The 144,179-nt window shown below is 43.6% G+C and overlaps 1 protein-coding gene and 2 long non-coding RNA genes across 7 annotated transcripts; 1 reads left to right on the top strand and 2 right to left on the bottom strand.

The window, feature by feature from the left end:
- Positions 1–26,993: 26,993 nt before the first annotated feature.
- Positions 26,994–28,278, bottom strand: LOC147635883 (uncharacterized). Its single transcript, XR_015266381.1, has 3 exons — positions 27,333–28,278; positions 27,178–27,243; positions 26,994–27,087 (listed from the first exon to the last, which is right to left on the bottom strand). It is a non-coding gene; the product is annotated as an uncharacterized LOC147635883 (long non-coding RNA).
- Positions 28,279–72,740: 44,462 nt separating this feature from the next.
- On the bottom strand, positions 72,741–132,573 carry LOC147635882 (uncharacterized). 3 transcript variants are annotated; one of them, XM_086801278.1, is made up of 21 exons: positions 131,926–132,573; positions 131,707–131,786; positions 88,892–88,978; positions 88,666–88,716; positions 88,355–88,472; positions 88,202–88,258; positions 88,015–88,079; positions 87,808–87,891; positions 87,611–87,661; positions 87,306–87,368; positions 86,771–86,814; positions 84,097–84,166; positions 83,941–84,003; positions 83,692–83,781; positions 83,550–83,588; positions 82,292–82,441; positions 82,098–82,175; positions 74,044–74,129; positions 73,916–73,967; positions 73,635–73,809; positions 72,741–73,538 (listed from the first exon to the last, which is right to left on the bottom strand). In XM_086801278.1, the coding sequence occupies exons 1-21, from the start codon at positions 132,041–132,043 to the stop codon at positions 73,336–73,338; spliced, it is 1,824 nt and encodes a 607-aa protein (XP_086657404.1). In that variant the 5' UTR covers positions 132,044–132,573; the 3' UTR covers positions 72,741–73,335. The 3 variants fall into 3 exon arrangements, with proteins under 3 accessions (XP_086657404.1, XP_086657405.1, XP_086657406.1); XM_086801279.1 differs by lacking the exons at positions 82,098–82,175; positions 82,292–82,441; XM_086801280.1 differs by lacking the exons at positions 72,741–73,538; positions 73,635–73,809; positions 73,916–73,967 and having other exon boundaries at positions 74,040–74,129.
- Positions 132,574–139,661: 7,088 nt separating this feature from the next.
- On the top strand, positions 139,662–140,884 carry LOC147635881 (uncharacterized). Of its 3 annotated transcripts, none has more exons than XR_015266451.1 (2): positions 139,662–139,784; positions 139,906–140,884. It is a non-coding gene; the product is annotated as an uncharacterized LOC147635881 (long non-coding RNA). The 3 variants fall into 3 exon arrangements; XR_015266449.1 differs by having other exon boundaries at positions 139,668–139,758; XR_015266450.1 differs by having other exon boundaries at positions 139,668–139,797.
- The last annotated feature ends 3,295 nt before the right edge of the window (positions 140,885–144,179 follow it).

Here is a 144,179-nt window from a genome sequence, read left to right as displayed (position 1 = left end):
TCCTCCTATGAGCGGATAAGTAGGCGCAACCCTTGTACATTGATCTCCTGGGTAGAAAGGAAATAGCCCATGGCATTGGATACAAACAAGAAAAGAAAAGGCACGAGAGGGTAACCCTGTCAGACCGAGCGAGTAAGGGGAATCTGTCACCTTGGTCCCCATGGATGAGCACCTTACAGTGAGAAGCAGAGTAAATCCCGCAAATACCTGAAACCCACTCCACTAGAAATCCTATCCAGCGCATAGTCCCCTCCAAAAATCCTCAGTCTACCTTGTCAAAGGCCTTCTCAAAATCAAGAAGGATAATAATCAAATCTTGATGCCTCAGATGGGTTGAGGCCGCCTCCCAAAAATTAAGTTTTTATTGTCCTAGATACTCCAATCCTGAACAAAATGTCTGATGGGGACATGATATGAGAAATAAGTGCCTGCAGAAGCAAGAATGCCAACCGTGTTGCCTCGTCCCCACCACAAGCCCACTCATCAACATAAAAACAATCTAGTCTGGAGAGGTTGGGGCCAATACCTCTCGAGATTGATCTTGAGAAATTCATACTCCCTTGGCTACACGCCTGAACTGTGGTAAGTGCCATGGATCCTATCCCTGAAGAGCCAAAATAAGCTCCTCCCAATCCGAGTACTCCGAGCTTGAGATGGTGTCTATGTTTCCTCTGACTTTGTCTTATGGTGCCTCTAGCATGTTAAAATCACAATCCTTGCACCAAAAATTAGCTTGTGGGAGGGACTAACGGCAGATGATACTCCAAAAAGTGGCTCTGCTTGCTATGGTGTTTGGAGCGTAGAGGTTAAGGAAATCCACTCTGCCCTATTTAATCCTAAAGATCACCCACTGCGCTCTCCCTATGACTATGGTGTGTGAGTCAATCACTGTTGGGTAAGGGATGCTCATAGATGGAGATGCATACCCATCCCAGATCCTAGAAGGGCCAAAGGCATGGGACTAGAAGGTGTGGCTTCTGCCTTGGAGAATCTTCCTGCATCTGTGGGTGTGACCCTCGGAGAGATGGTGCCCGTGAAGGAAGAGTATGTCAATAGGTCCACTGACTCCGGCTCTGTGAAGCTCCTCTCTGAGGATCTCGCACCTCCTCACTCACGAATTGCATTCCACCCGAGCCCTGAATGTTCCATTAGACAATCCACATATCTAAGAGCGGTGGGAGGCGGGTAATAAGACAAAGACCTATGCTAAATTCCTAACAACTTACCTTCAATCATTATTGTTCCATCCACGATAGGTGCACATTAGCATGGGGTCAAGCTGCAGGTTGGACATGGAGCGCCTATTGGGAAGATATCTCTACATGGAAAGAGGCTTATAAGTGGAGGCATAGTTATAAGTAAAAAGCTTATAAAAGCATTGGGAGGTATGCCACCTATGGTGTAACCTGATATGAGCAGTCCAACAATATCCTCAATAGTAACATTAGCCCTGCAAGGAATAAGCAACAAACTTGCTAACACAATCAATAATCGTTAAACAATATATTTTACGCTTACCTGGAGTGGGAGGTAGGTTCACACAAAATCCATAGATATATCTTGGAAAATTCCTTCGGGAATAGGCAATGGTTGTAACAACCCTATCTTCTTTTGTGAGGAGCTTTCACCTTTTGACAAATCAAACAATCCTAGCAGCACGTGTGAACATGTCTCGCTTCATTCTGGCCCAATAAAACTATCGCTCTAACTTTTCCAAATTCGAGTTCATGTTCCTATCACCATCATGGGCATCATGGATAAGAGTTTCTTGGAATTATTTCAAGACACAGAGTCAGACTTTGTAAAAAATCAACTATCGCGTATTAAGAAGTGGCATGGTCCTGTGGCATCCAATACATGTTCCCACTGAGTACCGAATTCCGTGGAATTAGTTTACTTATGCTTCATCTCTAGTCCTATACTAGTGAGATCCATCCTGTGGATTGGATGTGGGACACGATTCCTTTCCTGCACAAGGCGTCGGCCACTTGGTTGGCCTTGCTTGGAAGGTACTCAATCATTCCAGTAAATTGCTGGAAAATCTGACTCCAATGCTACCATTGATCACTCCAATTTGCGCTTGGCATTTTCTTGAGCCAACGGCAAGGCCTAGTGATCTATGCAAACCTCAAAGTCGCGCCCTCAAAGGAAATTCTTTCAATGCTTTAGGCCTCGTATCACCATGAGGAGATCTCGATCATAGACGGAGTAGTTCTTTTTGGCAAGAATCAGATTACGGGACATGAAAGCAACCGGATGCCCATTCTACCAAGATCACTCCAATATTGACGTTACTCGCATCCGTGATCACTTAGAATGGGTAATCCCATGAGGCTAGTGCTAAACAACGAGCCTCGGATAATGCAACCTTAAGGTCCTTCAAAGCCTGCAATCCACAAGGGGTCATGTGAATACGTTGCCTCTGAGTCTTGATAACTTTTAGCATATCAATGAGAATTGTCGAGACATCAGAAAACTTGTCAATGTGGATGGAATATGTCTAGTAAATGCCCACAAATGACCGAATATCAAAATTAGTTTTTGGGATCTCCCAATTTAGGATTTTTTCCACAATTGCAGGATCTAATTGAATGCCTTGATAATTGATTATATATCCAAGAAGGTAATGAACCTCGCATAGATAAAACCCTGATTTTTTTTTATTACTTTCTAGAAATTTCATCACTTTCTCGACATCAATATCATGTTGCCCTCCCATAAGTTGAAAAAACCAGTATGTCATCCAAGAAGATGAAGACACTTGTCAATCAAGTCCCTCAACACGGTTAAATGTAGCTGGGGAGTTTGTTAGACCAAAGGGCATGATTCACAAACTCGTAGTGGGCTCGTTCAGTTCAGAATGTGGTTTTGGAGATATCCCCTTCCACAATTTGTACTTGATGGTGCATCACATATACATTTACATCTTGTTGCCATTATCCACTTTTTAGGTCAATATTCAAAAACACCTTAGCTCCATTTAGCCTCTCTAATATGTCGTTAATCCGAGGTATTGGGAACTTTATTTTGATCCTTAGCTTGTTGAGAGTAGGATAGTCTATGCAAAGTCAGGAGGTTCCATCCTTAGTTTTAACAAGGATCGTGGCTACAAAAGGAGACACACTAGAGCATATGAGATGAGATTGATTGTGGAGTTGATGGTCCAACTCCGTTTACATGGCCTTGCTAAGGAAATATGGAAAGTTGCTTGGGGGTTCGGAACTTGGGAGTTGTTCAATTTTGTGGTCCTTGTCCTGAAGAAAGATCTTCTGGAACCATTGAGGGCCTTGTACTTCTCAAAAGCACTAGTAAATGTATGGGTGGTTTGAACATAGATCACCGCACATTGTGCACCTCTCCAAATCTCTCATTTAGCTTGGGTATGGCTAATGACCGGAAAGTTAGATATCCCTCTCTCACATTTTATGATCACGGGAGCCTTACACATTTTGGACAATTTGGAATGTGTGCTACTCCTAGTTCTCAAGACTAAGCTTGCCACCTGTCTTGAGCCTTCTACTTTGGAGTAAGGCGAGGTGCATCGCTCGAGTTCTTGTTGGAGCCCAAGACTCTCAGGGGGTAGACCCTAATTGGGTTTGGTTCTAGCTCTTGCCAATGGTAGCTGTTACTGCCTTGGCTACTTCAGGCTATGAGGTCTTCAGTTTTCCATTGTTATATTTTAGCTTGGCACTTTGTACAAGTGAAAGTGCTCGATCAAATGTCTGTGGCTTAAACATACAGGCATCCCATTGGATTCATGTGTCTAAATCGTACATGAATTGACCTCTCTTGTACTTGTTTAATTTTTACAACTGTAAATCTAGGTGAGTGCCTTTATTGGGGCAAACTAGAGGACTGGCTATGCATTTTGGCATAATTTTTGATACTCATCCTTGAGCCACTTAAGATAGTGAGGCGTTAGAAACCGTTTCTTGAGGCCCATGATAAATTGGTCCCATTCCCAAAGTTGGAATTTCTCTGGGTCCAATGTCTCCAAGAAGAGATGGCTTCCTCTTCTATGTAGTAGCTAGCTTCCTAAGAGTAGTAAAATAAGTCTCAAACTGATGAATCCATGAGTACGAATTTGTGGGGTTGAGTTTATCGTTATACTTACTAAAATTCACCTTTCGTGAAGGTGAGTCAAAGAAGTGGTTGGTACTGTCCTTGCATCAAGAGCTGCATGGAGCCACTTGTGCTCCATGTGTCATCATTGTTACTCCTGTGTGGCAGCGCGAACTTCCACTTGGTTGCTCAAAGATCTAACTCTCATACCTATAAATCATGTAAAGCACGGGACTGCTATGTTAACTCCGCAATGGAGATAGGCGAAGCTGATATCTGGGAAGGACTTTGGGAAGGGATCTTGGTGATGATTGGTGGAGGAGAGGAGGGAGAATGGGTGTCGATGTATCTATTTCTCCAAGAGAGAAGCCTTGCACTCCAACATCTGTTCTCCTTGTTGGTACACTATAATGTGCATAAATTCCTAGAACATGGTGTTTGCACACTGGAAACTTGGCTTCTTGATGCAGTTGCTACTGAAGAAACAATTTCTTTAGGCCTCAAGTGTTCTCTCTCATCAGATTTTGCCATAGTGGGTGTCACCAACCTAGACATTTTCCAGTATGAAAGTGGTATGGTGGACTCTAGGACGTCTAAATGTACAAGCTTTGGAATGGGGGATTATCCTAGAATACAAAGGATCGCATTCCTAAAATCTAGGAAGGTAACTACACTTGGCCCGATTCCGATGGAAATTCCGTTCACGTCATTACGTCTGGAATTGAGAAAATGGGTGACATGTCAAAGCACATTTGGTAGTAAAAGGTTTACCAATTGGGATATTTTTAAAGGTAAAGATTATGGGAGGATCCATCTCTTAGATTGGGACATGTGGCAAGAAAATGGATCAAAATGAGACAAGTAACCTCACACTTAAAAAGTGGATCAAAGTGAGACAAGTGGCCTCACTCTTGTCACTTCAGCTCTTATGTGGCTCTCCAATTATCATTATAGCCTTCTCTTGCCATTTTAGCTCATGGGTGGGAGGCCCAAATCTATAAATTGGAGCCTTATCTCCTCATTTGGAGAAGGTTATCTTGTTGCACACTAGCCTCTACCACCACCATTATAGGCTGCCTTAATGATGGCTATTCTCTTTCTCTCTCTCTTGAAGACTGTCCATGATGTATACCAACTGTTTGGGACTGTTTTGAAGGCTTCTATTGCAAAGAAATATTGAAGAAAAGGGTATTTAATTATTCTATTATGATTTCCAACCACTGTACTTGTTGTACCAACCATTGTACTTGTTGTATACCAGCCACTATACTTACTGTACTGATCCTATACTTGTACCATCCATTTTACCTATTGTACCAGCCCATGTACTTGCTGTGCTAGCTGAATGGCGAGTTGTATTGGCTGTTCTAGCTCTATTGCATGAGACCCGTGGTTTTTAGGGAAGAATCAGTACCCATATAGAGGTATATGGACTATATTGTTGGCCTAGCATTTCTATAGCCAGTGTATACCAGCTAAATTTTATGGTTGTCTCGTGTTAGGCTATGTTATGGCATTTGTATATGGATAATTTGTCATCTCCTATGGGGAGAGTAAGGCCCTCAAAGCTTGTACATGATATCTTTTCCTTGGGTAATAAAATATTCCAAGGGGGGGTGGGCCCATCCCGGCCTTTCTGTGGTGTTAGCTATGCACATCTCTCTTTTACAATTTTGTGGATTAAGTGGCATATGTTTAAGGCTGTGGCCAATTTCAATGTTTAATTGCATTAATGATCAAGTGTTTTGCGAAACCCTTGGGACTCTGGGAAGTTACATTGGTCTCAAAACATTGGCTCGTTCACACTCTTGTGTGAAGATGATCCTATTGGGGTATAAACGCTGACTATTAGTGAAGCTAAATATGGTCAGCCTATTCACTTAAGGAAGCAAGCATGCATCAAGAGAATGAGCATAATTCAACATAGTCTATAGATTTGTGGATTCGTGGAATCTATCTTGGAAGCATTGAATTGGCTTTATTATGCTTGTCGGGTATTCTCTTCTATATTGATATCATGGATCATTTCATCAAGCTCAAGACAACTTGTATGGAGATACATCTATTGGGATCTATGGGTGAAGTGGCCAAGAAAGCTAAGTATTTCTTTCTTTTTCTTGCAAGATTGTTACATGGGATTTTTGAACATCTCAAGTAGAAAATGATATGTTTTCTTGAGAGCATTTCAAGCATAGTCACATGGAATGGGGATGAGGACGGGGTCACGGACGAGGAATGGCAAAAGGCACGGAATGGGGGGACAACATATGGAATATGCAATCTATTAAAGTAACCTTACATGGACTACAAAGCACGCTAAATAAAAGAACATTTATGATTTTACACTTTGAACTTTGAAGGAATCACTTTAAAGTTTAAAGTTTTGAGTTATTTAGTAAATGCACATTGCACAATGCAAACACCGAAAATGCCAAGCAGGCGCTAATAAGTACACCGACAAACCAATATATAAGCCTGGAATGATGATCACTATCAAATAACAAAAGACTAGTATCTACAATGCACATAAAGTGCCAAGTCAAGACTCAAAAGTCAAAACAGTGAAACATAGGGTAGAGCTAAGAGGCTAGGCTGCTAAATGATAAATTAGCAAGCTAGCAATGCTCAATCAGAGCCTGGAGCCTGGAGCCTGAGAAGTGCTGGCCTCATGATCATGGATGCCTACATGACCAGTTTGAAAGGTAGTGGCATTGTCCTTTGGGCTCTTTTGTGTCTTCGCTTGCTCATTTTCCTCCTCCTTCTCCATCTCTCCCACTAGGTAAAGGGATCTGCCTTTGCAGTTGCCACACCCTTGCAAAGCATTCACAAGTTTGTGCTTATAAAGACAAGATCATTGGGATTTTCTACACCAAGACGGTTCCTCTTCTTTGATGCAATATGTCTCCAAAGCTACTCCAAATAAGAGGAGCTTATAGCTTGGCTAAGAATGCACATAGCCAATTGTTGCAGCTCAGGCCCATTTGTCCTCCCACCACAAAGCAACCCCAACCTTCAACCTATCCTCCTGTGCATTTGAACAACCAAAAGCACCACAAAAAGGATCTGTATGCGCATCAATTTGGTCTCTAATTTTGCGCCTAATGCCTCCATCCAGCACTAGATGATCCAAGATGCACCTCCAGCCATCACTCATGTCTCTATCACTCTCCTATCCATTAACCTACAACTTAAGGTCCACCATATATGCGGCTGCATGCATGCAAGGGAGAGGCATAGGAGCTCCACCTCGTCACACATAGGGAACAAATCTCCTCATCGGGCTCTAACTCTTGCAACTTCTCTATCATTCTATCCATCACCTCATACACCTTCCCAATGCATGGCTGCATAGCATCTACAAGCCTCAACAAGTGGACAATAGGCTTCACCATATCATCAATGTGTTTCACATCCTCCCAAAAGGAGGTGCCCTCTGCATGCTCCCTGCATAATCTGCCTATGGCAATCTGCCTATGGCTGTTGAAGCCAATGTGGAAGTGGTAAACTCGTCATTGATGGAAGAGCTTCCTCAAAGCACACTGCTGCACTCTCTCAAGCGGCCCAACATCAAGAAGTTGAAGGCAAATCAGGTGTTTGAGTATTTGAGAAGTGAGAGCCTTGATTTTTTGGAGAACTCGTAGAGCAGAGGAGCTGATGGTTCAAGACAAAAGTACCATTTGATTAGCCTCTTGAAGGATAAGCTCAATCCATGACATATTTCCAATATCCTTTAATAGATTGTTCAAAAAATGTGCCATACAATATGACACAGTGAAAAGATACAGGGGAGAAGAGATCTTGAGCTCTTGCAAGCGCGCGCGCGCGCACGCACACACACACACACACACACACACAAACCCTAGAAGAGAACATACAAGATGAGAGACTGAAAATTCTTCTTCTTCTTCACACAACAAAAGAGGTCTACAAAGAAGATAAAGTGACTAACACACATAATATAGTATATACAAGAGGTCCATAATGTGAACACGTAAGAGGAGTGGGCAGGTGTGGACTAGTCGGTGTAGTCCCAGCTCTAGAATCTCTGGCAAAGATATGTTGGTGCTAGCTACTAAACCTACCAGTGATGTAAATGTCGAGCGATCATGCATGTGCCTCATGAGTGTTAGCTCATGTTGAGCTTGACATCTTAACACTCCCCCTCAAGCTCAATTCCAGCTCATGAACTCCAAGCATATCTCGAAATATGTGGAGCTTCTCAGCTCTCAAGGACTTCGTGAAAATGTCAGTGAAATGACCTGATTCTGTGTGCTGACGTAGGCCAAGTCGATGTCGCCTGCCAAGACCCTCTCCCTGATGAAGTGGTAATGTACCTCAATGTGTTTTGTCTACACATGGAAAAGTGGGTTCCTGGCCAACTGTATACTACTAAGATTGTCACAATATATGACAACCTTTCTCTCCATATGTAACCCCAAATCAGTAGCTTGCATAACCAAGCTACCTCACATGCTGCCACCATAGCTCCTCTCTGTACTCTGCCTCTGTACTCAGTAAGACAATTGTGGGCTGCTTCTTACTGCTCCATGTCACAATAGCACTCCCCAATGCAAACATAAATCCACTAGTAAACCTCCTATCTGAGATGCTACCTGCCCCCAATCTGCATTTGTGTACCCATGTAGCTCCAATGGTACACATGCTGCATAAAACAATGCATAATCAACAATGGCCCTCAAATACCGAAGTGTGTGTCGCACACTATCAAGATGTGGTTTTTGCGGAACCTGCATAAATTGGCTCTCTAAGCCAATAGTGTAACTCAAATTTAGCCTACTGATCATGACATAGATCAAACTCCCCACAATCTTCATGTACATAGTGGGATCCTCCAACACATAACATGCATCCGCACTAAGCTTGCCATTTTGATCTAATGGCGCCGAGATTGACTTACAATCAGCCATCCCATACTTGGACAACATGTCCAATACGTACTGTCTCTGTGACAGCCAAATACCCTTAGGTGTGCGAATGACCTTAATTCCCAAAAAGTAGCATAGATCTCCCAAATCCTTCATCTTAAACTTCCTTTTGAGAAGACTTTTCACATGCTCAATCTCATCCAAGTTGTCACCCCCAACAATAAGATCATCTACGTATATGGTGATGATCACAATACCCTTATCACTCTTATGCACATATAAAGAGTGATCTACATCTGCCATATGAAAACCAATAGTGACAACATACTTAGCAATCTTGTCATGCCATGCTTGTGGAGCTTGTTTCAGCCCATACAAAGCCTTAAAAAGCTTACATACATACTCTGGGTGACCTGTATCCTCTAAACCAGGTGGCTAATCCATATACACTTCTTCTTGCAAGTCACCATGCAAGAATGCATTTTTTACATCCATAAAAACCAACCTTTAGCTGCAGCCACCGCAATCACAACTCTCACAGTTGCCATCTTTGCAACCGAGGCAAATGTCTCCTCATAATCAATCCCATGTGTCTGCGCATATCCTTTGGCTACCAATCTAGCCTTGTAAATAACTACTTAGGCTACCATCACTGTTATGTTTCACCTTATACACCCACTTATAGCAAATAGCTTTCTTGCCTTTAGGCAATGGCACCAAATCCCAAGTCTCATTTCCATACAATGCATCCATCTCCTCATCCATAGCTTTCTCCAAACACATATTTCCAATAGCCTCATCAAAACATGTGGGTTCTACAACCTACACAACTTTTGCCATATAAGCATAGTGATGTGCCACATAACCATCATAAGTCAACCTCTGCACAAGGTTTTTGACTCTTCTAGATCTTCATAACTTTGCATTCATGGCTTCCATAGCATTCTTCACACCAGGTGTCCTCATTGTTGGAATCCCAAGCTCCTCATCAGGCTCATCTCCGAGCCACTAGACTCTCCTTCAACAAAAGTGAATGCCCTACAGAAATATCAGGCATACCAAGGGACTCAACCACTTTCTCTTTACCTTTATGTGATGTACCAATAACATTTCTAGGACTGGTATTATGACGCAGCCTGCCATTCTATGGTCTATCAACAGAACAGCTAGATGAGGACTCTCTTGGTCCACTCAATGACTGTGATTGCTGACTTGCATTCTATGCAACCACGTGTCCACTTACATCAACCCCAACAACATCTTTTTCAGTAGCATTCCAGCTACTTATCTAATCAAATACAACATCCCTGCTTACCCTCAATTCACGTGTAGTAGGATTATAGCATCGATATCCCTTTTGCTTAAGGGAATACCCAATAAACACATATTTTTCTTCCTTTGGATCTAGCTTAGTATGCAACTCATCTGGCACATGCACATATGCAATATATCAAAAAACTTTTAAGTGAGACCATGGTTGTTAGAAGCATCAGCGGCGTTTGGTACGAGGCGGGTATGGTATGCACCTTGAAAGACTCGTATTTTTTAGAGACGTTGAGGCGTTTGTTATATATATATATATATATATATATATATATATATAGTGAAAGTTGAGAGAGAGAGAGACTAGAGTGTGTATGTGTGAGCCTTGAGGGAGGGAGGGAGAGGGTGTGTATGAGAGAGGAAGAGAGAGTGTGTGTGTGAAAGAAAGAAAGCTGTAAACATTTGCAAAAGACCAAAATGACCTATGAGACCAAAATAGTCCATCCTCATCATCTGGATACATCATCAAGATTCAAGGATACAAAGTAAAATGAAACGAACTAAAATGAACTGGTAGAGTATAGAGATAGCTCCAAAAGTGGGTATAAAAAACATCATCATCCTTAGTGTGTTTGAACTTTGAACTTTGAACTTTGGGTCTTGAGAAAGGCTTAAGGGAGGGAGGGAGAGAGAGTGTGTGTGTGTGGTGAGAGGGGCTACCTTGGGCCCTTAAAGCCCCTGTCTAAAGACTCAAACCAACAAAAAATAATAATAATTTTAGGACACCTCGATCAGGCAGTCGAACGCCTCGTACGCCTCGAACTATTAGAGGCGCGTCTTGTTAACAACTATGAATGAGACGAATTAGGTTTCTTGCCATAGTAAACTTCTCCTCTAGCGTTACATCATGTATGGCTGTAGTAGGAGTCATGTTCATGATATAAATTATTGTAGACATAGCCTCAGCCCAATAGCTATGCAGCATATTCTTCTCTGCCATCATTGCCCGTTCTATCTCTGCAATGTGCCTTTTTTTTTGCTCAGCAACTCTATTTTTCTACGGAGTGTATCTACATGTAAATTGTCTCTAAATGCCATTCTCTGCAAGAATTCAGAGAGCTCATTGGAAAAGTATTCTCCCCCTCCATCTGACCTTAGGCACTTCACATGATTTCCTGTTTGTTTTTTAGTCATCACTCTAAAATTTTGAAAATGAGTGAACACTTCACTCTTCTCCTTCATGAAATACACCCATACATTCCTTGTGTGGTCATCAATAAATGTTACGTAGCACCTGCAACCACCCATAGACATAGTCTTCACAGGACCCCATACATCTGAATGCACAACATCTAGTACATTCCTGCTCACATTTCTATCATGTGGAAATACATGCTTTGTTTGCTTTCCAAATTGACATGCTTTACATACCTTCTGCATATCTTCAACCTTAAACTTAGGCAACCTTATCACAATTTCTTTAGTCTGCATAGATTTCATTCTTTGCACATTTACATGCCCAATTCTCTTATGCCAAATGTATGTATCTGCAATAACTCCTGAACCATTTGCAAACATTGCAGCACTCACTTCAGGTATATTTACATTTAATGTAAACATTCTGCCCACTTTGTTGCCTTTTGCAACCAACCTACACTTATCTTTAAAGTCTTCTACTACATAATAGCCATCAGTTTAAACCGGACCTGCAAACCTTGCTCAATCATCTGGCCAACAGAAACCAGATTCTTTGTAATATTTGGAGCATGAAGTACATATGCATGGTACTTTAGCTTACCATCCTACATAGACAATGGCACATCTCCAACATGGGCAATCGGATGAGCAGTGTCATCCCCCTTGTTTTAACAAAACCTGGTCTTTAAAGACTCTTCATTTACTTCAACCAGTCACCATGACTTGTCATGTGGTTCAAAGCACCTGAATCAACATATCATACATCATCCTTACATAATACTACATCATTTCCAGATAGCATTAACCACATGTTGCATAACAAACAACCTCTCATTATTCTCATTATTTCTGCGCTAGAGGATGCATAGTTATTTTGCTGCACTTTTTCATTTCGCATGTCACTCTGCTTCTTATAGCAATCTGCTTGCACATGTCCAGGCTTACCATAACAAAAACAGCCTCATGTATCATTATGCTGCCTTTGCCAATTACCATGAGCTCTTTAACTCCCCCTGCCTCTAAACTAGCCTCTTCAACCTGTGTGTTGCTATTTTGCGAATCTTGGGACTGTTGTGTTGTGCTAACCATAATTCTGATTACCTGTTTGGCCACCACCTTGGCCACGTCCATGACCTCTACCTCATCCTCTACCTACAAGAAGGCCTATTGCTCTGAACTGTTTTTGTTTTGTGAAGATTGTTGATTTTCACCCAAATTCTTCTCTTCAATGATCAGCATTGACACCAAATCTGTGAAGTTGGAAATGTTCTCCCGAGTTTAAATAGGCGTCTTGAATGCCTTGTATTGTAGCCCGAGACCACATAGACACACTTCCACCTTATCATCATCATCAACAAAAACACCAATTAATGCAAGGGATTCCACAATGTCCTTGATCTTCAAGGCATAATCATTCACAGACATATTTTTCTTCTCCACAGTATGAAGCTCATTCTTTAACTGAATATGTCGTGCCGGTGTTGGTTTTATACAGCTTCACCAAGGGGTCCCATACCTCCTTAGGTGACTTGGCATCATGTATACTAATAAAAACGAATACATGGCTTTCCTTGCTCCTTGATTCCAATTCTTGAATTCTTTTACATCTGCACCAGTTGAATTAATCTCTGGATACCTTCTCATGTTCACCTTCAATGTAGTCCCAGTAATCTTTTCCCATTAGAAAATTTATTAATCTAAACCTCCAAGCGTGGAAGTTTATCTTGTCAAGCTTCTCTGCCACAATCTGGTTTATTCCATCATTCGACATCTTGTCTACACAACACAAATTTACCAAAAATAGCACTCTTGTTTGACATACACAAACTGCTCTATTCTCTACAACGGTACTGTACTGCACCCAAACTGTCACAACCAGTGACCTCAATTTGCATACATACACCCAATGACAACTTTAAGACCTCTTTTGTAGTACACACAGTGTCTACATAACCAATCGCCCTTCCTGCAGTTCCAAAAATAGAGTTTTGCAAAGAATCAAAACTTACCCCCGCAGTGCCCATGAACGCCTGTGCGAACTGAAAAACGGAGGTCCAGACACTCTCGAAACGCGTTTTCAGCCCAAAATTTCTACCCAGTAAACATCAGAGTTGCCTTGTAGCTCTACTCCCACAAAGAAATCTCCTCAATCAGAGTTCGTTTGCCAATGCCTCTCGAAGAGCTCCTGACAAAGGTGTAATAGCCAACACAAAGGGGGAAGAGCAGATGAAGCTCTTCCTCTCGTACCACTTCTTGTGCTTCTCTTGCTTGCCGCTCAGCCCTTAGCATGAACCAGGCTCTGATATACCATGAAAAGATGCAAGGGAGAAGAGAGTTTAAGCTCCTGCAAGCACACACACACTCACACAAACCCTAGAAGAGAATACACAAGGTGAGAGGCTGAAAATTCTTCTTCTTCTTCACATAACAAAAGAGGTCTACAAAGAAGATAAAGTGACTAACACAAATAATAGAGTATATACAAGCGGTCCATAATGTGAACACGCTAAGAGGAGTGGTAGGTGTGGACTAGTCAGTGTAGTCTAGCTGTAGAATCTCTGCGAAGATATGTCGGTGCTAGCTACCAAACCCGCCAATGATATAAATGATATATCATAACAAAAGAGGTCTACAAAGAAGATAAAGTGATTAACACAAATAATAGAGTATATACAAGTGGTCCATAATGTGAACACGCTAAGAGGAGTGGTAGGTGTGGACTAGTCAGTGTAGTCTAGCTGTAGAATCTCTGGTGAAGATATTAGCTACCAAACCTGCCAATGATATAAATATCAAACGGTCATGCAGGCGCCTCGTGAGTGTCAGCTCATGTTGAGCTTAACATTTCAACATAGTCATGTGCGGATACATGCCCTCAATGATAGCTTCAGCTCCCTTATTTATAGCCTTGCTATCTGCAACAAAATCCACCACACATTTTGGGCCAATGAGCTCAATGCCACTTGCCCACTTTGCTGCTGCAGCACGTCTGTACTTTTCCCTATCCCTGAATGTGAAGAAATAAAGTACATCTCACCACGGGAATATGCAACGAGACCATGGATGGACTGCTTTCGTGTGTCACTCTATCCATCCGGAATGAGTGGCACTCCATTCTTTGCCCATAGCCGCTTTGTGTTCTCTACAGCTTGCTCGACAAGGCACTTCTCCTTGTCAAGTAATGTGGTGCGCAAAGACTGATGATGAGGGGGTGTAGTTTGGACCATACTCCCCAATCCTCTTCACCATAGCCTTAAAGTACTCAGATCTGATCACAAAAAGAAACAATTGTTCAACTTTTAAGAATGAAACTTAGAAAAATCATGCGAGTCGTGACATGGACAAGAGGGAAGAGTCAAGGCTTACCTAGCAATATAGAAAGAAATATGGTCATGGAAGAAGAAGCCACAACTATATCAACCTCTTCCTTCTTCTTAGGATCCCAACTTCCCTCAAGTGTACTCTGTCGACAAGCGGGTGTGGGCATCATAAAGGAACCTTGGGCATGTGGCTGTGGTGTAGGCAAGATAGATGCACCCCCTGACATTGAAGCAGATCCCTTGAACGGTGTCATAAATGCTATAGGATCCACAGCCACACATGCCAGCCTTGCAGCCCTCAAAGCCTCATGCCTGACAATGCGCTCAAGAAGCTCCCTTCTCTTCTCCGACTTCCCGTGTAAAATCAAACCTCGTGCCTGGACTCGTGCATAAGGTGGGCTCTCACTTTGTCTAACCCACTCGTCCGCCTATAGGGAAAAAGCTTGCAAGACCACATGCGTGAACCTCCTCCACTTCCAAGGCAATTGGCATTAACCTCTTCCCACCAAGACCAGTCGCCCCATCGGTTCTTCTAGCACTACCATGACGTGCGCAGGGTGCTTGTGAAGAAGATACCATGATAGAGGGTGAAACTTGAAACTTGAAAATTGAGGGAGAGAGAGAAAGAGAGAGAGAGAGAGAGAGAGAGAGAAGGAGCTTAAGCCACAACCATATATATAGCCTAGGCCCTAGGCAGCAAGCCACAGTCTAGGCCAACAGGCACATCCAGCAATGGACAGAAGCAACGACAGAAAACAGTGAAAAAACGGTCGTAAAAGGGTGAAACAACGGTCATAAAAGGGTGAAAAAATGATCGTAAACGGTGAAAAAAACGATAAAAAAATTATCTGTTTTGCAGCGTTCCATCCCCGACATGATCATCTGTTCTGCCCTTCTGGGGACACTGTCCCTTGGTGATAAGAATCGCTGGAACGTTCCCACCGTCCCCATCCTGTGTCGGATCATGATCGTGTCTCGGGACGACATTTTTGCATCCTGGCCCTTCATCCCCTCCATCCCCTTTGACTATGGTTTCAAGAAAACATTGATGGCTTGGTCTATATGGTTACTATATGGTTTCTTATGACCTTCCACGGATGGGATATGATGCATTACTCTATAGAAGTGATTGTTATTTGAACTATGGACCACATTCATGGATTATTTAGATGTATCTATGGAAATTTCTTTCTTGGACGAGGTTTATATAGATATTGGGCTTCACAAGCAATTTCTATGGATGAATCTGTCTGAGTTTATAGAGAATAAATATTTGGATATCTCATGGATATGATGCTTTTATGGATTTTTCTATCAACGACCGAAATGTTGATAAACTATAAGTCCACCTCTACTCCAAGGTGTGTGGCTAGCATGGATCATGTGGTAGAGTTATGGTAATGGTTTGATATAACAACTCACTTCCATTGACCATGCCAATATGGGTCTATGAATTGCCAGCTTTACACAACAATATTTTGCGTGGTATGGGACACATACAGTAGTGGTCTTAATGCATGGTAGTAATGTGATTGAAAGACTTTTGATACTTTGATGAGTTCATTGGAAATGTGTTGTTGTACATGATTTTCTAAATATGTCTATGCATTGGACTGGCGTCCATGGCTATTGGTTTATACTTATGCATCAGATTGATGCATGTCATGTGATAATGTGGACATGATCATCCATTGGAAATTGGCATGTTCATGCCCGGAATGTTATGTTTGGGATTAGATGTTCTGATGTGTTCATGCTCGGAATATCTGGTGGACTTGGCTTTCCATTGGGACTTGTGATAATGTGGATTGATGCATGTCATGTGATAATGTGGACATGATCTTCCGTTGGAAATTGGCATGTTCATGCCCGGAATGTTATGTTTGGGATTAGATGTTTTGATGTGTTCATGCTCGGAATATCTAGTGGACTTGGCTTTCCATTGGGACTTGTGCCAGTGTGTACATGCCTGGAAACGCCTGGAGGACTGGCTTTCCACTGGGTCTGGTACCTTGTGTACTTGCGCAGAAACATCAATCTTGGAGGTTGGCCTTTTGTTGGGTCTGGTACTTCGTGTACTTACCTGGAAACCTTCTTTGGTATAGCTTCATGAACAAGGACTTGGTTGGTTATTAAGTACATGCGTGTATTCTTGAAAGGCCAATTGGCAACAACGGATACCATGTCACCTAGTCCATGCTATGTGATAGAGGAAGCGTACTCTAGGGACTTGTGCTTGAGCACTGTTTTTATACATTGTTTGGTACGCCATTCTCATATAGTGGTTTTACGATGTGTACTTGAGTTTGGATATGGAGTTTCCTTGTAGACATCCATTGGTTATAGAGCTTGTTTTTATGGACAGTGGACTTCCTTAAGGAAGTATGGTATACAGGTCTATGGATTCATGGACTTCTAGGGATTTGGATCCATCCTCACTCACGTTTATGGATTACCTTTTATTGGGATGGATTATTCTTTTTAGCTCCCTTTATTTGGGATGCATTGGACTTATGGAACTCATGGTTATCTCATGGATCGAGGGTTTATGGTATACAGGTCTATGGATTCGCGGACTTCTTTTCTAGGGATTTGGATCCATCCTCACGTTTATGGATTACCTTTTATATTGGGATGTATTATTCTTTTTAGCTCCCTTTATTTGGGATGCATTGGACTTATGGAACTCATGGTTATCCCATGGATCAAGAATTTCTCTCTAGATTTCTACTGGTGGCCGAAATGCCTATAGTAGAAATGTTTATGGAGCACAAAGATGACTATGCCTGTAAGTGATTCTCATCTTATGTTTCACGCTTAAGCCCACCTCTTATCCAAGGTGTGTGGTCAGAGTACCAACATGGAATGCAAGTGGTAGACGGTGGACATGACGCCTGGTTGGCACGGGACTTATGCTTATGCGAAGGGTGATGTGGACTGACGCCTTATTGGCAAGGGACTTGTGTCTACGCTAAGGCTCAGCAGATTGATGCCTTATTGGCAAGGGACTTGTGTCTACGCCAAGGCTCAATAGACTGGTTTTGATATTATGGGACTGTTTAGGGTATTTATTTATTGTATTATGATTTCCAGCCACCGTACTTGTTGTACCAGCCCGTGCAGTTGTTATACTAACCATTGTACTTGCTATACTCGCAAGGGTATTTAATTATTGTATTATGATTTCTTGCTATTGTACCAACCACTATACTTGTTGTACGAGCCCTTGTACTTGTTGTACAAGCCATTGTACTTGTTGTACAAGCCATTGTACTTGTTGTACCAACCCATGTACTTATTGTACCAGCTAAATGGAGAGTCGTATTGGCTATACATCTCTATTGCATGAAGACCTATGGTTTTTGGGGGGGAAGAATCAATACCCACACGGAGGTATATGGATTATAGTGTTGTCCTATGTACTGGCTGAATTTTATGTACTGGCTGAATTTTATGGTTGTCTCGTGTTGGGTTGTGTTATAGTATTTATATATGGAAAATCTGGCATCTCTTGTGGGGAGGGTAAGGCCCTCAAAGCTTGTACATGATATCTTCTCTTTGGGTAATAAAATACTTTGCCGCGGGGAGGGGGGTGAGGGGGGGTGTGTGTGGGCCCATTCCGACCTCTATGCGGTGTCAGTTATGCACATCTCTTTTTTACAATTTTGTGGATTAAGTGGCATATGTTTAAGGCTATGGCTAATTTTAGTATTTAATTGCATTAATGGTCAAGTGTTTTGCAAAACCCTTGGGACCCCCAGAAGTTATAGTGGGAGTGGTCAAGTTTTTCCTTGACCACAATAAGACCATCCATTGTGTGTGGGAGATGTTTCCATGACCACAATGAAATCATCCACCGTGTGTGGGAGATGTTTCCAATCACTTTCGGAGGCTATAAACCAACCATTCTTTGAGGGATAGGAGTCACTCTAGAATGGGAGTGCTACTGGAGTATGTAAACCAACCACATAGCGAAAAAATTTCTTCTTCTTCTTTTTCTAGGTTGAATCTCTTCACCAAAAGGCAAAGCTCTGATACCACTATAACATGCGGAAGCTTACAGATAGGATTATACTTGATAAGGAATATTTGGCACCTTGGTTCTTTATAATTACACAAAGTAGCGGAGATAAGAGTGCAAGAGAGAGAAATAGAGCAAAGACAAGTACACCCGATTGGACCCCAGAAAGATGAAGCGATTCCGCGGTGAGGGATGGCCAGGCAACAAACAAGCAGGAATGCTGAAACAAGCCCGCAAGGAATGCAACAAGCCTAGCAAGCACCTTTGCTACTGCCAGGAAAAGCCCAGAAAAGCTTGGTTTTTCACCCGGAAAGAACTAGGGGCCAACAGCTGCAAGCCCAGTCTACTGGGATAGTCACTTTGGACGTGGCTACAGTAGTCGAGTTGTTTGTGCGGGGACTACGGACCAATATCCAGATGAGTGTGAGGCGTGATACGACTTTCTTGGAGATCTTCCTTGGTTGTAAATATGTGTAATGGAGTAGCAACTTTAATAGTTAGCTTAGGTTTATGGTCATAGGGTTCAAGTATAAAAAGGGCTCATGGACCCTCGTTTGTATCTTTTGATCATATGACTTTTAAATGAACTTTGGAGCCTTAAGCTACCATACATTGGCCTATGGAAGGTTATTTCCATCCTTTGGTGAAGGGTTAAATCACTTAGGCCTTATGTGTGATTCTTGCTAATTGCATGCTAATCCACATGATGATTTGTCCCAAATCTTAGCTTATGGTTACTTCATTTCAATTGGTATCAAAGCCTTGCTTTTGGTCTACTCTCGTAAATTTTCTTGAAAATCTTTTGAGTATTCTTGATTTTCTTGATCAAGAAGATGTATATGATGACCTTGACTGGTCAAATTTTTTTTTCTTCGTTTGCTTCTTAAGTTTTAGGTCCATGGGTTTGATGGGGGACCAATTTTTTAGGGGAGCTGCACCAAAATTTGAATCGCAAGATCGAAATTGGGGAAAAATCTCACTAATCAAGATTAGTTTTACTAATCAAAAAGGTTTTTCTTTCTTCCCTCTTCTTGCTTGATCTTTGATAGCTATAGAGCCCCTCCCATGAGTCCAAACACTTGCCATAGCCTAGATATTAGCATTGGACACACTTTAAGCTTCATATCCCACCCTTTCTTAGCATCACATTTCACGTTTTTGAGCTAGGAGTTGTGCGCTACTTTGTGAAGATTGGGAGCTTAATAATCACCATTGGAGGGCTACAAAGCTTGTAAATGCAACTAATATGTGTAAGCAAGCTTCTGATTCCATCAATGCTTCAAATTTTACCTCTCTTGTTGCATATTAGGGATTCCATGAAAAATCAGGGTTCTTTATCAAATTTTGGAGGAATTTCTTTATCAATCTTCTTTTTCATGCTTGGCTACATTCATATATGTGATCAATTGTTGCATAAGTAGGGGATTTCATGGAAATTTTCATGCTTGGCTACATTTATATATGTGATCAATTGTTACATAAGTAGGGGATTTCATGGAAATTTTCATTTTCTTGGAAAAGCTAGGGTTTGGGATCATCTTCTTCCTAAAATTCTTGAATAATGAGTCTCTCCCAACCTTCCTCTACCTATACATGTGTTCAATGTTTGATTCCAGTCAAATTTAGGATTTCTTAATCCACTTGAATGATTTGGGGATTTTCTTGAAAATTAGGGTTTTCACTTGAAATTTTTGAGATCCAGGGTGTTAGTTCTCTTCTCCTAACTCTCCTCTACCCTCTCATATCATTTATTTGCAATAATGATCACAATTTTAGGGTTTCTTAAGATAAATAGGGTTTTGGGGATTGCCTTTAAGATTAGGGTTTGTGGTGGGATTTCAATCTACATTCCTTCTTCCCTTGATCTTCTCTATACAATCATACATTTCTTGATCAATTTGACCAAGGGAATTAGGGTTTTTGGAGAAAACAAGGTTTAGGGTAAAATTCTTGCATATCATGGGATTCTCATCATTCCCTTGCATGTAGCTTGCATTTCTTTGAAACTTTACTCTCTTTATCATTCCCATACATTTTTCCAATCATTTTACCCTATACATGCAAAGAACTTAACAATTGGATTAAAAGAAGAGAAGAGTATATTGATGCTTCTTATATTTGTTATGCATTGGTGAGGGCATTGGTTGTTTCTCTTTGGTTGGATGACTATTGCAAGACTTGGAGCAAAGTATTTTGATGAAGAAAGTGCACAAGGAGAATAATGCAAGCATGATTACATGCTAAAGTTGTAATGTACATGATCACATGAGTACATGTTTTGAATTGTAAGCCATCAAACACTCTACTCTCTTTACATTGCTAAATTCTTAATCAAATTGTATAATAAGCCTGAGAGGGTACCCTTGGCATTGGTGGAGAGGCCAAGGGGGAGCATGTCTTGAACTCTCCTTTCGTGAGTGCTCTTGGAAAAGTGGCAGGATGGGGATTAAATATATGGTGATTATCAATACATGGCCTCAAACCTTGCCATTAGATTTCAAACTTTGGTAAGGGGGTGAGAAGGCTTAGCTGGGACATCGGTAAGAAAAAGCTCTTCATCGACTTGCTACATCAAATAAAATGGACAGTGGGTTATAAATACAAGTAACAATGATTTGAAATGCAATTGACAATCAATGGGATTTTGCACGGATGCATAGTTGACATTATTAGGCACATTGGTATTGATATAATGATTGAGATTGGCTCATAAATGCACCAAGGTCATGCTAAAATCTAGTCAAAATGCCTTGGATGGATACTAATTAGATGCATATTGATGCTTTGAATATACCAGGATGCAAACATGCATTGATTTGCAAGTTGGTTGTTGCTGCGGTTACAATTTGTCATAATCTACAGTTTTTAGATAAGTGTGGTTTAGTCCGAGAGGTTTTGGATTGAACCTAAATTGAATATTGAGAGTTATTCCACATCATTAGGGCTTCCCATAGAGCCCTCAACCACCCCGTTTGGTTTCTGGGTTAAGTTACACCCATTTCTCTAATGCATAACCTTGTTTGGATAGAATTTGAATCAAGTCTCGAATCATAAATTTGGCTTCACCATTGTGTTATCCACTTGTCAAATACCTTAACCACAAAGTTTCAACTCATTTGGAGCATTGGAGTGCAAGAAGTGGACCAAACTATCACTATATGACTTGCGGATAAAAGCCAAAACAGAGGCATATAGAGGGTTGACTGAACCAAAAGTGACATCATAGGCTTACTCCTTATCCTAATTATTTCTTATATAGCCCTAGAACACCCAAATCTGACACTCCTACATCATCATATTGTAAATTTTCCAAAACAGTCCTATGGCTGGTAAGCCGAGAGGTAGACCTAGAAAGCTATCATTGGCAATGGAGGATATGGAAGGGGAGGAGTTGATAGAATAGGGCACTATGGAAACAATGGAATATCTTGAAGAGAAAATGGTTAGGGAAAACACTCATAAAAATTTCTCTCAATCCATGGGTCAAACTTCAAAGTACACCTCTCAAGTTTGCAAGCCATTTCAAATGATACTCTCTTGGAATTTTTTGTGAATAAACTTGATTTTAAGCCACTCATGGATAGATTGGATATCATCACCAAACCTTGAATTTAAAATTTTAGTCTATTACTACCAAAATAGGAGCCATTAAAGATCAATTGGGTTAATCCATGAATCAACACCATGAAGAAACTACTGAGAATTGGTGGGGTTCATGAAGGTAAGCAACCTATGCATGAAGTTCATTATGGTGGTCACAAGGGAGGTAAACAAGCTATGCAAGAGGCTTCTATGAAGGCTCCTTCAATTGGATTTATGATGGATGCTAAGAAACCTCTCATAAAGGATTTGAGGCCTTCTTCATTTCACCCCAGTACTTCTCAAGTGAATAGTAAACCTCCACAAGATTCATTCAAGCCTATGGATTTATGATATGGAGATGCCAAGAAGGTACCATCTTATTCAAACGCAAATTAGTCCATCATGGTAGATGAGGAGATGCTTGGGATAAGGATGGAATCGATCATGATTGGGAGCACATGTCTTTTGCACAAAGACAAGTTGAAGCCCATGATAGTTGGATGGAAATGCCTTCTTTTGTAAGAAGGAGTACAAAGACTTTGCTCAATTTTCTAATTCTTACATGCAATCACAAAATAACAAGCCACATCATGGGATTCCTTCTTCCAATTCTTCCAAAGATATCAAGGATAAGGTGTCCCTCTCCAAGTTCAAGGGTGATGGCTCCGCTTTGTATGAGTTGGAGAAGTGGATCACCAAGCTAGACACTTATTTTCATCTCTACCCTGAGAGTGAGCAAGATATAGTGTAATTTTCATCCTTACACTTGGAAGATTATGCTTAAAAATGGTGGAGACATATGGTTAAACATGGAAATGTACCACACTCATGGGATGATTTGAAAAGGAAGATGAACTTGGCCTTTATTTCATCTTTGGTGCTTGATAGATACCATGAGCAATGGTATGAGCTTTCTCAAAAAGGCATGGTAGTAAGGGAGTACATAAAAAGCTTTATGTTATCCATGTATGTGGAAGGACTTACTGAGAAAATGAAGATGAATTAGGTTATACATGGGTTTGGATTCTTCCATCAAGGTGAATGTGTCGGCTTAAAGACCACCTACCCTTAAAGAGGCTGAGGTTGGCAGAGCTTTATGAGCCCAAATACAAGAAATCATAGCCCACTTTACTCATGAATGATTCATCTAACCCACCTATTATTTCTTCTAACAAGGTTACAAAATCTCTTCCTATACCACCCTCTTCCATTTCTATATTTCCTACCATTTATGGGGGTGGACAGCCCAAGAGTGAAACTTGTTTTGATGCAAAGAAATGGAATACTTCCACCAAGAAGTCTCCTCAAACCTTCAACAAGACTCAAAGGATGGACGACACAAAGATTGATGAGTTAAGAAAGCAAAGGTTTATGCTTCAAGCGCAAAGAGACATGGTAAGAAGGTTATAGCCACCATGATTCTCATGGATGGAGGAGAGGATGCCAAAGAGTCTATGAAGTTGAAAAGTTTAAGGACTTCCATGAAGGAACAAAAGTTGAAGAGTCACATGAGTATCAGTCTTTCATAAAAGAGGGTGATGCATTTCTATTTGACCCGCGTGGTTGGAATAATGGACACATTGTGGATGACACGGTATTTCAAAAGGATACATTTTCGTTTGACCTCGGTGGTGGGATTCATTTATGGGAGAGATGTTCACACTTTAGAGGATTTACTTATGGATGAGGATACATGGCAACCACTTTCTTATATGCAACAACAAGTTCTATTATGTGAGGATGTGGTTTGACTATTTGGCATGAATTATATGGGTCTTTATGACTCCTACAATGGAAGATGTGCATTTTGGAAATTTTTGGACAGATTTGGCAAAGGCACTTTTGGGAGTCTTTTGGTGATCTCAATGAGCTCTAATGGTTCCTATGATGGTAGTTTATGATATGTAGATGTTTTGGAATCATGCACAAGTCATTTGGGGCTCATTTTGAAGTGCTTTCATGAGAGATTTGCAAGCCGTTTTGACATCGACATGGATTGTCATAACAGTCCACTATGTTTCAAGAGCACTTCTTTCATGGTTGGAGGGTCTAGCTCTACATTGTTCATGCTATGGATTCATAGAATCTATTTAGGGGTTCATACCACTTCAACATGGCTACTTTTAGAGACCCTACCATTGTCTTGTACATATGATGGAACCTTCTCTTCTCGTTGATGTATATGGGAGATATGGCAATTGTAGACATGATAGATTTTGAGGACAAAGGTTTAGGTTTATGGTCATATCGCTTAGGTTTATGGTCATAGGGTTCATGTCTAAAAGGGGCTCATGGACCCTCATTTGTATCTTTTGATCATATGGATTTTGAATGAACTTTGGGGCCTTGAGCTACCATACATTGGCCTATGGAAGGTTATTTCCATCCTTTGGTGAAAGGTTAAATCACTTAGGCATTATGTGTGATTCTTGCTAATTGCATGCTAATCTACATGATCATTTGTCCCAAATCTTAGCTTATGGTTGGTTCATTTCAAACTGTAGCCTGAAGATGACCTAATTCTTGACCTTCAAGTTCATCTTTGCTTTAGGCTCCCCTTGGTTGTCTTGGCCCTTGGAGTCTTCAGCCTCCTTAGAGCTTGGGACCACCTCAAACCGGCCCTTCAAGAGTCCTTTCCAGCTGCAACCAAGGAGACAGCCCTTCATATGGAATCATGTGGTTTGGTTATTCAGTGGTCACATGCTGGGTGCCCGTTCGCACACATATCTTGGAGCATGGGCCCATGCAATCCCTCTCTGTTATTTTTCAGACAACCTCCCCTAGAGGCCCATATGAGGAGCCTCGCTGGGATATGAGATAGAGATAGACGTAGCCCTTACATTGATTCTTCCATCCCCCCTAGAGTGACTTATCTCAAACCCCCTCCCCCTCCCCCTTCCCCGGCAATTGCTGGGAGTGTTCACCAGACATGACATACCCTTCTTACTTATTCTATCGGACCTTCTAGTAGACTTGTCAAAGCAGCAGAGCTTTCTTCCGAGGATCTCAGTAGATGGACTCTACAAAGAGTATGGGTGATTGGTTTCCAGTGTCCACAAGCATGGATGGCACATCAAACCTCCACCAACCAAGGTGCCAGAGAGGGCTTTTGGTGGCTATGGTTATGGGAGGGCCGCCCGCTCACACAGGCCTTCAATGGGACCCAGGAGAGTGGACATGACATAATCCCTTTACACCAGAGAGGAGGCTCCCGGAATCCCCTTCTTCGAGTACACTGCACGGCTAGGCCGTAGGATTCAGATGCTTGAGATTGAGGGCACCCCAATAATAGCAGCGGGGCATTGGTAGTCCTAGGGCCCCCCTCAGTTTCTTTTTTATTTCTAGAAGAGGCTATGGGACAATTTTTGACCGCGGAAGATTACACTCTTTCTGTGGTAGATAGCCCATTGAAGCTTAGTGGTCGAGAGTATGTTCGAGGTGTGGCCATTCACAAGAGTCCCAACGTCATTGGCTTTGTAATTGCCTGAAGGCTCAGTAGGTTTGGCGGAGGGTTCTCCGCATCATCACTAAGGACTGGGCTCCCCCCTGACACAATTACTTGGGGCATAGTGGCTTGGGCCACAGAGACTGAGGTTGTCATAACATATGAGGAGGATGGTGGGGGAACGGCACTACAGGTTGCTCGTGATCGGATCTCAACAGTTCGAGTTCCATTCCCCTTTGTAGTTCACTGGACTCCAGGCTCTTGCCAAGGATGGGAGATTTGCACTAGTATTGCTTTGTGGCATATTTGGCGAGTTTGTTTGCAGCGAGGTCATCAAGCACACCCTCACTCCACCAATGGAGTCCACCCAGAGCATATGGTTCGACATCGTTCACACCCTCCGTGGACATGAGGGGAGGCTTCAGGGTGGCTCTGATGGCATGTGGAAGCACTACTGTGAGGCCTTCCTACTACAGACTTGGTGAAACGACCCATTTCTCACTATCAGTAGTGGTGAGGGCATTATAGACCCCCCCCCCCCCCCCCCCCAAAACCCCAATTGTATGAAGTAGCCCCCTCCCCCTAGAGTGGCCAGCTTGGGGAGGAGAGCACCACCCCTTTTTTCCATTTTGATTATTGCTCCCCTATGGAGACGAGGTTGTACTTAGCCAGTGTGGCTGTTCTTTTTTGGTAACTAATAGAAGGATCTCTTTTTTCCGGGGAAAAAAAAAAGATCTGCAAAACTAAGTAGATAAAATCCACTAGTAGAGCTGCAGCAAGTAGAAGCATATTAAGAGAATTATCTACTCTTCAGCTTTATTCTCTATGATGAACCTCACAAGGTTCATCATAGAACTTGTGAATTCTTAAATACCTTTTGCAAGGGTGATCAGTGATGTGACAGATCAAGAATGTTATCGCATAGGTTTGTACTGCCCAATTCAATGGGTTTGATCTTCAGCCCGCCGATTCCACCCTGGTTCTATCAAGATACCCGAGGCGGCATAGTAAGACATAATATACATAAGGTTTTAGACATCATGCATGAGAAACCACCGTGACATCAAGAGCAACACCACTAGCCCTAATACCTACGAGAGTAATAGCACACAAGCATCAAATCAGACGTTAAGACAGATATAGAATAAAGTACCATGCTGCCAATCAAAATGGAGCACTTCTTCTTCTGTTGGGTGCTGGGCATGTTGGCAACAATACCTTGCAATCTGGATCTTCCGTGAAGTCGTGGATCATTTTCTCCCTTTTTGAAATGTGCGTGCTCCTGTACATCTTCACACATTTGATCCGGCACTGCACACATTTTACAAAGCTGAGGGTTGAGAAGTGATCCAACATTAATCAAAGTACAAAAGTAAGAAAGAGGGTAGTGCAGCTCAAAACCTGTTCAAGCCGATACTTGATTAATCAAGTCCAAGAAGGAATTGAAGTGGCTGAACACAATTGCCTCTGCATGTCAAAATTTTCACCAAATGAAAACTCTGGAGCCTATTGAGTGGCAAAGTTGAATTGGCTGGCGATAAAAAGAAAATGCACACCATCTCAGGCAGAGGAGGAGCTTTGGGGGAGCAGGCTGCTGGACCTTAAGTAGCCATGGTTTTTTAATTACCAGTCCTAAGGTGGCTGGCATGGGGAGGGCACTCATCTGCTGTGAGCATAGTAAGCTACGTTTAGGCATCCAACAACCTTACAAGTTTAATTCTGTATCTCTTGCACATGCTGTACAGACTGGTCAGCCCAGGAACTATTCCAACAACTTTGCCCATATCCTTGACTTGCCAGGTTTGATTTTCTCATGTTCTCAGCCATGTTCCTATGTCATTTGATGTTCTCATTCGAGCATGGGGCCCTTATCAAATGTTTACAGGCAGCGAACCATACACATACTTGGCTGAGTTTTCGAGAACACGGTCATCTGATCGTGATGCACTTGTCCTCGGATGATACTGGTGCAGTTTGTAGTGATCATTTTTTCTTCCTTTTGTCTGGGCAGACAGTCCTTAGCGTCCTAGAGCGCCTCTGCTTTAATGAGGATGAGGCAGAGGGCTTGAATTGTCTTTCCCATGCTCATCTCATCTGCTAGGATACCACCTCTTGTTTCTTATGCGTCCTGCCTTGAAGCATACCATAAAAACTACTCCTGATAACAGCAGCTCCAGTTGTGGCTTTGCTGGCCCCTTTCGTCCAGGTTGATGTCTTGTTCATCATCTGAATCACCCCATTTTATGGTCTCCTCCTCCCAACATTGCCACTCAGCTCCTCTTTTCGGTTGGACCCATTGACATCTGAACGTTCTTCTGGATTCGATATGTTCAACTCCATCTGCCACAATCATATTGGAAAAGAAAATATAATCAATGGGCAATTCCGAACATCTACTGAGTGCATGATTAACATTCTCTTAATTTTACAACATCTGGCAATTGTGAGAAAAAAAAAAAACTAGGATAATAGCTGTGCGTGGGCAGAGATGAAAGAGTACGCTATTTGATGATTAGCGGAAATATAACTGTATTGATAAAAAGAACCCAACGGGTTGATATATACAGGCTACGGTTAAATCAGTTAGTGGGGCTATTTACATACGAGTGAAGATTTATTATTATTAAGGTAAGCGGGGCGATTTACATAGCAGTAAAGATTTATTATTATTAAGGTAAGTGTAACTTTATTAAGTCAACGTTACATATATCTGAGCTTCATTAAAGACCAAGAGCTTTGCACCACTCTGCAATGTTTGGCCTCTGGTATGGGCTTGGTTGAGAAGTCAGCCCACAGGGTAGATGTTCCAAAAATGCATCTGACCCGCTCCTATTAGATCTCTGATGAAATGATAACGGAGATCTATATGTTTTGCCGTCTCAAATATGCATGATTGGTTGTCAGTGTAGAGGGTATGTGGTAGTGGATGTGAGATGCCCAATTCTTTAACAAGATGCTGTAGCTACATTCCTTCTCAAGCAACCATATACTCCGCTTTAGTTGAGGAAATACTTTTCTTCTTGCTCTGCCAGGAGACAACACCTCCAACAACCATAAAAACATAGCCTGTAGTGGATCTACGAACATCGCAATCACTATCCCAATCTGCATCAAACCAACCAGTCACGGTAGGCTACAGAGCATCTAATTGAGCAAAGGAGAGTGTGTAGGCCTTGATATGTTGGAGGTAGTGCAAAAGGTGCTTGAGGGCATCGGGGGGTTCACTATAAGTAAACCCTCTGTATCATGTGCGTTCAAGGTCTATTTTAAAAATCCCTTATCTGTGAATTTTTCATACCTTTTCTCTATTCAACCTATGAATACCCCCTTTAAATGGTACCCTTCGGTATGTAAAAATGGTACCCTTCTGTATGTAAAAATGGTGTAAAAAAAGGGATTTTAAAAATCCCTTCTATTGAACCCACATGCTATGTTTATATATTTATAAGTGACCCCCCCACCCCCCGTCCCCCCGCCACCCCCCCAAGTTGAGGGCCTACCAGTCAGAGGGTCTTGGGTGACTGCATGAAGCGTGAAAGAAAACTGGCTGCATAATAGATGTCTGGTCGCATGCAAGTAACCACATAGCTGACACTCCCGAGCACAGAAGCATATGGCACTGTTTGCATGTATTCAGTGGGGTGATGAAGGAGACTGTTGATGTAACAGAATTGAAAGCGTTGATCACGGAGAACCAAGATTTAACACACTTTAATCCTTAACAACATGGAAGAGAAAAGAGATCTGCACAGTGCACAACACTAGGGGCCAGAAAGATGGGGTGAACCTCCCCCCCAAAAGGTAATATCAATTACCAAAAGGAGTTTGCTCCTCCAGAGTACAAACTTACGGGCGGGTGCCTAGGGTTCACCATTGGTATGCACTGAATTCTTCCAATATAGTAATGACAAAACAAAAACAAACAGTCCAAACCGGTCCTCACAGGTGTTACTCTCTCACTACGAGGTCATACAAGTTGAACCTCGCCTCGTGCATGAGTATGTCAACCTTGTAGGTGGCCCTTATCAGAGTAGAACCCTTGATCTTCAATCTTCACCTGAAAAGCAAGACCTTCTTTGCGACAAAATAGTCCCAAATCAACCCCTGTGGCATGGGGCACTTGGAAGGCACCACGGACACCCCAAATACCTTCGAGTCGGCCACTTTTTTCGCGATGAAAGGTGTTGTCTAGCCCTGAATATGTGTTTTCAGCCCTCTTTAAATCCAAGAAAAAGGCCCTACCTGTGTGCTTTCACTGAGCAAACCTTGGCCTATGTGTGGAAGAGAGATAAAACACTAGAAAACATGCCAAACGGCTGTTATGACCAGAAAATCAGCAAAGCGATCAGCTCTATAGCGAGCGCCTACATGAAGAGAAGTGCGAGAAAGCAGAATAGTTCTAGCAACCAACAAAAACAACAAGAAAGGATGACCCAATGGCAGATACAAAGCTCTGATGAAGATTTTGACTGTATGCATAGCTTCAGAAGGGGGTAAAAACCCCAAGATGCCTAGCAAAAAAAGGCCAGGATCATTGGCACGCAAAACGAGGTATTTTTGCGAGTCCTGCTATCGTGAAAAAACTCTGCGCGATGAGTCACGATCTACTTTTTCACTAAAGATAGAGCTCTTTTTTTTAATAAAACTGCCAAAAATAGCTAAAAGTGAGTTATAACTGCTTTTTCTCTCTTGATAATTCTACGCACAATCTAGGTATCTGTGTCTTGTGACCCTTCTACATGGTGGTCCCCCCATCATAGTGCCCAACATGGTGATTTGGTTCTGTCCTAGGACATCTCCAACCCATCGGTGTGTGAATCTGTCTTCATAAACCTTAGTAACATGACTTAAAATAATAAATTAAAATTGGAAAATACACTTACCACCTGCAAAATCCATACGACCACTTGTTAGTCCCAAACAGATGCGTCCATAGGGGTACCCAGGCATCCTCAGCCCCATGGACAACACATAGAGTAAAACCAGGCATTGTCCATATAGTCGAAACAAGTCACACAATGTCAAATAAAATCATTCATGCACATGCATGCATTGAAGAGTGGAAGAATTCCCCATCAACTCATTTGTACTCCAAAAATCCATTACAAGCTGCAAGTATAAATACATGTCCAGACCACCAAAGATATGTACATGCCCTAGGTAGAAACACCTTTACATACCATGAATAAATATTGGCCCAAGGGCACAAGCACTTGTACAAACCATGAATCTAGGCCCCAACACTACAATGTCTATACAGACCACACATTCCAAAAATAATCCTATCATGTCCCTGGCCTCCAAGTGGCATATGCTACCACAAGATCCATACACATGCTCAAGAATAACATAAGAAGCTCTACAAAATTAGGGATTGATGGCATTCCCCCCGGCTTCTAAATAGTTGTCTGCAACTGGAATGCTTCAAGATAAGCTTTCAAAAGATCCGCATAATTTTGAAAGTACTTCTCATCCATTCACTTAGCATCCATTGCTGAGTAACTCTTGAACTTCACAAGGTATATGCATACTAGCTTGCCTCTTGCAGCTTTTCACTTCTTATGAAAAACAATCTTCTATGGCTGCAATACCTCCTCAAGGTCATCCATTTTTGGTGGATCTTCCACAACAGGCTGTATAGGACGTGGCCCCACATAAGGCCTCAACAGACACAGATGAAAAGTATTGTGAATTTTCCAGTGGTCAGGTAGAACAAGCCTAAAAGCCACATCATTGATCTTCTATAAGATCTAAAAAGGTCCAAGGTACCATGGCGAGGAACTGGGCTTAACCAACCTTGCCAATGTACCCTTAGTCTGTTCCTTTTCTAATGTGCATGCTCCTCCTCTTGCTCTACACATGTTGCACCCTCACACATTGCATTTCTTCTCAACACCTCCCCTCAATGTGATGAGGGTCTAACACCTAACATGTATTGACCTGACCTACACTCCATACTTATATGGTTGGAGCGGTCCATTTAGGTTGCTCTATGAGCTACAATGTTAGCTTTGTCTTGACACTTTACACACTAGGAGAGTGGGGTTACAACCAGGGGTTAGGAGCCATGCTCCTCATATCATCTAGAAGAGATGCTCGGTGTTGCCTCCATCCATGGAGGCCTCATCACTATCTTCCTTCTTTGTCATTACATTTGCTTCTTTTGTCTCTTTTTATACTAGAAATCCTTTGTTATATAACCAATTTTGCCACAATGATGGTAGGTTATCTTTGACATCCTTGGTCCTTCTCTAGTCCTTAGTCCTAGTCCTCTTGAGAAGAGTGTTTTCTCCTCACTTGATGTAGTTGGAGGTGTCTTCCCTCAAATCCGCTTCTCCGCTTCTATGAGTGTTGCTTCCACTCCTGCATTGGTTGGATCTAGGAGGTTCTTCAAGGTAGCCACTAAGGGCCTATACTCGTCAAGTGTCATGCTTTTTAACAATATGGCTATGGCATCATCTTCTTCTATTGGTTCCCTAATGCCAACCAATTGTTGTGTTATGCTCTTCATTTTGTTAAGATGTGCTGAAAGTGATTCACTATCTTTAATGTCCAAGCCAAAGAATTGTATTTCCAAGCTTATTTTTGAATTCTTTTGTTTTGCCCCAAACAATTTCTGTAGCTCATCCCAAGCACCTTTAGATGTATCTTGTGATGCAATATGATGAATAAATGCCATCTCCCAATCCTAATGCAATGATGGCTAATCCTTTTTCATTCTGACTTAACCATTTATTCTTTTCATCCCCTTCATCCTCCCTTCATCCTCTGGACATTTTTCCCTTCCATTTACAATGCCCCATAGCCCATCCTTCATTAACATATATTTGATTTTAACTTGCCATGTGTGGAAGGACTCCCCTTTAAAATTCTCAAGCATAGATGAAGTAGTAATTTAGGGTTGAGAAGGTCTTAACACTTGAGTACTACTCAAGGTTAGTGTCTAATCTCAATAAAGGAGAGATTTGAATGCAAGTGACCACTTCTTGATGCTAAAAATTTTCCAATCTATCTTCAATTAACCCCAATCTTAATGATAAGATTAATGTCCAAAAATTGTGATTAAAAAGCTGTGAGCTTGGAGTCTTTAATTGAGCTTGCAGGAGCACTTCTTGATGGGGATTTTTGCATATACTGGATGTCTTTGATGAGGGCAATAGGCAAATGCACAATAATACTTCAATTTATGCCAAAACAAGCGCCAAAAACCTGCAATCCAGCGACCGATTTGTGTTCTGTGTTGTGACGCATATATTGGATGTCTTTTGATGGGGAATAGGAAAATGCACAATAATACTTCAATCTATGCCAACAAATGCGCTAAAAACCTACAATCCAGTGCTCGATTTGTGGTCTGCTGTGTCTAATCTCTCAATACAAGAGAGATTTGAATGAAAGTGACCACTTCTTGATGTTAGACGACCTAGTTCCAATTTTCCAATCTACCTTCAATTAACCCCAATCACCATTAATTATAATGATAAGATTAGTGTCCAAAAAATTGTGATTAGCAATCTGTGAGCTTGGAGACTTCAATTGAGCTTGTAGGATCACTTCTTGATGGGACTTTTTGCATATATTGGATGTCTTTGATGAGGGGAATAGGAAAATGCACAATAATACTTTAATTTATGCCAAAAAAAATGTGCTAAAAACCTGTAATCCAGTGACCAGTTTTGTGATCTGCCCTCAGTGGGACGCATATACTTGATCAAATTCGACGAGATTTGAGATCCTTAGGACATAGACAAGGTACTCACCGAAGGACTTGGCCCAATTCAGTGCACAGACGACAAATGATAAAAAAAAACCAAATTGCAAAATAGCATAGAAATCATACGAACAGCGGCGGCGACTTTGACAAATTCCTCCTGTGGGGGGACAAAGCGCCTAGATGAGGGGAAGATGCCCCTAAAGTCTGATGACGATTGGTGAAGGGTTTAGGGAGAATCAAAGGCTTGAAGCTGAGCCACAAAGCAGGAAGATAAGGAGAAGGTAGGATTAGGATCTTAATGAAGATAATTAGTGTTAATCAATTTGAGATTAATGAAATAGAAGTGATGTGGGTAAGCAATGGAAGGCTATGGAGGGATGAGTGGCTTTGATACCATGTTAAGAAATCAAATATGGTTAAGCTCAAGGTGGATCAGAAACATGATTAAGCATATTGATTAAGATAATACACGAAATAAGATTAAGCTAATACCAAGATAATGATAATAATCAAGAAGTACACCATCATAATCTTATTGTATTAGAGTTTATCCAAGTACATCCTTTTATAGCTCTCATGCAGCAGTGCCAACCATGTGTCTATAAATTCTCACACTCCATGTGCCTCCTTGCACTTCCATGTGCTACCTTTTTGACCTTTGACTTGACCTTTTACAAATGACCATACAAATCAACCTTTGCCAATGTACCCTCAGTCTATTTCTTTTCTAATGTGCATGCTTCTCCCCTTGCTGCTCTACACATGTTATACCTTCACAAATTGCACTGGTACACACCTAATTCTTCCAATATGGCAATGAAAAAATAAAAACAAACAATCCAGACGGGTCTTCACATGCATTACTCTCTCACCATGGATCGTACAGGTCAAACCTCACCTCATGCGTGAGTATGTCAATCCTATAGGTGACCCATGTCAGAGTAGAACCCTCGATCTTCCATCTTCACTTGGAAAGCAATGCCTTCTTCATGACAAAACAGTCCCAAATCAACCCATGTGGCATCTGCTATACATGGGACACTTGGAAGGTACCACAGACACCTAGATACTTATGACGAGTCAGACACTTTCTTCACGCGCTGAAAGGCGTTATCCAGCCTTGAAAACATATTTGTAGTCCTCTTTGAATCCAAGAAAAAGGCCATGCCTGTGTGCTTTCACTGAGCAAACCCTGGCCTCTGTGTGGAAGAGAGATAGAACACCAGAAACCATGCTAAACGGCGAAGAGAAGTGCCAGAAAGCATAATAGTTCTAGCAATCAACAAAAACAACAAGCAAGGATGACCCAACAGCAGATACGAAGCTTTGACGAAGATTCTGACTATATGAACAGCTTCAGAAGGGGACTAAAACCCCAAAATGCTTAGTAGAAAAGGGCCAAGATCAACTGGCACCCAAAAGGAAGTATTTCTGTGAGTCCTGTTGTCCTGAAAATGATTTGCGATGTGCTTTTTCACTGAAGATAAGAGCTCTTTTTTTAATAAAATTGCCAAAAATAGCTGAAAGTCACTTATAACTGCTTTTTCTCTCTTAAATGGCCCAAACTTGATAATTCCACGCATAATCTGGATACCCATGTCCTATGACCCTTCCAGATGGTAGCCCCCCCCCCCCATCATAGTGCCCAACAGGGTGATTTGGTCCTGTCCTGGGACATCTCCAACCCCGTCGGTGTGTGAATCTGTCTTCATGAACCTTAGTAACATGCTTAAAATAATAAATTAAAACTGAAAAATACACTTACCACTTGCAAAACTACCTGTTAGTCCCAAATAAGTGTGCATCACGTGCATCCACAGGGGTACGCAGGCATCCCCGGCCCCATGGACAACACATGTAGTAAAACGAGGCATTGTCCATACAATCAAAACAAGTCACACAAAGTCAAATAAAATCATTCATGCACATGCATGCACTGAAGATTGGAAGAATTCCCCATGAACTCATTTGTACTCCAAAAATCCATTATAGGTCCGAAGTATGAATACATCTCCAGACTAAAGATATGTACAACCCCCAAGTAGAAACACTTGTACATACCATGAATAAATATCGCAAGCACTTGTACAGACCATGAATCTTGGCCCAGCACTGCAGTGTCTATACAAACCACAGATTCCAAAAATATTCCTATTGTAGTGTCCGTGGCCTCCAAGTGGCATATGCTATCACAAGATCCATACACATACCCAAGATTAATATAAGAAGCTCCGCAACATTAGGCATTGGTGACAGTTGATGACAGTTTGCACTTTGAACCAGTGGTGTAGGAGCTCCTATGCATGAGTCCTTGTAGAATCTCCTGAGAGAGCCGAAGCAATCCCTTTGAAGCATCACGAGTGACGTGGATGCCAAGACGGTAGGAGACATCTCCCCCCGTCTGTGATGGGAAAAGCTGAGGAGACCTCTTTCTTAGCAACTGCCAGGGCATAAGATCGAGTGCTCAAAAGGAGTATGTCATCGACATACAGGCCAAGAACTAAGAAGATGGTGGAAGAATGGCGGGTATAAATGTTCGTATCAGCTTGTCGAGTCATGAGAGACGGAAATGGTGGAATTTCAGATACCACTGGCGTGATGACTGTTTGCGGCCATAGAGAGCTTTGTGAGGGCAGAAGCAGTCTGATAAAGAGGCGGCTGCACCGTGTAAATTTCTTCAACCAACAGGTCGCCATGAAGAAAGGCACATCAAGCTGATGAAGAGGATAATCATTATGGGCGGCTATGGCAATGAGAGCTCTGAAGGATGTCTTCCCAAGGACAGCAGAGAATGTCTCATCGTAGTCGAAGCCGTGAAGGTTTGGGTGTAGCCGTGAGCCACAAATCGAGCTTTGGAGCGCTAGACTATTCCATCTGCCTTGAGCTTCTCCTTAAGCACTGGTTTACGACCATACATACCAAAGTGAGTAAGGAATTTGGTATGGATAGCAGTGTTCGAGAAAAACCGAGTTTAGTATAGTTTGCATTTCGATATTTTGAAAAATATTTTTAAATTTAAAACTTGAAGGTACAAATACCTCTAGATTTTGAGAGGTTATAGAAAGAAAACGTTTATATTTCCAAACTTTCCCTTAAAAATGACTTCACAATTTTTAGATAAAGGTTTTTCACTTTTGGGAAAAATACGTTTTTTCTAACATTGATGGATAGAGTGGTATGAGAATCAACTTGTAACACAAAAGCATTCTAGAAGAGAAGTAGCATAGCAATTAGGTTATAAAATAGCAAGACAACCCAGTGAAAGGGAGTATACTCATTGGGCCACAAAGATCGTATAATGGGTAAGTTGAAGTGGTGCGGAAGTGGTGGTGGACCTTGGAAGCTTGTGTTGATGAGAGGTCAATTGATGTGGTGAAAATTAAGATCAGGAGCTAACTTTAGGTGCTGCATGGATCGGAGAACATGTTGACTTGGATGTCCAAGTCGATAATGCCACCTGAGCATCTCAAGGTGGGACCCATGGCTGCAAGTGCACGGACATGTGAGCTTGAAACAACAAGAGGGTAAAGGCATCCCTCTTGAGGCCCCTAGATAGGGCCCTGGATATAAACCATCTTGCTAGTAGCCAGCTTGTCCTCTCAGAATCTGGATGCAGGTCTAGTTCCTAGTCCTTCCAAGGCTCACCACCCAAAAGAAGGTTTCAAACAATCAACTTACTCAATAGGGCATGGCAATGAAAGAACACTTGTAGTTGGTGCAAGGGAAGATCTCCAAGGTCAAAAGAATCCCGAAGAGATGAAAGAAGGGATCTCTTGAAGAAAGCAAAACATGGAATATCTTGTGTGGCAAAGATCAACTGATTTCTTGTATGATAGATGGACCATACATAAGGCCCAAAATCTAGTCCATGCAATGAAAGTATCAAATTCTAGCAGTGGGGGAAATATTACCAAATAGCCAAAAATATTTACCCACAAATCTCACATGAAGGTGTCTTGACAATCTATCTAGAAGTGCACAAAATGGGGGCAAGACCATAGAAGATGATAGACTGTCTCACGTGGATGTGAACATCTTCTACAAGATGCAGGGGCGATACATCTTTCGGCCAGAAAATTGCCAACCGATAAAGCACCAACGAGGCATCCCTAGAAGCAGACTTTTTGTTAGAGGGTTAATTTACTCTTCCAGACCTTTGAGAGAGCCACCCTCCACCACCTAGAAGGCTTGTCAATGTACCATAGTGAGTTTCCGTGAGCCTATATCCAAGGAGGAGGAAGAAGCAATTTTTATGCACTGGCTATACTCAGATTGCAAAGGGGCACCACATATCAACTTGCATTTTGACCCACCAATATCTAATCATCCAAGGTATGACTCAATTCTTGTCATAGGATCTAACTTTCTAGGGAGATAGAAATCAAATAAATTGCAAGAAATTGATTTAAATTCAATAATTCATCAAACATCACATGACCATGATTAAAATATTCAAAAACAAATGAAAATACTTAGCTCACAAAAATTTGGCTCCAAGATTGGGTACAATCATCCCCCCTCATGTGTGTATGCCCTAATTTTCCCCACACATGAGTATTTACGAGATACTTTATTCCAAATTAGGCCATAGCCTGCAAAAATACAAAAAGGGGTGCTTTTCTTGCACGACACTCTCTTATCTTCAAAAATAGAGTGCCCATAAATTGAGGCTTGGGTTTAAAGCATATCACGCTTTACCAAATATTAAAGATCAAGTCTATGCTTGATAAACTATAGCTTTTACAAAATAAATCAAAATGTGCATAAGCTAGCATTTGTATTCACAAAGCTTGTTTAAAAAAACAGTGTGCAAGTAATAAATTGGTGCAACTTCTCCTTAATCCTCAGAATCCTCTTCGCCTATAAAATAACCAACAATAAATTGGTAAAATAAATATTCCATAAGCTTACAAACCATCATCACACACATGTTTGCCAGGCGTAAGTAACCTGAGAATCACCCCTACATACGAACCAACTGAAACAAACATTGGAGACCCCAAGCATACGTCAATATCTACCAAACGTATTAATCTTTATAATGGTATCACCCATGATATTAACATAATTTGGCATGAGGCAAAGATAATCCAAGCGTCCTTGAATTATCCAAGAGGGTAGAATAATATTTTTAAGAGGGCTTAAAATATATTCCCATAACATTCCCTCTTGCTTGAGTTTGCAATTGCCCTCAATTGCTGGTTTGTTGAAAAGAATGGAGGATCTTAGGGAAAGCACGAAAACATTTCTCAAGCACCCATCTTGCATCTTCACGAGGATGATTTTGAAAGTTATTAAATATTTGCTATATTGGTTTCCAATACGAGTTGGTGTAATTTGATGGTCAATGATAGTATTTGGGAGTAAGATTTCTTGGTCTCCTTCAATAAGAGGTGGTTCTTCATATATTGGATGAGCGAGAAGTTATCCTTTCAAAGGTTTTAATAAGCTAACATGAAAGGAATTATGAATGTTCCAATGAGAAGGTAATTCAAGTTTGTATGCAACATCATTAATTTTGTGGATCACTTTAAAAGGTCCATAAAATCTTGGTGCAAGCTTAACAACTATGAATCTTTCAACACTTTTAAGTCGACATTTTTCAATTTTCAAAAGTATGTAATCTCCAAGTTCAAAGGATATAGCTTTACGTTTACAATTTTTTTGCTTAACATACTTTTCTTGAGCATGAGCAATGGAATGTTTTAAGTCATTCAGAATGGTCGTAAAATCAATAGTGAATTGATCAGCAGCTTCGATTTTGTGAGAAAGTCTACTTGCCGCGGAATAGGCAAAGGTTTTCCATATATAATTTCGAAAGGTGCTCGACCAATAGCTGAATGAGGAGTATTATTGTAAGCGAATTAGAGAAGATGAATGTACTTATCCTATGAGTTAGGTTGTTGGGCAACATAGGCTCTGAGTAGATCTAAGATAGTGTTGTTAGTAACCTCAGTTTGTCCATTTGTTTTCGGATGGAAAGCTGTTGAGAAATCTACTTTAGTGCCTAGGTTGGAGAATAATGTGATCCAAAAATTACTACAAAATCTTGAATCTCTGTCAGAAAGAATGACTTTGGGTAAGCCGTGATATACAAAGATTTGTTTGATAAATATATTTGCGGCTTGTTGAGAAGTCAGAGTTTTCTTACAAGGTAAGAAGTATGCTTGCTTACTAAAAACGGTCAGTTATTGTCTAATCATATTGTTATGACTCGATGTAGTAGGCAAACTTGTGATGCTTGCTTACTAAAAACGGTCAGTTATTGTCTAATCATATTGTTATGACTCGATGTAGTAGGCAAACTTGTGATGCAGTCCATGGATATTTGTTCCCAAGTATCATTAGGAGTCCTTGGGTTTTACCTTTGTAGCTTTTAATTTTCTGACAAAAGAACATTCAGCCACCACAAATTTTGCTATATCTTGTTTGATATAAGGCCAAAAGAATTCCCTAGATACTAGTTGTAAGGTAGCTAAAACACCTCGATGACCCATGTATGGTGGTTGATGCATTTCCTCCAGTATGAATTGTCTGAAAGGTTGTGTAATACACAATCTTTTTTGGAAGAAAAGATAACCATCATAGCATGAGTAATCACCAATAGGGTTCCAATTATTGTTTCTAAGCTTAGTCCAAATTTCAGAAAAATTTGGGTCTGTATCATAGAATTCTCTCATAGGACTAAATGCTTGACTTTGAATAATAGAATTGTTGTGAATACTGGGACGTCTACTTAAAGCATCGGCCACAACATTTTCTTTACCTGGTTGATATTGAATCATGGGTTGGAAACTTTGGATAAATAAAGCCCATTTGATATGTCGATCAGAAATCAATGGTTGAATCAACAAATGACGAATGCTTTATTGGTATGTCTTAATTAAGAATTCAGATCCCATTAAATAATGTTTCCAAAGTCTTAAAGCATGGACAATTGCAACTAATTCTTTGTCATATGTACTATAATTTCTTTCTGCTGGTTTTAGCTTACGACTTTCATAAGCAATTGGATGTCTATCTTGCATAAGAATAGCACCAAAGCCTTGTCCACTAGCATCAGTAACTACAACGAAGAATGGTCGTTGAAAATATGGTAATGTAAGAACTGGTGCATGGGTCAATGCTTTCTTAAGTTCACCAAAAGAATGATTCTGTTGACTAGTCCAATCAAAATGTCTAGCTTTCTTAAGAAGTTTAGTCAAAGGATGTGCAATATTTGTAAAATTTCTAAACGAACTTCCTGTAGTAGCTACATAATCCAAGAAAAGATCGGAGTTCGTGAATATCAAGTGGTTTAGGCCAATTAGTAATGCTTTCGATCTTTTTGGGATCTACTCGAATACCATCGGCAGAGACAATGTGTCCTAGATATTCAATTTCTTCTTGGAAGAATTTATTCTTTTCAGGATTGACATAGAGTTGATTCTCTTGAAGAAGTGAGAATACTTTTTCTAAATGTTGTTCATGTTCTTGATGATTCTTACTGAAAACTAAGATATCATCGAAAAATACTACAACAAAGTTTTGATATTTCGAGAATATCCTATTCATCATTCTGTTGAAAGTAGTTGGAGCATTAGTCAAATCGAATGGCATAACTAAAAACTCATAATGGCCAGTTTGGGTTCTAAAGGTAGTTTTGTAGATATCTCCTTTGTCCATTTAAATCTGATGATAACCATACTTTAGGTCGATCTTGCTAAAGTCTCGGGCTCCTTTAAGTTTGTCTAGCAAGTCATCTACTCGAGGTATTGGATATCAATTCTTAACAGTAGTTTTGTTTAGTGCACGATAATCGATACACAATCGATATGTGCCATTCTTCTTTTTAACGAGAAGAACTGGAGCACCAAATGGGGAACTACTAGGTCAAATTAATTCCTTATCTAATAGTTCTTCGACTTGTCTTTGAATTTCCTTTTGTTCAAGCATGTTAACTCTATAAGGAGCTTTACATGGCGGTGAGCTACCAGGAATTATTTCAATCTTATGGTCTTCTGGGTGAGGTCTGCGCATAAGCCACGTGGTAAGTCGTCTATGAAGCAGTTAGAGGATTTAAAGATGAAAGGGTCATGAGACATATTTGATTTGGAGTCATCTTCGGTAGTAAGCTAGTTGACAAAAATCAAAAATGTCTTCTCCTTTTTTTGTACAGCTCTTTTTGCTTGAGTATGAGTAAAAAAATGGGCCTAACTCACCTTTGTTTTGGCATTGAAGAAAAATTATGAGTAATCACCAATAGGGTTCCAATTATTGTTTCTAAGCTTAGTCAAAATTTCAAAAAAAATTGTGTCAGTATCATAGGATTCTCTCATAGGACTAAATGGTTAACTTTGAATAGAAGAAATGTTAAGAATACTGGGACGTCTACTTAAAGCATCGGCCACAACATTTTCTTTGCCTGGTTGATATTGAATCATGGGTTGGAAACTTTGGATAAATGAAGCCCATTTGATATGTCGATCAGAAATCAATGGCTGAATCAACAAATGACGAATGCTTTATTAGTCTATCTTAATTAAGAATTCAGATCCCATTAAATTATGTTTCCAAAGTCTTAAAGCATGGACAACTGTACTATAATTTCTTTCTGTTGGTTTTAGCTTACGACTTTTATAAGCAATTGGATGTCCATCAGAAATCAATGGTTGAATCAACAAATGATGAATGCTTTATTAGTCTATCTTAATTAAGAATTCAGATCCCATTAAATAATGTTTCCAAAGTATTAAAGCATGGACAACTGCAACTAATTCTTTGTCATATGTACTATAATTTCTTTCTGTTGGTTTTAGCTTACGACTTTCATAAGCAATTGGATGTCCATCTTGTATAAGAACAGCACCAAAGCCTTGTCCACTAGCATCAATATAACTACAACGAATAACGGTCGTTAAAAATCTAGAAATGTAAGAACTAGTGCATGGGCCAATGCTTTCTTAAGTTCAGCGAAAGAATGATCATCTTGACTAGTCCAATCAAAATGTCTAGCTTTCTCAAGAAGCTTTCTCAAGAAGTTCAGTCAAAGGATCTGCAATATATGCAAAATATCTAACGAACTTCATGTAGTAGCTACATAATCCAAGAAAAGATCGGAGTTCGTGAGTATCACATGGTTTAGGCCAATTAATAATGCTTTTGATCTTTTTGGGATCTACTTGAATACCATCGACAAAGATAATGTGTCCTAGATATTCAATTTCTTCTTGGAAGAATTTGCTCTTTTTAGGAATGACATAGACTCGATTCTCTTGAAGAAGTGAGAATACTTTTTCTAAATGTTGTTCATGTTCTTGACGATTCTTACTGAAAACTAAGATATCATCAAAAAACACTATAACAAAGTTTAGATATTTTAAGAATATCCTATTCATCATTCTATTGAAAGTAGTTGGAGCATTAGTCAAACCAAATGGCATAACTAAAAACTTATAATGGTCAGTTTGGGTTCTAAAGGTAGTTTTGTAGATATCTCCTTCGTCTATTCGAATCTGATGATAACCAGACTTTAGGTCGATCTTGCTAAAGAATCGAGCTCCTTTAAGTTTGTCTAGCAAGTCATCTACTCGAGGTATTGGATATCGATTCTTAACAGTAATTTTGTTTAATGCACGATAATCGATATGTGCCATTCTTCTTTTTAACGAGAAGAACTGGAGCACCAAATGGGGAGCTACTGGGTCAAATTAATTCCTTATCTAATAGTTCTTCGACTTGTCTTTGAATTTTCTTTTGTTCAAGCATGTTAACTCTATAAGGAGCTTTACATGGCGGTGAGCTACTAGGAATCATTTCAATCTTATGGTCTTCTGGGTGAGGTCTGCGCGTAAGCCAGGTGGTAAGTCACCTATGAAGCAATTAGAGAATTTAGAGATGAAAGGGTCATGAGACATATTTGATTTAGAGTCATCTTTGGTAGTAAGCTAGTTGACAAAAATCAGAAATGTCTTCTCCTTTTTTCGTACAGCTCTTTTTGCTTAAGTATGAGTCAAAAATGGGCCTAACTCACCTTTGTTTTGGCATTGAAGACAAATTTCTTGGTCATCTTTTATTAACCACATGGTATGCGTGTCATAGTCAATATGGAGATTATGCTCATGTCTCCATGGCATACCTAAGATAACATCCACACCTTGTAAAGGTGCCACTAGGAATGTTCTCTTTTCTTTTAGTGAACCCATTTGTAATTCTAAATCTCTAACCTCCCTGGTGCAGTTGTACTTAGTACCTTGAAATGTGGCCTTTACTTTGTAACTAGAGTACGATACATCTAGGTTAAGTGCTTTCAATGCTTTCTCAGAAATAAAATCATGCAAACTACCATCATCATGCAATATAGAAATTGATTTTCTTTTTATTTTCCCTTGAATTTTCAATAAAGCATGAATTGAAAGCTTACCTGGATCTGAATAGTCGGGATCAGAGTTACCCTCTTGCTTGAAAGAATCTTCATCGTCTTCTTCAATAACAATGAGTTGAGCAGTCGATGTGGAATTCTTCTTTTTGTCAAGGCAATCTTGCGTGAGGTGTCCTTCCTTATGAACAATTGTAGCATCTGAAGATTTGATTCTTTGGTTGTCCATTTGAAGGTTTGTTGTTGTTGTCCTTCCGAAAACCTCCTTTAGCCACATCTTTACCCTTTTGCATCCTAGATTTATCAAAAGTACTAGCAGGAAAATAAGATTTTGTAGATTTTGTAAAAGATTTATCCTGAATCTTGAAATCTCTAGATGTAGGTATTTTACGTTCTAAATTTAGGGCAAGTTCCATAGCAATGCTAAGGTCATGTGGATGAAACATGTTAACATTAGCCCTAATGGTAGACTTAAGTCTTGCAATGAATTTTCTACGTTGCTCTTTTTCCTTGAGTTTTTCAATGACTTGAACCTATAAAAGAATATCAAGAATATCCCAAAACTTGTCGATATAAGCTTGGACATTCTCTTTATCAATTTGGCGCAGAGTGTCACATCGTTGACGTGCTTTAGCCTTGTATTGCGATGGTAAAAAATGTTTCTTTAAGAGTTTCTGAAACTCTTTCCATGTTGAAGGTCGATGTTTACCTTGCTTAATCATGTTCCACCATAAAGCCGCACTTTCAATTAAATGATTACAAGCACATTTAATTTTATCTTTTTCGGAGAATTTCTTGCAGAGAAATAGTCATTCAGTTGGCTAATCCAAGCAATGAGAACTCATGCATCCTTCTTGCCATCATAATTTTGGAAAGTGAATGCCTTTCGACTGATTCGTGAGTCTTTCTTAGTATTTTGAGCACGCAATGTAGCTTTAACAGTTTGTCTAACTTGATCACTTTCCTCGTCATCTAAGTCAAAAGAATCAAAAGTATCGCATTTGCATTTGGTATGCTTGACTTGATGTTCTAATTTGTGTCGGAGTTCTCGTTCATTAGCAATTTGTTCTTGAAGCGTTGAGATTTGTTCTTAAAGCATTGTAACCTTTCTTTCTGAATTGTTGCGCTTTGTGGGGAGTGATGAGGATAAGATTTTTAAAACCTTTTAGCAAAAACTTACTTTAAAGAAGCTGTGGGTTTTCTCTCTTCTATAAGAGAAATTGTGAAGTTTTCTCTGTTTGAATTTTTGGTCATAAAAATGCATCCAAAAAAGAGAGAGAGAGGTAGATGGTAATGGGATAAGGTATATATATATATATATAAAGCTTGTTATAAAAAGCTTATCAAAGCTTTAATCTTAAAGCTTAAGAAAGCTTTTGATTAAAATGATCAATGCAGCTTTAATAAAAGCTTTTATGTAATAATCCAGTGCCGCTTAATTCAATCTAAGCTTTATTATTAAAAGCTTACCAAGCTTTTATTTAATGTAAGCTTTATTAGCTAAACCTTACAAAGCTTTAGAGGTTCACTAAGCGCAAATCGATGCCAACAACTAGTCCTCCCCTAGATTCGCCAGTAGCGTAGGCCGAGCCGTCGTTTGTTGAGAGAGGAAAAATTTTCCCTTGAATTTGACAACCCGTGGTCATGAACTGGAAAGGGAAGGAAGAAGGAAAAATTTTCTAATTAACTAAACCCATTTTCTAAAAATTTTCCAGAGTGCACATAATTCCATAAATTGACTCTTGGAGATTCACGCATCCATTATAGGTTTCTTCCTCTATCATCGGTTTAGCAACTTAAAAGCTAAGCAAGATTTGCTCTCAATTTTGGAATTCATCCATACAAAGACGGATCGAAAGAGGTCAAGAATCTACCAAAATCGCTTTTCAATTTTAGAGTGTTTTCATGGTTTTCTGAAAATGGTTTACCACCGTCCTCTTAACCTTTGGTTATTACCCTTTGGTTAATAGAGGCAATCCTTTTAAAAAAAATCAACTTAGCTTTCTACCACTCAATTTTATCCCCTTCTCCCTAGGTGTCTAGCTCTAATACCACTGTCTCACGGGATCTAAATTTCTAAGGAGACAAAAATGAAATAAATTACAAGAAATTGATTTAAATTCAACAATTCATCAAACATCACATGACCATGATTAAAATATTCAAAAACAAATGAAAATACTTAGCTCATAAATATTTAGCTCCAAGATTGGGTATAATCATCCCCCTCATGTGTGTATGGCCTAATTTCCCCCACACATGAGTATTTACGAATACTTTATTCCAAATTAGGCCATAATCTCCAAAAATACAAAAAGGGTGCTTTTCTTACGGCACTCTCTTATCTTCAAAAATAGAGTGCCCATAAATTGAGGCTTGGGTTTAAAGTATATCACGCTTTACCAAGTATTAAAGATCAATTCTATGCTTGATAAACTATAGCTTTTGCAAAATAAATCAAAATATGCACAAGCTAGCACATGTATTTACGAAGCTTATTTACAAAAATGGTGTGCCAAGTAATAAATTGGTGTGACTTCTCCTCAATCCTCAGAATCCTCTTCACCTATAAAATAACCAACAATAAAATGGTGAAATAAATATTCCATAAGCATACAAACCATCATCACACACATGTTTGCCAGGCGTAAGTAACCCAAGAATCACCTCTACATACAAACCAACTGAAACAAACATTGGAGACCCCAAGCATATGTCAATATTCACCAAATGTATTAATATTTATAATGGTATCACCCATGATATTAACATAATTTGGCATGAGGCAAAGATAATCCAAGCGTCCCCGAATTATCTAAGAGGGTAGAATAATATTTTTAAGAAGGCTAAAAATATATTCCCATAACAATTCTAGAGGAGGTACAAGCTGAAAATCATATAATAAAGAAGCTTGGTCTATGATGTAAACCTAGATTGTAAAGTGACATAGCTTGTGAAAAAGAAAGAACATAGCTGCTTTCATTCACCACATCCTCAACATAGTTGATCGCTTTGGTAGAAAGGAAATAAGCCTTTCTCGACTATAAAAGAGAGAGAGGCTATCTCTCTGAAGAGAGAACGATGGTGGGTGTTGGACAAGCTGAATTTTAAAACTTCAATATTGGTAATTATCTACCTAGCCATCGCATGTTAGATTGAAATTGTGCAATCCATTTTAATGTCTTATATTTAGTTTCACTTGCCTCTTGTTCCCTAGTCTTCGATCGATTTGGATAATTTCATATCTGTAGCATCAACATGTTTGTGGTGTACTAAGCTGGATAGAAAACCCATTAGGCTACTCAAAAAACATTTGGTCTGTACTCTAAGAATGCATGGGGGCCTCAACGTACTGAATTTACACTTTCATGAAATTGCCAGGAAAGCTTCTCTTCTTTTGAGTTTCTTGGAGCAAAAATAGCCCTTGACTTAAATGTTATCAAGTTTTGTTACAGCAATGAAAACTCCAACTTTTGGTGGGCATTGGATGATTACTCATGCTGAGGTCATATTTGGATGCTTAGAGGGGTGCATTCCTGGATGCCCATTTTTCACAAACTTGATTTAAGACTCGCAGACTTTGATGGCTCAAAGAAAATGGTCTCGTAGACTGCTTGATCAAGGCAACTCCCTTCACAAAGAGAACATTCATACAAAATGGGACGATCATCAGGATATCAAACATGGGGTTAGCCTATAGAAGGCTTGCAGATCTGCTGGGCATGGAAAGGTGGTTATGTGCCTCTCCAAGATCTCCTCAAGCTGGGGCTGATGTATGTGTTGCTGGTGAGGTCCAAGGGGTGTGGGATGTAGAGCTCGTTGTAGTGTTGTGGCCCGATCTAGAATCACACTAGAGTGGGATCTAGCAGGAGGCTGAGCACTTGAGAATGTGTGGCTCGATGAGGCTATGGATATGTCATCCATGTCTGGTGGTGTGGCGTCCTCTCATGGTCGAAAGAACTGAGTGATGGTCGCCTGGGGCTTGGGGTGGATGTCTCCCATGAGGTCTCGAATCCCTAATCAGTGAGTCTCTGTGTGGCGATGGAGCTCTAGTAAGAAGAGGCCTAGGCACCACTAATCTGGGTAATTCATGATTTTGGATAAGGGTCCAAACCAATGGAACCTCCCTCGAATCTTAGAATATATGGTTCACCTACATATGAAGTGCTCCTCTGACTCAACCTCCCGTTGGCACATAGTGCATATCATCTCCTCACGAGATATCTACATGGCTCTCCCTATTGCTATCCTGAGGTGGTGCAATGACACCCGCCAACTGGCCCACTGCAATCTGCATGGCATGTGACATGTATATGTCAAGATATGTTCCCTCAATATGAAACCATCCTCTATAAGCCTCATGAGAGTGTCCATGTAGTACTATTGTTGTGTGAGAGTTTCTCATGTGTTGTGATCCAAGTATCCTGTATGTATAGTCCCAATAAATCATATTTGATCACCCAATTCCTGTCATCTTGAGAGAGCCCGATGAATGGGGAGTCCCGGTGATATTGGAGTGGCAGGAGGCGATCCATCTTGAGTCTCTGTTGGTGAACAAGGTGAATGCTTGGCTATACCATGACTCATGCCTATCTGTTGCTAGTTGCTAGGATAACTGTAGTCTGTAGTGCGAGCCTTAGGAGTCTCCATGGGGGCCATGGAATTGATCCTATGAATGTATGTGACTTTATGGAAGAGTACTAGCATGGGTGCTAGGTCTTTGGCTCGTGGAAATGGGCCTGGAAGCATTGTCTCTCCCTGAGAGTGAGAGAAGCATACCCTCGCAGTAGTCTAGCCTTTGTAGCATGGCTCATCGAGAAGAATGGTCTAGTAAAAATGAATTCCAAGTACATATAAGTGTGCAGTCTCCACTGGGTTGCCCATGTAGGTAAAACACAATCGAGATGTGAAAAGAGGGGATGTGTTGAAGACCATAACCCCTGTTTTCCCAAGGTTTATTGTCGAATCTTGATAGATGCCTCTGGAGAGCCTCTAAAGAATCTACAATAAAGCACAATGCCATCAACATAAAGTAGTATAGAAACAAGGACGCCTGCTAGTGATACGCCTCCTCCCCCAACTTTATCAATGAAGGCCAAAATCTCATCGATGTAGAGGCTAAAGAGAGTGGCAGATGGTGGGCATCCTTGCTTCACTCTGATGGTACTGTAGATCTCCTCTTGATAATCCTCCTTCATCATCTCACTTTCCCTAGGACCGACTTATATAATGCAATGATCCCCTAGATCATGTTTGATGGTACCCCCAAATCATGGAGTCTCTATATAGTAGTTTGGCTCGAGGCACCATATCAAAGGCTTTGTGGAGATCCACAAAGCAACAATAAACTCGTCAATGTCATGCTCTGGCCTCCTCTATGATGGCTCGGAGGGTGAAAATGTGATCCAAAAAGTGGAGAATGACCTTCCAAATCTTGCTTGCCCTAATGCTTTGTGCCCACGTCTCTCTGCTAGTGTGTTAAGTTTTATCTCAAGTACTGACCCATAAAGTTTGGCCGCGGTGTGTCCAATCATAATAGTCCTATAATTGTTGGGGTTCATGAAATCTCCAGCTTTATGGATTGGTGTGATGATATGGGTTGTCCAGTTCGGTGGGAAGTCTTCTGAAATAGCCCGATTGAACATATGGGCCAAGAGGGGGTACTAGAGTTTCCTCCACATGGGAGATGTGCTCTGCCAAGGGCCCCTCGTCCGTCATGATCTTGTGATCTACCATTTTTGAGTCTGTAGATGGCTTAGGCTACCATGGCAAGTGTGAAAAAGGTGGATGTGAGACGAGAAGTGGATGTGATGGTGGTGGGATGGGAGGCTAATCTGGTGCTTCATACATGAATTGTGCATATGAGTGCCATATGGATGGAGATGTGATGAGTGTGGGTGGGAATTCCTCCTAGATTTTCTTCTAGTCCTCATTATAGTGCACACATTTGAGAGAGAGAGAGAGAGGAAGGATGTAGAAAGCTGGTGCTACTATTTGCTGACGTTTTGATGTGGTGGAATGAATCCAAGATTGGTCAGACTTCACACACAAAGACACATGTATCATAGTTTTTTCCATACAGAAACCATATGGCATACACATATGGGTATGAAGTATGTTTTTGACCCCTTGCCTGAAACATTTATGAACCCTAATTTTCAAGTAGACAAATCAAATACATGAAATATGAGTGATTGGACATTAACACATATTCTAGAGACACTTGAAAGTTGAAACTTGAGAATCCACACATCATACATGATACATCTATGATCTGAGTCAAAGCCTAAAGCTATGAGTCATGACTCATTATATTAAGGACCAACAGGTAGTACAAAAAAGTAATAGGCTCGCTACTAAGTAAAGGCCAAAAGGACAAATTTCAACATCAAATAAGAAAGGTTAGCAAGCCTACATGCATGAAGCAACAAGGTTAGCAAAATTGATGCCATAAGGTCACATGCTCAGATGGAAAAATGATTGAGGATTGATTTGCTTATATGGTGTGGGAAGCACAAAAAAAAAATAAACTCAACAAGTACAGAGGATTAGGACCTTTCCGAGTGTCCAAAATCACATCTCAAGGGTTGGTTACATCAATGGAAGCAAGATTAAAAAATATTATGGACCATTGACCCAAGAGATGCTCATGCAAGAGCATCTTTTAAAACAACAGAAGAAGCTAGAAAAAGAAAAAATTAGGCAAGCTTGGAAGAAGCTAAGCAAGAGAGGCCAAGGCCAAAACAGATACTCCAAAAGAGAGTATTGCATGTGAACATGGCTTCACTAACCCTCCTTGATGAGGATGCACTTGTCAACATCATCATCATCAAAGTCAAGGGCCACAGTAGTATATGAGCATGAGGCCTCATCACGGCTAGCCTCCTCCTCACCAATAATTGCTTCATCTTGCAATTCTTGCAGAGAAATCAACCGGTCATCACCCTTCTCTTTATTGAGCTTCTCTAAGGTGACCTCTATCTTCTCATAACCCCCTTCCTTGATTTTGGAGATGAGACGAAGGTTTGTGTGTATGTTAACAAGCTTCTCTATATATGAAGTTTTCACTTGTTTTTCTTTGTGTTGATGAGAGAAAAGGTCTCCAATTACTTTCATATAGTGAAGCACATGTGCCCTAAGAAATCACCCGAATTGCTAGCTTCTGCAATTTAGGTATACATGCCCCAAATGTCTCTCACGATTTCACACCTTCTTGCATAGGCTTTTGTCATCTTTGGCAATCAAATAAGCAAATAAACCTTCTTTTGATTCATACTTATTAAGCTCATCAATCAGAACAACCTGGTGATCCACATTATCTTTAGTGTATCTCTCAAGCACATTCATCCAACCCTCATACATCTCAGCATCAATGCCTTACTCTCTTCCTCTCCAAACAAGATGCAAAACATAGCCCACAACATGCAAGGGTGTATACATCGTCTCCCATCGGCCAACACAAAGGTTTTTGACCTATTCCAGCTTGGTAGCATCAACACCTTGCATATTTTCTATCCTCTCTACCATGTGATCGGTGAGCTCGTAAACAAGGCTCATGGTGGCTCCTTTCCTATCATCTAAGAGAAGAATTTTGCGAATAGGTGCACACATGTTCACAATCACTCAAGCTTCTTGCCAAAAAGAAGCTCCATAGATGATGGATGACACCTCCTCTCTGCACGTCTAGTGCGTACTACCTTCAGTTTGCCAAACTTATCACAAAGCATTAACTTGCGCAAGCCCTTATAACATCTCTCATCCAACAAGTTGACCAACATTATGAACATGTGGACAAAGCGTGTAGGCATAGGCCTCAGGAACTTCTGTTTACTAAGCTCTCTAAACAAAGCTAGGCTTCCGCAAGACAAAAGTAACAATCTTTTGGTCCAATACGGAAGCAACCCAATCGAGCTTGCCAATATCCTCAAATAGAAGATCTAGGAAATGACAAGCGCACTTGGTCCTAGTAAAAATATGTCTAGATACTCCTACTCAATCATCTCTCTTGCATGAATGCAATTAGAGGCATTATCCATGCAAAATTGGACCACGCTTGTTGGCCCAACCTCAAGTATAACGTGCTTGAGCTACTCAAAGATATACTCGTCGGACTTGTATTCTCCAAAAGTATCCACTTTCAAGAACAAATTGCCATGAATAGAGCATGCCATAAAGTTGATGTGATAGGCATGCGCGCGCCTAGTATCAGACCAACAATCACACACGATAGTAGATCCATATTTCTTCCATTTTGCCCTTATGCCAAGTATGTCTCTGTGTCAATGCAGTTCACCTCATCAAGCAGCTCCTTTGTACAAAGTTGATTATATATGAAGTGGACCTGCTTGCCCAATTGCCGCCTCCTTCACCATCTGCAAGAAAAATGGGCTCCTCACTTTCAAATGAGAAATTTCCTTCGCATAAAAAAACCGATGCACTGCATTGCTTGCCTCTCATCATGTTTACCAAGGCAGCATTAGTTGCATTTGACACCTTTTTCCTCTTTGACGAAGGTCCGGCACTTGCCTGTGTACTCATCTCTATTGATACATCTTGTGTGCTATGTATGATCCGCACCCAAATTAGCAGCAACCTATGCATCCACATATACACGTTTCGATCATGCGCCCGCCGCCTGCAAACAAACGTAACACCACCCGAGCATGGCTTGGCCCTCCCTTGATCCCCAAGATGTGTGTCCTGATGGGGTCCGGACCTCCATTCCATCATGTATGTGGGAAAATACTTGCACTGAGATGATGTCCTCTCCCAATTTTCCTCGAAGTTACCACATACATACTCCCACAGCTCTCGTCCCTTCGGACGCCCCATCTGCAAAACAAATTTGCGCGAATGGTTAGAGAAGAACACTGTAGTGGTGTACACACAGAGTCTTGGGCAATAGAAAAGTTAGGACTCAAGAGTCATACCTGAGGAAGAAAAAGGATCGTGTAGGGGCTAGCTGCCAAGGCACAGGTCGTGTAGTGCAGGGTGCAGGACATCTCACGTCATGCTTTGCCCGCAAAAATAATAATAATAATAAATAAAAAAATTGGCCAATATTTTCTCCCAAATTTTTGGGCGCTCAAATTTTTTAGGACAAGTATGATTTGGCGTTTCATACACGAGAAAACGTACACGTATGGAAACATATGCTTGGCCAATCATACGTGTATGAAAAAAACTATGTATGTATGCACACACACACGCATACATATATACATACATACACACACACACATACATATATACATGTGTGTATGTATATATGTATGTGTGTGTATGTATGTATACACACACATATGTATGTATATACATATCTACCTATCTATAGATAGATAGATAGATATCTATATCTATCTATATAAATACACACACACGCACACATGTGTATGTGTGCGTGTGTGTTTGTTCACCATTGCTTGGTCTGACCTCCTCAATTTTCCTCAACTCACCACATTCACAAATGCTTACTAATGATAAACATGCACAAATTTGGTAGATCCTTAATATATCAAACATTTAAAGTGATGTTATTACATGGTCACATTAACGAGCTAGTAACTTCTAGTAAATGACATTAATGCATTCAAAGTACTTGTACCCTTTAGACATACAAAATTGGAAAATCTATGTACTTTTAAATGGTTTTCAGGTACTACATCATGTGAGTGATTTCGATGTCTTATCCAAGCAAAAAACAAATGATTTTTTGGATGCTTCCAATTGCAAGTGAAAGAAGTTGAGAAACCAAACAAGTTGTTTAGGGAGGCCTCTTGGGTTCATGTAGGCTCATTCCTTACCTTAGATGGGTAGTATTATGACTCTCAACCACATTGACAATGATAGCTTTTCGCTCTAGCCTCTACCAAAAGCTGCCGAGGGGATTGATCTTCCCCTCACCCTATCTTCAAAAAGGGTTCACATGAATGCTTATCTATCGAGGGCCCTCTTCTCCTCTTACATCACTCCAAGAGATTTTTTTGCTAAACTCTAGAGTTTTAGTTAACATGTGTCTTTCTTCATCTCTTCAATACAAGCAATGCTTCATAACAAAGTTCAAAGAATTACATTGTTAAGAGGTCTATTACTATTTTAACGTTGCTGCAAATAAGGTGTATATGAAAAACTTAATCCATGAAAATCAATGCTCCACCCTTTTCTTAAAAGTGTATGAGTATCGACTAGCTCTATTTTGTGAAGTCCCTTTATGAGAAGAAGCTAGGGTTAAGCAACCCTAATGCCCAATATGACTCAGTCTGGACATGGTGCCTACTACTGGCCAAATGGTTTGAGGCAACTTGGATAGGTTTGATACACTACATGGAAGTGCATGATAGTATTCCCATATTTAACAACACTAAGAGTACGTCAAGGTTTATCTAAGACACTAAGTCCTTAGGTTGTGAGTCTGGGAGAATGTTCCCTAGATGAGTTGGGATGAGCTTTAAAGATATATCTAGACCTACGGTCTGATTTCTAGTCTAATATTACTCCAAGTAAGTGGTATGGCCAATTGGAGGGTCAGGGTGGACCAATCATGAGTGACCCATTGATCTAAGCTGGGATCATTACTAGAGGTTTTATATCACAAGTTTGGTAACATGACATAGATCAATGGGTCACTCATGATTACCAAACTTGTGATATAAAACCTCTAGTAATGATCCCAGCTTAGATCATTACTAGAGGTTTTATATCACAAGTTTGGTACACTTTTATGTCTATTTAGCAAGTGGCTACATTTGGGAAATTTTTACAAGAGATGCACGATAAATTTCACAAAATACCTTGTACATCTTCTTTATTATGACTTGAACTTCATCACAAAAATACATTATGGTTAGATTTGATTCCTAGTAAGAGAAATATTAGAAATCTACCATCTACATTTTTTATAATAAAAATGAGACTTAAAGAAGAAAAAATCAGGTTTGGCGAAAGATGGAATATAGAGAACCCAATTCACATTTTTGTTTGGTGATCGTGGATCACAATAATCATTATCTGATCCAAGGACCCTCTTTTGCCCTAAAATTTGGAGTATTTGGTGATGTGATGATTTGCACAAACCTAATTTTTCTTCTAGGCTATTGTTTGACGATAGAATAGTGACTTGCATTCCAAGAATTGTTTCTTGCTACCAACACTCTCAATCCAAGTTCTATCTAATTCGTCTCTTCATGTTGAGTGTGGTAGTAGTTTTTTAAAACAACCTTAATCGAACAAAATGCGGAGATTCCAATAGCCTTTTTGGACTATCTTAAGCTGTGAACAAGAGCATGATGATCCCAAGACAGTGTGTAGTATATTGATACCATTATGGAGTTCCATCCACGCTTAATGAAATTCTAGACATAGTTCTAGGTAATGCAAAGTTGTAGGAGCTTTTTCTAGAGTTTTTCTAATACACCTTTACCTATATCTATGTGGAAAGTATGAAAATCCTTACCTCTTGACTTGTCTGATTTTGAGGTGTTTGAATAGTTTAAGTTTCTTTTTCCAATGCATGTGGTTTTTTTTAAGTGTTTCTACTATTTGATGGTTGTATGTAGCACCATTATACCTTGGAATGCCTTGGAGCCTTGAGGGGACCTTATTTGCATATAATTAACTTTTGCATTCATACTAGGTGCATCATCCCTCAAGTGTTGAAATGATCATTGGATTGTAATATCCAAATTTCATGTCATGGTTGTAATTATGACTTCTCTTTTGACTTATAGACATTGTTTTTCAAATGTGGGGACCCTAATTCTCTATTCAAACTCTAATTTCTATTTAAACATCATATGAGCTTGGAATCTATTATCGAATGTGTTTGAAATCTTTTTTATTGGTATCTACTAAAGTATTTGGCTTGTTATGAGATTTTTGGGTTCTTCTCATGATTTTTGAACATGTGTTCATGCATATGTGTTTGAACTAGTTATGAAAAACATGAGTTAAAACTCTGCTATTTCCTCATGTATATAAGCACATAGACTTAGATGGTATATAAGTATTACTAGACTTATTACGCATGCTGACATGTATACATTTCTTTCATTTTATTGGGACTCCACTGATTTTTGGTACCTTCAAGTACACCAATTTTTAGTACCTCCAAATCCACCAACTTTTTTGGGACTCTACTAATTTTCTTGGGAGTCCTCAGTTTTAGTACCTCCAAGTCTAATTTTTTTTTTCTGTATGATGCTATTTAAGGGAGAAGTAGTAAAAAAAAATCTCACAAGAAATAAAGACCTTCATGATCAAATGTATGTGTTGAAATAACCATTGAGGACTAGCACAAAGGTTAATCAAATATTGCTTGAAAGTACGAGAATCCTGTGACAACTTAAAATAAACATGCAAGTTCTTCTCTAACACAGTTAAAGAGTTTAGTGTAATGCTTCTCAAAGAGGTGGTATAGAAAAAAGGCTTGCCAAGATGTAGCTTGGCATTTTTACCTTAACACAAAGAAAAAAGGAGAGGTAAACTTGTCTATTGCAATAGGAATTGGCAACAAGTACCTTGCACTATTGTCCATAACATGCAGGCAGGTTGATTGGACTCTTGATCAAGAGGTCTTGCATTCAATCCTAGCTTGTTGAGTGTAGGACTCTCTACTCCTCTTAAGGGGTCAAAAATAGTAGCAACTTTGACTGATTAGTAAGATCTCATCTGGGAAAAAATGTACTTGACACCATTAGAGAATGCCAACATCTTATTAAGTAAATATTATGAACATCATAGAATCAAGGGACACACAACCCGACATCATTGCTTTCTCATTTATGTTATCAAATAGTATTTTTTAGCTTTAGACTTACTAGGAACTATACTATGGAAATCATAAAACAAAGAGACACCATAAATGCCCTTTTTCTTCTTATTTTAAACGTAATTCATGCACGCAATGCAACAATAGTGTAATCTTTGCATGTTTTGTTGTTGAAGCAAAAAACAATAAAAATGAGACTTCATTTTAGTAGAAACAAACAAGGAAAAAAGAAAAAGTTGCATGATAATCTCTATACTCAAGTTAAAGTACCAATTCACAATTGGCTTTAGGCCATCCTTTTTATAATGCAAACACATAACACTAAAAGTGGAGAACTCCCATTACTAACATTCACAACTCATACACATTCAATAATGTAACACTAAAATTGGAGAACTCCCGTTACTCACATGCTCAACTTATACACATGCTTCCTTGGCTACAGCCAAGGAGTAGCCAAGCAATAACACCCTTGCCTCTCAAACAAGAGTACCCTCGTGGCATCTAAGTTTAGTACCCTTTTACTAAACTCAACATATTCATGTAAGAATATACAATAGCGAAAGCAAGATCAACACAATACAAAGCATTGAATTGCAAAAAAAGTGGAGAGTAAACAATATCATTGCTTACAAACTGATGGCTCCCACCCACCTGTATCCTATGGGTAAGGAGCTTTGATGGTGCTCTAAACAAACTTTGGATGGAGGATGTCTTGCTTACAAGAGTGCTTGAACACAATGAACTACTAAGGCTACCAAACTAGACTATATATAGTACCTAGGGTCAGCATGGACATAGGTCAGCCACATCGGTCAATCTAGACTTGGTCCAAAATGACAAACCAACCAAATCATCGGATTGGGACCACATTAGATCACAACAAGATTATGTAGCAACTTCGTGTAGCTCTCATAGCCATCTGAGATCGTATGGACCCTCAAACAAGCCCCAAAACCCGAGAATAGTGTGTCCTTGGTTTGCTATCCACTTACATAGCCCGCACAAGCATGTATCCAACTTGGCAAGTCTATATAAGCCGACCATACTTGGCCCCACCATTCAGTGTTGAAACTGGGAACTGCTAGGTGTTGCCTGGGTGGTCACCATAACAACTACTTCTCATGAAGAGGGCCTTACAAAATAGAGCGCATCCATTACCTAGAGAAACAATATGAGGGTGGAACATAAGAAAATGCTTACCCTCTCTCAATGTTTACCCATAGGTGAATTAACTCTTTGGTTCAATGTCATGATTGCTTTGTAACTGCTAAGATCCTTCTCAAAATAAAACTGCTACACATGAAGCAAAGCATGATTGCTTTGTAACTCTGATTATCGTATAACAACATTGTCACTCTCTTTTGAGTAACACCCATGTCTCCTAAGATCCTTCTCAAAATAAAACTGCTACACATGAAGCAAAGCATGTTGCCTTTGTACTCTGCCTCTACAGAAGAAAGTGTCATTATGGGCTTCTTGTTGATCCACTAGGATGTAATTCTAGACCCTATAAGAAAACAATAACTAGAAATAGATTTCTTGCTATCATAATCTCCTACCCAATTTGAGTTACAAAATCTAGTCAAGGAATCGTCCGATTTGTAAGTGATGCCATATCCAATGGTACCTCTGATGTACTTTAACACTCGCATTCCTGCCTTTCCTAGTGGTGGTTCTCTTGGGGCTTATTTGAGAACTTGCTAAGGACACCAAGCTGCAAAGCTAATGTCAGGCCGTGTATTGCACAAAAAGATTGAACTCCCCACCAACTTTCTATACTCCTTCATATCCACAAGTGGAGAAGCATTTTCTATAGAAAGCTTCACAAACAACCTCCATGGATGTAACACCGACTTGCACTCAGTTATGTCACATGTCTTCATATTTTCTTATGCATGATTTTGCTGAGAAATGAAGATCTGACTCTTGCAAGACCGCAATCCCCAAATAGAAATGCATAAGCCCAAGGTTTGTCATATCAAACTCTGAACTTAACATCTCCTATGTCTATTGGATTGTCTCTTCATGGTTCTCCATCATGATGAGGTTGTCCACGTATAGGACAATGCTCATGTGCCTGCCCTACTCAAAGAAAATATACAAATTTTCATCTGACGTTCTTTTATAAAGATCAATACTTACAAAGAAGGCATCTATCCATTGTGATATCATGCATGAGGGACTTGTTTTAGCATGTACAAGGCCTTCTGGAGTCTACACAATTTGTTTTTTGAACCAGGTATCTCAAACACAGGTGGTTGCACCACATAAACCTCCTCCTTGAGATGGCCATTCATAAACCTCCTCCTTGAGATGGCCATTCATAAATGGTGACGTCATATCCATTTGTAATATCGGCCACTTTCCATAAGTGACCAAGGCTAAAGTACTACACAAATAGTAGTAAATCTAGCTATGGATGCAAATATCCCATGAAAGTCAAACCCTTTGACTTGTGCAAAACCCTTCGCCCCCATGAGCCTTGCCTTGTACTTATTCAATGTACCATCAAACTTGTACTCGGCCTTCCGAACCCACTTGGTGCCAATAACCTTCTATCTTGCAATACGACCCACAAGATCCCAAGTGTGGTTTCTCAAAATTCAATCATCTTTTATCCATGGTCTCCCTCCAGTTTGGATCTACTAATTCTCTTCCAAGCTGGCTGGCTCTTGTACTTTCATTATCTCAACCCATCAAGGCCATATTAACAATGTGAGTAGATGCCCTCTTCTACTCCTCTATTCTCTTCAATCTATGAATAGCTGCTAGCTCTTCTGTGATTATTAGTGAAGTTTCCCATGGCCCCCTCTATGGTGTTGCAAGCTTCTCTTCTTCATCATGTGATGAATTTACCTCTTACAGAGTTGGTACTATCACTTGTGGTTTGTTGGGCTACTTCCGTGTTGAAGGATAGTGTGGATGGACCCTCCTCTCTCGACACCTAATCAGGCTTTTCCTCAAATACAAGATCACCTACTCTGACAATTATCTTCGTTGCCTCTATCTAGGTCAGATAGTCAATAATCCTTTGACTCCATAATGTACCCCAAGAAGATAAACTATCAAGATTCTTGAGGTGCTATGCCCTTCACTGCCTTTGTGTGTTTAGGATATACACTGTAGTGTTGTTAACTACCTCAATCTAAAAAGAGTTATGTAATCCTTTGCCTTTTAGTAGCAGACTCTGCACCATCTCCACAAAACTATGAAATTCTAGCATTGTGCAACACCATTTTGTTGCAGAGTATGAGCAATTGCCAAATCTTTCTTGATTGTGTGTAATAAGGCATTAAAATCACTTGATGTGAATTCTCCTCCTCGATCTGCTCTCGAAACTTCTTTAGCCTCTTTCTTGTCTCGTTCTCTACCAAGATATGTCATATTTTGAATTTTCCAAAATCTTTGGCCTTATCTCAAATAAAATAGACTTACATCTTCCTACTAAAGTCATCGATCAGAAGTAGGAAGAACCACCCAATGTAGTGGTTGGCATTTTATCACAAAGATCTACACGTACAAGCTTGAGAAGAGCCTTTGCATGATTCTTTCTTTCTTATGAAAATGCATGCCAATGTTGCTTGCCCCATCATACAAGCTTCACACATCTAACATCTCTAAAAAGGTTAGTAGATGTGTCACAATCCTAGACCTTTGCATCTTTTTTAAGACTTTAAATCTCATGTGCCCAAATCTCTCATGCCATAGCTTGCTTGTCCTTTATCGTCTTGGGTTGTAAAAGCCGACAACTCATACAAGTTGTTAAGCCAAATTACTCTCCCAATGACATTACCACTGACATGTGTGATAATTGCACCCGCCTTATTAAAGAGAACCTTCAAGGAATGGCCAGCTAATGGATGTAATACGTCTATCAGATTCCTCTTATCTGGCACATAAAGCACATCGGACAACTTCTTAGTATCACCACATTACAAGCAACAAAAGAAATCGTACCTAAACACATGGCTAGGCATTTGACATCATTTCTGATCACTACCAGGATGGACTCTCCCACATGCATAAGGGAGGTATACCAACCCTTTTGACTTGTCATATGTCAAGATTCTCCACTATCAATGATCCGTAAACCATTGGATGTTGAGGTATATTTTGACTTTATACATATTTCTTCTATCGTCTCACAAACATCTCCAATTTCACTTCAACACTGTTCTCGGACTCCTTTCAAGGCTTCAAAGTGCCATTCTTCTCATTTTCTTACTTCAATCTACATGATTTGACCACATGATCAGGCTTGTGGCAATAGAAACACTTTGCCTTTGATTTTTTCTTCTTCTTAGAAGCATTGGGGTTATTAGAGCCCTTTCCCTTGCCATTTTTTGCATTTGCAAAGAATGCAACATCAATACCATCTCAGGCTTTAAAACCCATCTCCTCCTCCACAAGCAGTACATGGAACTCCTCAAAAGTAAGAGGTAGGTAGTGCACCTTCCTGTTTAAAGGTCACCAAACTATCATACTTTGGGGGTAACACTTTGATACAACTGTGTGCCAGCTCTTCTTTAATCTTAGTGATCCCCATCGCCGCCATCCAATCTTGTAGATTCTTTATCCCTACTAATATGAACTACTTTGATGCTTCTCCATCAGAATGTCTTTCTACTATAAGCTAATTCTCAAGGTTTTGAATCCTTATGTGATTCCTCATCTCATACTAGTTCTTTAGAACTTTCCATGCTTCATAAAGAAGCTGTTGTAGTATGTTGAATCAGGGTCATCACCGAATTAGTGTGACGATGATGGTGACGATGTCACATAGTATATCTACCATCCTTCACCTCCATGCCAAAACGAGAGCAGGATCTAGCAATATGTAGTGGATCTATGGATCCAATGTAGGACATCCACCTTTCCATCACCAAAAGGTGGAGGGGCGGGCAAGAGTTCCTGCATAATATGGAGGTTAGGCCATCTCTCCAAATCTACCTTCAAATAGTAAACAAGCTTTAACTAGAGCCTATGCTCTGATACCATGTAAGAATACGCAATAATGAAAACACGATCAACATAATACAAAGCACTGAATTCCAGAGAGAGAAGTGGAGATTTAACAATATGACTACTTACAAACTTGCTTACAAACTGATGGTGTCCGCCCACTTATGTGCTCCAGCCCGGGTAAGGAGCCTTGATGGCAACCTAGACAGACTCTTAATAGAGGATGTCTTGCTTACAAGAGTGCTTGAACACAATGAACTCGATGATAAACTAAGACTACCAAACTAGTCTATATATAGTACCCATGATTAGCATGGATGTAGGTTGGCCACGATTAGCTAACCCATGAATCCAAAATAATCAGTTGATCAAGTGGTACCATATTAGACTACAACAAGATTTGATCCAGATTTTACACCGTTGTTATAGCCACCCGAGATCGTCTAAATTCTCAAACTAGCCTTGCAACTCGAGAAAAATATGTTCTCAATTTGTTATCCACCATCTCTCACTAATGTGGTCACATAGCTGGTACAAGCATGCATCCTACTTGACAGAGTGCCGTGTGTACATATATGTATGTATGTATGTATGTATATATATATATATATATATATATATATATATATATATATATATATATATATATATATATATATGTATATGTGTATGTGTATGTGTATGTGTATGTGTATGTGTATGTGTGTGTGTGTGTGTGTATTTATATATTTATATGTATATTCATATATGTATATATGTATATATGCATAGTATATACATACACATGTATGCATATGTATATGTATATGTATATGTATATACATATATATGTGTGTATATACATATACATATACATACATGTGTATGTATATAGTATGCATATATACATATATTTATATACATATAAATATATAAATACAAACACACAAACGTGCACACACACACACGTGCACATACACACATATATAGATGTCCTAGGAGAGACTGTGACCCGTGACTCGAGCAAGAGTTCGGAAGTGGAGTAATTAAAAATCCCATATCAATTAAAATTCCATAGGGAGGCAGTGAGCAAACTTTAATGCCTTTACGCCAAGACGGATAGCAAACTTTAATGCCTTTACGCCAAGACGGTGGGGATGATACGAATCAGGACTCAAATCACATCGAGAAGTGGGAGGTCAAAAATGAAAATTCCCCAAGAAAGGAACGAAAAAGGAAAACACATCGCAAAAAGGAGCACAAGGAACCAAAACACGCATACTCTCAACCTACTTTCTTGCACACAGCTCTATCACCGACTCGCAACGTTCTCTCAGAAGACAAAGCCATGCCGAAGGTCAGCAAGAGTCTAAGGCTAAACAAGAGGGTAGAGGAAAGCCTTTGTATGCCAATTATGATTCTTGACATGAGGAAAAAAGAACACCAGGAGAGGGCGAGGAAGTGCGGCTTTAAAAAGCTGCTCAATTGCCACTAGGAGGATATTCAGGACCCTGAGGATGGGGGCAAACTCATCAACCGGTTTCTTGAAACAAACACTATACATGTGGAAGGGAAGGAACCTATCAAGATCTCGGAGCTTGTAGTGCACCATGCACTAGGGTTGCTGGACGAAGCATTGGACACGAGCATGAAGCACAGAGTGGAGGAGGAGATTCCCAAAATAGGCAACATGCATTAAGTTAAGGATGTGGTAGATGAGACCAGGCGAGTGTTGTTTGTCTTCTTTTTACAGAATGTAATGTTCATGGGGAAACCAGAAGACATGTCAAACAAGACCAACTGGCTGCTTGGGGCAACAGAAGCAGGAGAAAAAATCAACTAGGACACCATCTACAAGGAGAACTTAGCAAAAAGAGTGGCCACATGGGCCAAGGAAAAACAACACACAATGGTGCATGCACACCTAAGGGCCATCGCACAAGCTGCCAGGTTTGTGGATCCCAGGTCTGGAGAATCCCACGCGGAATGACCACACCGTGAAGCTGGAGGATCCTCAAAACCCACCAAAGTGACATTTAGCTCTTTTGAAGATGACATGCATGATGAAGAAGAGTGGCAGAAAATCACCCAGAAGGCCAGTAAGAAAAGAAAGGTTAGAGTAGACGAAGAGCTGCTGCCTGCTGCTGCTGACCTAAACGAAGTAAAGAAGTAGAAAGTAGAAGAAGAAAGAAGAAGAGAATTGGAAGAGAGATAGAAACAAGAAGTCGCCCAATGGGTAGAAGCAGAAAAGAAGAAAAATTTAGAAGAAGAGAAAAGGAAAAAGGAGGAAGAAGAAAAGAGAAGGAAGGAGAAGGAAAAGAGAAAGAGGAAAGAAGAATAACATTAGAAAAAAGAAAGAAGAAGAAGCTCAAAAGGGAAAGCTATCCGCAAGGGTTGATCTGTCCATATCACCAAAACTACAGCCTTGGGTGGTAGCCTTAGCACAGAAGATGCAGGAAGGACCAAGCCACAGTCCCAAACTGCCCAGAGAACTAGAGGCATAACTTCCTACCCAACACAACTACACATGAACAAAGGGTTGATGACTGTGGCCCAGAGCATCCTTTCTCATGCCTTGCTTCCGAATATGAGTCAAAGTCCCAGAACACCATCAATCAAATGTGCACTCGGAATCAACAACATGTAGTACTGCTTAACAATGTTGTAGCAAAAGCCAGGAACCTGGAGAGCAAAGCACATCTTAGCAAAACGAGGAAATTTAGAAAAAGCTCAAACTGGCAGAGAAGACCTTAGTCCAGTAGAAATAACTGAGTGAAGGGAAAATCAGAACCCTCATTAGCAAGAAAAATATGCTTAAAGCTTAGGTGTGGATAGGCTCAGAGTAGAGTTAGCTTAAGCACAAAAGCCAACCAAGGTTTGGGGTGATGCCATCCAAGGGCTAAAAGAAGAAGTGCTAGAGAGAACAACAAAATTTCCGATCACCCCAGACAAAGGTCCAAGCCCTAAAGACCCAGGAAGAAGAGAAGATCATGTGCCTTCCGCCTTGATGCTAAAGTGATAATCATAAAAATAGTGAAGGCCAGACTCAGCAATATCTGGGACCAAGCCCTAGAAGCCCTACTAGAAATTCAAGAACAAATGGCTTGCAAGGCTCAAAAGGTCATCCATGACCTAGACAAAGATGATGGCACAGATAAAGAGCAGAAGCGACAGCAGCCCCTGCAGGCCACGGGTCCCCCAAACCAAGCACTTTCAAAAAGTACAAGCAAGTAGAAGACGAGGACCAAAACCTGGTGCTAGCCCTGAAGGCCACCGCTTGGAAGGTAGCTCACTGGGAGAAGGACGCTAAAATGCTAGCAAAAAGAAATCATGAATTACACCAGGAATTGTAGGATGCCACACCCTCCCAGGAGTATGCAAAGATCTTGAGAGAAGCCATGGAGGACAGAGACAAGGCCAAGGCACAGGTAGAGGAACACAGAAAAAAGCTCAAGAGGAGCACCAAGTTTGAAATTGGCACAATCAATGAACTGAATGCACTAGCATTAGAGATGCAGCGCTGTCTGGAGAATGAGGCTCAACTTAGAAGAGAAAGGCCCGGAGATTGGACAGAGTACAAGACGGCACTCCATAAGCAAATAGAGGAGGCATGTCCAGTGGCAGAAAGGGTACGGTAGACCCAGAAGCCAACTGGTGTGGAAGGCCTGGCGTCACAAGATCGCCGCGTCCGAGTCGCCCTGGATGCGGTCATACTGTCCGCGCAGGGTGTGGATCAGCTCCAGCCAAATCCCCCGAACAGTCTCTGCTGGTGGCTCCAGTCTCCCCTCAAAGGCCCTGAAACACCGGGCTCTCCAGGTGAACCAGATGGTGAGGCTGCTGAGGAGCTCCCACTGTAAATCCCTCTCCTCTGTCCAGACAACGGACGAGAAATCCGGTGAAGGAACAAGGCGAGGCTGGCCCCTAATGAATCTGATGGCCTGGCTGTCCTGCTCCGTCTCATATCCCAGAGCAGGCCCTGACGATGTCGACCAAGCAACGGCACCCCACGTATACATGCCCTCTGGAGAGAGGGAGGCCAAAATGTGCAGCATCCTCAGCCAAATCTGTTGCGCATGTGGACAGTCCCATAGGCAATGTCACTATGTCTCCAATGGGTGGCCGCATCGGACACAGGCCGCCGGAAGACCATTGTAGACAAGCCAGGTGCCAACTACAGAGCCCCCGTGGGCAACCAGCCACACTGAAAAGTCGAGATCATGCGTGCCTGTCGACTAGCCGAGAGCCTGGCCCAAAAATCCTCCAGGAACTCCTGTGAGTCCCTGTAGCCGCCAATGCTCCGCTGCGGCTGGAGAGACCATCCTCCTCGCAGTCAAAATATGCCTCCCCAACCGAACAGTGTACTGGAAAAAGGTAATCTCTGTGGCCTCGGGGGACGCATAAGGATCATGCCACTCGTACTCGCTAGGGTCCCACTAGAGCCAAGCCAAGGGGCACGCAGCATATGCCCAAATGCGCCAATCAGAGTCCACATCTGCAGGGTCTGGATCAATATGCCACTTCCGGGAAGCGGCGGCCACTACCCGTATCCTCTGAAAGATGCACTCTACAACCAAAGGCGACTCCGCCTCCACTCTCTGAAGTCTGCTCTCATCCTGGATCTCATAGTAGAGGCATCTGCCATCCTCAGTGCAAGCTCTGACAGCAACCAGGATCTCCATCTGTGTAAAGGCTCCCATCCACCATGGGGCCGCTGGCTCGAAAGGCGTGAACCACTCCTCAATGAGTGCCTCCTGAATGTCATCCCTCATAATCAGCCCCCCTCTGAAGTGACTCAGCCTCTCCACCTGGACCTCCTCTGGGAGACTGCAGAAGGCCTGCCAATCTCCAAAACTGCGTGCTGGGCCTGCCGCCAATGGTCCCAGGCTAGACGAGGCCGAGAACCCAACATATGACCCTGCTCAGTGCATACCGCGGGCTCCAGATGAGCGGCTGTCTGGCCCGCTCCTCATCACAAGTAGGAGGTCTCTGAGAAAGCCCACCCAGTCTCAACAGCTCCCAAGCTCGCAAGATGCTCAAGGCAAATCTGTCCTCCCATCCTCTACTGAGGCCTGTCCTCCTCATCTCTATGAAGATCCATCGTATCTCTGGTGTCCAAGTGCCCCTTGCTGGAGGAGCCCTAGCCTGCAGTCGCTGAAAAAGAAGCTCCTTCCAAGGCTCAGCGCCTAGAAGCAGCCCCCGAACAATAAGCTTCCCCAATAAGACTCTACTCTGATCAACTGGATCTATAATGCCCAAGCCCCCCTGGTCCAGCGGAAGAGTAATAACTGCCCAAGCAACCTTAGCCCGGGCTGGCTGACCGTCCCGCCCAGACCAAAGAAAGTTCCTGATCAGCCTCTGTACCTGGCTAATGCAAGAGCTCGAGAAGATCCAGCAAGACGTGATGTACCACATGGTCGCTAAAAGCACCTGATTTGTCACCACCACCCTCCCAGCCAAGGACAGTCGAGCTGTACTCCAATACAAAAGCTTCTTCCGAATGCTTAGAAGAAGCGGGGTGATCTGCTGCTCATGTGGAAATCAAGTCCAATCTGGCATCCCAAATACCGCACTGTTGTGCCAAGAGCAATCCATCTAAAACCCGGGTCTGGGCTCCATGCCGGAGTGGGAGCGCTACTAATCCAAAAGGCCACTGTCTTGCGCCAATTGATCAATGCTCCCGAAGCTGCACCAAAAACCTGTAGCGACTGCTCTGCCCTTTGAAGATTGGCCTCCTGGCCATGCATAAATAATCTCGTGTCATCAGCAAACTCAGAATCGAGCAGGTCCTCACCCCAAACTGGGAGCTGGAGTCCTCTCAAACCAACCTCCTCTGCTGTCAGATACATGCTCATAGCCTCAACAAAGAAGAGAAAAAGAAACGGGACGAAAGGGCACCCCTAACGGACTGATCTGGTCAACTCAAAACTCGACCCCCGTCCTTCTGCCATCAGCACCTGGCTACAAGCTGTGGAATATAGAGCCGCCACCCCTCGAATCCAGACTGGCTCAAAACCCAGGCGAAGCATAGTGCCCTCTAAGAAACCCCAATCGACTCTATTGTATGCCTTTTCAAAATCGAGAAGCATAACGACCAGGTCCTCGCCGAGAAATCTAGCTCGGGCCGTCGCCTCCCAGAGAGTGAAAATGTTGTCAAGGATACTGCGCTCCTTGACGAATCCTGTCTGGGTAGCATGAATCAACTCCCCAAGGAAGGGCTGGATCCTCAAACTCAAGACCTTGGCCAGGACCTTGTAGACAATATTGAGGATTGTGATAGGTCTGCACTACCGAATGTCATTAGACACTCCCTCCCCCTTGGAGATAAGAAAGATCAAGCCCTTTGAAAAGTTCTGTGGCATCACCCCAGTGTCCAAAACATACTGAAAGCCCCTGCGGAGGCCTGGCCCCAAAATGTCCCAATAGCGCATAAAAAAGGCAGGCGTCAATCCGTCCTCCCCAGGGCAACTATGGCGCAAAAGGACCCTCAAAGCCTCAACAAGCTCATCCTCTGAAAAAGGCTCACCCAGAACTATGCGCATACGATCTGTGACCCTCCTCTGTACATGGGCCCACACAGTCTGTCTGCAAGCATCACGTGCCTCCGTGGGCTGGCTCCGCTGAGAGCAGGTCTCGATAGAACTCAGTGGCAATGGCTCTAATCTCCCCGGGTGCAGTGGCTAACGAGCCGTCCTGTCTCCTGAGCTGGCATACACCTGCTCGAGCATGGCGGGGTCCGGTATTCTCAAAGAACTCCCCAGTCACTCTATCACCAAGCTGCGTCCACTGTGAGGCCTAGCGATGATAGTAGAACTCATGTCTCTGCTCCTCTGCCTCTCTAATCTCCTGGCGTGCTTGGCTCAGCTGGGACGCCACCCACTCACATGTAGGCTGCTGCTCCTGAAGGCACTGGAGCGAGGCAAGGCTACGTCTCAAGCAGCGCTCCCGCTCTCGTGTCTCTCCCAGCCGTGTCAAGGTTACATCGTGCAAAAAAGAGCTGAGCTCTATGAGTCCCTCGGCACACTGGCCTGCTGCATCCAGGAGCTCTGGCTATCATGCCATATCCTCTCAATGTCCTCAGAAAGACTAGAATCTGTAAGTATCCTCTCTGGGATCCTCAACTGCAAGCTGGTCTACCGTGTCCCCTCCTCAAGTGTCAAAATAACTGGCGCATGGTCTGAAAAAGAAGTGCCAGCGAGAATGCCAACGGAGCCCCCACGCTCCCCGAACCTATCGCCCACATAGAAGCGATCAATCCGTGATAGATTAGTCCCTCCCTGCCGGCGATCCGACCGAGAAAAACTAAGACTATCCTGAGAGCGGGAGAAAGCCTCATGCTGCCATGCATCAGTGATCCGCAGTGTCATGCAAAATCGCTCCCAAGATGCAAGCTCCGTGCCGTGCACTGTAATATGACTGCCTCCCACCCTTTCGGCCGGGTCCTTAAGCATGTTGAAGTCTCCTCCGACACACCAATGTGCGGCCTCGGGCAATGCATCTGTAACAAGGGTCCAGAACTCTACTCTGGCACTAGCATGGTTGGGCACATAGACATTGAGCACGCCAAAGAGCTCATCGTGCATCCTCAGAATAACATATTGTGCTCTACCAGGCACAATGACCCCGCGATCCACAATGGCCTGCCGCCATGCATCCGCAATGGCCATACATACTCCTCCCTGCCCACCCAAGGGGCCAAACCCTGCAGACCAAAATGTGTCCCATCTGCCAGGCATCACGGAACCATATCTCCGAATCCTGCTCTCACTCAAATGGTGCTCCTGCATCATCAGAATATCAATACTGCCCCCAACCAGGCATCTCTCAAGCTCCTGCCTCAAGCATCCACGATAGTGTACATAGTGTGCGCCGCCAAGGCCCTGTACATTCCATGAGATAATCCTCATGGATGACCTGCTGAGGTGGAGGCTGTCTCAGCCATACTGCGGGCCTTCGCAAGCGGCTTGGATGGAGAATAGTCCCCATCCGAGCGGCTATGAATCTGCCCACCCGGTGTGCTGCAAGAATTTCGGATCAGGCACCAGTGGCTGTGTCCCATGGCGACTGCCTCCCGCTCAGAGAGAGCAACGTCGTGTATACATACATATCCAGGGTCGCATGCTAGGTCTGCCACTATGCGAACCACCAAGTGGCGAACCCCGGAGGCATCCGCACTCCCGGAATCAAAGAAGTGAGCCAGCTCCCAGAGTCGGCCTATCACGTCTGTCACCTCCAGATCGCTCACATGATGAGAAAACTCAATTGCCTGAGTCTTCAAAATGCTAAGAGCGAGATCTAGAGTCCACTCCCATCACTAGTGCCACAGAGAGGGAAGGAGAAGGCCACCGTTGAATCAAGTGCCTCCTCCTCTCGGGCCGGAGGTATCACCACATGCACTCTGATGGGTGCTGGCTCATGAGGGCCCTCCGCTCCAAAAGGCCGTGTGGAGTAGTCAAAAGCCTCCGAGCGCTGACTAGTGTCGAGCCTACTCAGCCGACTGCGGATAGAGGATATCCGTCAAGCCCGAATCGGCATGGTAGGTCTCCTCTGCGGTGCTCGAGCAAGGTCGGTGCTCAGTGCCCGCCAGACAGCAGGTGAGCGCCAGGGTACTGCCAGGGCCTCCCGAGGAGCTGAGGCGAGCGGAGGGAGAGGGGGAGGGAGGGGAGAAGGGGGTGGGGAAGGAGCCGTTGACAAAACGGGAGCGGGAACGCGAGGAGGCGAAGGCGAAAGCGAGGCGGGAGGGGGGGACGGGGGTGGGGGGTGGGGGCGAAGGAGGGGGTGCTGGCATCTCCAGATCCTCAGTCTGCGCTGGGGTCTCCTCCTGGAGGGGAGCAAAGCTGTTCCTCACTGGAACCCAGTGATGCTGAGACTGTGACTGCTGCTGCTGTGGCTGTCTCCCTCTACGGCGCCCCTGTCCAGGCTGCCAATCCGAGGTCTCTGTGGGCTGAGCAGGTGTCCCAGCGGCTGCCTACCGAGCCGCATCTGTGGGCGGGCCATCGGGGGCCTGCTGCTGCGGTGAAGGTCGGGGTCTCCTGCGAGGGCAAGCCTTGGCCAGGTGGCTGACCTGCCTGCATATAAAACACTGGTTCGGGAGCCCCGAGAACTCCACTCTCTGATCGATCCATCCCCCCCCCTATCCTAGGTAGTTGAATGACCTTCGGAAGAGAGGAGATGTCAGGAACCAAAACTCTGACCGAAGGCAGGCCAACTGCTCTAGCCACCACTGAAGCTGCTGTGGGGCCAGTCTCAAGCACCGAGCCCACCAATGCTCCTATCCTAGAAAGAAGCGGAAGGTACTCGCGGCGGAGTCCAGGGAAGCAAACTGCGACATGAAATAGGCGCTCTCCCTGCTCGGCCGCAGCTGGGTCGAAGCCATGCTGCCAAGGTCTGAAGAAGGCCCGAGCGCCCCTGATGTCAAGGGGACTCATGGCTAGGACCTGGGCCACGCTCTGGGCTGTCTCGAACTCAATCTGGTAGTGTCCGCAGCCCAGTAGCTGAACGTCTAGGATCTTGCCCACATCTGCAAGAAGGCGGGCCTGGAGAAGATCCCGGATCTCCCCTCTGCTGCGGCTAGTGCCGACTATACGACATATGGTGGAATGTGCCTGGAGGCGTTCCACCTCTGCGGCGAGGCTCGCTTCCTCTTCTAGCGAAAGAGAAAGCCTGATGGGGGTATCTTCAGGGGCGAGCGAGGGGGCTGCGGAAGAGTCCCTCTGAGGTGGGGCGGGAGGAGCCTCCATCAGTGTCTAAAGCTTTGTCGAAGGCGAAGCCAAAACTGAAAGCCCTGCAGGCACCGAGCTGCACAAGAGGCGAAGCGGGGAGGGGCGGAAGAACAAAGGGGGGCGGAAAGAAAAAGAGGGGAGGGGATTAAAGCAAAGGCGACGAAAGGGGAGGGAGCGGGGGGCGGGTGAAAAAAAACGAAGGGGGGGGGGGGGGACGAAGGAGACAGAGCAGGGGGAGGGGCGCGCGAGTGAGCACCGGGGGGGGCTGGCGCGAATGAGCACAGGCGGCGAATGAGCAAAGGCGGGGGGAGTAGACGCGAAGGCAGACAGGAGGCGGGGAGTGGGGTGTGCGTGCAGGCTGCAGCGCGAGCAGGGGGGAGCGGAAGCTTCAGCGAGCGATCCTGAGCACGAGCCTGCTCTAAATGCTGACTTAATTAGGGATTCTACTGTTCATGCTGAGGATTAGCCATGGCACGGGGATGCACGTAACATCCCCTTCTACTAAACCTGATGACGGGGTGGACACTCTGTCATCCTTCTTCCTTGGACTTCTAACTTTGACCTGCTACTTCTACCTCTGACTTTGACATTGATATTTTTGTCTGAGCACCTTCCACTTCTGAACTCCGCTTCAAAGTCTCACCAATATAGTCCATCTCGACTCACCCCCGAGCTACAGCCCCTCCTCCAGACGCAGTAAGACTAGGCTTCCCATACCACCTAGCCAAACCCCAAGGGTGTTCCTGCGCCAAGCAGTCTTGATGGACCATGCAGTCACACTTGACGATCATGTCTTGCAACAAGCCCAACGCCTACTTATATATATTATAGACCTCTAGCCAATAACTTTGGCCTAGGCCTTATAGTAGCTAGTAACCCTATTATTGACTATAACTATAGCCCCCCTTATAATCCCTAACCCAAGTGGGGTTATCTCCTAATCCTGGGTTAACCTAACCCTCTTTAACCTGTGAACATAACATGGTCCCCCGTGATATACACCACAAAGCCCTGTACTTGACCCAAGGTTCTAGTTTTCCTTCACCATTTTGTCTCAGACTAACTACCGCGTCCTTGACTGACAAGTGCATGTAAATTATGCCCCTCTGGTTTAGCTGTCCTATGGGCAGCTTGCGTTTTCATGTATTGCTTACTGAGGTCATGACATCTATTGACACATCAATATGAAATGTACAAGAACATCTCCATGCTATTAGGGCTATAAAAATTGACCTGAGCACAAAGTCCTTAAGCACAAACATGTCCTCTTCTATTTTGCTGAGAAAAGGGAGAGAGTTCTAAAGAGATGAAAAATCAAGGACACTTCAGGCTCCCCCAATGCGCTCTGATGGCAGAGTAGAACCCTTGCAATGGTCCCCACAGTATTGTCGCTACTAAAGAAAAACAATCAAATAGGTTTTCATTCACCCAATGTACACCAGGGCTGACCAAACAGACCACTTCTTTTGCTCAGTTCATTTTTTAAATCAAATGAGGGTGTTTTCCATCTACCATGCCAGTAGAAAATGTGAGTATCGATTGCAAGAAGAGCTTTCAACTGCACCTTCCGTAACATGAGTAGAGCTCTACAAGACCGCCGCCACCTTCCGTGTAACACAGGTAAAGCTTAAAATTGTGTTACAGCTGCAGGCAGCAGCTGCTTTTACCAAAAAAGTTGCACACGGTGAGGGTGATTTGATTAATAGAGCATGCGCCATCTTGTAGCCATAACTAAAGCCTCTATAATAGATAACACAATCCCATCTAGTGCAACACCAAGCCTTACAGATAGTGGCTATCTAGCAATATATAGCGGCCTCCTCATAAAAAGGCCCCTCACTATCTATAATTCAATACATAGTGCAAAACTGAGACCACTGACAGAGCAGCCGAGAATTGGATAGCATCAACTGGTCAATCAAGTCAACCTGTATATACCATTGGAATGGTCTCCTTATAGAAGCTGAACGTCTGTGTAATTATCAATTTCTATACTCCGGGCACCTTTGAAAGCCAAGATGTCTTCTTTTTGGCCCCTTTGAGGGCCAATACGTTTTCTTCATGGCCATAACGGACAAGCTTGCTTACCATTTGAATGGCCTCTTGAAGAGAATTCTCTATCACAACCATTCGCACATATATTAGAGATTTGGCCATCAATTTTGATATACCCATTGCCTAGCCTTGCAGATAGGTCTGATAAGATTGTTGTATGTCCTTGCAGGTAGGAAGCCAAACCACCTGAAGCAGCCAGGATAAGACCTGTCCAAAAAATAGGAGCATCTTTATCTTAGTCAGATAAAGTGGCTCCATGTGCAGCAGAGATAAAACTTGAAGCCCAATGAACAAAAAACCAACCTAGAAAAACAGGTGTGGGATTTCCAGGCCTTGATTTGAACTCTGGATGGAACTGGACACCGACAAAATAAGGGTGCTCAGGCAGCTCCAATATCTCCATGCGCCGCCCACTCTCATCTTTGCCAACAAACTGAAGACCAGCTGCTTCAAGCTTATCAATCATGTCCGGATTCACCTGCACACACCATAATATGGCCAGCCATCTGGATAATTAAACTCCAAAGCCCCACACCATCCAAGATAGTATCAAAGAGTATATATAGTGTGTAAACCAAACTCACTTCATATCTATGCCTGTGACGTTCCTCAACATAGAGTTCCTCCAGTTTGTACCTTTGAAAAAACCAACGATGTTAGAAACTAAAGTGTTTCCAGGATGTGTTATATGTTGCTAGGAAAGAAAACCTACAACTTTGCAGTCAGACAGTCAGGAGTCTGAAAATAAGTTCTCCTTGTTCCCAGCCTCATAGTGCCACCCATGTGAGTCTTTGATACCTGCAAAAAAAAGGGGAAACACAGGAAATGTGTCAAGTTAACAAGTCAATCATGGATGCCAAAATGGCTTCAACAAGATCGACTCGGTGATCATCAACCCGACGAGCTGGAGCTCCCCCTGTTAGCAATCGTGCGCCTCCGCTCCCCCCCCTGTTCTCGCCATCGCCATGGCCTCCCCTTTCGCGCTCACCTCACCCTCCCCTTCTTCGCCTCCGCCTCCCCCACCTTTGTTTTCCGCTTCCGCCCCTCCTCCTGTGTTTCACACCCTGCTCCTCCCCTGTGCAGCCTGCCTTCCTTTGCGCCACCCCCAGCCTATCCTTCTGTGTGCCATTCGCCGCCTCCTCTGCTTTACCCCACCCCTGCCTCCCTCCACCTGTGCATCCTCTTTGCACCCGCCTCCACCCTCCTTCACGCTGTCCACCACCCCTCTGCCTCGTCTCGCCGCTTCGAGCTCTCCTCCGCAGTTTTCTCTTCCCTCCACCCTGTTTTCTCTTCTGCCAGTCATCCACCTCTTCTCCCGCGTCTTCTCAGCACAGGTGTTGCACTCAGGTTGTTTTTCTTCTCGGCAAGAGTCAGCTTCTCTGGTCCTTACCCTTTCAGGAGGACTCCATAGCAGCTGCTCCATCATCCCAACAAAAGCACGGTTGCTTCCCTCCCAGCCTGTTCCCTGATTTCAGGATCGTAAGGACCCGCCCCGTGCATGGACAGATTCGGGATTCACTCCAGGAAACCCTTATTGGAGTGCCGGGAAAAATCACTAATATCCAATTTTCTAGGGCTCGGCTACTCTCAGGTGCAGTACGGCTCTCCTGCAGCGGCAGAAAGCATGATGCAGCAGAGCCCCATCACGATATGCAGTGCTCAAGCACATTTCACTAGACAGCACCACGGTTTCAACCCCACATCCGACGGACTAGGATATGTGGCGTCTGTCTTTCAACACGTACTTGCAGAGATTCGGATGCCACAACATTGTGTGGGTTTTTTGTCCATGCGTTGGCACGAGAACACAAGCTCTAGGGTAAAGAACAATCATAGCAAGACATTGAAGAATGCCATACGGTATGCTAGGATTTATGAGCAGACGATGGCCAGCGAGACTCAAAAGAACATCTCTCCCCGAAACCTCTGAGCAAGCTTCCAAGCACAAACGAAAGTTAAGCTTGAGAAGGCTCCACAGAAACCAAACCCAGTCTTCAGGTGAACCCAATCCAAAGAAGGATCAAAAGCACCAACACACCCTTGAGAACATTAGGGAGGGCAAGTGTTTCTCTTGTGGTAGAAAGGGCCATCAAGGCCGAAGGCCAAGAGCAAGGCAGCTCATTTGACCTAAGTATCATGTAACCCTCAAGTTTCTTCCATGGATATTATTGTTTTAGGTCAAAGTGCTTGCATGGAATGTGTTTTCAGCATGGCCCTAACGACTTAATACGTTTGTATGGGTCATTGTTAGGGGAGACTGTGTACATCCTTTCTGACCCTAGTAGCACTCACAACTTCGTTAATGCTAAACTTGTGCAGAAGCTAGGAGTGAAAACACAACCAAGTGATCACGTGTATCGTGTGAGTGGCGGGACATGGACAGATCCAAGATAGGCGTGTGTCTCAGTTATTGATATTTATTCAAAGTTATGCGTCCATGTAGATTGGAAAGGTCATGTTTTGTCGAGTATGTTGAAGGGTGATTTTGCAATCCCCCCCCCCCTCTATTGTGTAAACTCAGCACGACTTCATAATATAATGTAATATTTTGTTATGAAATGCCGCGAGAGGAAATAGTAAGGTCTTCGATGACCATGCGCAAGGATTATCTGACCTAGAATAGAAACCCTAATGAGGCTTCATGGACCCAACATCGTATGCTGATATCACATGACCGCGAAGGATTGTAGCTAACGACTCATCACCCAACCATAGGTTCAGTGCCTTGAACCTGAGGTCTGAATGTTGCGAGCCTACTTGGTACTGATGGCCCCAACCTAGTGTCCCATACCACTAGGCCAAAGCAACCACCTTGCAGCACATATTCTAGCCATTGCCACAACCATATGCTCAGTAGCATCATAGGAAAACTCGACCATAGGGATGTACCTCTTCCAATAAAACAGTCACCTGGAGCCGTATGCATAAAGCATAACCTCCAAAACCTAATTCCACCCTATCCATCTACCCATCAAAGGGAGGATACTCAGCCAAACACAAGTCCGTCGAATCTTCAAATGAGCAACTGTAGGAGCGTCGCGACAATTGTAGAATTCTTCTCCTGATCCCACCACAATCCGACACACAGAGACTCTATCGTCCCAGAACAACAACTCATACCGAATATAGTATTGACTACCTTCCACCCTAACAGGTGGAATGATTCCCGAGTCCTAGCCAATGGAGCTTCCCGCCTAGACCTCCTGCCAATACCGAATGAAATGCCCATCGGCCGGACATAGGCCTCTCAAGGAATGATATAACAAAACTAGGTGAAAGATTGACCCTCCCAATCCTAGCAACCCCATCCAAATTACCCTTCTGAATTTTCTTGTCTAGTCTTGCGTAACTTTGTCTACCATAGGGTAACTATCTCCCATAAGGATAGGACATAGCAAGGTTAGAAAATAAAGATGCACCTAGAAAACTCTACACACTACAGATCCTAGCATCTCATACCACTAGGATACACACCATATAAAATTTCCTTGAGACTTTTAAAGACGAGTTAGGGTGATCAATTCTTTTCCAACTAAGTCTTGGTGCACTACACCTCCATCCCATGTCATGGTCCACCCTACCGGTAAACCACTACAATAAACAACGAAATAATTCACATGTCCACACATCTGACAACTCTCGTCCTAATGGAGCTCCCACATGGAAATATGCTGTGCGATTTGTCCCAATCCTGAGTTATTCCAATTTCCGACTACTGTCAGGCAATCTCATCCTCCCCTAGCTGGTGCATCGTGTAAGATGTAATTCTCACACGCTGAGATCCTAGGATCCAACAAATCCTATGATCAACCAACCGTCTAGCTTTTGGAGACAGTGATGGGCGGCTACTTTACATTCTCATTCACTTCTAGATCTTGGCTCGCATGGAACTAGGGGGCTCATGCCTCTAGAAATAGAACAGAGCTCTGGACTATTCGAGCCTGGAGGTGGTCTTGTTTGTTTTCTCCATCCCACGCTGGCATACAAGTATGGTCTGCCCACAATAGGGCTAGAGGGCCTTCATGGAGGAAAATAGGATATGATCAGCGATCACTTGGCTCCCATTCGGCTCGCACAGATTGCGATTGAGCTCCTTCCAAACCGAACTCCAAAAACCTCCATGGAGAGGGTGCATCGAGTAGGTCTCTCCCCTTCCACGCCTAGTTCTACAGATTATCTCTTGGAACATTCATGAGAAGGATAGGCCCCGCTTTCGCACCATGAGAGGGGTTCTTCTCCCAAGAGATCAAAGAGCTTGTGTTGGGGACTCCATGGATATTTGGCTCTTGCAGGAGCACCATTTGTCAGCAAGACGTACTCGGAGACGTGGGAAGATCTTGCCGGGTGCAGTCAGTTTTTGGTCATTCGCTTTTGGTCCAAAGGGGAGCCACATGGGTGTTTGCATTTCAGTCAATGAGCAGTTGCTCCCTTCATTTTTGGACTCAAGCACTATGGTTCACGGGAGAGCTCATTGGGTAATCATCAGGATTGGGGAGGGGACTGGGTGGGCCTCCTCAATATTTATGTCCCAAACATGGTGTCGGGGGGGATGGATTTCTGACACACGTGTGGCAGGAGATCCCTCATGCAAATTTTTGGTGCATAGGAGGGGACTTAAACATGCTAGAGGACCCTGTGGATACACAGGAAGGAGAATTGGACACTATCTCCAAGGCTGAGTACTCCACTTGGGAAGAGTTGATTTTCACCATGGGAGGAGAGGATCCCTGGCCCTTACAAGAGTTTGGACGCCCCCACCAGAGCGTCCATTTTTCCTGGTCAAACACGAGGATGCACAGACCAAACCTCTCCCACAAATTTTATGTAGATGAGTGAGTGTGCGACAAGCAGGTATGGTAGGCATCATTATAAGCACTACATTATCAGACCATGCCCCTATCCTCCTTCATCGTAAGGACCCCCACGGCCTGAGCAACAACAAAGTGTCCCCATCCGCAAGAGTTTGGCTCCAGACACCAAGATTGGCAGGCAAATAGAGGAGATGTCACCATTCGGCCACCCAATTGGTCCACCCATGCTTTCTCATCATGTATGTACATTGGACTAGCATCCATGGCAGTTTTATATGCCGAGGATTGATGCCACTCATGTGATACTGTGGAATTGGCTTTCTGTTGGAACTTGTGCCTCTATGTACATGCCCAGAAATGCCTGGTGGATTGGTGTTCCATTGGGTTTGGTACCTCGTGTACTTGCCTGGAGCATGTCTTGTTCATACCAATGCTTCATTGCATAACATCTTTATGTGCTTGCTTGCAATTGAAATTGCATGCTGTTTTCATGCTTGCTTGACCAATGTGCAGTTCCGAGTAAGGGGACGCCCGCCCGTGAACCGTACGTGTGAAACTGTCTACTGACATGGTTATGTGGCATGTGACAAGTGGTAAGTATTGATCATAAACCTAGCCTTACGAATTCGCACTAATTTATAAGCGAGTGTGTACACACTTCATTAAGTTTTGGGCGACCAAAACTCACTTAAAAATTATGACCAACCCTCTGTTCGCACACACTCATGTCTTGAGGTGGACAAAACCAAATGCCCACCGCCCAGCCCTCTGTTTGCACACACTCATGTCTTGAGGTGGACAAAACCAAATGCCCACCGCCCAAACCTTATTCCCTTTGTATACAAAGGGCATGTGTCCGTTCTAGCTTGCACCACAAAGCACCTACCTCACACCTAGAGTGGACAACTCACCATGTCACTCTTCCCTCTGTCTCTAGAAGTAGGTGCCTCTTTCATGAGGCCTTTTTGGTTGTATTTTCTGCACTTTCTCCTTCCCAACTCCATATCCAAGCTTGCTAGGGTGTTTTCCAAGCTTCCAAGAGTGTTTCGAGTTGCCGTACACTCTCCCACACACTCCCAATAACTAAAATTCAGCAAAACAGCTCTTATTTTTGCTGTAATTTCTAATCTTTTTGCTGAAAACCCTAATTTCAGACTTCCTTTCTCAAGTTGAACCATAGGGGAAGCTTTCCCAGGGTTCCATTCATCCTCTTGAAGACTTTTGTCGCGAAGGATTGCGACAAATCGAAGATTTCATCACTCCAAGCGCTTCCATCGTGAAGACTTCCGCTTGTCATCGACTCTACTTACAATTGGTAAGCTTTTATGCATCTGGTCAGAAATGCCCATGACACTATGTACTTGATTCTCCCGAGATCAATATACTTTATTTGAGGGAGGGGCCGGCCGTTCCGGCTCATTGTGTGTCTCTTGTCAATTCAGCAAATTACTTCTTGTATTGAGCATATTGTCCATTAAATCTTGGTGTATTTAAGTCTAGAGGGAACCACTGCATTTGATCCCCCTCACGTGCAAGCCAATGCCACAAATTACAAAAGCTCCTCTCGCCTCCAATGCCACAGATTACAAAGAGCTCCTCTTGCCCCTTCCCCTCACCCCCCAGATCAAGACAGCGAGAGAGAGAGAGAGAGAGAGAGAGAGTGGTAGCACACACAAGAGGTGGTCTACCTCGGACTGCATAGATTTTTGAGCTGACTCTTCTCAAGCGAGGAGCTAAGTGGCACCCTCCAAGGTGGCAAATGTCCCAGAGCAAACGGACTTCCCGTTTCCCTCTTGCTTCGTCATTGGGACCTGTAGGGGACGGCTTTCAAGCCGCCTTCAATGAGATCATGATCACTAGCTGCATTCCGAAGGAAGATGGTGTGATCGTTTGGAGGTTCGCTAGTGGCGCCCCATCACCCTCCTTGGAAGCACCTACAGAATCCTCGTCAAAGCCATCAGCCACCGCTTGCAACCTCCCCTCCCATAGCACACAAACAGGCTCCTCAAGGCAGCCCTCACCCACTTCCCCTCGACCTCTAACAAAGACTCCGCCATCCCTTGATTTGGAACCCCCTCTTCAGGATGCCCAGTGGTGACCCCTCACATTGCATGGGGGCCCCTCCGCACTGGTCCCACTCAGTCACTCAAAGAGTGCGCCGACTTCAAGAGGCTCCTCCCAGAGACACGTGACAAACGCTTCGCGTTAATCTGGGGGCGCAATCAGATTACCCTCATTGTCGACTCCGCCGTTCCCCCCAATTGGTGGACCCCTCTTAAGTTTTCTTTATAAACGTAACACAAACGTTTTTAAAAAAACGTTTGTGTTTAAAAAACGTTTTTTAAACACAAGTTCTTCAAATGTTTTTTTAAAAAACTTTTTTTTAAAACGTTTGTGTTACGTTTCTTATTTAAAAAACGTTTTTTTAAAGAATGATTTTTAAACACAAATTTTTAAAAAACGTTTGAGTTACGTTTTGTTTTTATTGAACTTTTAAAAAAAACACAATTTCGAGAAAACACAGGCCGTTTCCATACATTAAATAAAAACGTTTTTTTTTTAAGCGTACAACATGAAATTTCAATAAAAAACGCAAAAACAGGCCATTTCCATACATTTCCGCATGAGAAAGAGTTTCAAGCCGTTTCAGCCCATTTTTGACTAATCTTACCTTAGAAAAGGCATTTCAACATTTCAGCCCTCCGATTCCTATGACTATGCTCCTCCAGCCACATGACAGTTCTTGGGAGAGCCAACCCTTGGCTCACGTCCACCGGTGGCACCCCTTCAGCCCATTGAGCCCAACCACCCCCTTTTTCATTATACAGTGAGGAAGGGTTGCAGGATCCAGACACATGAGATAGATGGCACCCCGGCAGCAGCAGACCATTGGGCATCTCCTCCCACTCCTCAGAGATTTTTGAAGTGTCTATGGGACAGCTATCAGCCTAGGAAGGTCACACTTCCTCTGGAAGTTTTGCCACCGTAGCCTCGTTGTTGCCACTTGGTCGGCCATTGGAGGACAGCCGGCACTGCATGCGATGCAGCTACCCCATAGAGTCACAACGGTACTACCTTTGGGACTGTCCCAAAGCGGCAACATGTTTGGCAGACTATCCTTCGCCTGTACACAATGGTGTGGTCCGCGCCGCGTATTATCACTTGGAGGGCAGTTGCATAGGTGACTGAGGCTGGGCCCGCTCTTTTCTACGAGGAGGCAGCAGGTGGACAAGCCATCCAACTCTCTCACTGCAGGATTGACACAGTTCCCACCCGCAACAGCTCGGCTTTGCCCTCGTCTCCCGGCAACAGTCCGCAATGGGAAACCTATGGCAGGCCCGTTGCAATGAGACCATCTAGGGTCTCACCCCTCCACCTGAGTCCATCCGCTCCATTTGAAGTGACATCATTCATACCCTCTGTGGCCAATGGGGGAAGCTTCAGGGCAGGTCGGATCCCATGTGTAGACAGAAAGAGGCCTTCATGTGCACATGGCATGAGGGGTCCCTTTCTCACTGATCGAGCGGGTGAGATTGCTTGGAATTACAAGCCACCGGTGTGGCCCCTCCCATGAGATAGTTTCCCTCTGAGAGCGGCCAGCCATGGAGGGAACCACCCCTCTGAGCATCATAACATTTAGCCCTCGGGCTGCTGTTTGTTAACTAATAGAAGGATCTCTTTTCCGGGGGGGCGGGGGGGGGGGAGAGGAAGTTAACATGTCAATCCCCAAGGCAGTCACGTTCCATCCCACATTGTTCCATCCCCACTTGCCGTCGTCCAACTCCCCTTACCTACAACACTATCTTCTTCTCTAAGCGAGCTTCCCTTCTCTATGTGTTGTGCTCTTCAAGCAGAAAACATCTTTTCTGCCAAGCTCCTTCACAACAACCATAAGCTTTCTCTCTTGCTGCAAATAGAAAAGTCTATACTTCCATCAAGTACAGTTCTGAGTTACCTCTGGCATGAACAAAACACATGGATGAGGTGTATCAGGATTGAACTCTGTGCTGTTGGCATTCTCAAGCTTAAGGACCTGAGCAGAAGAAGTAGATCAAAGGTTAGCAACCTGTTGCATGCAGTCCACTCCTCAGACTCTATAAAACACAACCAGTTGAAAATCAGGACAAAAATTGTGTACTGATCATTTACCGAGCGGGCAAACTCAATTACAGCAATCTGCATTCCAAGACAAACACCTAAATATGGGACTTTGTTCTCCCTTGCAAATTTAGCAGCCAGAATTTTGCCTTGAGCCCCTCTGTCACCAAAGCCACCAGGAACTAGCACTCCATCTACATTCTGTCAGCAGCCAGAACCCAAAAGAAGTTTCAGCACTGCAGGTGCAACATACCAGTTACAGACTGTATGCCTAAAAAATTAATTTCTGAGCCAAATTCGAATATATTTTTTTCTGCCAAAATGAAAAATTTTAAAACCTTTCCTCAACTTCCTAGGGTGGAACATCCAGCGATTGTCATTGCAAACGTTCAGAAGCTGCTGGAAGTGACAAGAACAACAGTAGAGTTTCTCTCATAGCATTTGTTCGTGTTTCAAATCCCAGGCTTGATGACATACCAGATTGAAGTCGACACTCCCAGGAGGGGATGCCACATGCACGGGCCATGACTATTGAGGCCACACACACAATAAATTAGAGAGAGAGACCGTTGTGGGCCCTAATCTCAACAGGCACAGATTCACTAAGTAATCTAACACAGAAGGATGCAGTAGGGTAGAGTAGTTGCACACTGGAGATTCCAAGCCAAGAGGCAAAGGATGTACAGGCCAGAAACAGTTGGACAGCCAAAAAATCAACACAGGAGGCATTGACCGGACAAGTGCAGAATTTGGGAGGCTGCTTATAACCTGTAGACAGCCCAGGCAGGCGCCAAGGCTGGGCCTTTAAGACCCAGTATGAACTTAATTGGGATTTAGAGACTTGTTTATCTTTCTTATCCAAAAAAGCCCCTGGGAGCCATTTTATCTACCCAACAAAGAACCATTCCATCTACCCAACAAAGACCATCCTCAAATGCAATGTAGGAAGAACACCTCCTGTTGTGTGTCAAACCGTGTAGTTGTTACCCTGAGGGTATGAAGCTTCGGAACCAAACCATTATGTGGCCATGTCTGAGATGACCAGCAAGCCAGCCTCTAGGCAACCAAGGATTCATCACGCAGGATAAGCTCTGCCAATGAGGCTATAAAGTTGGACTCCACTGCTCAAACAAGGCCCCACTGGACTAGTTTTCAAATGACATTGGACTCCAATTCCACTGCTCCTACGAAGTCCCATCACCATTCAGATATCTTTTGTTTAGCATCATAGCTTCTCAGTCCCCTCCAGCTTTGCCAAAAACATGCACACAAGCAACACACATGCCAAAGTTAGGCTTGAGTTACATACCTTGAGGGCTTCCCACGCTGCAGCATAGACTGCCGGATTCTGCAAGCAATGCACAAAATGGCAGAAATTTTCAATCACGGTCGATGAGTTTTAAGGCAACTGAATCCCTTTAAATGGTTTCATGCTTCTGCAAAAATCACACCTCATCCCTTACTGCATCCTCTAGGTCCGTGGCAGCCACCCATTCCACACGCAACTTTCTGGAGCATGCAATAGATGCATGCAGGAGAGCCTACAAAAAAAATGTGAGTCAAAGGCAAGTAATCACAAAATGAGCTGACACAGAATAGATGCATTGCAGGAGAGCCTACTAAAAAATGTGAGTCAAGCCAAGTAATCACAAAAAGAGAAGGGCTATTAGTTTTTATTGAGATGAGCATGTATCACGTACCTTGATGACAGAGAGATAAGAATCCGACAGACCAGTATACTTTCCAACCATTGCTATCTTTACCTGAATACAACCACAATTAGCCATATAAGAAAACAAAGGGATAAACTTGTTATCAAGAGCCAGAGACAACATTAGAGTAGGCAGTCAGCTTACAGGAACAGAGAGACTATCACAAATTTCTGCACGAGATGTCCACTCTTCCAAGGCTGGAACTGGGTCCAAGCTGCATGATGCAAGAGCATTTTCTTTGACATGCACAAAACATTGTTGATCTCTAGAAACGCACAAAATCAGAATCTCTGGCCACAAAACACGACACACCACTGGATTGAGAGTCAGCTTGCTGCCGCCCACACAGAGATCAGATCCATCAAGGAGAGGAGGGTGGAGTAAAGACACCATACTAGAGCTTCCTTTTGGACCCAAGCTGGCGATAGAGTCACGGGAGACTTCTTTGAGATAGCAGGTCCCCACAGGAGGAGAGAATGTATTCACAAGTTGCACAGCCAGGATGGAGCCATTGTTTTCTGACTCCCCCCATGTGAGAGCCATCACCACTGATTTTTTCTGATCTCTCCTTACGGGTGCCCCATTATCCCCACAGGTGATGGATGCACACGAGAGAATCTGGCCAATACGAGGGAGGTGGTTCTCCTTGCTCTCTGGTCCTTCTTACAGACTCCCTTTACTGTGCTGAGGAGCTGGTAGAGGCATTGACTTCTCTTCCTAGGGGCAAATGCCCAGGGGTGGATGGGCTTCCAGTTTCTTTTTTCTCCGCCATTGGGACCTCATGGAAGGCGACCTTTGAGCTGCCTTCAATGAGATTATGTCCACACGAGCCATGCTAAGTTGATTCAGATCCACGCCCTGCTTGACAAGTTGATTGTTAGAGAACTCCTTCTCGGTGGCGAGCCTTGGAAGTATTTCCTCTTGGCCCGGATTTCAGCCCGCACCTCAAGTCTAGGGGGGCCCTTGGCCACAGAGTACCAGATGGATCTTCACAAAGACGCGGGCCTGCGGATTCAGCCCAGCTTTTGAGAGCAAGTTTACTTCAAGCTTGGGATCACCTCAGGCCGGCCCTCAAGAAATTGCTACGGTAGCCTCAGAGGAGCGGCTCTGGCAGCCTTTGGTCGAGAACCCCCTAATCTGTTTACCCAATGGCCATATATTGGGGGCTACACCTCATGTTTCATGGGGTGCTTTGAGCATGGGACCTGCCTTGCCAAGTCCCTTGGAGATTGGATTGCACACATGCAGTTACCCCCGGAGCTTCAAGAGAGAGGCCTAACAAGGATCCGAGGTAGAGACAGGCTCAGCATCGACATTGACTCTACTATCCCTCAGGAGTGGTTGACTCCTATCCTAGACCCGACTCCCTTCTGTGGCTAGGTGTGTTTACCATGCATGATATTCTTTTAGCAGTCCAAGGAGCGGATGAGGGCAGTGGTCTGCTTACTTTTTCTATTGGCTCACATGGTAGATGAGAGAGATCCGACCTCCCCTTGGAGGATTTCAATGACTGCACCTTACAAAGGGCAAGGGTGATTGGATTTCAGGAGCGGAAGTGGCAACCCGCCAAGGTGGCCAAGGAGAGATTCTGGCGGCTATGAAAATGGGAGAGCCGACCCCTCACGCGCCTCCAATGGGACCCAAGAGAGTGAACTTGGCATGACAGTGTTGATCGGGAGGAGACCTTGGATACCCCTTTTTTGCATATGCAGTGCGGCTAGGCCACAAGACTCAGATGCCAGAGATTGATGGCACCCCGGTAGCGGCAGTACATTGGCAGTCCCGGGCCTCTCTCAACGTTTCCTCTCATATTTTTGGAAGAGGCTTTGGGACAATTTTCGGCCTTGAAAGATCACTCTCTTTCTCTGGCTGGTTGCACATAGGAGTTTGGCGGTTGGAACGTAGCTGGCCATTGGATGTCGACCCGCAGCTTGCACGAGGTGCAGCCACCCTTAGGAGTCTCAACATCATTGCCTTTGGGACTGCTCGAAGGCTTGGCAAGTTTGGCAGCGGATTCTCTGCATCTTCACGATGGATAGGACCTCGACCCGGATCATTTCTTGGGGCACCGTCGCTTGGGCGACAGAGGTTGAGATGGTCAATGCTTATGAGGAGGATGGTGGGGGACTTGCCCTTCAGGTCTCTCACCTTCGTATTTCGGAAGTACCATGCACAGCCCCATCCACGGACCACTGGAGATCGGGCTCATGTCAGAGATGGGAGATTTGCAATAGCATGGCACATATGGCTGGCTGGATGCAGCGAAGCCATAGAGGGTACCCATACTCTGCCTACAGAGTCCATCAGGAGCATTTGGCTCAACATCATTCATACCCTCCGCGGTCAGTGGGGGAAGTTGCAGGGAGGCTATGACCGCATGCAGAAGTGGCAGAAAGCTTTCCTAAGGCTTTGGAGGCCTGTCCCTTTTCGTACCGATAGAGGAGGTGATCTCACCTGGCAATTCAGACCACCTATGTGGTTGTTCCCTCCCTCCCCTCCCCCCCCCCCCCCCCCCTCCCCCCCCCCCTTCTCCGTATGTGATAGCTTTCTCCTCAAAGAGCGGCCAGCCAGAGGAGAAGTGCATCTTTTTCCTCCCTTTGATTATTTGATCCCCACCCTGTACATTGATATTTGATCCCCACCCTGTACATGAGGCAAGGTTGTATCTAGCCCTTTGGGGTTGTATTTGGCCCATTGTGGCTGTTATTCATTAACTAATAGAACGATCTTTTTCTCAGAAAAAAAAAACACCAACACACCACAGCAAAAGCACTAAAAAAGCCATGACCTGATATCATTCAGCAATTGAGTTTCTTACCTCAAATTTAACTGTTTCATGATGGAAAGGTGAGCCTTCTGGTCCTGTCTCAAATAAAGTCACCAATTCAAATCAAGCAAAGTAAAAGGACAGTCAAACTGTATGTGGCTATGACAACCTGGCTGAGGCACATAGTAATGGAAAAGAAACAGCAATAACAATGGAAACGGTACTATTCAGGCAGCCAAAACAAGGAAACACGTCATCACCAAGGCAGGTACAAGTCATGGCGAAGAAAGGAGAAGAGGCTAAAGAAGGGAAAGGGATTTGAGAGAAAATGAAAGAGAGAAGGAAGGGAGAAGGGAAGAAAGAAGGCAGACGAGAAGAGATAATTAAAATTGCAGCTCATCTAACATAAACATGACCTAAAATGGGGGCAGCAGATGGGAAACACCAGTTGTGGTCGGGAAAACTGCTGAAACAGCAGAGGGGAAACGGTCAAAACACATTGCGGGCCCAAAGTCCCCAAAACAGATATTTCAGCCCTTTTTCGTAACAATGATGCTGAGGCATGAGGAGGGTTCACGGTGCTTACTCTGAGCAGCAATGGTACATGCCAGATATTCGAGACATCATAAATATTTAACACGTGTTCAGCCTGCAACAAAAAATTGCAAAAATAGAAGTGAATAAAGTAGTGGATCTAATCAAAATCAGTTCTAGTTCAGGTATTTTATATAGATCACACAGCCATTTTCTTAAATCCACACAACTAGCTGGGCTTGAATTCCATGTCCTTTTCAATAGTTTCAACAAATCCCCTTCGAATCAGTTCAAGTTTCACATACAGCTAGCTATCAAATTGAAGATGCATCATGCAACATAATGATTCCAACGTACCGGAACATGGCAGAACTGTGATAGCTTCTCCTTCGTAGATTGTTCCAGGGCCTGTGCAAAATCTTCCAAAGGTGAGAGCACAATTCAAAGTCCCAGAAACTGTGGCCAAACCTGCCAAATCTACTCAACGGACATGGCAACTGAAAAGCTATGAGGACCTTTTGAAAAATAAGGAGAAGAAGAAGAAAGCTGCTAACCTTGGCACTCCGACAAGCCAGAAGATTCGGGGTAAGACCCAGTGCTCTCAGTTCTCTTACTGAATGCTGCGTTGGCTTGGTTTTCTGTTAATCAGAGAAGTCAAATAATATTTTCTTCTCTGGCTGCAGAAGGCATGTAATACTTGCCTCAAGTCATACAAAAATTGAAGTGGGCGCTATAAGAGATCCATAGGCTTGATTTGGCACCTGCTCTCCCACCACGCCAATGACGGGAACAAGGCTCACATGCACCAGACAAAAATTATCAGAACCTGCATAAGATTTGATCATTTTAATCAGAAAGGCATGAGCATTTCGCTGCTCAGAAAAAATCGGATGAACACTTTCATAGCTGCAAAGCAAGTGGTCTCTGAACTCAGCCCGGCAGACTCACCGACTCTGAACTGAAACTGCCGCAAAGCCTCCACAAAAGGCATGGATTCAATGTCCCCTGCAGCAAAAAGGTACACTATCAAACCTTTCCCTAGCAATCTCCAGAAGCCACCTGTGGCAATACACACTACTGCAGCAACAAAGAAGACATTACCAACAACTCCACCCAGCTCAATCACACAAACATGGGCCGGTTGGTTGCTGCCATCAACAGGAACAGTGGAAACACGCTCAATCCAATCTTGAATAGCATCGGTGACATGAGGTATGACCTGAATGACAACAAGCATGCACGCAATAATAAGAAAAAAGACCTAAAGTACTACACACCTTGTTCCAGGATAGATGTTACCAAGTATGACCCATCACCCCTAGTATCACTAGAGTGATGAGTGATGCGATGAACAAATACAGCGAACAATTGCCCCTAGTAATTTCTGCTGCCAGGGAGGCTAGAAAACCAACCTGCACAGTTTTTCCCAAGTAATCTCCACGTCGCTCTTTGTCGATAACTGACTGTACAACAAAAGATGTGTACAATTATTAGAGATAAAGCTACTTCAGATCCTGAATCTTCCATGCATAGGCCACTCTTTTGCACAACACAAGCCAGCATGGATACATCTGTGTCCTAGGAAAATGCCCCCTCTCCATGATTCACCTAAAACACGACAAATATGGACTTACAAACCTGATATATCTTCCCGGTGGTTATATTGTTATCCCTTGTCAGCGTCACATCAAGAAACCGTTCGTAATTTCCAAGGTCCAAATCAACCTTCAAAACAAAGGAACTCTTGAGCAATCAATGGTCCACGCAGACACAGGTTTACTTATGTCTACAAGAGCCGACAGAGCCCATGCGACCCATAATACAATAGGCTCTAGAAACGCGTAGGACATCCCAAAATCAGAGTGGACCAAAGTGAAAATGAAAAACAAACAAACAAAGAGTGAAAACAGTCAAGTAGCCAGGAATGACCAATGATTCCCACTTGACAAACCAATGCAAATGGAGCCGTACTCATCGACTGCCATCAGAAGAAAAAACAATCTCATTTATGTGCCTACATTATCCAGCCACTAAAGCTCTCATGTAGTTTCTGGTTCTAATTACACCTTGGCTCAGAGTAGACACCACATAAATACAACACGCCAGTCCATATAGCTCTCATGCCTATCTGTAAAACAGCTGAACATGCATGCCCTTGCCTTATCCATACAGTCCATAAAGTCTGCATCAGCTCAACTATACAGTAACCAAGTCCAGTTGTAAAAGAAGCATGCTAAGTTTGAGGTGGGAGGAGGGCTGGTCATCTGTGTGTGTGTGTGTGCGCGCGCGCGCGCGTGTGAAACCACTATTTTATCTTATAGTGGAGAACCCTCAAAGCGAGAGGCTCTCATTAAAGTACATCTAAAAATAGTGGAAAAACACTTTCTAGTTCTGCCGATCAATCTGCTTCTGAAGCTCAAAACTATCATTCAATGACTGACGTAATGATCAACAGAAGTAACTATACTTGTCAATCCGAGGTTGTATCATAATTACGATCCAGCCATATTGTCCAAAGAGTGAATTCCGGCAATCTAGAAGGATATCTTCCAATCATCCAAAACATTTTCCAAAATGTCACCCCACGGAATCTTATCGCATATCCAAAGATAGACGATTCAAAAACTCCCTTGTGTCAATGCAAGCCCATAGCAAATGATAAGTACCCTCCATTTGATGATGGCACTACAAACAATTTGGAGCCGCAATTTTCCGCTTTGCCAAATACACTCCTACCAGGAGCATTCCCGTGAGGCATCTCCATAGAAAAACCTTCTGTTTTAAAGGCAATTTGCTTTGCCATATCTTCCCCAAATGACCTTTCCACCTAAGGATTTATTCATATGCCACACCTGATCCCCACGTCGCTTTATCGATGGCTGTGGAAGTGGTAATCTATATCCCTTGCCGCTATCAGTCCATAAAGAGGAAACTACGTAATATAACTTGGTCAGGTGTTTTTTTACCAGCCAATCATCCTATTTTTGCCCAGCTGATATATAGGACATATCCCATGTCCTGCTAGCTGAGCAACAACAAGTCTCCATACGTGGCGATAATGGGCTCCCAATTGCCATTGTCGTCATGCTTGTGGAAACGACAATGGTCTGCCTTTAGTCGATATGGCATCTCCGACCCTGCAAATTCCTTTTTGTGCTAAAAAGTAAGCTTTTCTTGGCTTAGCCACAGCCAATGGCGTATCGAATGCTCTGCTCCAATGCACATTTTCATCGACCAATGTGTTTCCAAGAGGCATTTGCCTATGTGCCCAATGCAAATGTATAAGCACAGACTTGTATATGTATATATGTGAGTTCTACAATGATCACTTCTTGAGACTCTCCAAGGATGGATTCATGGAGATCCTAGGATACATACAAATACAAATGTCACATGCTATGCGCATCACGATTGGCCAGCTCAAGGTGTCCTCCCCAAGAGGGCGTCACGCCACTCGCGCGGGTGATTAGTGTGAGGATCAGAGATGCCTCAACATGTACTTGGGGGAGCTCAAACAACACAGGGATGTAGTGTTGAGGCAACATGCTAAGGGACAGGCCCACCCCCGACAAGACACCTCCTAGAGAGACATCACAAATTTCTTGGTACACGCATCCACATCAGAGTCCACCCATACCAGTGCCTCTACTCCAACTTCAGAGCCCACCACCCATACCCGTGCTCTGGCTCCACGCTCTAGAGGAGTTCTTAGCGAGGGAGCTCGAACTATTCTATGAGCCAAACACCCCTGACCCAGAGCATTAGGACCCTCCAAACACAGACAGATCCGGGAGGTTCTCCGTCGACATGACATGCTCCAAGCACAAAGGCCTGACCCTCTTTCTACCCCAAGATTGGTACTGGCTGAGGGGGGATCATAAGATAATCATCTATGCTTACACATAGTGGCATTTTATCCTTTTTTTCATTTCCTTTTTAGTTCTTCCATGGCTCAGTATATCCATGATACCAGGGTATTGGTTATGGTCTCATAGACTCTAAAGCTACAAGGGCATGCCATTTTATGTAGTTCTACATAGCTCATACTAAAAAACATAGTTCCATATAATTTATACTATAAACATTTAAATACAATGAAAATAAGCGCTGCCTAGGGCTCTTCTTGCTCGAGCTCCGTAGACACACGGACACATTCTTGAGGGGGGTTCGGCCCTAGCCACCCCGCCCCCTCCCTCCCTAGCCAACCATCACTAGCTTCTTTCGGCCCAAGATGAGGAAGACTTCCACACACTGGATCCTCTGGACCCACCTCACAATGCTGCACACCCACCTCGCCTGAGAGGAGTTACTCTCATGGAGCCACCCAATAACACCTAATCACAAATATTTTAAGTTGTATTAACAGCATGTATGGAGCCTATTTAAAGGCACTCTTCTAAATGATAATCAAGCAGGCCTTTGAATCATTTTGCCACTCTCATATTGAGTCATGTTTTATTTCTCTCTCTCTTTCTCTATTTATGCCATAGCCATAGCCATGTTTCTCTATGATCTAGCATAGCCTCCACTTCATTGTTTTCTACATTAGCCCCCGGCCATAATTCCCTTCTCAGCTTGAGATCTTGGAGAGGCACAGAGCCACCTTCCCACGCCCAACGAATCTGCAAAGCCTTCTACAAGCTAACCCCATGCTCGATATCCTTGGCAACCCCCTCCTCCTACCAAGGGGTTAGCTCCGTAGGTTGTACGCTGATGATGTTCCCATTTTGTATCATATGGCTCGGATTTAACATTCCACACTCATAGCTCTAGTCTTTCTTTTCTTTTGTACCTTGATGAGATCACATGGACACTATTGTATCACTTTTGGTCTCATAGACCCACACTGGGTCTTTTGAACACATTTAATACAACTTTCTTTCTCTCTCTCGAGGTCCCACTACTTGATCTCGCCGACCCTATTAGACTACAAGGGCTGGACATCACTAACATGGTGTTGCACAAACATGACAGGACCGTGAGGTCACGATGTATGGGAGGCACTTCCTAGAGCTGGGAGCTGCCCATGGTCTTGTTATCTATAACAAGACGTCCCGATGGCCCTCCTCCAACACCCTCACTAGCTTCCAACACTCAGGAGGTACCAACATCGTGGACTACTTGATGGGATCTCCGGCTTTGGCACACCTCCCCGATTTCTCCATCCCACCACCCCCTTTGATGCTGACCATGCCTACCTCTCTTTCACTCTTACTTGCAAACCACCCTCCCCCCGCTACCACCAACCCCATCCCACATTACACCCACGTCCCATTTTGATCACAAGCTTGACCATGTTTAGTCCGACCACATCTACGGCCACCTCCAAGATGTGGATCATATTGTGCCCCTACCCGCCCTCACATCACAACTCACCACTATTCCCCACACATCTGCCACTTCTTCTTTCATCTGCACGCGGCAATCTACCGCCAAGCCACCTTGCAGTTCCTGTCAGAATATGCAGCGTAGATGAAGACAAGAACTGAAAACACAAGAGATAGTGCACTACAGAAAAACACAGCAATAGAGAGGGAGAGAGAGAGAGAGAGAGAGAGAGAGAGAGAGGCGTGTAACTCTACTATATACACATGAAAATCCCGAATACCGAATAGAAAGTGTGGGGGCCATGGGGCCATTGTATATGGCCCCATCAGCCAGTCGGCCTGCTCAAAAGACAGCCGACAGGACAAAAATGTCCACGACCAGGTGAATCCTCCAGTCGGCCAGCATCTAGGACACCCAGACCAGTAGTCGGCCAGTGTCTAGATCAGCCAGGAGCCACGGAACAACCTCCCACACCCGGTAAAAATAGGAAAAAATACGGAGAGGGGAAAAATGAGAAAACACCTTAATCGGGCGGGCACACCCACAACAGAGGCCCTCGTGTAAATATACAGACAGGAGATGACTGCTAACAGGTCCATGCCCCAGAACTGTTGGTATGATGACGAATGTCGAGCCACACACTCTCATCTTATGCATGAGGTATGGATTGGGCAAATCACGAAGCGTCAAGTGCAACGGATTTCTCTACGTCTCACCCAATGCAAGAAACAAGAGTTCTATGCTCAAAAAGAGAATGAATTATACCGACGATTTTCAAGGCCGAACTGCAGAGAGGCTTGGAGGAAACTCAAAGAACATCACCCCCCCCCCCCACCTAACACCTGCCCAGACACATGGCACTCCTATGCACACTCCCTCTTATCATACCCCCCATCTGTCATATTTCTGACTATACACATGTGGAGGAACACCATGGAAGGGTAGGTATAGACCTTGGTGTGTGTTCCAGGCATGGCTTAGTACATGTGGAAGGACTCCATGGAAGGACTGAGATCCTGGTGTGAGCTCCTAGCATGATTGGTTACATGTGGAAGGGCTCCATGGAAGGATTGATATCCTGGTGTGAGTTCCTGGCATGACTCAGTACATGTGGAAGGGCTTCATGGAAGGGTGGATACCCTGGTGAGAGTTCCTGGCATGCTGATGAAGTCTTATGGAAGGGTGGACACACCCTCGTGAGCATTCTTTATACCTGTATGGGCAGTGCCCGAGAAGGGTTTGGTATACAGAATATTATGCATAAAGCATTTGTGTGTGTGTTGACATGCATGAATGACTTGTCTTGACTGCTTGGACAATGCCTCGTATTTCTCCTATGATTGTCCTTGGGCTTCGGGGACGCTTGGAAACCCTGTGGACGCGTGTGTGCACACCTATTTGGGACTAAGGCAGTGGCCTTATGTGTTTTACAGGAGGTAAGTGACCCCAAACTCAATTTACGGCTTATATTTTATTATACTACGGTTTATCAGTGCAGGTGTTCACATACACTTAAATTTGGGCGGACAAATTATAAAGCGTTCACACGCACTTAAGTTTGGGAGGACAATTTTTAAAGTGTTCACATCAAGAGGACCAAGGTGGGCGTCCCATCAGGCCAAGAAAGCTCCACAGTTTGCTATTCTGGGAGGGGAGGGCCAAAATCAGCTAGGCGCCCCCCTTTCCAGCTGTTTTTGGCGGTGGAACATCCTGGGCTTAGGACAGGTGTTAGTTTGGCATGCAAAAACAACGCTTGAGGGCTAGTCGACTCCAGGCAGGGCTGCTACATAGCTGATTGCTTGCCTCCATAGCTACTACAGGCAAAAGCGATTCTTCTCTCTCTCTCCTTGGAAGCAGGCAACCACTTCTGGCCTCTCTACAAAGCTGGTCGACTGCTGTACAGCAGGCCTATGGGCTGAGTTTTCATGCTCTGAAGGCTCCGGATTCAAGGCAAACAACAAGGCATCCATCTCATCTTTTGGGGTGACTAATACGGCATGTTTGTGGGCTGAAAACAGTGCTGTTCAGTCCAATTCAGCAAGGTTCTTCACAACAGATTTGTAGGCAAAGTTCAAACAGTTTCTAAACCTACGTGAACTTTGAAGCCTGTGGCTCTAAGGGTGGAACCTTTCGGTGGCCAGAGCCAAGGTTTTCATGGCTGGTTATTCGGGACAGTGCCACTGCTAGAGGGTGTGATCATGTACTAGAGTATGGCTGTGCCCGAGGAACTCTTGGAAGCTTGAGTTTGAGGACTCATGCAATTGTTTGATTTGTTTTCATATTATTATGGACGTATCTGGTGCCAATTTGAAGAGTGTTTACTCTCCGGCACCTATTCTCTTGTATTGGAACACTTTGTTGGTAATAAAGATACCTCAGGGGGGGATGGCCCAACTTCAGCCCCTAGTGTTGTGTTTCTTGTGCAGGTTTTCATATTGTTGTTTCAGTGATATCAAAGTATGATGATGATGTTATCAGATGCTATGTATGATGCCATGATGTTATGTATGGGATAAGGTTTTCTGTGCACACGCTTCCGTATTTGTGACACCATCAGCCACCTATCAAATCCCCACCCCACCACCTCCACCTTCTTCACAAATGGCATGGTTCTTACGGCCATCTGGAGACTATGTAATGGACTCATTGCCAAGTACATCTCGCGTGGTGATGTACCCTGCCTCCCTACTAGCCTACTGTTGGGTTTTATGCTGTGTATGCACCCAGAGGAGTGCTAGTGATCATCAGTAGATTACTGGGGCACTTTTTACTTCAGTTAGTGGAGGTTTTTTCCCCCAGTTTAGCTCAGTTTCACTTATATGCAGTTTATAAGTGTTTTGGTCCACCCGGCACATTTATGGCCGGACATGTGAACACTTATCTTTAGGGTCACTATCATGTGGCTATTGTACTTCACTTTTTTATTCATTCAAGCATACTAAAGTCGTGTTCTCTATGTGTGTTGGTTTCCACGCCTGTTTGTACTTTCTGTAAACCCTAACCCTAACACCCATTCCCTTCATTTGGTATCAGAGCATTGAAGCTCTGCCTTGCACTGCCCGTACAGCAGCTTCAGAACCCGCCGCCCGTACATTGCCATTGTTGTGCGCTGTACTGAGGTCTCAGCATCTGCTGCTCGAACACCAAGCCTGCGCCGCCTTCAGCTACACGTGTGCGCTGGCTGCCCGTACACCCAGTCTGCGCCGCCTGAATACCCAGTCTGCGCCGCTTGCATCGCCTTCAGTTACTGTACCTGCCCATACAATCAAGCGCAGCCACCATCACATGTGCGCCTTCAGCTACACCTGTGCACCTGCTGCCCGTACACTTGCTTCCGTACCTGGCGACTGTACAAACCTGGCGACTGTACAAACCTGCGCAGGCTGCATACTTGCTTCTGTACCTGACGTGTACCTGCTCACCCAACACAGTACTATACCTACCCGTACAGTAAGCGCTACCTGCACAGTACTTCCACATCATCAGTCCTGTGAAGTACAGTCAACTGTACTTGCACTTTGGTGATCTGTACCTGCAGAAATACCACAAGCTACACAGTCATTCAGTGGTAAGCATTAAAATTCATTTTTTGGGCATTTTTATTTTCTCTGTGAAAAATATACAGGCACAACTGGCAGATTTTCTAGCAAAGAACTATACAGGTTTTTTGCACAGTTTGGGTGCAGCAAATTTGGGCATTTTTGGGGCATTTTGGCATTGTGTACGCCATTTGCTGCTCTACTCAGTCATTGGTGCATTGAGCTGCACATTCAGAGGATTGAGAGTGCAGGCATATTTGGGTGAACTGTATTCAGTGGAGTACAGTTGTTATCAGGGTTTCTGCTATTGGGTTTTTTGGTAAACAGGTACAACATTGTGCGTAAAGCATAATGGCAAATCAACAGCAAAGTGATGTATTCACATATTTGTCTAAGGAAGACAAATTGGATGGCACGAACTACTCCTTGTGGAGTTTTATGCTGAAAAATGTGCTTGTGGCAAAAGGTCTTTGGGATTTTGTTAGTGGTGATGAACCACGTCCAGGTCCATTGGCTCCAGAGACTCCTCCCCAAGGGGGTGCTCGTGGACGAGGACAACAGGTACAGGCTCCAGGACAGCCATTGCCTGTTCAAAGAACAAATGCTCAAAAGACATGTTGTCCATTTCTTCTTTAGCACATTGTGGTATGCAGGTCCACTTTGATGATGATAAATGCATGGTGAGAGACAAAGCTAATGCCTTGACCTTGATGCTTACTGGTACATTATGTCATGGACTTTATCAGTTGGATGCATTTCAGCCAGTGGATCAGTCTGCTTATCATGCATTCACTCTTACTCCAGCTATGGTTGATGCGGAGTTATGGCATGCTCGCATGGGGCATGTAAATTTTGGTAGTCTTATGCTTATGCAGCGACATAATATGTTTACAGATCTACCTCTCATGGAGAAGCCTCCAGATCACATTTGTGAAGGATGTATTTTGGGAAAAATGCACAGGTTTTCCTTCCCACGTGATCAGGCTCTAAGAGCAACTGCAAAGTTGCAACTTATACACAGTGATCTTTGTGGTCCCATGCAGACGAAGTCATTAGGTGGTTGCTTCTATTTTGCAACATTTATTGATGACTTCTCTCGTATATGCTGGGTGTATCCTTTGACACAGAAATCACAGGTATATGATGCATTTTTGGCCTTTGTAGCACTTGCTGAGACAGAGTCAGGATGCAAGGTGAAGACTCTGCGTTCTAACCGAGGGGGGGAATATACGTCACATATGCTGAATTCCTTTCTTGGGAGTAGAGGTATAAAACATCAGTATACTACTCCTTACACTCCACAGCAGAATGGGGTTGCAGAAAGGAAGAATCGGTCACTCATGGAGATGGCCAGATGTATGTTAAAGGCAAAAAGGCTACCACATATCTTTTGGGTGGAAGCAGTCATGTGTGCTTGTCATTTTTTGAATCGATGTCCCACAAAGGCATTGGTTTCTATTACTCCTTTTGAGGCTTGGCATGGCCGCAAGCCTTCTGTATCGCATTTTCGTATCTTTGGGTGTCTTGCATATGCACACATACCCAAAGAGTTGAGGAGGAAGCTGGATGATAAAGCCACAAAATGCATTTTTGTTGGGTATAGCCGTGAGAGCAAGGGCTACAGGTTATATGACCCACTATCCAAGAAAGCAATTGGTACTAAATGGGTCTATAAGTTGAAAAGACATGCAGATGGATCCATTGACAGGTACAAAGCCCGTCTAGTTGCAAAGGGCTATGCACAGAAGAAGGGCATTGATTATGAGGAGACATTTGCTCCTACATCCCGTATGTCGACACTTAGGTGTGTCATTGCATTGGCTGCACATCGTGGTTGGGTTGTTCACCAGTTGGACATAAAGACTGCATTTCTACATGGGGACCTCGAGGAGGAAGTTTATGTATTTCAGCCCATGGGTTTTGCAGAACATGGTCATGAGGGGAAAGTTTGCAGGCTGAAAAAGGCCTTGTATGGTTTGAAACAAGCTCCACGAGCTTGGTATGCAAAAATAGATGCTTTTCTACTCACTCAGGGATTTGTGAACAGTCCATCAGAGGCCACTCTGTATGTAAAGAAAGAAGAGACAGATCTGCTGGTCATCAGTCTTTATGTGGATGATCTCTTGCTCATGGGATCAAATGATGACAAAATTGCAGCTTTTAAGGAGATACTGCAACAGACATTTGACATGTCTGACTTGGGCCTTGTACATTACTATTTGGGCATACAGTTTGTGCAGGATAACAGAGGCATTGGGTTGTTGCAATCACGTTATGTTGCTAAACTTCTGGAGAAGTTTAAATTTTAGGATTGCAAGCCTATTAGTACTCCTATGGAGCCTGGGATGAAACTGTCACTCCAAGATGACAGTGTTTCCTTTGATGCCACTACATATGCTCAGGCTGTTGGGTGCCTCATTTACTTGTGTAATACAAGGCCAAATATTCAGTATGCAGTCTCTCAGTTGAGCAGATTCATGCACAGCCCACGGTTGTCACATTGGCAAGCTGTGAAGCGTGTATTCCGTTATTTACAGGGTACCTTGTCTCTTGGATTGCTTTATCCTGAGGGGGGTGACATGCAGTTACACGCTTACAGTGATTCAAATTGGGCTGGTGATTTTGATACCAGACATTCCACTAGTGGAAATTGTTTCTTTCTTGGCTCTTCATGCATTTCTTGGCTAAGCAAGAAACAGACCACAGTGGCCACTTCGTCTTGTGAGGCAGAGTACAGAGCAGCCTACACTACTACTGTTGAGGGTGTTTGGCTGCGTCGTCTCATGACTGATATGGATATTTCAGTGGAGGAGCCTACACCTATCTATACTGATAGTCAGAGTGCCATTGCTGTGGCCAGGAATCCTATGTTTCATGCTCGCACGAAACACATTGATTCACTATCATTTTGTTCGGGAGAGACTCCAAGCAGGAGATATCAGTCTGATCTACTGTCCTACAGATCAGAATGTGGCAGACATCTTCACCAAGGCATTACCACGTCCGAAATTTGAAGCATTCCGCAGTGCTTTGAATTTGTTTCCTTTTGGTGGATGATGTACAGTGATCACATATCACTCCAGGGGGGTTTGTTGGGTTTTATGCTGTGTATGCACCCAGAGGAGTGCTAGTGATCATCAGTAGATTACTGGGGCACTTTTTACTTCAGTTAGTGGAGGTTTTTTCCCCCAGTTTAGCTCAGTTTCACTTATATGCAGTTTATAAGTGTTTTGGTCCACCCGGCACATTTATGGCCGGACATGTGAACACTTATCTTTAGGGTCACTATCATGTGGCTATTGTACTTCACTTTTTTATTCATTCAAGCATACTGAAGTCGTGTTCTCTATGTGTGTTGGTTTCCACGCCTGTTTGTACTTTCTGTAAACCCTAACCCTAACACCCATTCCCTTCACCTACATCTTCAATAGAGCCTTTTGTGAAGGATTTCCACCCTCTTGGTCCACTAATCCATCACCCCCATCCTTAAAGCCAAAGATCCACTTGATCCTAATGATTACAGGACGATCATGATTGGTCACACACCGCCCAAACTCTATGGATCTGTGCTAGAGACAGAGCTCACTTCATTCGCAGAGAGACAAGGATGCAGAGCCTCAAGAAACACAAGCTTTTGGAGAAGCTGACCACATCTTCAACCTCCATGCCATCATCGAGGAGGGCAAACAAAGCTTTTGATATTGTACCCCGAGTGTCACAATTTGATCCCTTCATCAATTTTTATCTCAGTGTTTTGGGGCAAGCTCCCACACAGAACGGAACCAAGGTGAGAACGGGGATTTTCCACAAAAGAAAAGCTGAAGCATTCATTGGCAAAGTTTGGCCTAAAAGATGGCTGCAAAGCATGAGCATGTTTAAGTGGACAAAAGGAGGTGCCTAGCATAAACTTGAGGAGCAAGCTGGGAAAAGCATAAAAGCGGATATTTTGGGCACACTTAGCCACTTTTGGCAGAAAGGAAAAGCACAAGCCAAATAGGACAGCTGGATGACTTTATTAAAAGCTGGGAGGGGCTTCTCTTTTTCATCATCATGCGCATGCATTTTCTGGTCGTCTACAGCTGCTCTTTATCTTCTCTCAGTGCTGGCCGTACAGCAGCCCTCCTCTCTCTGTTGTGCGCTGGTCGTACAAGTGTGCTTCTACTATCTACTCTCCTCCTCTCTATTTCGACTGGCTGTGCACCGTTTACAGCAGCAGCAATTTCTCTCTTTTACGTTGGCCGTACAGAAGGCTGTTGTTACTGGCTGCCCTCGTGCTGGCTGTGTTTGTAAGAAGCTGGATAACTGAAGCCGGCTGTACAATGATTTATTCTCTTTTGGCTGCTGGTCGTACAAGGTGATCGTCTACTGGTTATACAGCATCCATACAACACCTGTACAACAGTCGTATGGTTCGTCATACATGTGGACTTTCAGCTGGTGTTCTCCTCATAGTCCTGGCCATGTAACGGGCAGTGTTTGAGGCTGATTCTGTGACTGTTTTGGGACAGTTTTGGACAGCTTTTGGTGCTGTTTTTATCTTGGCACTCGACTGAAATCTGGGCAAGAGCTTTGCTGATTCTTTGTGGAAAATCCGGTGCAAGTCTGCACCTGCACCTTGAGTTCTTGTGAAAGCTTCTACTAAATAAAGAAGTTCCTAGGGGGGGCGGGCCATTCCGGCTCAATGTGGTGTCTTTATATTATTGTGGCTTCCTACTGTGTTTTCATACTTGAAGTGTCTGTTTATTGCTCCGGGTCTCCAGATCGGTTACAGTGGTATCAGAGCATAGGCTTTCTCGAAAGAAGACGCTTCCTTCCAACAATGAGGAAGAGAAAAAATCAGAAGTGGGGATCACACTGACCAACAATTTTGCTATTTGAGCTTATGGAAGTAGTCATGTGTCAAGAGCATGTGCAGTAGACAGCTTGAACTAAGGATTTATGGATTCACAGTATTTATCCTCGCAGTATGGAGTTGGTTTTAAGCCGTACGCACCAAATGAAGCTGAAGAATATCGGAACCACCGCTTGTTGCCAATGCGGCAGCCATCTCGCGGGTCCAATTGGTGACGACTTCTTCGTCCATCTTCCTGTTGAACTTAGGAGGCTTTAGAAGCTTCATTAATTGAGCTCATTCCTCACGAGGCATGGAGGAGGAACTTGGCAATATGGAAGGGCACTTTATATGGACAACGTGCACTTAAGGATAGCTACAATGCAAGTAGGGGAGAATGCGACACACCTATAGTATGCACAGCAAAGCCAGACATCAAATAGCAACCGGCGGGTAGGGTCGAGCAGCACAAGTGACAAGTGGCACTACCATGTGGCATTGATGATGTGGCAGTCAGGTACAACTACGCCCCGACAGCTACTATTGGCCGACTCGGAGCATTTGTGTATATATATACGTGGGAAGCCAAATCCTCATACTCATCTGCTTTCCCCAGCATTGTATTCCAGACAACGTTTCTCTGTAGGCAAAGTGCTAGCCAGGAGTGAACAGTATACGTTTCAAGTTGTGATTTAACGTCTTCATTCTCAGCCACATCTTGTACTTGAATTTCAATTGTTTTACTTCTTTCTTGACATAATAAAAAGCAATAGTTTAGGACTCGTGTGCTGTATGTGTGATTCCAACGCACTCTTCTTTCTATCTCTGGAAAACCCTAGCACATAGGCACAAGTGTTCCACAGTCTTCCCATGAGATTTTGTTATCTGTCAAAGCTCAGGAGGCCTACACAAGGCAGGCCAAAAAAGGCCAAAGAGACATGAAGTTTCCAAAAGGCAAATGGGTCTATCTTTGAATAAAGAATAAGAGAGTGGACCACGTGAGCAAGCGATGGGAGTTTCAAAACATTCCAGATCGTCAAGAAACTCAATGAGGTCTCCATTAAGCTTTGAATTCCGCCTACTGGACCATGCATGATGTTTTCCACGTCACTTGGTTGAAATAGTATGCAAATCCACATCCAACTGAAGTGCGAGACAAGCCCAAGCTAGATGTAATTGACAGAGCTGAAGTCATGATTCTTGAACAGATTGTTCTCCACCGTTTCAAGCATGGCTCCTGCCATAATAAGCATCAATACCTCACAAAGTTCCATAACCGACGGACACACGAAGTGGTTTGGCTCAGCACGGAGTTCTTCAAGACTATCTGACTTAGTTGACCGATTACCAAGATTCTATGTAGCTTCCATCCAGCGAAGCAAGAGGGGATGTCGTGTGCATCCTACACTTGGATGCCCTGGACATGACTGTGCGGGAGTAAGTGCAAGACCCTATGTTTGGAAGCCTGGCCCAGTGTGAGCCCTTGTTCAAAGACACGTCAGCTAGTGTGCCACAGCTCCCTGTATCAGTCATTCATGTATGTCCCCCACATGTCAGTTGTGCACATTTGCACAATGATGTAACACTCTTGAATGATTTAATCGTGTCATGACGCACATACACTTGTTAGGCTATTTGGCCCAGTGGACAGGCACATATCAGAGTCAAATATTTGCCTAGGTGTGTATGAGCCCATTAACCATGGTACTAGTGATACCAAGATTTGGGGGCACCTGATAATAACCTTTTATAAAGTTTAAAATTGTGAGATTGGGGGCCCATGCCCAACGGCATTGGCCTAGAGGGGGCCCAAGTATGAAACGCATGCATTAAAGGCTTTTCACCTTGGTTGAGCACAAGTCGGCCAGCCCTACGTGGGTCCGCCAACATACAACTGCCCCCCTCACCCTATATAAAGGGCGATCCAGCCCTCAGGGAGGATATCTTTCATTCTTGCAAGAACCCCCTGCATGTGAGCAAACCCAGGGCTACCTACAGGCACGAGGTGGCAGGTGTGTGAACACTAGGTGACCTGCTGTGTAGCAAAAATGCAGTCTGTTGGTGTCTACAGAAGTTACGCAAGCATCATAGGTGCTGTCCAGACAAAAGGCAGTCACATGGTGTCAGCACGAACAGTCCTGCCACTTTGAGAGCCCCACAGGTCAGTCCATTCTTCATTCAGCAATAAAGCAAAAAATCTTCCCAGCGGGGGCCCTTCAGACGGGTTAATTGGGACCCAATCCAGTATGCAGTCTTTCTCTCTTGTTCAATATCTAGTTTATGGAATGTTGAATTACCGCTCTAATTAAGTTAACGACGAGCAGGCACTTTATTCTAAAAGGTCACCGTGCCATTCTTTTTAAGTGGGGACACCTCTTTTATTTTATTTTAAAGCCTTGCAACATTGTTAAGTGGGGAACCTTTAGCTTTTAAGAAAGCATGTTTTAGCTTTTCCCTACAAAAAGCACCTTGGATATTTATATGGGTTCAACCCTCCCGTAAAAGCATCAACAAATATCATAAACGCATCATCTACTCGATCAAGCACCCCTACATCAGAAATGTGATGCTGTCCTACTGTCCATACACTGTACAGCAGTCGAATCCATACTGCTGTCTGTTTTAGCTTTTCCCTACAAAAAGCTTGGACATTTATATGAGTTCAACCCACCTGTAAAAGCATCAACGAATATCATAAACGCATCATCTACTCAATCAAGCACCCCTACATCAGAAATATGATGCTGTCCTGCTGTCCGTACACTGTACAGCAGTCAAATCCATACTGCTGTCCGTACACCTGTACAGCGTCATCAAACTTGTGGGTGTGGATTCCGAGAGCTTTGGGAGAACTTTGAAGGCTGCCACCATACATGGCCTTCACCTAAAGATCTATCTGGAGTGTTGGAGCGCGTTGAAGACCGACACCGGCCTGTTGGTCCCAAATATTTCACATGTCCCAAGGACTTTCCCATCTTGGATAGGTTGGTAAGTACATGTAGTGCACTGTAAGGCCTCATAGGTTGGGTGTAGTGCACTGTAAGGCCTCATAGGTTGGTAAGTACATGTAGTGCACTGTAAGGCCTCATAGGTTGGGTGTAGTACACGTAACACAAGGTAGAAGCTCCACCATGCCGGTAAAACCTTGGCAAGAGTGTTGTGTTGCCTATACCAGGGTTGTGACAAGGGAAGAGTTTTATTCCCGGGCCACTGTTTTGTGATTTGCTATTTTCATGTTCATGTGGAAATCTGGTGGTCCTTTGGCTGGTACTGAAATCCCATGTAATATATCATTACCAAGGGGGAGGAGGGGGGATGCGGGGGTGGCGTTCCGGTCTAGTGTAGTGTCTATTTCTACATTATGTTGTTGCGTGAATGTGTGAATGGTTTGAAAATTTGTCATATTGTCTTAATCTCTTGTCTAAAAGTTAAGAATAGTTCCTTAAACACCCTACCTGGGTTACACAAACTCATGAGACATAGGGAAAGACCCCAAAAAAAAAAGCATAGCCAGGAATCCAAAGAGCAGGTCGATAACAAGGTAGAGTCACGAAATACATATGAAAATTTCCCAGAGTCAATCCATCAAAGCACAGTTAGAGTTGTTAGAAGCAAACGCAATGCAGAAAAACATCACAAGAGAGGGAGAGAGATCGACGCGTGTAACTCTGCTGTATATACACAAAGAGGATCCCGAAATAATGATACAAATGTGGCAAGGGCTGTGGGGCCATTTTATATGGCCCCCAAACAGCAGTCGGCCTGCTGTAGGACAGCCGACAAGAGCATGTCCACCACGACTAGCAAAAAAATACTAGTCGGCCAAGTGTGAACTGTCGGCCAGCATCAGAAAAGGTGTCCACGACATGTATCACACAGTCGGCCAGCACCAATAATCACAGATGCAGTCGGCCAAGACAAGTGTCCTCCTGCCACCATAGGGCTGCCTCCCAAGCCACAGAAAAATGGGAAAAATGTGGGGAAAAATACGGGGAGTGAGGAAAAATGAGAACACCACCTACAAGGGCGGGCACACCCACAACAAAGGCCCTGGTGTCTCGGTAAAGACAGGAGATGACTTCTAACACCCCCTCTCAGCTCCTGGCTGTGAAACCAACCACAGGGAGCTGGGGTGCCGCCTGAGCAAATCCTGAGATAGCCACTTCATGAAGAGGTCCACCGTACTGTCCTCCGTCGAACAGAACTCTTGCAAGATGTCATCAGCAACGATCTGTTCACGAACAAAGTGCCTCTGGATGACCGTGGGTTCCTCCAGTGGAAGCCCAATCCTGCCATGCAGCCTCTGCAATCTTACCACCTCACAAGCAGCATCACAAGCAGCCCGGTACTCTGCCTCTATCAACAAGGCAAAAGATGACTGCCTCTTACTGCTCCATAAAGCTGCTCCTCGGCCTGAAGTAGATCTCCTCGTATCTGGATCTCCTCACCAATATGAGTCACTCCAACCGTGGAGTCGGACTCCATCCATCAATCCCCCTCCTGTGTAAAAGAGTTCATGATCTTTCGCATGCCATAGAAACCACAAGATACACAATCAACTCCCAAAGAGTCATCTGCAACCATGAGCTCAACTGCCTCATCAGGAAGCTCCCGTCCAATCTGGTATCCATCAACCAAATCAATGGACCATTCTGCTTCTGAGTCAAAGAGACATCACACTACTCACAAGGATCAACACCTCTTACGATGGGAAGCCAAGTCCTGGAAACCTGCTGAAGACCACGCAAGGCCTTCTGAAACCTGTCAACCACCCCCTTTGAATCCGAAACCACAAAGCCTGGAGAATGTGCAACAACCACCTTCTTCTGCAAGTAATCAACTGCCACCTGCCTGGCTTCCGAGAGGTCCCAATGGAAAGAACATCCTCATCTACAGGAGTTTCTTTGTCCCGAATGCTACGAGACATCAAAGCATAGGTCACCTGTAAAGTTTCCTCTGACTAACGAACACAAGAACTACCAACATCAGTACTGGAAAGTTCCTGCCAACTGTTGCCATCAACTAGCAAGCTATCCACCTTCTGGTCCGGGAAAGCCTGCACCTGCAGCGTATCCACTCTTAAGTGGCCATTACCAGACTGCCACTCATCACAAAACTGAGGACCTGGGAAAGAGAGTGCTGAAAGCTTGTAAACTCCATTCTCCACTCCGCCTTCCCAAACTACCTGGCTTGTTGCTTTGTCCCGAAGAGCAACAAAATGCTCATCAAACTCCACCCGTACGCCAGTCTTGCAAACCTGATGCACTGACAACAAATAAAAACGAAGTGACGAAACATACAACACCTGGGAGAAATGCTTCCCCCCTCTGCCATCGGGAACTATCTCCAACCTGCCCTCACTGTGAACTGGGATAGTGGATGTATCCCCAGTAAGAATGTGACCAGACTACCTGCAGAGATCCTCTAAATCTTAACGGGAAGGAGTCATGTGCCTGGAAGCACCACTGTCTAGAATCCACTCCCGAGTATCCGTTGCTGAGAGTCCTCCAACCTCCTCCCTGCCTGAAGAAAATGAAACATCGGTGTCCATCACCTCCAAGTGCACAAAAGCCGCCGGAGTCTTCATGATTGCTGCTGAGAAATCTTCACCCCTCTCGGTCTTCCGCTTGGGACACTGCCTCCAATAGTGGCCTTTCTCGCCACCACCATAGTTACCAGACATTTTTAAAACAGGAAGTATTATACAAGTTTTATACTTTTAAAAACGTTTTTTATTTTTGGAGAAGTTTTATAAATAAGTTTTTTATTCATTAAATTTTTAAAGCTGTAATTATGGACTTGGGAGGCAACTTGCCAGGCGGGAGCACTGAGCAGAAGGGGTAGGTGGCCCGTGGGAGCAGTAGAGAGGCAGCAGGTTGGGAGCAGGCTCACAGAGGGTGCAGCCTGCAGGGCAAAGACTGAAGCAGCATGGAGCAGCAGGCGGAGCAGAGACAACAGCAGGTGGAGCAGAGAGCAGCAGGCAAGACCAACTACGTGGACGGTGGAGGGCGATGGCAGCAAGATCGAAGAAGCATACAATGAAAAAAGTACAGGCGGCGACACGATATCCAAGGATATTTTCATTAAAAAAATCACTTGCAAAAAAACACGTACCAAAAAAAAAACGTTTCAAAACGTACACGTTTTTTATTCCTTCAAAAAAAACACGTTTTTAACAACTATGCTCGCCACAATCATTACAGGTCCTCTCTGCCTTTAGTTTCTCGCGGTCAGCGTCGGACTTCTTCTTAGAAGACTTCTCCAATGAAGCCTTCCCTTTGTCCGTGTTACGGCCTTTCGACCGTTGGCCAGTTAAGGCCTCCGAACCTCCGCCCTGAGGAGGGTTCGAGAATCTTTCCTCTTGGTCCAAGACCATGGGCACAAGCTCCTCCCAAGTAATGGCACTGAGCCTGCCACCACTGGTAATCAAAGACGAGTAAAATGCTGAGTACTAAGAGGGCAAATGCGACAGCAACGTTATGGCCATGTTCTCTGACGATATCTCCTTCCCAACCTCGAGAACTTCTTGCTGAAGAGCCTGCGACTTACTAATATACTCCCGCATCGTCGACGACTTTGCAGGACTCATAACCCGCATCTGTACTTCCAAGGAAATCCTCTTCATGGGTGATACCCTATTGTAAAGAGAAGCCAAATGCTGCCATATACCTCTGGCTAGCATCATATGCTTTACATGATTGATTACCTACGGTGTGCAATTGAGGAAGATAAATGAACGGACCCTGGCGTTGATACGATCCCAGAATTGTGCCTGTGCCTCCCGGTCCTTTCGGGTTGACGGTGTCAGGCTAAAATCTCAGAGGGTTTTTTGGTTAGTGTACATATGGTGCGGGTGGTGTGCGAATAAAATTTGCCCTGAATGCCCTGGCAAGTGTACAGGCCGAGTGGTTTTGTCGTGAGCTGGAATATGCACGTGTTTTTTTTTGGGAGCAGACGCTGGAGATCTGGAGTTTTATGGCAATGGTGTGATGTGCGGGTGGTTACTAAAAAGAGGGCACCGATTGGAAATTGATGGGCTTGGTGGTAATGATGCTGAATGAAGACGGCGGGCAACTCTTGCATTTATTTGGAAATTATGGGCGCCGTATCTTCTGGAAAAAGTATAAGGAGAAGGAGAGTTTTTAAACATTAGTGGGTGGCCATTACTTGTGGCTTGGCGGCCTTTTGAAAAAAATAAAAAATAATATAACATGGCCACTTTATAAATAACCACGTGAAAGTATGGTGGGCCGCCAGCTCAACGCCTGGAAGATGCGGGAAAGGTGGCGCTTCGAGAAGGTGACGGGGGTCGATGAGAAGGCGCGCCTGCTGTAGAGGAAGTGCCCGGGGGGAATAGTGAGAGGCCAGAGTGTTCTGCAGACGGGGAAGGGAGAGCCAAAAAAAATCGTCGCCTTTGGCTTAGGGCTGCAGAGAGTAGCCAGGCGCAGGAGGGAGCCAGTTTGGGTCGACCAGAGGGTCCTCGGGGGTGTGTGGCTGACGAGTGCGCTGAGGGTAGCCACAGGACGGAACCAAGAGAAAAAAGGAGCCGACGCACTGGGGGGCTCTTGGGTACAGTTGCAAGCACTAAGGAGGGGCGCAGTTGCAGACGTGAAAGAAGGCGCAGAGGTGCTGTGCAGACCCAGACGACGGCTGGAAGGTGTGGTGGCCCCCGGGTTCTGGAGTGGAGAGCAAAGTGGCTGGTACAGTCGCAAGTGCAAGAGGAGTCGGGCGCAGCAGCAGGTTAAGAGAAGGCACAGTCGTGTGCATGAGAAGGGAGCCGCCTGGGAGCAGCTGGCGATGGGTGCTGGCAACAGAGAGGGCAGCTGCAGGTGTGTGGCTGGCGGGTATCATTGTTACAGAGAAGTGAGGAGAGAAGAGAAGGAAATGGCCGCCTGGTAACTGAAAGCTGGGGGCGCTTGTGTGTTGGTTATAGAGGGGTTGATGACTGTACAGAAGAGGCTGCAGGTCTCTTGGGTGATGGTTTAGTGTGGGCATCTGATTTAAGCAGCAAGGGAGGGCTGCTGTTAAGAAGGGATTGAGTGATGTGGCTTGGACTAGATATCTGAGGATGCTGCGGTGAACAGTGGTTCGTGGTGCTGACGATTGTGCAAGGCTCTGGTGGTTGGTGAAGCTGCTGGTCACGACATACAGAGAGTGGGAGCTGCTGAGTGAAGGTTAGCTGGTGTGGGCGCCTTCTGGTGAGAGTAGCTGGTCTTGTGTGGGCGATGATTGCAGGCAGTGCGTGGATGCTGACCAGAGAGAGAGCCTTGGGTTTTTGTGTGTGTTGGATGCAGAAGAGGTGCTGATGTGTGGGCTGGAGACAGTGGGGCTCGCCTACGACAATTGGCAGGTAGCAGCAGACAGAGAGTAGCCAGGCTACAGAGGAAGTGAAGAAGGGTTGCTGGTGTGGGCGCCCTCTGCAGATTATAGGGACCGAGGGACAGAGGCTCGGTTGTCAGACGCAAGGGTGTATTTCCCTTGGCAGTAAATCCTGGCCAGAATCCTGGTCTTTGGTGTATTTGCTGAGTTTGTACATGGTTGATGCTGTATATGTTTTTTTTGCTGAATGATCATCTGTTCGTTGTGGTTCTGAGCTGTCTTATGGTGTGGGTGGGTGGCGAATGGTGAGAGAGTAATCCAGCCGGTGGCTGGTGGTGCCCCGTTCGTGGTAGTTTTTCCAAGTTTGGGAGGTGGAAGAGCTATAGAGGCAGGTTCTTTCTTCTTTTTTTCACCTCACATCCTTCTGGTGCCCCCACTGAGGAGTTGCTCAGACATTGTTTGACTGAGGATAGCTCAGATATTTCTCTTACGAGGGTGTATGCCCCAGAGTGAGAGATTGAAGGAAGGTGTTTTTGGGTTTTTGTTGGGGATTGAAGGTGAAGTTTGGGGATCAAGATGATGTCTTACCCAGAGTTTTATGGTGGTCCGAATGAGGATGTGGCAGACTTCTTGGAAAGGATGGAGGTTGCATGTATAAGCAACCATATCAGTGAGCAGGTACAGGTGTTGCGGCTACTGAGCATCTGTTTGAAAGGGGATGCAAGGACCTGGTACAGGGCTTATGAGGAGTTGTTAAGGGATGCTGTTCCACGCATTGAGATGACTGAGGATGGATTGAAGACAGCACTTAGCAACAGGTTCAAGAAGGTAGAAGACCCCGACAAGGTTTGGCATGAGGTGCAAGCTCTGACACAAGGTGAGTTTGAATCAATAGATGATTATATGAAGAAATTTTCTTTGCTATGGGAGACTCTGTGCAGGGCTTTGGGAGAAGATCAGGTACCGCCTGATATGATGAAGAAGAACAAGTTTGTAGCCGGGCTTAAGAGGAGTATTCGCTGGAAAGTGGAATTGAAGAAGCCCAGGTCTTTTGAGGATGCGGTAGAAATTGCTAAGTCAAAAGATTGGAAGCTGCAGCGGATGAATCAGCTGGGGATGATTCTAGTTGTAGTACAACCGGAGATTCGTAGAGTGGAAGCTACACCCATGAGTGCAGTGATTGAGAGGATAAAGCCCACTGAAGCCCAAGCTATGCAGATGATGCCTCAAGCTAGTCAAGGAGTGCCTATGGTTCCTGCAGGTTCTGATGAGGGATTGCGACAGGATATGAAACAGATGGTTGATCTTATGAAGAATTTGAGCTTAAATCTAATGGGAAGTACAGGTGGTGGACGTGGTAGAGGCCGTGGCAATAATCATGAAGGGGGAGATGGACAAGCAGGATATGGACGTGGTCGCGGTAGGGGCCGCCATTTCATTCCTACATGCTGGAATTGTGGTGAGCTTGGTCATCTGAGTACAGATTGTGATAAGCCTCAGCGTATGGGTGGTGATATGTACCCACTACCTTCACAGCTACCTAATAGGTCAAATGATTATGGTATTGATATCAGGGATCAAGCAGGTCCCAGTGGAATCACAGCTAAGGAGAAAGGTAAAACTAAGGTGATAGATGTAGTCACCCTTGAGAAGACGAATGAGGCAGAAGCTGATGTGATGCCTTTGGGGAAACAGATGCCACAGGAAAGGGAAAGCAAGGATGCTGCAAGGCCCAGCAAGAAGAAAGGTAAAGTGAAGGAAGGAGAGGATGTGAAGGTCAAGCAGAAGCGGAGGTCTCGTAGGAAGTTTCAGGTAACTGATTTTCCACTAGGGGGTGGGCAGGATAGCTACAGTTTGCAAGAGGACATGGCTGGAAGGAAGGCTAACATTACTTTTGGGCAATTGATAGAGTTAGCTCCCAATTTGAAGCGTCAGTGGAAAAGACTTGTGAACCCGAGAGAGAAGGAGCCTGCCAGGGGGATAGTGACTGTTCTACCTGTTCAGGAGTTGCCTGATATATGTCCTGTGGTGAATGTTTGGTATAAAGGAAAGAATCTGGGAGAGGCATACATAGATGGTGGAGCACAGATTTGTGTGATCACATTGGCAGCTGTGGAGAGGCTTGGTCTTGATTTCACTGAAGCGTCTGGATTTCGACTTCGGCTGGCTAATCATCAGAAAGTCAAATGCTTAGGTATGATCAAGCAGTTAGAATTGGAAGCTTTTGATGTAAAGGTGCTTGTGGATTGTCATGTTATGCCTGCAGGAATGGGTGCATTCCCCATTATTTTGGGAAGACCATGGCTGAGAGCAGTGAAGGCTGTGCAGGATTGGAGGAAAGGGGTTATTACTCTGTATGACAGCACAGGAGAGGGGATAAGAAGAAGTTTAATATGGATAACCAGAAGCCTGTCAATGATGAAGAGGAGAGTGAAGCTGATTCGAGTGATGACACGACCAGTACCACTACTAGTGAGGGAACAGAGGATACTTCATCCAGTGAGGAGGATGCAGAGATGGATGCCCTGGTTATTGATGAAGAAGTGCTTGCTGATGAGGTTGCTGAACAAGAAGAAGCCATACAAGAAGAATGCGAGGAGGTACAAGTGAATCATGAGCAAAGGTATGCCTGTGATGTGAAAGAGCTTGCTTTTAAGTCTTTGGATGATGAACCTGTGTGGGATGAGTGGGAAATAGACAGTCTGCAGGATGATGAGCCTGAGTTGGAGCTAGATGACCAGATGTGTATTAATGTTAAAAAAGCCATGACCAGAATTGAGGCTATGAAGGAAGAGAAACACCAGAAGACTTTGAATCATGCTGCTGCTATAGATGAGACTATGGATGGTGTAATGGATGAATTTCTTGGTGGTTTTGATGAAGATGAGCATACAGGAACTGAGGTGGATGCTTTGGCAATGGTGCCTGTTGAAGAGGAGTTTGTTTTGCCTGAAGTGGTTGGTTTTGATGGTGAGGGTTCTTATGCTGATGGACAGGAAAATGTTATGGTACAACAGGTTTTTTTTTATGAAGCTTTCATCAATTTTTACCCTCAGCAAGAGTTGCTGCATTGGTTCTCCGATATTGGTGCTGACTGTATCAGGGATATTGGGTTTGAGATGAGGCAGGATGGTGTGTATGTCAGAAGCTTTGTTTCCAGAGGTTCTGGTGTTGTGTTGTGGGATGCGGGATGGCAAAATATGCCTTGGGAAGATCATGGACTCTTGTACACAGGAGGGGGATTGTTGGATGGAGTCCGACTCCACGGTTGGAGTGACTCGGTTTGGGGAGGAGATCCGGACACGAGGAGATCTACTTATGCCCTAGGAGCAGTTTTACGGAGCAGGAAGAGGTTACATTGCAGGTTTGGGCTTCCACTGGAGGAACCCATGGTCATCCAGAGGCACTTTGTTCGTGAACAGATTGTTGCTGATGACATCTTGCTGGAGTTCTGTTCGACGGAGGACAGTACGGTGGACCTCTTCACGAAGTCGCTCTCAGGATTTGCTCAGGCGGCACCCCAGCTCCCAGTTGTTGGTTACACAGCCAGGAGCTGAGAGGGGGTGTTAGAAGTCATCTCCTGTCTAGTTTTATACACCAGGGCCTTTGTTGTGGGTGTGCCCGCCCTTATGAGGTGTTTTCCCATTTTTCCCCACACTCCGTATTTTTCCCCTATTTTTTCCCATTTTTCTGAGGCTTGGGAGGGCTGCCAGGTGATGCCAGGAGCACTCTGAAGCTGGCCGACTGGATCTACATCAGTCGTGGGCTGTCAGAGTGCTGGCCGACTTGTTCTGACTAGGCGGAGGCATCTGTAGCTGGCCGACTGCTATTTTTAGCAGTCGTGGACATTTTTCTCAGTCGTGGGCTTTCCTGATGCTGGCCGACTGCCCTCTAGGGGAGTATATATAGGTCCTTAGCCCCCATACCTCATTTGTATCATATTCGGGATCTTCTTGTGTATATCAGAGCAGAGTTACACGCCTACATCTCTCTCTTTTTGTGCTGTTTTTTCTGCCTGCGTTTTTGCTCTTGTGTTCCCAGATTTGGTCATCATCTCCGCTGCATATTCTGACAGAAACGTGGTCATATGCTTTCTGCTGATCATGAATGATTCAGCAGGCTAGGGGTTGGGCAAAGTATGTCAGGCTAAAATCTGAGAGGGTTTTTTGGTCAGTGTACATATGGTGCGGGTGGTGTGCGAATAAAATTTGCCCTGAATGCCCTGGCAAGTGTACAGGCCGAGTGGTTTTGTCGTGAGCTGGAATATGCACGTGTTTTTTTTTGGGAGCAGACGCTGGAGATCTGGAGTTTTATGGCAATGGTGTGATGTGCGGGTGGTTACTAAAAAGAGGGCACCGATTGGAAATTGATGGGCTTGGTGGTAATGATGCTGAATGAAGACGGCGGGCAACTCTTGCATTTATTTGGAAATTATGGGCGCCGTATCTTCTGGAAAAAGTATAAGGAGAAGGAGAGTTTTTAAACATTAGTGGGTGGCCATTACTTGTGGCTTTGGGGCCTTTTGAAAAAAATAAAAAATAATATAACATGGCCACTTTATAAATAACCACGTGAAAGTATGGTGGGCCGCCAGCTCAACGCCTGGAAGATGCGGGAAAGGTGGCGCTTCGAGAAGGTGACGGGGGTCGATGAGAAGGCGCGCCTGCTGTAGAGGAAGTGCCCGGGGGGAATAGTGAGAGGCCAGAGTGTTCTGCAGACGGGGAAGGGAGAGCCAAAAAAAATCGTCGCCTTTGGCTTAGGGCTGCAGAGAGTAGCCAGGCGCAGGAGGGAGCCAGTTTGGGTCGACCAGAGGGTCCTCGGGGGTGTGTGGCTGACGAGTGCGCTGAGGGTAGCCACAGGACGGAACCAAGAGAAAAAAGGAGCCGACGCACTGGGGGGCTCTTGGGTACAGTTGCAAGCACTAAGGAGGGGCGCAGTTGCAGACGTGAAAGAAGGCACAGAGGTGCTGTGCAGACCCAGACGACGGCTGGAAGGTGTGGTGGCCCCCGGGTTCTGGAGTGGAGAGCAAAGTGGCTGGTACAGTCGCAAGTGCAAGAGGAGTCGGGCGCAGCAGCAGGTTAAGAGAAGGCACAGTCGTGTGCATGAGAAGGGAGCCGCCTGGGAGCAGCTGGCGATGGGTGCTGGCAACAGAGAGGGCAGCTGCAGGTGTGTGGCTGGCGGGTATCATTGTTACAGAGAAGTGAGGAGAGAAGAGAAGGAAATGGCCGCCTGGTAACTGAAAGCTGGGGGCGCTTGTGTGTTGGTTATAGAGGGGTTGATGACTGTACAGAAGAGGCTGCAGGTCTCTTGGGTGATGGTTTAGTGTGGGCATCTGATTTAAGCAGCAAGGGAGGGCTGCTGTTAAGAAGGGATTGAGTGATGTGGCTTGGACTAGATATCTGAGGATGCTGCGGTGAACAGTGGTTCGTGGTGCTGAGGATTGTGCAAGGCTCTGGTGGTTGGTGAAGCTGCTGGTCACGACATACAGAGAGTGGGAGCTGCTGAGTGAAGGTTAGCTGGTGTGGGCGCCTTCTGGTGAGAGTAGCTGGTCTTGTGTGGGCGATGATTGCAGGCAGTGCGTGGATGCTGACCAGAGAGAGAGCCTTGGGTTTTTGTGTGTGTTGGATGCAGAAGAGGTGCTGATGTGTGGGCTGGAGACAGTGGGGCTCGCCTACGACAATTGGCAGGTAGCAGCAGACAGAGAGTAGCCAGGCTACAAAGGAAGTGAAGAAGGGTTGCTGGTGTGGGCGCCCTCTGCAGATTATAGGGACCGGGGGACAGAGGCTCGGTTGTCAGACGCAAGGGTGTATTTCCCTTGGCAGTAAATCCTGGCCAGAGTCCTGGTCTTTGGTGTATTTGCTGAGTTTGTACATGGTTGATGCTGTATATGTTTTCTTTGCTGAATGATCATCTGTTCGTTGTGGTTCTGAGCTGTCTTATGGTGTGGGTGGGTGGCGAATGGTGAGAGAGTGTTCCAGCCGGTGGCTGGTGGTGCCCCGTTCGTGGTAGTTTTTCCAAGTTTGGGAGGTGGAAGAGCTATAGAGGCAGGTTCTTTCTTCTTTTTTTCACCTCACAACGGTAACTCCCCTTCCTCTACTTCCGGCCGTGGAACCCCAACAACGATGAAATCAGCAAGGTCATAAGACTCCGAAACAGATTCCATCATAACCTTCCATATGCCGTAGTTGTTTCCGTCCAAGTGACGGTCCACCGGGAACGTGGGGAGTGTAGGGATCTTCGCATGCCTCTCGGCCATCTCTAGCAAGTGGCTGTCCAGCAAATCAGCCCGCCATTCTCTTGCTTCTCCTCTTCCCTGACAGTCCCGTACAGTCCACTAATCAGCAACACAACAACCCCCTTCTTACTCACACAAATCCCGAGAACTATCACGAGCCTAGGGCTCTGATACCATGTCAGAATACGCAGCGGAGATGATGACCAAATCTAGGAACACAAGAGCAAACGCAATGCAGAAAAACAGCACAAGAGAGGGAGAGAGATAGAGGCGTGTAACTCTGCTCTATATACACAAAGAAGATCCCGATGTAAGGATAGAAATGTGGCAAGGGCTGTGGGGCCATTTTATATGGCCCCCAAACAGTAGTCGGCCTGCTGTAGGACAGCCGACAGGAGCATGTCCACCACGACTAGCAAAAAAATACTAGTCGGCCAAGTGTGAACTGTCAGCCAGCATCAGAAAAGGTGTCCACGACCTGTATCACACAGTCGGCCAGCACCAATAATCACAGATGCAGTCGGCCAAGACAAGTGTCCTCCTGCCACCACAGGGTTGCCTCCCAAGCCACAAAAAAATGGAAAAAATGTGGGGAAAAATGCGGGGAGTGAGAAAAAAGGAGAACAACACTACAAGAGCATGCACACCCACAACAAAGGCCCTGGTGCCTCAGTAAAGACAAGAGATGACTTCTAACAAGAGTAACCACAATCACAACCACAAGGCACCCTAATTGCTACACCAAACCAACTATCTCTAGGCGATAGTAGATGATTGTGTAACCCTATCAGCATACAATGGGTGACATAATTTCTAACTCCCTGACACATTGGTTCAGTCACTTTACTCTTTGATGTTTTTAGAGATACCTAATGCATCTTTTGTCAGAATATGCAGCGGAGATGAAGACAAAATCTGAAAACTCAAGAGCAAGTGCACTGCACAAAAACAGCAATAGAGAAGGAGAGAGAGAGGCGTGTGACTCTGCTATATATATATACACAAGAAAATCGCAGAAACTGAATACATGTGTGGGGGCAAGGGGCCATTTTATATGGCCCCTATGATCCAGTCGGCCAGTAGCAAGGACAGTCGACTGTCAAATCCCCAAGGATCTCCTTGTGATTGTTCTTGGTACGAGACTCGAATCCTGTAAACAAACGGACAAACAAACAAGGGGGTGCAGGCCTGACTCACCTCCCAACCATGACAGCCGTGGGCAAGCCCACAATCTTGGCTGTCCCCACTGAGCCACGAGCTGAGCTAACTAGGTTGACGTACCAACCAATCTCCTCCTTGCGACGTCCCATACCGCCACGAAGCTGCCCTCGCGGGCCTCGGGATTGCTGCCGGCCTCGGCTACATAAGGCAGGTGCACGTCTGCACTAGATCCAGGCTCCAAGACCATAGAGCTCTCACAAACTCGCGAGACTCTCTATATCCCAATAACTAACCTTGGCCACCCTTTTATAGGCTCTTGGCCGGTCATCGGGCGTCCACACTTGGACGCCCGGCCGTCTATACTTGGGTGCCCGCCCGTTAGTATATCCCTAACTCAGCTCGTCAATCAGCCTGCCTAGCTCCAAGCTTCCCCAAGCCTCCAAACTAGTCTTGCGTGCGTGTAGCACACAGTAGATACACACTGTGCACATGACATACTCCCCTTCCTCTAAGAGCTCACTCCTGAGCTCACTAAAAAGCCAGGGTAATCTCTCTGAAGAGTAGTCAATGTCTCCCATATAGCGTCCTCCTCAACACGATCCTTCCACTTGATCTTGTATTCCGTGATAAGCGTATTACGCAATCTTCTTTCACGAAATCCAAGAATCTTTTCAGGTTAGTGCGGAACAAATGTCATGTCCTCGACATCTATAATTTCTTGAGGAGTAACTAACTGATCTGTTCCACCCAGTACTTCCTAAGTCTACTGACATGAAATACAGGATGAACTTTCACATGAGAAGGCAAATCCAATTCATATGCACCGGAACCAATCCGTCGTGTAACACGAAATGGTCCACAGTATCTAGGGGATAATTTCAGAGATCGACCTGTCCGTAAAGTCTCGGAATCTTTCGGAACTCGCAAATACACCATCGTTCCTTCAGAGAACTCTCTGGGTGAACGATGTCTATTAGAATAAAACCTGTCTCAGTCTTGAGCACTTCTAATAGATTCCTTCGCAGCTTGTAACATTTCCTGCATATCTTGCAAAAAATTACGTGCTGCATCATGCTGAAGTCCTGAGAATCCTACTGTAAAACAGGTGATCTAGGTTGAAAACCATACATAAGCATGAAAGGACTAAACCCTGTACTCGTATGCTTAGTACTGTTATATGCAAATTCTAACATAGGAAGATAATCCTCCCATGAACTCTGTCTTTTGGATACATATGCTCGAAACATATCCTCCAAAATCTGGTTCACTCTGTCAGTCTGGCCATCAGATTGAGGATGATCAGAGGAACTCAAATTCAAAGTTGTTTCCAACTTCTCAAAAACAAGTTTCCAAAAATCACTCGTAAACTTAAGAGTCCCTATCACTGACTATGTCCTGCGGTAACCGTACAGTCTAAACAATTGCTCGATAAACTGCCGTGCTAATTGCGTAGTTGTAATAGTCTTCCGGGTCGGTAAAAATCTAGCCATTTTTGTCAAGCGATCTACCACAACCCAAATAGAATCGTGGCCTTGATGTGTTCTTGGCAATTCGGTAATAAAATCCATGGAAATACTTTCCCATTTATTACCTGGGATTTGCAAAGGATGCAACAACCCAGCCTATCTAAAGCGTTCAGCTTTACAAATCTGACACTTGAGAACATAATCTTCTACATACCCTTTCATCTTTGGCCAATAAAAAGTGTGTTTCACTAACGATAGTGTCCTGTGTACCCCAGGGTGTCCAGCAGAAGGGGCGTCATGACACTCCTTAAGAATCTTGGATCTAATGTCCGCGATCTGTGGTACACAAATTTTGTCATTACGGAATAGTAAACCATTCCGAGTCATCCACTGGCTTCCTGCAGCCTGAATGGTAGACTGCTCAGTCATTGAGTCTTGGTCAATCAATGAGCTCCCGTCCTGGATCTTCTGCCAAAATGGACCAATATAACTATCAGTCCTGCAAAGCCCTCTCAATGACTGAAATAAGTCAGTAGAAATCTCAGTGAACGACAAAGAATTCACCTCTCTGATTCGACTAAGCGCATCTGCAATACTATTCATGGACCCTTTCCGATAACGGATCTCAAAATCAAAATCTTGCATTAACTCAGCCCAACGAGCTTTCCTTCCTCTCAAATCATCCGCATCACACACATACTTGATTGACTGATGATCAGTCAATACCACAAACTTGGAGCCATATAAATAATGTCTCCAAACCTTGAGAGCATGAATCACAGCATAAAGCTCCTTCTCAAGGGTTGGCCAACGAGATTGAGTGTCATCTAGCTTTTTACTTTCAAAAGCAACCGGTCTACCATCTTGAAATAGAGCAGCCCAAATAGCATAGTCACTGGCATCAGTTTCAAGAACCTAAGGCCGACTAGGATCAAGCAATGCTAAGATAGGTGCTTCCTTGACTTTATCTTTCAAAAGTCTGAAGGCCATATCCAAATCATTATTCCAAGTGATACGCTGATTTGACTTACGTCCACGACCTTTCAATAAGTCGATCAACGGTAGTGTGAGCTGAGAGTACTCCCGTACAGATTTCCGAAGAAAAACAACAAAACCGAGAAAAGAACGAAGTTGTTTCACTGTTCGCGGTATAGGCCAGTCCAAAACCTTCTGAACTCGGTCATAGTCAATGCTCAATCCATCTAGAGTGATCTTGTGTCCCAAGTAAATGATGTCGGTCATAAAGAACTCACATTTACTTAACTTAGCATATAGTCGATTCTGTCTTAAAATAGATAAGACAATCGTGAGGTGTCTGACATGATCCTCAAGAGTACGACTATATATCAAAATATCATCCAAGAACACCACCACAAATTTCCCCAAATGTTCACGAAAAAGATCGTTCATCATTTGCTGGAAAGTGGCTGGAGCATTGGTTAACCCAAAAGGTAATACGAGAAACTCGTAATGGCCATACCTAGTCCGAAAGGCGGTTCTTTCAACATGCCTTTCATGAATACGTATCTGGTGATAGCCACTACGTAAATCTATCTTCGTGAAATATTTCGCTCCTACTAACCAGTCAATCAGGTCATCTGATCTAAGGAGAGGATAACGGTTCTTAATGGTCAGCTTGTTCAATCTCTTGTAATCTATACACATTCTCCAGGTATTATCCTTCTTTCTCCTAAGCAACACAAGTGCACCCCAAGGTGATTTACTTGGACGGATCTGGCCCATCCTTAAATAATCTTCGAGTTGTTTAGCCAACTCATCTTCCTCGGCTTGGCTCATCCTGTAAGGTGGAATACTGACAGGATGAGCGCCAGGGATCAAGTCAATACGATGATCTACTGGCCGTTCAGGTGGTAAACCCGATGGCAGTTCTTTAGGAAATACGTCTTGAAACGAATCAAGTATCTTCTGTAATTCTTTGCTTTCAAACACACTTAATTCATTTACATCCAAGGAAGGGATGAGAAAGGAAGAAAGTGGAATCAATACACAATGGAAAGCGGTATACAAAGAAGAATCCATTATATTTCCAAAATCAATTGTATTTACAAGAGGTCCCTGAGAGGGATGAACACAATCACCTAAAATCCTATACTGGGTGTCCCTATGCTGAAAAGAAAAAATATGACTAGACCAGTCTATCTGGACTTGAAGAGTCTTAAACCACTCAATCCCTAATAACAAGTCTACACTTTCTAGTGCATTACATAGCATTCCAGAGTGTCTTTGTAGTCCTGAATCTGGATTGGAAGCATCTCCACCTTTCGATCCCAAACTTGCCTTCCCGCAAGGAGGCGTACCTCATAGGTATGATCGCTGGGTGTCGTATCAAGACTCAATTTCCGCACAAGTTTGTAGTTAACAAAGTTGTGTAGGGTCTAGAATGTGAATTTTATGGCCATTCACTTCTCCATAAACTCGGAGAAGATCATGTAAGCCAAATACTTTAGAATTGAACAGACAATCTGAACAAGTACTAGGGCGAGAAAGTACAGTAATTGACGTACCTGTCAAATCCCCAAGGATCTCCTCGTGATCGTTCTTGGTACGAGACTCGAATCCTGTAAACAAACGGACAAACAAACAAGGGGGTGCAGACCTGACTCACCTCCCAACCATGACAGCCGTGGGCAAGCCCACCGAGCCACGAGCTGAGCTAACTAGGTTTACGTACCAACCAATCTCCTCCTCGCGACATCCCATACCGCCACGAAGCTACCCTCGCGGGCCTCGAGATTGCTGCCGGCCTCAGCTGCATAAAGCAGGTGCACGTCTGCACTAGATCCAGGTTCCAAGACCATAGAGCACTCACAAACTCGCGAGACTCTCTATATCCCAATAACTAACCTTGGCCACCCTTTTATAGACTCTTGGCCGATCATCGGGCGCCCGCCCGTCCATACTTGGGTGCCCGTCCGTTAGTATATCCCTAACTCAACTCGTCAATCAGCCTGCCTAGCTCCAAGCTTGGAATTCTTCGAAGGTTGGTCCGAAGACATTCCTTCTGTCGTGTTAGCCATAGGTGCGGAGAACTTTCTTTTATGCTTGTTCCCCTGCTCGGTAACGGGTTTCGACTTGGAAGAGACCATTGTATCATCATAGATACGAGCTGAATGAATGGCCTCGTCCAATGTTTTACATTTGTTATTTTTAACCTGTAAACGGTATGAGTATGGTAAACCAGCTACGAAAAACCCCAAAAGAGTAGTGGGATCCATCTTTGTAGCTTTCATCTGCAAGTCCCGAAACTTCTGGAGGTAGACCTCATAAGTGAGGTGCTGCGAGGTCATGGTCAAAGCTGAAAACCGGGCAACAACATCATAATCATCCTCTTTCTTGAGGAATTCTTTCTTGAAGACGTCTTCGAATTGTGCCCAAGTCATTGGCTTAGGGTTGAGTTCCTTCCACCAAAGCAAAGCTTTGCCGAACAGGAAACTTGCTGCTAACTGGATCTTCTTTCCATCATCATATGGATGAAACTGAAAGTGAACTTGCCACTTATGTAGCCACGTGTCCACAATCTCCTTGGTGCGCTGCTTTTGCTCGCCCCCGAACGGTTCCGGAGTGATATTGGAGCCTAAAGTAGAGGCCAAGGTATCCATACCCGATAAAGTAGAGAGGGTCGTGGTCAATAGAGCGATGGAGTTCTGCAAAGCTTGCATCTGGGCTGCGATTTGTGCCTGACGTTCTGACGAAGAAGCTTTGAGAGCTACTTTGAACTCTTGGAAGTCTGATTTTGACACAGAATCATCTAAAAGATCGGCATCGGTACCTTCCATAGCCGGCAAGCCTTCGCGTTCCACAGGGGGCTCCAACTCCGATTCTTGGGTCGACATCGTGAAGAGGGCAAGGGGAGAGAAAATTCGATCTTTGCACAATAGGAGTGCAAGGGAGCTTGAGAGCTGGAGAGCTTGAAAACTTGAGAGATGTGTGGCAAGAAGCCCACTTAAGGGGGTTTATAAAGGTTTCCACAAAAACTAAAAGCCCCCAAAAGCTATCTTTGGCTTTTGCTTTTGTGTTTATATATATGTATGTATATATATATATATATATATATATATATATATGTATGTATGTATGTATGTATGTATGTATGTATGTATTCTAAACTCTTAAAAAAAAATAAACACTTTTGAACCTTGGAGGGGAGGGGGGGGAGGTAACCTTTTAAAATTAAAAAAACGAAAGCCCATAAAAAAAAAAACGAGTGCTTTCCTTGTTTTTTCTTTTTTTTTCTCATCCCTCCTGGATTAGCCGGCGTGCTGCCTGCTGACGTCGAGTGCTGCCGGCGCTAGCTTTCCTACCGGCGCTTGCTCGCCTGTCGACGGCTGCTGACATCCTGCGCCTTCTCACCATCCTGCGCCTGCGACAGCCCCGTATAGGTGTGGCCACAAGTCCACGTGGGCCTAGGCGCTGCCTGGACTGGTGACACAGGCCTGGCCGCCTGGCTATGCAGACCTAGGCCGCCTGGCTGCCTGTAGCTGCCGCCTTTGCCTACACGTACAGCTCTTTACGACCAGCAGCTCCTCACGATCAACACTGCAGCGTGCGCCTGCCTGGACTGGCTACGCAGGCCTGGCCGCCTGGCTATGCAGACCTAGGCCGCGTGGCTGCCTGTAGCTGCCGCCTTTGCCTACACGTACAGCTCTTTACGACCAACAGCTCCTCACGATCAACACTGCAGCGTGCGCCTGCCTCGCTTTCTCTCGCTCTCTCTCTCATTCGGGCCAAAAGCAACATGCTTTTTTTGTTCTCTCTCTCTGTAGTTCATGCGACTACACCAACGAAACTCTCCTCTTCTTTGCAAAGCAACGACCCTACTTAGACTACCACCTCCCATCAACATGGGTTTCTTTGATGAAGAAAAACACATACTGAATCTAAAAACAGCAGTATGCACAGAAAAAACAGCAAGCTTTTTTAACACATACCTTTCTTCGACCTCATCTTCTCTACCTACCGACTTGCTCGTTCACGAGGTATGCTCTGCTACCACTGTCAAATCCACAAGGATCTCCTCGTGATCGTTCTTGGTACGAGACTCAAATCCTGTAAACAAACGGACAAACAAACAAGGGGGTGCAGGCCTGACTCACCTCCCAACCATGACAGCCGTGGGCAAGCCCACAGTCTTGGCTGTCCCCACCGAGCCACGAGCTAAGCTAACTAGGTTGACATACCAACCAATCTCCTCCTCGCGACGTCCCATACCGCCACGAAGCTACCCTCGCGGGCCTCGAGATTGCTACCGGCCTCGGCTGCATAAAGCAGGTGCACGTCTGCACTAGATCCAGGCTCCAAGACCATAGAGCTCTCACAAACTCGCGAGACTCTCTATATCCCAATAACTAACCTTGGCCACCCTTTTATAGGCCGGTCATCGGGCGTCCACGCTTGGGCGCCCGCCCGTCCATACTTGGGTGCCCGCCCGTTAGTATATCCCTAACTCAGCTCACCAATCAACCTGCCTAGCTCCAAGCTTCCCCAAGCCTCGAGACTAGTCTTGCGTGCGTGTAGCACACGATAGATACACACTGTGCACATGACACCGACAGCACCTGAAGGACACCCGACCTGCAGAAATCCCAGTCGGCCAGCTCCTGTCAGTCGGCCAGCACATGTGTGAAGTCGGCCAACTACAGAGAGAGATGGGGAGCAGCAGGACCAGTCAGCTATCACCTAGATCAATCCCAGAACCACAGGACAACCTCCCACACCTGGTAAAAATAGGGAAAAAATATGGAGAGTGGGGAAAAATGAGAAAACACCTAAATCGGGCGGGCACACCCACAACAGAGGCCCTGGTGTAAATATACAAACAGGGATGACCGCTAACACCCCCTCTCAGCTCCTGGATGTGGAACCAACCCCAGGGAGCTGGAGTGCCGCCGGAGCATAGCCTGAGGTAGAGACTTCGTGAAGAGGTCCGCCGTGTTGTCCTCCGTCAAACAATAAAGAAGCAAGATGTCACCAGCCAAGATCTTCTCACGTACAAAGTGATATTGTATCTCTATGTGCTTGGTCCGGGCATGGAAGACTGGGTTTCGAGCAATAGCTATACAGCTCTCGTTATCGCACTGGATGACTGTGGACTCCTTCCGTGGAAACCCACTCTCGCCAAGCAACCTCCGCAACCACACAACCTCGCAAGTAGCACCACAAGCAGCCCAGTACTCTGCCTCTGTCGATGATAAGGCAATAGTTGGCTGCCTCTTACTCCTCCATGAAACCGCTCCTAAGCCGAGGGTAAAACTGTAGCCTGATGTGGATCTCCTCGTGTCTCGATCTCCTCCCCAATCTGAGTCACTCCAACCTTGGAGTCTAACTCCATCCATCAATCCCCCTCCTGTGTATAAGAGTCCAAGATCCTTCGTACCCTGCAGATACCGCAAGATCCGCAATCCTGCGTCCCAATGAGACTTCAACGGCATCTGCATGAATGAGCTCAACAGCCCCACAGAAAAGCTCAAGTCCAATCTCATGTTTAGCAACCAGATCAATGAACCAACTAGCTTCCGGTACAGAGAGGCATCAACTGGCTCACAAGGATCATTCATTGTCAGCTTTGTGTTCGGGTCCATAGGCGACGTAATAGACTTGCGGTTCTTCATCCCAAAGGCCTCAAGCAACTCATGAACATACCGCTATTGAGAGACAAAAAACCCCCTCTAGGTCTGCCAAATCTCCAATCCCAAGAAGAAGTGGATTAAGCCTAAGTCAATCATCTCAAACTCCTTTAACAAGGCAGCCTTCGTCACTCCAATGTGCTCCACAATACCGCCGGTGATAATGAGATCATCCACATGAAGGATGATTAACGTAACCATGTCGCGTTCCCGAAAGAGATACAGGTTGGGATCTGCAACCGATCTCTGAAATCCAGTCCGAAGAAAGAAGGAATCAATCTTCTGATTCCAAGCCTTGGGAGCCTGTTTAAGACCATACAAGGCCTTCCTTAACCTGTAAACCATCCCTTCTGATCCTAGAACCACAAAGCCTGGATGTTGCTCAACATACGCCTCCTCCTGCAGGTCACCATTAAGGAACGCAGATTTGACATCCATCTGATATACAAGCCACCTCTGACAAGAAGCAAGGGCAAGAACGGTCCGAATCGTGGTCATTCTCGCTGTCGGTGCAAAGGTATCCTCATAGTGGATGCCTAGCCACTGAGCATAACCCTTAGCCACGAGTCTCGCTTTGTGTTTGTCCACCGACCCATCTGACGCATATTTGGTCTTAAAGACCCATTTGACACCAATGACTGGTCGTTTTGACGACCTCGGTACCAACTCCCAAGTGTTGTTCGTCTCGATGGCATCCAGTTCCACCTGCATGGCTTTCCTCCAAGTATCCTTTTCAAGGGCTTCCTTGACGGAAGGGGGCTCTTTGTCCCGCATGATATGAGACATCAAAGCATAGTTTACCCGCAGCTCCGTTGAATGACTTTTGTCACTCACGGACTCTGTGCGATCTTCGAGGTCCGTCCTCTGTGGTCCATTCAGAGGGAAGCTCCGTGACACTTGACTCCCTAAGGGTGTCCACCAACCACCACGGTACTCGAACAAAACGCGGAGCCTCCTGCTGTGCTGCGGGGGCTCAACTCCAGCTGCAGGCTCAACCTCCTGAACTGATTGTGGTTGTCCAGCTAGAACAATAGACTGGGAATCATCATCAGAATCCTCTGGGTCTCCAAGAAGTTGTGGCGCATCAATAGTGGAGACCGGAACATGCTCATCAAAGACCACATCCCTGCTGACAACAATCTCATTCCTCTCTGGATCAAACAACCTTTATCCCTTGGAAAGAGAGTTATATCCCACAAATATAAGCTTTTGGGACTTGGAGTCGAGCTTTCCTCCTCTGCTTCTTCGGAATGTGTAAATATGCATCCCTCCCAAATACACGAAAATGAGAGACATCAGGTTTCCTACCAAAATATGCCTCAAAGGGAGTCATGTCACGTACTGAAGTCGTCGGAGACCGGTTGAGGATATGGACAACCGTAGCCACAACCTCTCCCCAAAGTGAACAAGGAAGATCACGATGCTCCAGCATTGTCCTCGCCATCTCCACCACAGTCATGTTCTTGCGTTCTACCACTCCATTCTCTGATGGCAAACCTGTATTGGCCAGTTCCCTCTTGATGCCATGATCTGCACAAAATCTCACGAAAGCATTTGAAGAGAATTCACCTCCTTTGTCAACCCGGAGAGTCTTTACTTGCAATCCAGGCTCTTTCTCCACCATCACATGCCACTCCTTGAACCAAGCAAAGGCTTGGTCCTTCTGAGAAAGGAAATAGACCCATGTGAATCTGGAACAATCATCAACAAGTAGCATAAAATATAGAGATCCTCCCAAGGATGGTGTCTGCATAGGTCCACACAAGTCAGTGTGAACCAACTCCAACAGTTTCGAAGCCCGCCTGGAAGCCTGCTTCAAAAAGGATTCCCTGTGCTGCTTACCACGTATGCAAGAACTGCAATGTCCTTGCCTGCTGCCAACATCTGGCAAGCCAACCACCATTTGGTCCCGGAAAGCTCGCCGCAGCGCATCCACATTTAAGTGGCCAAATCGAAAGTGCCACAAGTCACCAACCTGAGAACCTGTCAATGAGGATAGTGCGGAGAGTTTGTAGATACCATTCTCCACGTCGCCTTCCCAAACAACCTCGCCAGTCTCGCGGTCCCGTAGAGCAACTGAATGCTCCTCAAACTCCACCCGGAAGCCGATCTTGCATACCTCATGCACTGACAATAGATGAAAACCAAGTACCGAGACGTAAAGAACACGAGAGGAATGCTTACCCCCCTTGTCGTCAATAATGATCTCCATCCGACCCTCAGTGTGTATCGGAATTGTGGAATTGTCGCCAATGAAAATGCAACCTGACTGCCGTTTCAAATCCAAAAAGAAGTCACAGGAAGGAGTCATGTGCCTGGAAGCACCACTGTCGAGAATCCATTCCTAAGTATCCTTTGCGGTGAAGCCAACTGCCTCCTCGCTCGAAGAAGATGAAGCATCTGAGTCCATCATCTCTAAGTACACAAAGGTTTGGAGTCTTTGCAGCTGAAGCTGAAGAATCAACACTCTTTTCCCAATCCGCTTAGGACACTTCCTCCAATAGTGGCCTTTCTCGCCACAATCATTGCAGGTCCTCTCGGCCTTCAGTTTCTCTCGGTCTGCGTCAAGCTTTTTCTCAAAAGACTTCTCCAATGAAGCCTTCCCTTTGCCCTTGTTGTTGTTATTCCGGCCTTTCGACCGTTGGCCGGTTAAGGCCTCCGAACCTCCGCCCTGCGGAGGGTTCGTGAATCTTTCCTCCTGGTCCAAGACCATGGGCACAAGCTTCTCCCATGTGATGCATGTGATGGTGTTGAGCCTGCCACTGGTAATCAAAGAAGAGTAGAATGCTGAGTACTGAGAGGGCAAATGCAACAGCAACGTGATGGCCATATCCTGCGATGATATCTCTTTCCTAGCCTGAAGAACTTCCTGTTGAAGAGCCTGCAGCTTGTTGATGTGTTTCCGCATCGTCGACGACTTTGCAAGATTCGTCACCCGCATCTGTACTTCCAAGGAGATCCTCTTCATGGGTGATACCTTGTTATAGAGAGAAGCCAAATGCTGCCATATACCTCTGGCCAGCATCATATGCTTGATATAATTGATTACCTACGGTGTGCAGTTGAGGAAAATGAAAGAACGGACCCTAGCATTGACACGATTCCATAACTGTGCATGTGCCTCGCGTTCCTTCCGAATTGAGAGTAACTCCCCTTCCTCTAACTCCGGCCGTGGAACCCCAACAACAATGAAATCAACAAGGTCATAAGACTCCAAAACAGATTCCATCATTACCTTCCATATGCCATAGTTGTTCTCGTCTAGCTGGCGATCCACTGGGAATGTGGGGAGTGTCGGGATCTTCACATGCTTCCCAGCCATTTCAAGTAAATTTGCCATTGCGGGGGTGTAACTGAAAAGAGTAGAGCATTTTTGGGTGAAAGACAAGCTCCATTGTAAAGTCCACCTATAAAGGACTTCCCTATTTGTGTAATTTGGGACAGTGTGTGTGGGGGTTGGGTACCATGGCAAATATGGTGGAAAAAATGTTTGATAAGACACACAAATTTGATGGATCCAAGTACCATACTTGGTGCATCAAGATTAGGATGAGGAGAGTCCAGATGAAGATTCTTTTGACAATGGTAGCGAAGATTTGGAGGCCGAACATGTGAAAAAAAGGGTGGGTAGGTGGGAAAAAGGAAGAACTTAAACCTGCAAGTGGCTGTCCAGCAAATCAGCCCCCCTTCCTCTTGCTTCTCCTCTTCCCGGACGGTCCAAAACAGTCCACCAATCAGCAACACAACAGCCCCCCTCTTGCTCACACAGTTCCCAAGATCTATCAAGAGCCTAGAGCTCTGATACCATGTCAGAATATGTAGCGGAGATGAAAACAAAATCTGAAAACTCAAGAGCAAGTGCATTGCAGAAAAACATAGCAATAGAGAAAGAGAGAGAGAGAGAGGCGTGTAACTCTACTATATATACACAAGAAAATCCCGGAAACTGAATACAACATGTGTGGGGGCAAGGGGCCATTTTATATGGCCCCTATTATCCAGTCGGCTAGTAGCAAGGACAGCCGACAGCACCTGAAGGACACCTGACTTGCAAAAATCCCAGTTGGCCAGCTCCCAGCTCCTGTCAGTCGGCGAGCACACATGTGAAGTCGGCCAACTACAGAGAGAGATGGGGAGCAGCAGGACCAGTCGGCTATCACCTGGATCAATCCCAGAACCACAGGACAACCTCCCACACCTTGGTAAAAATAGGGAAAATTAGGGAAAAAATATGGAGAGTGGGGAAAAATGAGAAAACACCTAAATTGGGCGGGCACACCCACAACAGAGGCCCTGGTGTAAATATACAGACAGGAGATGACCGCTAACATCTTCCAGCACAGTTTGTAATACCCATTATGTACTAATTTGGTTCTCGTGAGCCCACTTTCGCCTTCTGCACACGTTACACCATGTCATCATGTAGATCACATGGATACTTTAGTTTATGTAGCTAGTTTCGTAAAGTTGTTTTCCTTTTCCATGGCTCAGTATTCATATGCATACATTGTACTACCTTTTGGGTCTCATAGACCCTATGGGTCTTTTAAAACATTTCTCTCTCTCTCTCTCTCTCTCTCTCTCTCTCTCTCTCTCTCTCCACACACAAAATAAAGCACAAAATGCATAATAATAGAAGCTCAAGACTGAAAACATATCTTTTCTACAACAGTTTAGTTTGCAAGTGACGAAAAAGATTTTTTATTCTGTTATCAACACAACTCACACACCAGCAGGGCTAACTGCTTGCCCCAATCGCTTCTTGCTGCACCTAAATCACATGAAAAAAAACCAAACAATACTTATGCATGAAAACAGCCATATACCACGATCCTTCATGCGGACTCATTGACTGAATTCTTATACCCACAGATCCCTAAAACCGTTTTTTACTGTTGATGGGTAATCTGACACAAGCTCCTATGGTTCACATCCTTATATTTCCTCAAGAGACTTGAACAAAATCCTCCAATGCTCAAGTAGCTCTAATCCAAAAGCTTCTCTTTGACTTTGAAAGGCTTGTATATATGTTAAACAACTTACGCTACACTCCCTCTTTCCTAAAACGCTTTTGAAGCCTTGCCAAACTTCAGAGAAACCTAATCCCCCTCCTTTAGTTCCGCTTTTAACAATGCTTATCAATAGCTTATCTTTCTTGCAACTTTTCCACCACTGTATGCACCTATGCCAAAGCTGTGTTAAGATCTTTAACATACTTACCTGCTGCAAAGATATCTTCCTTCATATAAAAATTAATGGGAGCACTCAAACGGAGCTTTTCTGTAGACGCATGCATAGCATTCGTTGTATGCAAACTCCAACAGCAGAACACCCACGTGAAAGGCTCAAAAGGGGGTTGATCCTCATGGCGAATAGGGCAAGAGGGGATTCAGCCACTGGAGTGCATAGAAGCACAATAGCAAAGAATCCAAAAAGGATCTTTGGAGAAGATAGTTAGATGCTTGGAGGAGTCCGAGCTAGAAGGTGAATAAAAGAAACAAGCCCTATGTACTCTGTGAACTGCTCCAAGGCTGAAATGAGGGCTCAAGGGCTGCATACCTATGTGATTTGGGATGGTGTCTGTCCACCACCTCTAGGATCTCATCAGAAATTGCAAAAGAAAGAAAATCAAGGCAAAAGACGGGCTCCCTAGAGCTCCAGTTTGGCCATGTCATAGCCATGAGACTATGCACATGATCTGAAATGTCTTTAAAAAAGGATTTGGGATCTTGAAACTACCATTCAACTACAGAGAACAAACCATGCTGCATATGCATGTACCACAACTAGTGACAGAGAAACCAATTGTAAGGACTTAGCTATAAAGAGACAGGTCCTAAGATCAGTAGGGTATAGCAGTGCACTCTTGGTATGGGAGATTTCAGTGCCCACAGGCCAAGTCCTATGAGAATATGCAGGCCAAGAACAAAAGAGCAAAGTATTGACGTCAAAGCATGAGAACAGTTTAGTCCTTATTCTGTCTCCACTCTACTATATGGTTCGGCAAAGAGATAGAGCCCTAATAATGAGTCGAAGGGGGATTTCCGAGGTGGAAAAATGGAAAAAAAACAGACCTGACTGCAACTAGGTTGAAGATAAGGTGGAAAAATGGAAACGAACAAACCTGACTGGGTTGTCTGGTGCTAAAATAAATCTCATCTAAAAAGGGTCCCCAAAGATTCAGTCATTGCTATTGCTACTCCATTCCCAGCCTAATTTGTACAAAACAGAGTGAAATGTTGCTTATCATAATTCATCCAGCTTTGTACTTTCATTCTTATAGTAATAGCAAGTACTACTCTAAAAGAGAGGGGGCATTGGAACCTAGTGCCAGTACGAATGTTTAGAAGTGATTTGAATATCTAATGAAGACATTAACAAGGACCTACAAAATGCATGTTCTGTTGAGTTTCAAGGACGCCAACTCCTTGAAATGGGAACATGTGAAATGATTGACAAAATCTAAGATTCGCCAAGACCTTGGGTTGCACCATAATCGTGTAAATGATAAATGGCAGTGGATGGTGGGCATATGTGGTCTAAGGGCTAATATTTTACCAAGGAGAGCTATGGGACTTTACTGAGGCCTGACGGTAGAAGTTCTTGTTAAACATGATATGTTTGGTGGTATGAGTCCACACTAAACATACCCCTCAGGGTCCTTTTCCCCTCCTTCGCTTTCACTTGAGAGTAAGCATTTCAAATGCTTAGACGTGAAACCTTGCTAGCACTGCTTACATGAAACAGTGGTTTAAAAACACTGAATGGATTTAATACCTTCACAAGGTTGGAAAGCTTAAAATTTGAGAGGGTTTTGAACACAAACAAAAACATTGAATGAATAGCATACCAACATTGGTATCATCGTTAATGCATGAGCGTAAGTACAAATTTCAAAATGCCAAGCTATATATTTGCAAATGGAGCTACCTCTCCACCATCATCCAGTACGAAAACTTCGCCGTGTTCGAACGGAGACATGGTGCCGGCATCTGAGTTGAGATAAGGGTCTTGAAGGCGGAAAAAACAAAGCCCAGAAAACAATGTTTACAAATTGGGAAGGCAAAATCTAATCAAAACCATGAGAACAAAAGCAACAAGTATGCTTTTTTTCTTTTTGTTATTTCTTGAAGAGCAGAGAACACTCACCTATTTTGATAGATGTGACGCGGAGGCCGCACGCCTTGAGAACAACACCGATGCTACTTGCGGTGACGCCTTTGCCGAGCCCGCTCACCACGCCTCCGGTGACCACAACATACTTCATGGTTCGAGCTCCGAGAGAGAGAGAGAGACAGAGAGAGAGAGAGAGTCAAGCGCGAAGACTTCTGTGAGTATGCTACCTCTCCTGCTCATGCATTAGCTCCCCTATTATACATTAAACCTTCATCAGTATAGGGCCCTAAGGGTCATGTGTTTATACTCCTCTAATACAAGGGTGTGCACTGTATATATATAGATTTGTCTACAATTAACTAGACGTCAACTCTACGTTGATAATACTTCTTTTTCTTTTATCAGAGTTTTGGTACCACCACTAGGGTAGATTCGAACCCACAACCTCCGTTTCCAGAGGTGTGTACTCGGTACCACTGAGCTAAAGCCCAACAGTCAGATTTGCATCTTGTTTATCTCACTAAGGGCTACATGTACTAGGAAAAACAAGTTGCACTTAAGTGGTGAAAAGTTTAAATTATTACAAGAGTAAGGGCATTTAGAATAATAATATTAGCCACAAGGATGCAAATAATCAAACCATGGAAAGGTAACCACAGCACCCAATCGTCAAACAATTCTTCGTATTTCAATCCTCCACTTGCATTAAATGATGTGTATTTCCTAGCTTCCACCATCTTTGTTAAAGCACTTTGGTACAATCTCATTGACAATCGTAACACTTATTCGTACCATTTATTTCATTCCTTACACACCAAGACACGAATATTAGAGTCATATGCTCTCATGTGCCAAAGCTAAGAAGGCATATGATACTACTAAACCTAGGCCATTATTGTATTTTCATTGAAAGATCGAAGCTAGAGATCGCTTGTATACATTGCCACTATCTCAATATCTTTTCTTCGAAAAATCAGAATCAATATTTTCTTTAATCCATCGCTCCTATCTCAAGTCACTATTGACGATATAATACATTTGCACATTTGCAATATTGATACCAAACATAAGACCATTTACCCATTTGCAATATTGATACCAAACATAAGACCATTTGCTTTGAAATGTAAGTTTCCTCCTCTAGGGAGGAAGGAGCAACTAGTAACATGTAATTGTAAAAACATACATCAAAAGTTTTGATAATGTACTTCTCACTTCTTTACATCAAAGCACCTAAATATGTAAGCATTCTCCTCATTAATTTGAGAAGTGTGCGTATTTCACTCATGCCATGGCATTAGCATGTTACTTGTTATTTAAATTTATCTTGTAACTCTAAATTTTATCAAGTTATAAGGCATTGACAAGTGGCTACAAAATGAGCACATATAACATGATACAAAAATAAATGTTTTTTCCTAGGAGAAAAAAAGTATCACACTTTTGTTTGTGATATGGTCATATTGTCAATTTTCTCAAGTTATAAGGCATTGACAAGTGGCTACAAATTAAGCACAAAACATGATCTAACAATTTTGCGTAGGAAAAAAATAAGTATCCTAATGTCACTTTTGTTTCCTTCCTAATTGTTTATCCTAATGTCGGTTTTGTTTATCTTATGGTATTCCTTCCTAATTGTTTAAGGTAAGAGTATAGGAATGCATACAATGCATTCCTAAATGATTGGATGCATTGTATGCAATGATCAAGAATATTATAAAAACATCATATTTGGATATCCTCAAAGAATGTTGATGTTAAACATTGGATATGACAACATATGCTAAAGCATGTATGTAAGCAATTAAAATTATACCAATTAAAATTCAGATCATACTATGAACCCAATTTTTTAACAATATATATTTGAGAAGTGGCAAATGCAATATATAATGGAAAATGATCGATAGAAACTATGCTAATGGAATTTTGGATTATAAAATGCTCTTTTTAGGAAGTGGCAAATGTAAAAAAGACTTGATGCAAACAATCAAAAGGTGATTCTGGAAGGCATATTATATGTAATACACCTTTGCTCTTTGTGTCAAATATACTAGATATGTTCAATGGTTGAGGCACAAAGGTTGCCTTATCCTTGTCTATATATCCTTGAAAATTTTGAAATAGATAAATGGCATAAATATTTCTCTATAACCTTGCATGGCATGCTTGTCAAATATTATATGCAAATCTACCTTTTGTTGGAATGTGGATTAGTAAGGAAAATTCATTGACAATAAATTTTGCTATCCAATATAATAAATGTAAAAAAATGTAACAAGTATCCACCTAATGGAACTTGCCTTGATAAGTGTAAAACACATGCTCCCATTTTTTATTGTTATATTAAAGAATTGTGTAGCATTTTGTGTTATATGTTTCACTTGTTTTGCAACAAGAAATGTATGCCCTTTGATACGTTATGCACCCATTCAACTAACATGAGCCAAATAAATGATGTTTAGCTATGATGCATTGTATAAGACACGTTTCCACTTTTTTCATTCTATACATTTTAAATTTCTACAAGTCGCAAGTAGCAAACAATTGTCATGGTGTCAACAAAGTCTTTATATCAAAGAAATCAAGTAATGTAAGGAATTTAGAAGCTCTTACCAACATTGACTAATTATACATATGTTTTAAATTTTCTACAAGTCCCTTGGAAGTAGCCAACAATTGTCATGGTCTCAACAAAGTCTTTATATCAAAGAAATCAAGTGATGTAAGGAATCTAGAAGCTCTTACCAACATTGACTAATTATACATTTGTTTTTACCTTGTTTTTATATAGTGCATATAAATGGAACATTCTTGCATTAAATTGCTAAAGTATTGAACGTTATAATTTGGAGTAATTATAGATTCCTATTTTAAATATGTGCTGAACACAAGGCATACATAACAGTGCATCAATTCGTCACATGAGCAAGTAATCATGCCCATAGTCTAGTTGGTTCAATGGATTTGGCATCATCATGTGTTATCGTCAAGGCAGCCACATAGGAACATTATCTTGGTTATGCCTTCACTCGTAGTTTGTCTTCTATGGCCTTTACATGCTATTGAGAAGTTCTAATCCTCATAGCCTTACCTCCTATTGAGAAGCTCTAATTCTCATAGCCTCCTATTATTTGTCTAGCTTTTTATAGTGGATCTAATTAAGCGTATCGCTAGTCAGACGTCCATAATATTTCCTAAGCTTACTCCCATTGAAATGCCCTTGTTATTCCAGGTATCAATTTTTCCTTAACCTTGTGGTGTTAGTTCCGTGTGACTGTAAAAAAGGTTCAAGTCATTTGTACTTCAAGTGAGCTTGTATGTTTCTTGTAGCATATTATGGGTCCTACAAAATCATTTTTTCATTATGTTCCTTGTAGCATATTATGGCATTTGCATCCTACAAAATCCTTTTTCCATTTATCAAATGTTTGTTGAACCATGATATGAGTCAATGGCATCCTATATCTATTCTATCTCTCTTTGTAAATCATCGACACTCATCACAACCCTTCATAAATTCAGTTACATTGGCCACCATAATCATGCTTTTAACACTTTTCTATCATTAGTTCTCTGTGGCATATAATGTCCACCTAACCCCCCCAAAGTGTGTTTGTTCATAAACATCAACAAATTAATATTCCCACTCACATCACCTTTTCCCAATTTTTATAATTTTCTAGTAATCAACTGATATAAAGCAACTTGTTTGATTAAGAACACCTAGTGTGATCTCTATTCATTAATTATCAGTTGGGGCTAGGGAGTTAAAGATATCCTCACTCCTTTTAGTAACTAAATCTAGTTTACACAAAGGATCATCTAGTAGATCATCTTCTACTCTCGTAGGTGGTTCACCATTTGGAATTCTAAACATACATACAATTAGAAAGCACATGCTATTAGCCTTTCCTCACTATAAAAACAAAGTCAAATTTCATCAAAAGAAGTAACCAGTTCCACCAAAAGAAGTCAAGTTACATCAAAAGGAGTAAGTAATGTGTAATGCGACTAGTTGAACAAGGTTTGTTTACAAGATGGCATAAGAATACTTGATGGTCAACAAAGAATACAAATTTATTAGCTAAAATATATTTTTTCACATCATAATCCATAGCCAAATCTTTTCTTTTATGGTAGCATAATTCATCTCTTCATCTTTGATTATCAGCTTGTAAAGTACACTAGATTATCTGATGTGCATTCTCTGGGCTGTGCTAATACACGTCCAATGGCAAAGTTTGATGAATCAATAATATACACTAAGAAAATGAGATCCCAATTTCGTGGTCTTAAGACATGGGTACTCACTAATGCTCTCTTTAATTCATTGTATGCTTCTACAAGTAGTTTACACAATGGTCTAGCAATTTTGTCATAGAACATAATGATTCTTTTGTAGTATCCAACATGTCTTGTAAAGTGTAATATACCTTTGTGATTGGTTAGTTATAGTAATTCCAAAATTAATTTAACTTTTCTATCAACTGTAGAGGATAACAACTAGAGAATTGTGAGCATGACATGTAATTCCCACTCACATCTTGCATGTTCTGTCATTCTTATTATGGTGGACGGGCTTAAGTTAGAGGTTCTCCCTCAAAGTTTAAGCTCTACATCAATTCCATGGAGCTTTCCACTTCATTATTATTTCCTCACAATTTTCAATTATCTAGGCTCTAGTTCCTATTATAGTTATCTAGGGTATCCACCCCCTTTAAAATACACATACAAATACATACATTGGTCGAGCAATAGATAATTAACGCGGGAACACATGGTCATTCTCTCTCTTTTGAAACCTTACACATATTATATTAATCAACCTCACTTTGCTAATATTTCCATTCGGGAACTCGTCCAAACCTTCTATTCTAATGAATTTGGCAAAGTATGACTTTGGAGGATTATCTTTCACTTCATGAAAAATCACTTTCATAGTCTAGTATATAACATCACCACTCTTAGAGCCCTTATAGCCTATTTGGTATTAGGTGAATGAGCCTCAATGCCACTATGACCCTTTGGAATTATCAGCCAATGTCACCCACATACAAGTTGAGAACTTGATTCTACACTTTGAGTCTATAATCTCCAAGCATACACTCATAGTGTCCGGCTTAATTCTACCATGTCTTAGCTAAGTTGATTCTACACTTTGAGTCTATAATCTCCAAGCATACACTCATAGTGTTCGGCTTAATTCTACCATGTCTTAGCTAAGTTGCAAGTAGATATCTTGATGATTTTCACACATCTTGGTGTTAAGCTTGTACTATTATGTTCACACATCCTGGGTGTTAAGCTTTTATCATGAGGAAAAGAGCTCGTATAATAAATGATTGCCCTTGGGTCGCTTACTTTTGGGTAGCTTTGTGAGAGAAATGATTTATATATTATGTTCACACATCCTGGGTGTTAAGCTTTCAGATGTAAAAGAGCTCGTATAATAAATGATTGCCCTTGGGTCGCTTACTTTTGGGTAGCTTTGTGAGAGAAATGATTTATAAATTATATTAGTTATTTTTCCCATAGTGTAACAATCTTCCATTCACATATGAGTGTTCTCTCTACTTTATCTCTACCTTGGGTCGCTTACTTTTGGGTAGCTTTGTGAGAGAAATGATTTATAAATTATATTAGTTATTTTTCCCATAGTGTAACAATCTTCCATTCACATATAATAAATATGAGTGTTCTCTCTACTTTATCTCTACCTTGCAACCCTGTGTGAGTGTGTGTGCGCATGTTACGGTCCAAGCCCTCATCTTAATTAGTTATCCTTATGTTCTCTTCTCCTTCCTTCTTCTCTCCAATATTATCTTTTAGGTCTAGGCGTTGCGAGCAAGTGGGTACAAATCTTTTGATGGTTACACGAGATATTGCTTCATTGGATTGCATCACCTACTCATGAGAAACTAACTGTCTCAATGTGATAACATCCATGTAAAGAGACCACTTAATGAGGGCAAGCATTCTACTAAGAAGGTGGAGCTTGAGCTTGTGTCTTTGAGGTAATTCTTGTAGCAATCTTAGGAGAACAATTAAACATAGCTAGTCATCGCGGCCCCTTCTATACACTACACGCGGGTACCCCCCGCTGGCATTACAGGCCACCTGTTTGGCTTTCCCCCCCTCGTATTGTATGATATAGCTCTTAGTTATTTGTATCGATCTTTGTACCTTTTTGCACCTAGGGAGAGTCTCCCTAGCTGCCTGGATTGGATCTCTGCTCTGCCTTCTTATGAGCAGGAGAGTTTTTTGTAGCCCAGTGGGCATTTTTTTTAAAACTAATGAAAGGATCTTTTCTCGAAAAAAAAGAAGTCAGCATTTAGAGCAGCATCAGTAGCATCATCAGCATCAACATCAGCAAGAGTATCATCATCAATAGCATCATCATCATCATCATTATTGCCATCAGCAAGGAGGGCATGGGAACCCTATCAGCAGCTAGCAGGAGCCCAAGCAGCTAGTCGATAGCATTCATGTGAAGGTCAGCTAAGTTTGGGCAAAATAGTGCATGAAGGGCAGCATTCAGTAAAAGTCATGAATATTCAAGTCCAAAGCTGCCCGACAGCAGTATCTGATGGCTGACCAGCATCCTCCACATATATAAAAGCATAAGTCATTTCAGTCATCACAACAAGTCATTCATCATTTTCATCAAACAGAGAAGTCAGAAGTTATGTAGGGGCCAGAGGTCACCGCTATGGGGATGACCAAGGGCCTAACCATGTACAAGCATTCAGTCACCTTTTTGTGCCATATGAAATACAAGAAAACTTGACACCAACTATCTCTCTTCTTCTCTCTCCTTTGTCTTAAACATGTTTATTCAGCATCTTGTTTTGAATCAGGCTTAGGGCTGTAATATTCTCCATCAAGCTCTCTCTCTCTCTCTCTCTCTCTCTCTCTCTCTCTCTCTCTCTCTCTCTCTCTCTCTCTCTCTCTCTCTCTCTCTCTCTCTCTCTGTGCACATCTAGCGTGTGAACTTGGAGCCTGAATACCATTAAGAACTGTCCACTCATGTGGAAAAGTAAGAGCATGCAACAAATTAGATTCCATTATGGCTCGGCAAAGACCTTGTAAAACAAAAAATTAATATTGAGGGTTTTTTTCAAAACAAAAACAGAAAGTACAAAAAAGTACTTAAAAAAAAGCGTCATGACTTAGGGACCTGAAGTCAAGACTATTGAGCCATTCTTGGACCCACCAATGTGTGCAAATTCAAACTTGAATGCTACTTGAGACCACGCGACAACCCCATGGTTATCGGTTGGTGAAGGCTTGGAGCAACCAGCAAACTTGGGCCCAATGCTATCCTTCCTGAAAGGATCTTGGATAGCACGCTCTTGTTCATGTTTCAGCCTAAGTGCTGGTGGCGGGTAAAATCTTAGCCATCCTAATGGCTTCACCAGTCTTCATGGCCGACTGACTGCATGTCATTACTGTTAGATGACTTAAGGGAATTACTGCCCACTTGACCCCGTATGTCTCTAGTTGCATGTCAACTTGGAGAAAACCAGTGACAGAAAGGTGATGGGTTATGGGATGGAAAGTAGTGAATTTTAGGGTAGATGAGAGGGCGAGGACGAGGTTTTGAGCAGAGGGAGAGGGTGTTGATAGTGTAGTCCAAGCCCGCTTAAACTTGCAAGTATGATCCAACAAAGAGGGCAAGGTTGAATTATAGGAGCAAGTGAGTTGATAAAAAACTAGCTTTAATTTTTTGTTTCCTAAACAGCTAGGGATTTAAAAAGACCCTCTACACGTGGAACTTTTGGGTTTTAATTTGTGGGATGCTTTTTGTCCTCCAAGGCCGAGTGGTATGGGACACTTCGGGTGGAAGACGGAGGAGAGTCAGAGGTGAGCGGAGAAGACACTATGGTTAGGTATGCTTAGACGGTATTTGAAATCGTTGCATATCTATGGAAAAAGCAGTACCTTTTTGTTATGTCTATGTGCATCTGATAGACCTTGTATACCTTGGGCCTTGGTGGTTTTCATGCTCAGGTTTTTGGGACTGTTTGCAGTGTCATACAGAAAGCTGGTTGAGTTCTGCAGAAGGCTGAATCCTATGCGCTTTTGTGTGCATGGGACTCTTTGCTTTTTGGAACACTACCAGATGCTTTTTGTGTATATGTCTGTGAACAGGAGTACCTCTGGCAACTAGCTGAGAAAAACGACTGTAGGAACCCTACGCATGCAGGGGGGTTGTCTGTTAGCTGAAGGAAGTGATGCATGTTAGGTTTTTTTATCTATTCCTTATTGAGTTCATCAGACTCACATCATTAGGGAGCTGATTTAACCTTGATTGATGTAATAGGTTAATCTAACTTTCCTATGATTATTATTGAGAGCAAACGATACTGTGTTGGTGGGAACACAATTTTCAGTGCTTTTTTTCTACAGTCATCGCTGCAAGCAAATGCTGTATCCACGGATCATCTCCATACTCATGAAGCAGACTATTAGTAGGCATGGTTGCCTTGTGTGAAGTGTTTGTGAAACTGCAAGTACATGCAAAAGCTCCAATTTCAAATATGTAGATTAATAGGTATTTAAGTGGTGGTTTTTGGGGCCTGGATGCTGCAGCCTTTGCAACGGTCGTAGGGATCGCTCGTGCTTACATGCAGAGGTTTTGGGGCACATGCATGTACAAGTTGATGCCTGTCATCATGAGAGCTGGCAGAGGGTCGTGAATTGCCTTTTCTCCATGGTGAAAACCTTCAGCATCGAACTTTGCAAGTTGATGCCTATCTTCACGAGAGCTGGCAGACAGATGCGGGTTGCCTTTTCTCCATGGTAAAAACCTTTGCATTGAATTTTGGGTACCTACCATGCAACGTTGGCACCGCTGTTGGGTGCCTTTATTGCTAGTTACTTTGTGCCGCTTCTATGAGAGCAGACTCATGATTTCGGGCTCATGCAGGCACTGTGAATTGTTTTTACTGTAGTAAATCTGAAGTAACAAAGTTCTTTTGAGCATCAACCATTGTAAATGGCCTTTGGTGGTGTGATAAATCTATGTAGGGTAAGCTTTAAGTGGGTTCAGAGTTACTGTGCACCTTGTGTTTGGCTGTGGGTGGTTGTGCATCTCGTGTTTGGCGATGGGTTAGTTATAAATCTATGTAGGGTAAGCTCTAAGTGGGTTCAGAGCTACTGTGCACCTTGTGTTTGGCTGTGCATCTTGTGTTTGGCCATGGGTTAGGTTAGTTTACGGGTGCATGCAGGATAGTTAGGTGTTGCTTGTCAAGGACTCTGTGCTTTAGTAATTGCCAGGAGGGCCGCACAGACGGTCTTCAAGGCCACTTTCAGGTTACAAATCTCAAATTATAGATCGTGTAGCTCTTTTGCAAGACAATATACATCGATTCGTGCCGTTTCATTGGCTAACTTGTAGTGCCAGTTTGACCAAGACCATGTTTGCTATAGAAAGTCAACTTTTTAGTGTTAAATGTGAAGACACCAAGCGTTGTTTCAGATTGTTTTTGGTCCTTGCGGACAAGGTCGTTTTAGAGTCGTTCACTTGGCTAGGATTGCATATGTAAAGGCCACTTTGGGATCATATTTTCAAGCTACAGTACTTGTGGATAAGGTGATTGCAAGTTTTAATTCTTGAGTGGCTTTGAGCCGTGGGCTGGAGTTTTAGAGCATGACATCAATTGACACCAATAGAGATGTGAACCGTAGGGCATGCCATTCAATTCCTTTTTTTTTTTTGGGGGGGGGGGTGTTTGGTATTGTGATTTAAGATGTTTAAGTTGCCATCGTGAAATTATCTTCACCACCATCACCCAAACCCATACTGCTCGGATAGCAGGTGATTTGCGTAATGTTTTGACATTTTTTAAAGATACAATCAAAGAAAACTTGAAACCATCGAGTACTTGCATGAATATGGTTGAACCTATAATTATTTAAAAAACCAACTTGTGAAGCTCTTCAATCTAAAGATGCAACCTCTTGCATATCAATATATATTTGTAGAGTTAGCTAATGCAAAGAACTAGGAAGTCGCAGGTGCCTTCGGATAGGTAGATGAATTACTTGCCCCTGCGGATCTGACATCAGTCCCCTCATACTGAGCAATTGGTGAACTTGAGATGTACTTCCCTGGGCCCTTGAGAAAGACATCATATGAATTGGATGTAGGGGATCGATCATCCTGAAACTTGGATTTATTTCTTGTTTCGAACATTCACTTGTAGCATACCAGGCCTCTATTGGTTGACGTATCTTTTCTACGGCATGCAAACTCCCATACAGCAAGTTCATAATAGAGATTGTCAAAATCTAGGCATGAACTAAGATTTTGAATTGAGCAAGTTAAGCATTCCACCTTGCTAAAGTAGTTGGTGCTAGGTAAAATGGGTAAAATGGTAATATGTTTTGACTTGTTTGAATATATTGTCTTGACATGGGGCAAATGAGAAATATGAGTGATTTCTTTCATTCTTGATGCCTTAACTGGTGTAATTTTACACCTCAATTTAATAACTTTGCTGTTCCTTAGAGATCGAAATTTGCTTCTTGATGATCTTAATAAGGTCAATCTTAGCCACAAGAAGATGAACTTAAGTCTTTTACAAATCTTTATGTACTCTTTCATCACCTATCACAAGGCAACTTATCACTCCCCTCAGATTCTTGGATCTAAATTTCATAAATGAGATTGTTGCATATTTTTTGGAGTTTCGGAAATCCTCGCGTATCTTCTTAACAGTTTGGGGCTTGAATGTAGCAAAAAAGTCTTATATATACTGCATACTTTCTACGTGACTTATCTTGCCACATGAGTGGCCTATATGCCAACATGCATGTTTAATTGGTATGCTTAAATGTAGCTATTTAGAAATGGTTAGTTAGCCTCTTAATGGATGCACTAAGTGTGTGTGCTTCATATTTTGTACCTTCACATATGGTAAACTAATTCGTTTATGCTCGGCACGAGTGCTTGATAGAGATGAGGATGTTAGTAGGAGCAACAAAGTATCACCTCCACCAAATCACCAACACTTATAACCTAGTCTAGCTTGCCAATAGGGAGCTTCAAGGGACTTTAGAGCATCAAGACAAGGGCTCCCTTGATTCACGTTCTTCACATCTCAACCAATGCCTTGGTGTCACTTAGTTGGATCATTTCTAGTACTCTCGTGATGCTTTGCATCACCAATTTGGACATAATTGCATGTGATAGTCTCTCTCACATGGTGTCTGAGTGTGCCAAACCAAATCGAAGCCATCTCCAAATCATTTGGCCTCCTCATTATCTCGTGTGAGTACAAGGATGATAGGCAACTCAGTTGCTCTACCATGGCTACTTCTCGTAATGGGGGCCGTACAAACATGAGCTATTTGGTGCTTGCTTAATACAATGTTAAGGGTAGAGCACTCATATAAACACCCCTCTCAATATTCACCCGTAGGTGAACTACCTCTCTGATCAGATGCTGTGTCGATGAAGACGTTACTCCATTTGGTCCTTATGTTTGCAAAATTCTCTGTTGCCATGGAATAAACCATCTTGACCTCATTAAACATGATGAGCTTGTATAGAAAGCTTGTATAGAAGGTGAACTACCTCTCTGATCAGATGCTGTGTCGATGAAGACGTTACTCCATTTGGTCCTTATGTGTGCAAAATTCTCTGTTGCCACGGAATAAACCATCTTGACCTCATTAGAGCTTGTATAGAAAGTGAGAATCAACCTCAATGTGTTTCATGTGAGCATTCCAGGTTTCTTGAGTGTGATTGAGGTAGGTTATCTCTCTGCTTGTTGGTTATAACAAGCATAGTTGCATGACCAAAGATCAAAATCATGTGTTTCATGTGAGCGTTCTTGGTTTCTTGAGTGTGATTGAGGTAGGTTATCTCTTTGCTTGGTTATTTTCTTCATTGCTATGAGCCTTATACTTAGATTAATTAGAAAATTAGTGTATATTATCATTTTTATACTTTTTGGTAATGTTAGCTTAATTTAATAATCTTTGTAGTTGTTTTTAGTTAATTTTTTTTGATAATCATGCCATGTTGTGAACTATCACTTTCATGTCAAAACTCCAAAAACATTAAGAAAAACCTTAAAAATTTAAAATCCTCAAAAATTATGTTTTTTTTGCTCTCTAGAATTTTTGAATGGTCGACCATGATTTGGATTGTCTTGCTTTCAAATCGCCAATCCGAAGTTCAGATTGTTGGTTGAAAGTGGGTAATGAGGGATGCGATAAATGGTCTTCAAATATTTCCACACTTGAGTAGTAAAAGGGGGTTGTCAAGATACAAT

Source organism: Cibotium barometz, chromosome 8 (genome assembly GCF_041138505.1).
Source record: "Cibotium barometz isolate CiBa-2024 chromosome 8, ASM4113850v1, whole genome shotgun sequence".
NCBI lineage: Eukaryota > Viridiplantae > Streptophyta > Polypodiopsida > Cyatheales > Cibotiaceae > Cibotium > Cibotium barometz.
The sequence above is the reverse complement of the archived record's forward strand: the minus strand, read 5'-3'. Positions and strand labels throughout refer to the sequence as shown.

Bases quoted from the DNA above. Each gene is read 5' to 3' on its own strand.
- LOC147635882 (XM_086801278.1), bottom strand. From the start codon at position 132,043: ATGAAGTATGTTGTGGTCACCGGAGGCGTGGTGAGCGGGCTCGGCAAA. The intron at 84,167-86,770 runs GTAAGAAACTCA...TGCATCATGCAG, and splicing joins ATGAAACAGTTAAATTTGAG to CTTGGACCCAGTTCCAGCCT. The intron at 73,810-73,915 runs GTGAGTTTGGTT...TGGTGTGTGCAG, and splicing joins GTCACAGGCATAGATATGAA to GTGAATCCGGACATGATTGA.